The 131,875-nt window shown below is 37.1% G+C and overlaps 3 protein-coding genes and 1 long non-coding RNA gene across 4 annotated transcripts; 1 reads left to right on the forward strand and 3 right to left on the reverse strand.

Annotated features, from left to right (window-relative positions):
• Positions 1–2,809: 2,809 nt before the first annotated feature.
• Positions 2,810–4,952, forward strand: LOC126721642 (uncharacterized). The gene is made up of 3 exons (XM_050424694.1): positions 2,810–3,203; positions 3,810–3,938; positions 4,492–4,952. Exons 1-3 carry the CDS (start codon positions 2,874–2,876, stop codon positions 4,669–4,671), a joined length of 639 nt encoding a protein of 212 aa, XP_050280651.1. The 5' UTR covers positions 2,810–2,873; the 3' UTR covers positions 4,672–4,952.
• A 372-nt stretch (positions 4,953–5,324) lies between these two features.
• On the reverse strand, positions 5,325–6,358 carry LOC126721643 (uncharacterized). The gene is made up of 2 exons (XR_007653895.1): positions 5,847–6,358; positions 5,325–5,734 (listed from the first exon to the last, which is right to left on the reverse strand). It is a non-coding gene; the product is annotated as an uncharacterized LOC126721643 (long non-coding RNA).
• Positions 6,359–22,656: 16,298 nt separating this feature from the next.
• LOC126721651 (subtilisin-like protease SBT4.6) lies at positions 22,657–103,366 on the reverse strand. Its single transcript, XM_050424701.1, has 11 exons — positions 103,231–103,366; positions 26,427–26,689; positions 26,246–26,340; positions 26,073–26,164; positions 25,731–25,977; positions 24,407–24,911; positions 24,231–24,325; positions 23,924–24,142; positions 23,724–23,835; positions 23,425–23,638; positions 22,657–23,337 (listed from the first exon to the last, which is right to left on the reverse strand). The coding sequence occupies exons 2-11, from the start codon at positions 26,520–26,522 to the stop codon at positions 22,793–22,795; spliced, it is 2,220 nt and encodes a 739-aa protein (XP_050280658.1). The 5' UTR covers positions 26,523–26,689; positions 103,231–103,366; the 3' UTR covers positions 22,657–22,792.
• LOC126721652 (subtilisin-like protease SBT4.3) lies at positions 99,138–103,231 on the reverse strand. Its single transcript, XM_050424702.1, has 10 exons — positions 102,968–103,231; positions 102,787–102,881; positions 102,614–102,705; positions 102,268–102,514; positions 100,876–101,380; positions 100,700–100,794; positions 100,393–100,611; positions 100,194–100,305; positions 99,895–100,108; positions 99,138–99,807 (listed from the first exon to the last, which is right to left on the reverse strand). Exons 1-10 carry the CDS (start codon positions 103,061–103,063, stop codon positions 99,287–99,289), a joined length of 2,196 nt encoding a protein of 731 aa, XP_050280659.1. The 5' UTR covers positions 103,064–103,231; the 3' UTR covers positions 99,138–99,286.
• Positions 103,367–131,875: the final 28,509 nt, after the last annotated feature.

Genomic DNA, 131,875 nt, shown 5'->3' on the forward strand with positions numbered 1-131,875 from the left:
TAGAAAGCAAGAATATATTGGAATAGCAAGCAAAAGTAAAAAGGAAGGTAGCAAATGTAATAACAGAGGGCACGAATAAATGTTAAAGATTCTCAAGTCAATATTAAATATTTCGTTGCCTTTTTCTCAATTACAAGTTACAAAATGCTCACTAAGACATGTTACAAGGTCCAAATAAGTTCAAAAATGACAGACTTAGATGACCATTTAAGCCTCTAAGACTTGCAAAATTTGAATCCCTTTGAATTCAAGTATGTTCTATAGTGCCTGTTTGGGATACCAGGAAATGTCTCTTTTTCCTTTTCTACTTTTCTGAGTTTTGACCGAGTTTTGTTCTATGATTCCGTTATGATCCCTCCTCCCTTTCGATGTTGGTTGCCATTCTTTTTTATAGTGTCATTCCAAGGGCCTGAGGTCTTCTTGATTCCCCTCCCTTGCTCCCCTAGGTACCAGAGCCCGTTATGTGCCTATAACCCAGAAGACTGATTCTTTTCCTATTCCTCATAATTTCCTCATTTTGGTGCTTTTTTTTGAAAGCCCATGGCTGACTTTCCATTCCAGGGTGTGCTTTAGGGAGCAGTTCTTGATTTCTCGTTTTTCCAAGCTTCTCACCTTTTCAGACTCAGCTTTTGGTCGTTCTCTCTCTTTGTCATTTTTCCCAAGTGGGCAAAATCCATTCCTGCTGGGTTGAAGGTTTTCCCTGCTACTTCCCCTTATAGCTCCTCATTCTGGGTTCCCCGAGGTACCATTCCTTTACTCATGAATGGCTATCCTAAGTTTTCAGCTTTCTTGCTATATCACTGGTTGCTTGAGAAGGACATATCTGCCCTTCGTTTTTTGTGCCTTTTTGGTATTCTTCTTGTGTTGTCTTAATCCCGTCTCACGCGTCCTAGAGATCCCGAACCTTTAACAGCCTCGAGGATCCCGCTTTAGTTCTTCCCACTGGACTTTCTCCAATTCTCTAGTCTAGGCAGGCTGGGCCTTCTCTCTTTCTTCCCTTTATTTTATGAGTTCTAAAGCCTGTCCAATGTGGGTTTTGGGCTTTGTTGAGGTCTAAAAAATCACAGTAAAATAAGCCCAAGAAAGAATAAGCTAAGCCCAAGAAAGAGTGAGTTAAGCCCAGAAAAAAGAAAACTCAGACCAGGTCCAAAGGGATTATACGAAAGGCCCTGAGGATCTCGAAGCCCAGAAAAGGAAAAGCAACCAAAGAAAAAAGAGAGAGAACATCACAGCAAAGTATAAGACGCAAGGATCCTCAGGCACCATCAATAAGCGCAAAGAAAAAGAAGACCAGGACAGATCGATAGAAAGAAGACAGAAAAAGAAAACAAGAAAAACAAAAGAACGCAAGCGACCCTTCATGGCACAGACAGAAAAGGCGTCGGGGAACCAAGACAAGGAAGAAGAATGATAACAAAACGATTTCAAAAGAGCAGAACAGGATTCCGCCCAAATAGGAAAGAAACAGAAAGGTAAAAGACGCCAGAAGTGAGGATGCCGAGAAGGGCATACCTCAGCACATCCCAAAGAGGATGGCCAACTAGAAGCTTTCGAAGGAATCAGAACCAAGAGAAGGAAAGAATGAGAGAAAACGGAAAAGGGGACTTACCGAGATAATGAGGACAGAACATACTCTGTTTGCAAAAGACCAAAACAGGGGAACCAACGGTTCCCCAAGACGCCCAGAAAAACTCCACTATAAAAGGAGAGGATGGGTTGTGAAGAAAGCAGCGAGAAAAAAAAGAAAGGAACAATAGAAAGAAGAGATTCCCTAGAAAAATTATCAGAAAGTCCAGGCAGAAAGAGAATACTAAGGGAAAACAAATACTACTTCCCGATATCCTGTAAAAGCAACTATGGCACATACTCGGATCCAACGAGAATCAAACTTCGCAAGTTTTGAAGGCTGAAATAGCCATTCAAGGCTGCAATTTTTGAGCTCGATTGGACCTTGTATCACGTCCTAGTAAGCTTGCTGTAATCAAACAGATAATGCTTTAATGAAATACTGTTTCATAATTCCCAGGATCCCCACAGTACTTTTTTTTATCGTCTTGCTAATCCTGCTTTTCTTTTCTTTCTGAGCTTACGTTGTTAATTTCTGGCACTCCTCGATATCCTTGTTTGTCATTTTTTTGTATGTTGTCAGGAGTATTCTCTGCATTCACTTGATTCTTAAACAGCCATTTAGCTGCGGTGAGTCAAGGCCCAGTCCACCAAATCCTTTCTTTTTCATTCAGGCTCGGGATCCTTGGGCCTGAGTATCCCGAAAAAAAGCACTCTCACAGGCTTATCATCCTTTCCCCGTGTGGTAAGCTCAATCTTTTTCAAATTCACTTTTTCATGGCCCATTGTGTTATTTCTTTGGACCTTGGTGTAGTGATTTTTTGGACCTCAACAAGTATATACATTAACTTTTTTTTGAGGAAAGTATATACATTAACTTGATAAAGAGAAAGACATTAATATTTATTATCATAAAAAGTGGAGATCCTTCCAACATAGAAGCTTAAAAATAATAATAAAACCTTGACAACTTTTAAATAGCAAGTCTAAGTAATAGAGTAAGTAATTTTTTCAGGTTGAGTACAAAAAAACTTTCCAACCTGAAACCCGATAATAGACCTGAATTTTGGGGTTGGGTCAGGTTTTAGCTAGGCAAACCTAATTTCTATCTGGTTGGGTTGTGGGTTACAGTAAACCCGACCTGGCCCAGTCCGGCCCGGCCCAATATCACTCCTAGCCTTTGAAAAAAAAGTATTTAAATAGTTGTGGCCATTTCAAAACCTATATATATATATACCCCAAAAACAAAAACCCCCCATTTTTTCATTCTTTCAATTTCACACACACTCGCAAAACCCCGCAAATCCATGGCGAAATACATTACCATTCTCCTCTTCCTCATTCTCCCCTTCCTCCTTTCTCAAAACCTCAAACCGATCCGCCACGCCGAGGCAGCGGGCCCGAGGAAGCGAAGGATCGAAGTAACGAACGATCTTGACGACATTGTCGACGAGGAGGAGGACGAGGCGTGGAAGGAGTGGGGCAAGAAATCCACGTCCTCTGGTGATGAGTCCGATCTCCGGCCTTCCGATTTGTGGAAGATGTCAGACGCTGATATCCAGGCCGAGATGATGAATCCGCATTCCGGGTCGTCAATTGGACTCGTTAAGCTCCGGTTCCGGTCTCCCCCGACTGAGGTAATGCAATCTGGGTTTGGTTTCTCTCTGTTATTTCTTTCTTGGATTACTATGGTGAAAGTCACTGAATATAATATAATGTATGTATGTTTTGGCCAACTGAGTTTGATAATTTTAGCACAGGTTTGAGCTAATTACTGAAAGCTTTTGAGAACGAAACTGGGTTTTAAAATTTTTCTTCAGCCAAATGAATATTGTTATGTATTTTAAAGATGATTTGGATTACAGGTTAACTCAAAGAAAAGCATGGGACTTTGATTTGATTTTAAGTTTGAAGTGGGAACTGTTGAAATTTTCTAGGAGGAGGATGGAGTGGGATGTGGTAATGGCCTAATATATATATATATCACTGGTTGTAAACATTTTCAGAATTTCCAGGTGCCTGATTTTGGAAATCGACTCCTTATAAAGAAAAAATTGTTGTTGGAAGCTAGGAACCATGAATTGGAGGCTTATTTTTGTTTTTGCTGGTCTTTGTTTCAGATGCTAAATTGATGGAAAAATGAATGTATTTTTAATATTGTAGTCTTTTTTGAGTTACCAAGGAAATGGAAGGAGGCTTGTGCTATGGATTCAACTGATGTGTTCTTTTCTTGCTTTCATCAGGATATGGTAGCTGACACTGCTATGAAATGGACAAAAGTTCTGAAAACTGGAGGTATTGGGGCAAGATTAATGGGTATTGATCTAGGCACAATCTTGTTCACCATTGAAAGAGGCCAAGATACAACCGAGGTATGCTTTACTTCTCTTAATACAAATGGTTAGTTATTTTGTAACTTTTTTTCCAGTGAAAATTTTCTCATCAATGTTAGATGTGGTGCACTTTTTTTTTTTTGGGGGGGGGGGGGGGAGGTTGGGATATTCTTTTCACAAATATAAACAAAATCTTCAGCAATTGTTTCCTCTTGATATTGTTTTCTTCTCCAAAGAGGGGCTGGAGAGATGAGGTTTGAAGAGTTCAAGTCTTTCCACTGTATAAAATATGAGAAGAGCAATTGTGTCTCTTCTATGAGTCAAGTGGCGAATGCCAATTCAGGAAATATGATTTTTTTTTTCTTTTTTCTTGTAATAAACCAATGAATGATCTTTATCATTAACAAGAACTAACTTGTGGCAATATGAATATGTAAATCCAGCCTCAACTGTTGCATATGTTTTGGGCTAGAATAATGGTCTGCTTCCTTTCAAATTATTGTGTTCTCCTTTCTATCTAATTATTGTCTATCTTGAGTTTCTGATATTTGTGTTCTCATAACACTCACATCCTTACCTGCTATTTTCCCAGTTGAGGGAGTTTTTGCTGGACCAACCAGAGGCATATGAGATCAAGATTGGGGATCAAACTTTTCGAAGGCCTGGAGATCCTCCTTTTGAGGAGGTTATTGCAGAGCTCCAAAATGAGAAAAACAAGGTTGATAATACTAATCCCACTGAGAATGGAAAGGAATTGAAAGAAGAGTTATAGTCGACTGGTAATCTTTCTGGCACACAACTACATAATTGACTAATGCATTTCTTCATTAAATTTACAGTCTCTGGTTGTAGCATCTTCATCTCCTCATCCTTAATTTCTGCCACTGTAGTACATTTCCAGTGTACCTGGGTTGGCTATTCTTTAATAAAAAGTTCTTATGTTATTTATCAAAAAAAAAATCTTCATCCCCCTCCCTCTTCTGTTTTTTACATCTTGTTGACCTATGTACACATTCAAGATATCATTTATTGTGAACTTCTGTTCAATCTGCTTCTTGGTTCCATTGTTATGCATCATAGTTTAGTGCGCAAACGGAGCATTTCATTTTCCTTCTATTGAGTTTAGGATTTTGTTCATCAGATTATGTGTTCTTACCCGAGCATAACTGGCTCTTACAATTATATACACGAATCAAATCTGTCAATGAGTAGATGCATATGACTAGATTACAGCAATGTATGATAGTGTATGGTTTTTGAGCAAATTACAATACCCGTTTTCACCTTACTTACCTGTGGTTCAAAACTTGACACTTGACACTTTGCCCACTTAAGATAAAGTCTATTAGGCTTCCATAACCCACCTCATCATTTTCTCAATTAAAAAAAAAAAAAAAAAAACAGAACAATGAAAATAAAAGCATATTTGTAAAAATTTGAAGCTTTGGCTCAAGAAGATTCATCCTCTTCATAAGAATGATTTTGAGCCAATCAATTTAAATAAAATTTTCATATTCACACAAATCCAAAGAGAGAAGGGCAATAGATCTGAACACCACCAATCCAAACCCAAAGAACACTCCTCAAACACATATTCAAGAAAAAAAACACACAAAATACAGCAACCTACAAAATCAAAGAAAGCCTCTGGCACTAGCAAAGTGGAGTATCCATGAACGCCTCCTTGTCTTCTTCAAATCCCATACAAGGTTTAGCAAAGTCAAAAGGTCTTGCTAGTGGTATTGTCAAGTGATGGCATCGGCGAAAAATAACAAATACAAATACCCATTAAAACTCCATCTCATCTTTGAAATTGACTCCTCCAAGTCTAGAATCTACAATTGTCCATACACCAAACAATAAGTCAGAACATACACAATTTGTACCGAAAAAGAAATGCCATATTTGCCATCTCCCACTTCAATTTGCAACCCAAAGTGAAATTACCTTAATATAATCGAAGACGAACTCAAAGCGAGCACACGTCTTGTCCTTAATACCACTAAAAGTATCAAAAATACTGATACCCATTCATGGTGGTGGTGCGGCGATCATGGATACATGCTACCCACTATTAATTTATGCGATTCCAATTTGATAGCTGTTAGGGCTAAGCATGGTTTAGGTCGGGTCTGAACCCAATCTGATCTTCACTCAACCTGATAGAATTGGCCCAAACTCTCATTCACCCGAAACCTGCACACTTGGGCTGGGTCTAGCGCAGGTAAGTCAGGTCTAGGTTGGGTCTCCTTCTTTTTGTGTGGGTACTTTTTGTGTGGGTAAATTACGTATTTGGTTTTTATTTTTTATATCATGTTTCAATTTGATCCCTAACATTTCAATTGCATCAATTTGGTTCCTAACCTTTTAGTACCATGTCAATTTAGTCTTTACTGTTATCTTTTGGATGAAAATTACTGAGTGGCAAACGGCCAAAATAAAAATTTAGTTTATTTTGATGTGGCAATAAACTAATATTTTATTTTGAATATTTGCTAATTTAGCAATTTTCATCCGAGAGAAAATAGTTATAGCAGGGACTAAATTGATATGACGTTGAAAAGTTAAGGACCAAATTGACATAATCGAAAGGCTAGAGACCAAATAGAAATATGATGTAAAGGATAGAGACCAAATTTGTAATTTACATTTAAAAAAAAAAAAAAAAATAAAACAATATCTTTTAAGTGTATTAATCAAAATCTGTATTAAGTAATATACTATTAGTCAAATGGCCTGCAATAATATCAAAAAGTCTAAACTAATTATAACTAAATAAATTTGATATTGATCTTGTCATGCCATTTCCAAATGTGACAATTCTATTTATGCAATGTTCCACCAATATACAACCTGCAATAATTTGAAAAAGTCTAAACTAATTATAGCTAAATTTAATATTGATCATGCCATGTCATATCCAGATGTGACAATTCTATTTATGTAATATACTACCAATATAAAACCTGCAATAATATCAAAATGTCTAAACTAATTATAGCTAAATTTAACATAAATACTAATATTACTCATGCATGACCTTTCCATTTAATTTCAGGTTTCAAATGAATTTCAAAATTTTAGTACATGAGCTGTAAAACTGGAGAAATTATTAGGTCCACTCCTAGTGGACCTTCTAACCAATAAAATGCTGCCATTTATACAAATGTGACATCATCAAGTGGTTTTTTTTTATTTTTTTTTTTATTTTTTTGTTTTTTAAATTATTGTGCTAATTATGAATCTGACTCACATATTTATATAAGTGCCATTATTTCATTGGTTGGAAGGGCCACATTAGCAATTCTCTCGGTGGACTTAATGATTTCTTGTAAAATTGCATGATTATCATAATAGTAATTGTAGGGACACGATCCAAAACGAACCATAACGGTTGTTGGGTCAGGATGTGAATGGGCCCATACAATATCATTTGTAGAGAGTGGGATCGAAAGGCTAAGTCGTGTTTACCCGGCGGTGGTTTTGGTTAAGATATTTATGCATGGTTCAGGTGTATTCGCCTCTGAAGCCCTTTCTTCTTTCAGTGGGACTGGAGGCCCCCTCCTTTAGGTTACATATTCTTTCTTTTATACTCGCATGCGTTCAATTTCCTTCGTCCACGTGTAGGGTCGACATTTTCAAGACTGATGCTTGTCCCATCAGTCCCAGACTTAAGTCGTGAGAGTTGTTGATAAAGTTAATGGATAAGGCTCTGTTAGGCGCAGAGATATGCATGGGGAAGATGGCAAAGGAAGCCCTTCTTAGATATTTTAGATTTCCCTTCAAGCACGTCCCTTTACCTTTCTGCCCTTGTTCTTGGGTCAGCCGAGGACTGCACTGTCCTCGGCTGCTTCTCCGGGCCAATTGGGCCATACTATTCTTGAACTCTGGCCATGACCTTTTTCGGCTTAGGCCTCTGGGCCCTTCATCAGCAAGTGGGCCTGGCCCGTCAATTATTGGACCCCACAGTAATGTATTAAAATGTTTGATAATAAGCACAATAATTCTTGGCTATTGAATTGGGTATGAAAAGCATTTCAATGCTCATTGAATTGAGCAACTAATGGGTGAATAGTCAACATGGCAGATTGACGATAATGAGGAGTTAAAAGATATAAGTATCAGAATCATGGAGTTTATATGCTGGGAAAAATGTGCAAATACTTCCTATACATTGAACTAGTGGCCAAGACACCTTCTAAACTTTATTATTGACCAATTTACTCCCTAAACTATACATACCTACCAAATCAATACTCCATTTATTTTCACGTTAAAACAATAATGGAATAAAAGCATGACCTATAAAAATGAACTAAATCACTATTTACACGAGAGAGAGAGAGAGAGAGGCGGTAGAACCACTAGAGGAAAAGCTTGGATCTTAGTTCCAACAAAGATCGAACAACTCATACCTGAAGAAACTATTTGAGTACTGACTCATACCTGAAGACACTAGCATTGACTGAGAGGGTTGGTTGGCAAGACGAAGCTATTTGTGTTATTAGCCAAACAATAGCCTGCTACCAAACAAGTCTGAGAGTAGATATATGGTTTAGTTTTGTTGGACCAGATGGGCTTGGTAAGAAGAAAATAGCTCTTGCCCTTGCTGAGAAATAACATGGAAGCCAGGAAAATTTTATGTCTATGGGTATGAGTTCCCAAGATGGGATGATTAATTTAAACACAAACTTTGGTCAGCAAGAAATGAATGATTATGATATAAAGTTCAGGGGGAAAACTCTTGTTGATTGTCTTGCTGAAGAGTTAACCAAGAAACCCTTGTCCATTGCCTTCCTTGAAAATGTAGATGAAACTGATTTTCTGGCTCAAAATAGTTTGTCTCTAGCTATTCAGACTGGTAAACTTTCAGACTCACATGGAAGAGAAATCATCATCAATAACACGATATTCATGACAACTTCAACATTCTCAAAAACGCAACTATCTTCACATTGTCAGAAGGGAACCCTCAAAATACTCTGCGGAAATAATTTTATCAATAAAATGGTGGCCAACGCAGATTAGAATTGGACATGCCTTTGGAGACAAACACCAAAAGCCAGAGCAAGAATGTATCCGATACAATGAGAAACGACATCTCTAATCCAAGCTTTTTTAATAAAAGGAAGCTTGGCAGTGTTAATGACTCTCTGGGGCAGCCTAAAATCTCAGAGATGGCCAAACAGGCTCACAAGACATCAACTAGGTATCAGGATTTGAACCTTCCAGCTGAAGAAAATGAATTGCGTGACAGTAAGGGAATATCCTCACAAGACGTCAACTCTGGTGGTTCTACTATCTCTCTTTTTTCTATTATGTAAATAGTGATTTAGTTAGTTCTTAAAGGTCATGTGCTTCTAACATGCTCTTATTTTGTTAGTGTTTTAATGTGAAACTAATTGGAGTATTGATTTGGTAGGTGTGTATAGTTTAGGGAGTAAATTGGCTAATAAAAAAGTTTAAGTGGTGTCTTGGTCACTAGTTTGAAGTTCAAGGGTGTATGGACATTTTTCCCTGCTATCAATTACTTAAATGACTATTTTAATTGAAATTATAATTTTTATAAAAATACTCTAAGAAAAGAAAAAAAGAGGAAACTAGCACATATAAATACATCCCTATTAGGATAAGTTTGAATTCTTAGAAGATATTAAATTCTATAAGGACATGGTGTAAAACTCATGTTTACCCCTCCAATCTCAACATGCCACATCATTTTATCATATATTTAAGAATAAACACAATCACACTCAATCAATTCTAATATCCATATATAAATTCAACCAAATTGGGAATTTATTGAGATGTTATTAGGTGGGGTAGAATGTATTGAATTTTAAATAAAATACTGACGTGATAATTACTTATTCGATGGTGTAAAACATGAGTTTCATGTTTTACACCTTATCCTTATAGAATTTAATTTCTTCTTAGAATACATTTAGATTGCTTGATTTTCTCATCAACTAATGCATTTAGGTTTGACTTGACCGTTGACAATCTAGTTTAGCCAAATTCCTAAGTCAGAGTGACCAAATGCAAAATGTGATTCAAATTTGGAATCAAGGTTTAATAGAGGAAGAGGAAGACATGACTCACAAGAAAACTTTAATTTTCAAAAGTTTTGCAATGATGGTTATGGTTACAAATAATTGATAAAACGTTGTAAGTTAAGTAGAAGAAATATATTAGGAATAATTTGTTTAGAACACTATATTCGGAATATAAGTTTATAACATTTTACTGTTTTTGGGAGCGGTTTGGGTCCAGTAGCACTGGACTTGTTGAGATGGTGACACGTGTTACAATCTGATCGGGTCTAGTGCACTGGACCTAATCCAGACCCACTTTTTTTTTTTTCTTCTTAAATACATATGTCCATAAATTACCAATATTACTCCTTAACTTTCTCATTCCATTTTTATCATTTTTTACCATTTTTTGACCGATTAGAATGCTTTATACGTCGAAACAAATATCATACATCCTTAAAAAACATTAATTTCTTTCCATTTAAACAATTTTTTTTTTTGATATTTAATATTGATTATTATTGATTATGACAACAAATCCATAACAACAATCTTACTCTCTATGATCTAGGCTCTTCCAAACCCATTATGCCAGCAAAAATGTTGCTAATTTTTTCATATTCAATTTCCCTAATATAATTCCCTATATTATGTGACAAATTTTTTCCTAATAAACCGTCTACAAATGTGTCAAGATATTATATAAGATTTGTTTTGAGATTATAAGAAATGAAAATATCTACTGTAATTGTTTCTCCTTTCGTATTCTTTTTCACAAAATTTTCCATATCTCAATTAAATGGTTTGCCTCAATATTTACTCTCTCTCTCTCTCTCTGATGAACTAAATTGATCAGTTTTATTTTTTATTTTTTATTTATTTTATTTTTTAGATTAGGTGGGTCAGGTTGGACCCGAGACTCGAGGCAAAACCAAATGTTTGGCCCAAGCCCAATCCAGTCATCCATTCAACCCTTCGAGTTGGGTGGCTGGGTTGGGTTGAGCTAGTCTTTGCTTAGCCCTAGCTATTGTTTGCTTCGAATTTCAGATTTAGGAATGGGGAGTGAGAGAGAGAGAGAGAGTGTGTGTGTGCGAAAGTGGAACATTAGTAGAGTGTTTGGATTAGTGGAGAGCCAAAAGGACGACATGATGAGAGAGAGTTCTCTACTCTCAAACTGCCATGAACCTTGGCCTAAATTCCCACCCTACCACTAATACCACCTCTCTCTACCCCCAAATCACAACCACATACCCACCACGTCAAGTCAAATCCATCTCCAAAACACGTTTTACCCCCAAATCACAACCACATACCCACCACGTCAAGTCAAATCCATCTCCAAAACACGTTTTCAAACGTATATGATGTTTTACATTGAAAATAGGGGGTCTAATAAGTGAACAAATCCTTAAAATGAAGTTAAAGAAGGATAAAAAATTTCTAATCTTGAAGTTTCCTTTTTCTTATATGATGTTGGCTTGTTTGAATTTAATTCTTTCTAGTTTCAATTAAATTATATGAATATCTGAGTTAATTAGTAGCAAGTACACAGAGAAGAATGAATTGTCATTTTCAAAAATGCAAAATAAGCTTGATTGCACTGGTAACCTAAAATTCACCATCACACACACACACACACACACACACACACACACGCCCCTGAGCACGTGCTCATGTGCATATTCAGAGGGGTATTGGGCCTAAGAGCTCATTATTTATGTATATAATGGGCCTAAGGCCCAAGCTAAGGACTGGAAGGCATCCGAGGAGGGTAAACGTTATCAAGAGAGCCCATGTTAGCAAATGAAGAAGTAAGTTTTGATCATAATGGCCTAGGGGGTTGTGTCGAGGATGAATGCCTCATCGGTTAACCAAAGTGGAGGTTTGTAGAGGTGGTCTGCCGTCCGAGTGAATGTTCCAAGAAGTTCTGTTGGCACAGATAAGCATTGTAGAAACAAAGGACATAGGGGAGTCCTAAAATATCTAAGGAGAAAGTTGCTACCACCGCATTAAATGCTCTGTAACTAACTCTTTGGCCGCATTAATGTGGAGGTGATACCTGAATAGTGGTTTTGAGCCTTACAACTACTACCTAAAGATTTCAGGAGGGGGCTGATGAGACAAGTATCAAGCAGCCACCATCTGGTCTACACGTGGAAGATAGAGACGAAAAGGGAAAAGAGTATAAAAGGAGAAGGGAGCAATGAGAGAAGGGGATTGGAAATTTGTAAGAGAAAGCACTATAGCAGCTTAAACCATATCTATAATCATTTCCAATCAATATATATTAGAATATACATCCTCGGACTGTTCCAAGGACAAATTTACTTAGATAACTTTAGTCCATTTCTGTTTGATTATCTTTGAAATCCCATTCTAACTGTTGTCCAATTTATTAGAGCCTAGTTTTCTAACACACTCTCTACAAATTCATTATATTGGGCTTATTGGGTTTGTATCCAATCATACCTTGGGCCAAGATCCAAAAACGCGTCCCTACAATTGGTGCCGTCTGTGGGGAGTTAACTTTGGTGATAGTGAGTGCAATGGTTAATTATGGTAGGATCAAGTCCCCATCAGCAAGAGTCCACGGGGTCCTAACGACAAGATGATTTTCTTAATCTTGAATATATGAGAGATCGAGAGGATAGTGTGCACACGACACATAGGTGTAATGTGTAAATTCACCTGATGAAGTCTTGTAGTAAACAATTTGAACTTATCTACCCACTTTTGATGGGATTAGCACTTACTTGAATGAAGCACGATTGAATGGCCCTAGTTTAGAAATAGATGCATGATTTTTGGAAATCTTGATTGATTTTTTTTGAAAAGATGATGATGATAATCTTCTTCTTTTTTTTTGGAAAATGAATGAGGCATGGCTGAATGCCTCTAGTTTGAAAACTTGTGCATGATGACCTTTTATTTTTGAAAAGAATTTTTCTTTTTCTTTTCTTTGAAAAGAGATGATTGATTTTTATTTGTTCCAGAAAAGGGGGTAAGGCATAGCCGAATGCCTCTAGTTTAAGAGATGAATGCATGACTATGAAAAATACTGATTTGATTAATTTTCTCTTCCCTTTTTTTGAAAACAGTTATGCGGGTGATTTTTTGATTGATTTTTTTGAAAAGAAATGAATAAGGCATGTCTAAATGCCCTAGTTTAACAATCCATGTAAAATTTTGAAAACTTTTTGAGTGAAAAGTGAGTCAACACAGACTCATGAATTGTCAGAAAACACAAAATAGGGTAAACAGGCCTTAGCCGTGTTAGATGCCAATTGGCACTCTTGGAGTGCCGACTAGCACTTTGAGGTGCTAACATGCATGCCCAATTTTGCAGTAATTCTTCACTTTTTTTAGTGTGTTTTCTGTATTTTTGAGTTTTTTGAAAAACATTTTCTCCGTTTGAGACCATGAAACACTTTCCGAGACAACTACAAACTCAGGAAACCTATTTAAACCTAGTCTAGGTTTATGGTAGATTATTTTATCATCTAACCTGCAAGCAAATCTCTACATCAAAGTTATCAAGCAATAATAATCACATGCAAGAGTTACCCATGGCTAAGAATCAAAATTTTCCTCATTCAACCATTCATGATATCAATAGATGGGTTCGTAGCTTTGATTTTAGTACCAAGTCCAATTTTATGGGCTACAAGCTAGAGGGAATCAAGGCCTTAAGGAATGTCAAGATCAAATGGGATTTCCTCTGTGTTGCTGTGAAGTTCTAGGATCCTGAAGATCATGTATTTCGGTTTAAAACAGCTGAACTTTGTCCCACAATTGAAGAATTTTCAGCTATTTTAGGTTATGATCCTAGCAAGAAATCTGTAGCAGTTTCTTGTGATCTCAGACATAGGGAGATTTTATCTGATGCTCTAGGACTTCCTACTTCAATTACTAGTAGCATGATTGAAGGGCACATGGTGAATCTTCGTGCAATTCTTTCAAGACTAATTAACAAATGTACTCATGGAGTGACTGACAACATGCAGAAGAATTTTGGCTTTGCTTCATGGGAAAACTTTTGCTTTGCTCTGGAAGGCCCAGTTTTGCGGATGCTCGAGTCATAGGCATTGTAAGTCAAATTAAGGATGGTGAGAATACTGCTTCTCTGATCTTAACAGAGACTCTTTTAGGATTGGACTCTGTATTTCATGGGGAGAGTCATAAAACTTTCTTGGGAATCTCTTGACTTTGTAGATATTGCTGATGGAAAGACTGGACATGATTGCCCAGTCTACTATTGCTAATTATGGTTCTGTCAGTTTCCTCAATAGGATTGTCCTCAAAACTGAGTGTCAAATTGAAAGTGACCGAGTGAAATTCCTGAACAAGAAATCCAGTATCTCAATTCGAAGGAATTATTATTGGTGGAAGTGCCCACCTCATTTGTTGCGATCTCTAGGATCAGATCACATCTTCATAGTTGGATTAATGAGGGCAACTTTCTATAAGGTGGATAGACTCTTGAGGCAGTTCCAATATGAGTAAGGAATGCCTGGTGGAAAAGGAAGAATACCTTTCACTCCTATGGACACTAATCCTACTTCTATAAGGAACATGTTATTGGGCTTGGAGATGGCTGACCGAGTGGATCAATCTTTTGTGAATGTTCACTTTCACAGGATGACCACAGAATATTCTAACTGGTTAGTGAACAAGATTGTGGACAAGGAGGCTGACATGGTTTCTATGAGAAAACAATTTCTTAGAGACAACCGAGAAAGACATGAGGCTGACAACTATGAGTTTAATAGGAGGGACAACGATGACAAAGTACCTGGCACAGATGGAACCAACAAACAACCAAAGGAGAAAAGACTAAATATAAAATGATCTTCTTATTTTTGGGTTTGAACATATTTATTTTAAAAGTTGATGTGAAACTCATAGGTTTAAGAATTATTTAGGACTTTCGGGTTAAGGGTTCTGTTTAGGGTTTAGGTTTTTCGGGTTTTTATTTTTTATTTTTTATGGTTTGGTTTAGGGTTTTGATTTCTATGTAATGGCATGGTTTAAAGGAATGGTTAGATTTTGAAAGAATTTTTTTTTGTTTAATGGGTAAATGGTGGGTTTGGGGAAGTTGTGACTAGACCAACATATGGTTGCCTACGTACCTTCTTGGTAGAAGGATCAGGTCATCATGTATTTCATTTTTTATTTGCCTTAACTTTTGCCTAGGTCGCCCTTTCGGGTGTTTATTTTTTATTTTTTTTATTATTTTACGAACCTAAGAAGGAAAATAACATAATTTACAACCACTTTAGATGTGGTGTTTTCAAACTACCACCTCAGACATGATATTTCTTCAATTGATCCATATTGGTTGGCTTAGTAAAAGGGTTTGCATCTAAGTCCATCAACCTTACTGCTCCTTTAGAGTATATCTACTTGATAATATATGGACATGCCCAATTTCGCTTGAACTTCTTGTTTGTATCTTGAACTGGGGCTCGGATCTCTTTTAGCACTAAATCCCCCAACTTCAAATCTCTAGCTCTTACTTTCTTGTCAAAAGCTTTCCTAAGCCTCCTTTGATAACCTTGAATGTGATACAAGGCCTTGAGTCTCTTCTCATCCATCATGCATAATTGGTCATACCTATTTTGCAACCAATCTACCTTAGGGATTTCACTCTCCAGTACTATTCTCAATGAACGGACACCCATTTCAATGAAAAAGACTGCTTCCATCCCATACACCAATGAGTAAGGAGTGGCTCCTGTGGAAGATCGAACTAATGTCCTATACCCCAAAGTGCATAGGGTAATTGTAGTTGCTAGTCCTTGTAGTTCTTCGTACTCTTCTTTAGGATTCGCTTTATATTCTTGTTGGCAACCTCAACTGCTCCATTAGTAATGAGGACGATAGGGGGAGGATCTATGGTGTTGAATATTGAATTGTCAGAGCAGCTTCTCTATTTCTCTCTTGAAATGCAACCCATTGTCATTAGTTTGAATAAACTGAACAACTTTCTTCGAGTTCAAAACCTTGTATGAGGCAGCTTCCACCTATTTAGTGAAGTAATCAATAGAAACAAGTATAAACTCATGGCCATTAGATGTTGTTGGGTGAATCTTCCCAATAATACCAATTCCTTATTTAGATGGACTTAGCATTGATGGCACTTCCGAACATGAGCTGCACAGTCTAATTCCATAGTGGTCCAGTAATAACCTTGTCTCATTATTTTTTGTGACAGCATATGTGCATTCATATGTGGCCTATATGCTATCTTATGAACCTGTTCAATTATTTGCTGTGCTTCCTTGGCAATCACATAAAAGAGATGAATTCCATCATATAATCTTTTGTAAAGCCTCTCCCCACAAATAATATAATTAGTGGATAACTTTCTGATAGTCAATTGGTCATTCTTGTATGCAAACTTTGGGTATGACCCATCCTTGAGTTTCTCTCATTAAAACACTTTCAGCTTTAACTAGCCGAAGAGGAACTCTTTCAAAATCTTTCACCTTCAGGTAGTCTTCGAATTAGTTTCTCTCGTTGAAACACTTTTAGCTTTAACTAGCCCCCAGAAGGTCTCTTTCAAAAACTTTCACCTTTGAGTAGTATTCGGACCAGTTTCTCTTAATGAAACATATTAGCTTTAACTAGCCCCCAGAGGGTCTCTTTCTCAAACACTTTCACCTTCGGGTAGTCTTTGGACTAGTTTCTCTCGTTGAAACACATTCAACTTCAAGTAGCCCCTAGAAAGTCTCTTTCAAACACCTTTGCCTTTAGGTAGTCTTTGGACATGTTTCTCTTGATAAAACTTTTCCACGCCTTCCTAGTGTAGGAACCTTTTCCACACTTTCATGGTGTAGGAACCCCTTTCTTAAAATGTCAAGTGTTTCAAAATATCTCTCTCAAGATTCAATTTGACGACGATCGTTTAGTCCTGATTTTTTTCTCAAATGTCAAGTTTTACAAAATCTATCTCTCAGGATTCAATTTGATAGTGATCGTTTAGTCTTGATTTTTTTTCTCAAAATGTCAAATATTTCAAAATATCTCTCTCATGATTCAATTCAACAGCGATCGTTTAGTCCTGATTTTTATCTCAAATGTCAAATGTTTCAAAATATATCTTTCAGGATTCAATTCGACGGCGATTGTTTAGTCCTGTTTTTTACCTCAAATGTCAAGTTTTTCAAAATATCTCTCTCAAGATTCAAATCGATGGCAATTGTTTAGTCTTGATTTTTATCTCAAAATGTAAAGTTTTTTCAAAGTATCTCTCTCGGGATTCAATTCGATGGTGTTAGTTTAGTCCCATATTTTCAAAACTACTCTCCTTCTTTAAGGTTTCCCCTTTAAATCAAAGTTGCATCATCGCCATGTTTTAAATCTCCCAAAATCTTCCGTTTTAATACGCATAGTTTCTCATGTCTACTTAGCATTTCTCCTAATTTTTTTTTCTTGTGTGTTTTCATAGTATCCAACATTTGCATGATTCGTCTATGTTATCATATTGAGAAGAAAAGACCTAGAGATGATCAGATCCTCTTTGGGGCTCAACCTTATCAGGGAAAGATTGGTTTTGGCTCATGAACAGTCCAATTTTTGCACACGATTTGGGGGCGACAAAATGCATAATTATGTTCTTTATCCAATACCTCTCATTGCAATTGAGATGTTAGATAAAGAAGGCGCAGCTACAGAAACTGTATTTTGTCCGCCCTTGATTTGCATGCTAGATCCTGAAAATTCCAAAAAAATATTAAGTTTTCTCCCTAGGGTTGCAGAAGCATCTAGATTAATGTGGCACAACACATTCGGGCATCGGAGCAATCAAAGTGCCATTTTAGGTCAGAATGACCAAAACGCCCCTAGTCAACCCTGGGTTGACCGAAAGTCAAAGTTGGTCAAAATCATCTCAAAACAATATTTTTCATGTTTTTACATCAAACCCAAGCCACTTGGAGATTTTTGTCAACTTTGTCCAAGTTTGACTCTAGGTTAATTCTCGAGGGCACTAAAAACTCTAATTTTGATAAGATATTTAGAACGGGATGGGGCTAGTGTTATTGTGAAGATTATTGAATTCCCTTTCCAATGACTATGCATGGGTCAAAATCGGAGTTAAAATGGTTGAGATATCTCGAAAACCATCGCGTCAGCATGTGTCCCAAGGCCATAACTATTGATTCGACCGTTGGAATTTCAATTTCTTTAGTGTTATGGAATCTAGATATCCATACCTTTCTAGGGACACTAAGATCAGCTCAATTGGAATTTGGAAAGGCCTTCAAATATGCGATCGAATTCAAGTAGGAAAAAGATAAAATTGCTGATGTCAGCATACCCGACCCAGCGCACAAAAAGTGGCTGCTGAGCCTTGGGAAGTGTGGGAAAAGCCTATTTAACCCCCCTGACCCCCAGATTTCATAACAAATGGATTTTGGGCATTTTGGAGCACTTTTCTAGGTAGAATCTCTCTCTTTTCCTCTTTTAATTCTCTCGCAACCACATCCAAAAACCTTTGATTCCTCTATTTTCTCAACAATCAAGATGTAGTGTTCTTGCACTCTTTTTCCTCTCCTTAGTCTTAGGGCCTTGGATTTGAGGTTTTAAGTGTGTAGAAGTAGGTTTTTAGCTACTATCTATATTCTCTACTTTATCATGCTTCATAACATGCTTTATTGCTTTCCTTAGTATATCTTTACTTTATCTTGCTTCCTAGCATGTTTTATAGCTTTTCTAGCATGTCTCCTTACTTTTTAACATGTTTTATTGCTTTGATGATGCTAGTCTATCATTCTTAGGCTAGGATATGCCTAAATACTATGTTTGTGCTTAGATCCATATGCCTAGGTGCTTTTTGCCATGTTTATGCCTAGATCTATATGTTTATGCTTGGATCTATATCTTTGTGTGCTCCGTGCCATGTTCATTGCCTAAATCTACATGTTGGTTGCTATGCCATGTGTTTCTATAACCTTTTTTTCTCTTGACATACCTCTTTCTTGTGTTTTGGCCCTTTAGATAGGGTGTAGATCTAGATCTTGTGATCTAGGCCTACATCCGTACACCTGGGCCTATATCAAAGGGTTTAGATCATTTCGTCTATACATGTGTATGCTTGTTTGCTTCTTGCTTTATATCCATGTTTGCCTATCTAGATCTAGGCTTTGCATCCTATGTGGGCTCGTGCTTGTCAGTCTTTGGGGCCACTTGCTTGTGCGGTTGCATCCGTCCCTCTTGCGGCTTGTTTGGATGTGACCGCTTATGAGACACACCTTTGTAATGTTGGTGTGCTTGATACACACCTTTCTCCGTGTGCGATGATGTTATGCTTGCCTTGCTTACTTTTTGCCACCTGTTTGGTTTTCTTTTCTTCTTTGCATTTTTGCATGCTTGCCTACATGTTGATGCATTAGTACTTGCTTTCTTGTGTCATCAAGCCTAATTCCTACTATCTTGTGCAGGTTCACACTCGTCTTTGATACACAAGACCTTAAGTCCCTTTTAGGAATTTTGCTTGATGGTGAGTGTGTCTTCCATACTCCAATCTAATGGAACTATAGACACCCGATACAAACCTGCATTTTTCCTCCTAGGACACCCCCTTTTATTTGATAACATGTTTGTCTGCCCCCGTTTGACTCTCTTTGCTAGTGTGTCTCTTTGCATGCTCTCTTTACCTCTTTGTTGTCTCCTTTGCTTGTCTACTAGCTGCTTTCTTTGTTTGTTGCATGTATGCTTGGAGCGAGGACACTTGGAGCAAGGGCACGACCTCCTAGGCACAAGCAACAAAAGGCAAGGATGCAAGTAAGAATACGCAAGCCCAAAAAAGGCAGTGTTCAATAGATTAGGAGGCCTAGCCTCATCGAGTGGTTACATTTTTCTCCCTCTCTCTTAGCCTCCTCTCTAGAGCATTGTATTAGGGTTTCCCCTCCATGTACCCTTTATCTTTCCTACACCTTGCTTGGGCCGCATTCCTTGGGTATGACAATGTCTGTTTTACATTTCCTTTGCCTTGCTGGGCCATACCTTTAGGATGTTGGCAATGTCTGTTTTACTTTCCTGCACTATGTGATAGCATTGTGCATGATGTGTATATATATATATATATATATATATATATATGCCTGTATGTGGGTGATTGTGCACTTTGTATGATGGACCCTCGTGGCTACATGAGTGAACCTCTCTGCCATAAGTGCACTTGATCTTGTAGTGTGGGTATGTGCCCAAGGCAATTGTTGTAGGTACATATTCACGCTATATTGTGTGCACAATTATTGCGGTGTGATCGTCCCAATCCATGTTACCAAGTGACATTGGTTTCCCCGTGTATTCAACACACATCAATATGTTTGATGCTTTGAGAGGCTCTGGCTTGTCCTAGTACGAGCATGTTGGCACATGCCATATACACAAGCATAAAACCCTACCAGTGCACTAAAGGTATACTCTTCTTCACAGCACCCGAGCTCCCGGGCCCGCAACTCTGTGTGTGTGCGCGAGCGTCACCACGATGGGTGGTTAAAACTGCCACGAGGCATCGACAATAGTCAAACAATCATTCACCAATTAATGTTAACCAATTTCTACTTTTGTTGTTGCTTCCCCCCCGCCCCCCCTAGATTTTAGATCAAATTGGTTTGATCTAAAATCATATTCAAGGCATCGACAATAGTCAAACAGTCATTCACCAATTATTGTTAACGATGGGTCTTTTTTTTATTTATTTATTATTATTATTATTTAAAGGCCAAGATATTGTTAAAAAAAATCATATTCAAGCCTATTTCATTTGGGTTTAAAAAGAATTTAGAGTCAAGGTATTCAAAATTTTATTTTAGGAGGTAAAAAAATTATTATATATAATTTATTAATTTTTTGCACTTTAGGAGTTTATTTGAACCTCTGGGCATCAAGTGGAGCTGCCCTTGCTTTTATTATTGTGCGAAACAGAACTCAATCTATGGTTTTAAGTGTTTTATAAATTCTAAGCGTTTGACACAATAATGAAAATATGGGATTTGAAGTGGTACAATTGAAAAAATATGTTTTAATTACTTTGTCAAATAGATAAAACTAGAATTTTTTTTCCCTTTCAATTCAATTTTTCCAAGTATATTGTAATGGATTGAATTTGACACGTCATCTAACAAATTATTTTTAAAATTTATAAAAATTTCTTATTCCACAAAATTTCAATCACAAGACTCACAATGTAATTGCAATATTTATTCCACAAAACTTCAAAATCACAAGACTCACAATGTCATTGTAATAATTACAACACTGCAACATTTCTAAATCACGATGTCTTTGGGAGCACAGTGAAATCCATCTCTATGAGTATAGAGAGCCATATTCATGTCAGTCGGTATGAATAAATCATGAATCCACAGTCTTTCATCCCATTGCGTCACCGTGGTGTAAAATCTCCAAGGTGCAACATTTCTAAATCATAGTGCATTAAAGTTGGTCAAAAGTTTTAGTCATTCTGAAACTGTTGTGGGGGTTGCAATAATGAGTTCGTCTACTAGTTGTAACGTCTAAGAAGTTTCTTGTTCCAAATTGTAACTCATATTCATATTGTGAATTGCCTTGTTTAGAGTGTGTTACCCTCGTGGTGATTTTTCCTTTGAAGATGTTCACCATCTTTTTTTCACTTCGCGACCAAATCTGCATGCAGTTACTTTTTTTCATTGTTCCACTTTCAGATTTAGCGTTTCTGTGATTGTGATATAAATTGCTAAACTTTTGATCACTTGATTGGTTTAATTGAAATATAGTGATAAATTCACTGCATAATTTATTTTGGGTCTAAACGGGTATTCTCAAAATTTACATAAGTGAACTTTTAAGTCCATTCTTGAATATAACTCTTTTCTAGCTCAAATATTTTCAAAATGAAAAGAAGGGACGAATCCGCTATTAGGAACAAATTATCATGCAATTTCTTTGAAATTAAAAAAAAAAAATTGAAATAATTCTCTGCTGGAACAAATTATCTCATTTTCACCTCAAATAGTTTATTATTTTGGATTTCTAAAATTATTTTTGTTTTTCATCTATACCAAAACCACTGATATCATTCCTCATGTACCAACTTTGATGCTTGCATAATATCATAGAATGTATGCCCTCAACAATAGTCAAGTATTGTGTTTATATTCCATTACAAAAACTAGAAAAAAATAATCAAAATAAGGTATTTATTTCGATTGGGTATCATGGGGTGCCTAATACCTTCCCCACACATAACCAAACTCTTGAACTAATGTTCTTGTATTGAGACATAATTTAACCTAGTATAGGATAGATATTCTACAAAAACTCAAGTTAAATTAGGTGTCCAATCACATCTTAAGAAATCCCAATGATTGGTGCGACACTTTTCACCCAGACATACAATCACAAACCTATAAGCACAAGTAATATAAGCAAATCGGGGTAAAACACTGACACAAAGAGGCCAATTCTGCAGTATCCATTGTGGTAAATTTTGTTACATTTCTATGTAAGGTCTATCTTTCTTGTGCTCAATGGTCCACCATTTTGTTAAATCCGGGGCAGGATGGACTAAAATGCTGCACAACTGACTACTCGACTACGCTAACGATTCGGTCAATACAATAATGTCTTATGATGGTAACTTCTTTGAATTCTTTATCATTTCTAGTTTCGACCAAACCATGTGAATATTTCAGTTATTTACCAAAAGGAATCAACAGACGAACGAATATCCATTTGCAAAAAATGAAAAGAATCTTTATTGCACTGATATATAGCTTGAGTTTTACATTAAAATTTTATTGGTAGGAAAAATTCCCTATTTGTAGAAGTTGGAGTTTGTTATGGCAAGCTTATAATGATTCTATTCCTTTACGCTCTAACGCTTTGGGTGTGCAAAACAATTGGACTTCTCACACTGTAAGTGCCATCAGACCACACCAGTGATGCAGATAGCCTTGACTGAACTCGCAAAGCACTTCCACTGACAGATACAACAAAAGATTTCTTCTCATTTAGGGACTTGAAAGTGAGTACTTCGGGCTCTACTTTTATATTAACTTTTGAATTTGTGACTATTTTTGCCTTGTAACTGGAAGTTGCCGAGCCAACATTTGTGACTGTTCTGTGAAACGTAACATTGAAAGGCTTTGCTGGAACTACCTTAGCTGCCATTGAAGGGTAATTCAAATCCTTTGGTGATGCAGTGACTGGTAATTTAGGACAAGTAGCTTTAGTATCTCCTGATAAGATTTGAAGTTTCTTTGCATCATAGCCAATGTTACAAAGCATTATTATGTAGTCTTCTTTTACAGCTTCATAAACAAGTCCTGGACGAACAGCTGCCACTGGATTTACATGCCCAGATCCGTAGGCAAATTCACCACCCAGACTTTTGGCATCACTCATGGGCAAAGCTGCAGATAAGATTTAACATTTCAGAAATAGTAACTTAAAAGATGTAAGAGCTATTATGGAGAGTTTTGTTAGGATTGAAAGATTACCAGTAGTCATAAGAGCAGATTTGATGGCTGAAGGAGACCAATCAGGGTGAAATGTCTTGACATAGGCAGCTGCACCAGAAACATGAGGGCAAGCCATAGAGGTTCCAGATAAAAAAGTGTAGTGAACACGCCTTGGATCATCAATGCTATACGAGGGTGTAGAGAGTGGGGAATATGCAGCTAAGATAGTCACCCCTGGGGCACTTAAATCAGGCTGCGATACACTTAGCCAAATATGAGCAAAATACCATAAATAGACTTGTAGGAAAGACTTAGAGATGTAGGTTACAATCATATACCTTTATAATATCTGGTGTAAAAATATTTGGTCCTCGTGAAGAGAATGAAGCAACGGTAGGAGCCACCGCATCTTTTATAGTTTCACTTTTCAAAATGCTTGCTTGAGGGTTTCTTTAAAATAAAACATAAGGACTAGTTAGAAAAAGGAAGCAAATCCAATGAAAGTAAAACAAAAATGGGTAATTATAAGAAATAGTACTTGGTGGAATTCACGTAGGACAAGACCAAATCATGCTCTTTAGCGCTTAATAGCACTGCAGGTAATGCAACAACATCAGAATATTCCATATATGGTTCATTTCTCACGATTGCCCCTAGTGCACCAGCAGGGAAAGCCTGAAAATCTCCAGAATTCGATTTACAAAGCACATACTTTCCTTTCACCAATTTCTTGTCTAGACACCCTTCTTTGCAGTACCTGAAATGCAAAGAGACTTTATAATTTTCCTTTATGTATTTATTAAGAAAATTTTGAAATTGGCAAGACTTTGGGCATCAAAATCTACATTGAATCATTTACAGGGCACCGACTTGAAACTTCTCTTCCATGTAGTAGAGGAAACCTGGTTGCGGGTGATGCGAAAGAATTGATTGATTTTCCCTGATTGTGGAAAGGCCATTAGGATACATAACAATAAAATTATTGCTTAATTCAAGAAGATTTAGGAGTGTTGATACATACAACTAGTGTTCTTCCATCACCAAGGACAACCTTGTCTACGAACAGACGGTCTGTGGTACTTGCTGCTACAGAAATCAACCACGGTGCTACACTTCCGGTTGATCCATAGTCAGGACCAGCATTACCGGCAGAATGAGAAGTTAATATCCCCTTCTGCATTGCATGAAAAGCACCAATTGCAATGGAATCGTTAAAGAAAGCAAAAGCTTCTCTTGATCCTACTGAAATTGAAATGATGTCAACTCCATCAGCAATTGCATCATCAAAAGCAGCCATGATATCTTCATCAGTACACCCGTCCGATTGGCAGATTCTATATGCTGCAATCCTCGCACTGGGAACCCCTCCTTTTGCGGTACCTTGTGCCAGTCCAAAAAAGCTAACATTGTTTACTATGTTCCCTGCTGCTGTAGAGGCAGTGTGAGTTCCATGACCTTCATCGTCCCTTGCAGTCTGAGTCGAATTCGGCCGTGAGCCGCCGTAATATCGAGCTCCAATTATCTTGCTGTAACATGACAATTATATTATCAATGATGATTTTCACTTGTTCTAGTCGTTTGCATATCCATGTCAAGTATGATACTACTGCCATTCATAAAAGTATTCATAGATCTAATATTAATTTTCTAAAGAAATTTCATTTTAACCCTATAATTTAAGCATGTAACTGTCCTTATAATGATAAAAGTAATAAGTTTAACTATAATGTTTGAAAATATAACATATTAAATCTCATACTATTTTGGTGGAATTTATTATGTTTAGGTTCCGTATGAGTTGAGGGATTAATTTGTTAATTTATTTATTTATTTTTTTTTAAGATTGAAATTAATTTGCTATACCCCTTTAACATATATAAGATACAATAGACGCAGTGAAAAGCATTATATAAGCAATTAGGTTTCTTAGAATGCATCTAGTAGAACAAGAACAAAGTTTGTATACAAACTAGTTTGTAGGCAATAACTACAAACTTTTATCTATATTTTTTTATTTGATGTGAATTTTTATAAATCTACTATTAGATTATATTTATTATTATATCTTCCATGTTTGCAAAATTTTGAGAATAGCATGTCATCAATCAAATATTTAAATTTCAAGTTTTTGTAGTCTTAAGTTATGTATAAAAAACAAGTTTATGGATTGAATAGAAAATAACTTTCAATTTGCACAAAATTTGACATGCATGTTAAAAAAAAAAAAAAAAAAACACATATTCTAATAACTAGATTTTCAAAATATGTAGTTGTGTTAATTTTGTTCGTGGAAGCTTGTAGGCAAAGTTTGTTCGCAAAACAATAATCAAAGTATAAAACATTACTTGTTGCATGTGAAATTTTGGCCGCCTTCACAAACACCCTTCCACTTGCTGGGAGGAGGACCAAAACCTTTATCATTAAAGCTTTCTGATTCAGGCCAAACTCCAGTATCTAGAAGTCCGATTATGATATCACTCTCAGCTTGGGCATTTCGCGTGGCACTTTCTTGTAAACCTATGAAGTCCCATGATCTTGTTGTGTGAAGTTGAAGAGTTTTGCTTGGAAAAACGGAGATGACACCTTCCATATCTGCATATCATAGTTTATCCTATTATCTTGACAATAATGTAATATAATGTGTAACTATTTTGACAATGATGAAGTCTAAATCTTGCAGCACTCACTAGAAAGCCTTTGCTTTTCGCTATCCGTGAGCTTTGCGACAAATCCATTGAAACTCCTAGTGTAACTTTTGATGTATGATGTTTCTACAGAACTACACATAGACACAAAGAGAAATGACGAATAGAATTGCTTATCGATGATTTAGGTAAGCTTGAAAAATAAGAAATATTACCTGTCCAGCTGAACGGTTTCCCGTAGCATACTACGGTGGTGAGACAATGGTGAGTATTGCCCCTTTGGAAGTGAACCCATGTACACAATGTGAGCCTGCATTATCATCAAAAGGAGTAACTAACTAGACATCTCAAATAAAAGAGAAGACTGAATTTCCAGAAATGTGAATGATCAGTCACCTTTTTCTCTTCAGTGCTGGCCCCGCACAGCACGCTCATGGTGATTATGAATATGGTGAAAACGTAATAAAACATAAGAGAAGCTTGCTTTGCCATTGTTCCAATTCTGAAAATTCAAGATTGGTGACTAGCGTTTTTTTTTTTACTAGGATTGCGTTTTTAAAGCCCCTCTCTATTAGACATTCAGGTCTATGTTGCTTGATATGAAATGCATAGTTAGAAATACATCTAGCAATTATTATTTATTTATACTATACATTTAGGTTTTATTTTTAGTATTCAACGTGCATGCTCCTATATATAGGTGGGCAATGCTAGCCGCAGGTCACAAACAATAAGAAAATGCTTTTTATGGATTTGACCAAAAACACTGGCATGGTCAAATCATTACAAAAATTTCTATTTATTTTAGTATAAATAGCATTTAACCCACGCAATGCGTGGGATCATTTTATAAAAAGTGAATTGAGAAAGGAATAAAATACGTTTGTACACATGAAAGTAACTGTGTAAATCTATATGAGGACCGTATATGTGGACAAAATATGCATAATTTTAGACAAATTGATGTGGGTAGTTTTTTTGTTTAGTTGACTAAGATTTTGCATGTATGTCATTCTACGTTGTATGACCAAGTTCTCTAAGACAGCTATATTTTTCTTTAAAACCATAAAGCTTTTACAGTCACAACAACGTATGAACCACGATGACACTTTACAAAATCATATTATAGATTATGGTATAGAAAGAAGTGATTAGATTTGTGTTTTAAGACTTGACTTGTGTTGAAAGTCAAGGTTTTCAGACCCGGACAGTTCATTAAATCGTAAAAAGAAAAGGTTTAAGATTTTTGAAGTCGAACCGAGGTCGAACCGTGATGACGTCATAACTAATTTAATAATTAATTAAAGCCTAAATATAGATATTAAATTTATAAAACTAGCAAAATTGACAATATATCTATATATGTGAGGGAAATTTAATGATTTTCAAGTATATATTAATAATTAAATAAGATAGTTAATAAAATAAAATAATAACCATGAAAACATTAAAATTTATGATTAATTTTTGAAGTAAAGTTGAATATCTTTGAAGGATTTTAATTATAATTTTTTTTGTTTCTTGTAAGAGATGGATAATTTAATTAAGTAGAATAAAATTGTGTTAAGTTGTTTTTATAAAAAAAAAAAATGCTAAGGGGTTCACAGTTCTTGCCATCGGTTTGTGCGGTCCAATCACGGTTTTAGGGGTTCGCGAAATTAACAAAAATCCGGTTCTTTATGCTTAAAAAACCGGTTTTCATCTCGATTCTCGGTTTTCATGATCCGACTCCCGGTCCGGTTCAGGTCTGAAAACCTTGTTGAAAGTTTCCCAAAAATTTTGAGGGTTTATAAAGTAACAAAAATACTAACAAATAATTAAATTATATATTGAGAATATCTTTGGGCATGCAACTCAAAAATGTGCACATTGTGACTCACTTAGTACTTCTATGTGTGATACGATAATAGTGGTGCCAAAAGTCATATAGTTCAATTGGTACTTTTTAATATTTCTAACAAAGTCATCAAGAGGCCAAATTCTCACACTCTCAACTCTTGATATAACCCGCAAAAAAAAAAAAATGATCTGATGGTGGTTACCTTTTATATATATATATATATATATCGTATCATCATATACCATATAATAAAAGTTGAGTTTAGAAACCATGGTTGTGCCAAGTGACTGCACCAAATTGCCAAAAAAAAAAAAAAAAGATTTAAAAAAAATAGATATTATTTATTTATTTATTTTTTGTTCTTATCTTCTTCTCCTATAATTTCTAAGTTAATAAAAGTCTCGATTTGATCACAATTCAAATTCTTCATCTAATCCTTATATTATTAATTTTTAGATAACACCACTCTTTGTATTCTTATCAACGTTTTAGGAGTGCAAATCAAATAAGATAGAATCTTAAAAAAAAAAAAAAAAATTGATATTAACGTACAAAGTAGATTTTTTTTAGATTTTTTTTTTTGTTCTTATCTTTTTCTCTAATAATTTTTAAGTAAATAAAAATCTTAATTAGATTACAATTCAAATTATTCATCTAATCATTTTATTGCTAGCCTCACCATATGTGCTTCGCACATGTGATGAGGCTTTTTTTTTTAGTGTCAAAATTATCCAGAAAAATAAAAGAGAAAGAAGCAACTAAAAATCATATAGAACCATCAAAATCATATGAGCAATAAAACGGAAAAAAAAAAAAAAAAAAAAAGCATTAACTGAATCACCTTGTAGGAAAGGTCTACTCCTGAGAGGTATTTATTTATGTTTGATTTCAGTAACTAACTGCTGTTCAAAAGAAATAAAGAGAGATGAAAGTGCTTGATTTTAAGGGATATGGATAAGTATCTAAAATTTAGGAGTGTTTAAATTAATAGTTTTACATATCTAACCTTATTATTTAAACTTTCTAAACATATGAATTAGAGAGTATTTTGGTACATAAAATGATAAAACCCAAACAAAGAATCCTATTATTAGTAGTATAGATTAAGTTTTAGATAACACCACTCTTTTTATTCTTATCAACTTTTTAGGTGTGCAAATCAAATAAGATTGATTTAAAAAAAATTAATATCAACATACAAATCAAGAAATGAAAAAAGAAAAAAAAAGAGTTGATATCAATTTGGAATTACACGGAGAACCTTATATCACGAACAAAAACATCTTTTTTGTTTTTTTGATAATCTACATAAGAAAACTTAGATTAGATAAGCATGTAAATTTGAATCTAATAGAAATTGAGTTGAACTAAATCTCAACTACATCATATTTCTCAAAGTTGCTCTAACCCCCACAAAAACATAATTTTTTTCTCTTTTTTTATTTCAATTTTTTTTAATTTTTATTTGAATTTTTTTTTTTTGAAAATTCCTTTCTTAGAAAAATATTTACAAAAGATTTTTCTTAAAATTTCCATTTCTTGAAAAACTTTTCTTTGCAAAACATTTCTTTTCTTGGATTCTTTTTCTTTATAAAAGATTTTTTTTTCTTTTTGAAAAATCCACTTCTAAAAAGAAAATACTTACAAAAGATTTTTTTTGAAAATTTTTCTTCTTTGCAAAAGACTTTTTTCTTTTCTTGAAAGTTTTTTTTTTTGAACTTTTTCTTTTAAGTTAAATAAAAAAAAGATCAAATATGTAAGGTTGAATTTAATCAACCATGTGATGGCTTTATTCCGTGCCAAATTTGCTTGTAATTCAGCATGTAGAAACCCTGTATTTAGGTGGGAATAATGTAAGGGTTGTGTGTGAGAGAGTGTGAAGAAACTCAAGTTGTGTGCATTTAAGAGGAGTCTTGCGACTGACTCGCGATTGGCAAGTCGCCACACGTGTGAAGCATGTAGGGAGTTGAAGGGTCACGACAACTGGAGCACTACAGGACAAAAAGTACAGTCTAGCCTAGAAGTTATCTCGCGATTCAAACTCATGACTCGTTCCAGTCGCGAGGCCAAGTCGCCAGAATGCCCTGTTTGGATGAAAACTGACTTTTCACATTCCATCTCATATCCTACTATATATACCCTTATACCCACGAAATGTAAGTGTGGCTATTCAGAGAGAAAAACCTTAAGAGAGGTTTCTACAACACACCCACCTCATTAGAGAGAGAGCTACTCATTCTTAGAGAGAAATCTTTGTAGTCTCTTCTGATTCCCTCTCCCATTATTACACCCATTGAGAGGAGATTTTTACCCAAATACTAACCACGCACATTTAGAGTGTTGAGTTTTTTTGGAGCTTTGGGAAGTATTGGAAGATGCCAAGGATGGCGGATGCAATATGGAGCTTATTGTGGGATTCGGTAAGTTAGAGAAGACAAGGTTCGGCATAACCCTATTAAAGCAAGAAGCTTTGAGGGCTTTGGTGCACTGGATAGATTAGATTAGGATTGGAGGGTCTTCTACTATTTTTGTATCCCAGCTTTATTCTCTAGTGGATTATTGACCACTTAGAGGGTGGCGCAGAGATTTTTTGCCGAGCACTTCGGTTTCCTCTTCGATAACACATCGCCGTGTTATCTTTGTGTTTGCATCTTTTTTCCATTTCTCTTTACCTTTTAATTATTGTTGTGTTGGTTATTAATTATTGTTTAGAGTGTGTTACCAATTTGGTTATAGCTTATATTTCATTTTCCGCACATATATTGTTTGATTATAAGCGGTGTTGGTAATTTTATATTTGGGCTCTAAATGTTCATTGGTGTTTTACACACTAATTGAACTTTCAATTGGTATTAGAGCGAGTACACTTGTTGTGGTTTAAATACCTAAGTGTGATCCTTGACCCCTTGTGTTTATTTGCCATGGATAGTGTTTTGTATGCCTCTATGCATGTTGTGGTTGATGATAAATGTAATATGCCATGTGTTTATGAAATTGCCTCTATGAATGATAATCCTCATGATTGTGATGCTATGTTACATAAATCTTTAGGTGTTGTTGATATTCTTAACATCAAACTCTTGAAGAAAAATGCTAAGAGGTTTCATAAGAATTTGAGCAAGTTATTTTGTGAAATGGATGATTTGATTGCTAAGTTCAATGAATCCAACAAATTGGTTGAGAAATATAAGAAACTTGCTAAAAATTCTCTTGAAAAGCTGAAAGAGTTTGAATATTTGAATATGGACTTGGTTGCTAAACTTGTTTTTCCAACAAACTTGTTGATGAGCTAAAATGTGAAAATGAATCTCTTAAGATGCATGCCAAGTGTTTGATTGCTGAACCTATTACTAAAAAGGATGAAAATATTTGTTGCAATTATATTGTGGTACCCAATTTTGTGCTTGTTGTGTGTTCTACCTCAAATGACAAATTGATGTACATTCCTCCACACAGAAGAAATCAAAAGGTGGAGAGAGGCTCCTAAGCCAAAGCCTCCATTTAAGTCTCAATATAAGGTTTTGAATGGATCTAAGTTTGTTTCAACTTGCCACCATTGAGGTGTGATCGGTCACATAAGACCTCAATGCTCCAAGTTGAAGAGTGAACAAAACCATGTTGCTAGATCCCTTCCCAAAAAAACCTAGTAGATCTAAACACATTGTTTGTTATCATTGTGGTGCCTTTGGTCATCTAAGACTTCAATGCTCTAAGTTTCATGCTTTTAAAAGAATCAAAAGAAAAGAGAAACTTGAGCTTCTTGGAAGTTGTGCTTAAAAGGGTCAATCGGGTTTGAGTGAAAATAGCATGTTGTTAAAGAAAGTATTCAATGCTCTTAACTCCTTGTCTATGTGCATCTCTAGTTCTCATTCTTCCAACCCTCGTCTCACTTCTCATGAGACACCCATTCCTAACAATCATTCCGTTTGGATAAGGAAGGGTTCCTATGGTTGAGCTTGTACTCTTTTGGTCCTTGATCTAATTCTTTCGATCTTTGTAGGACCCTTCATGCATTGAATGTCATATCTTCATGCATTTTATGCATTTTGCATTTCTTTATATGCATTTTTTTTTGTTTTGATTTTACTTTTATGTTTTAGTTTTGTGTGAGTAAAAAAATCCAAAACCACATAAAAAGTGAAAATTTCAAAAAGCTTAATCGTATATGTTTGAGCACATATCACATGTGAGTTTGGCCTAGTACCTTTGTACAAATGGATTTGTGCATTTATGAGCTTAGCTTGTTATGTATGCATATCTATCTTTGTGGGAAAAATATTGACATTTATGTGTGATTATTGTAAATCGATTTTCAAGCTTGTCATGAATGATTAGTCAATTGTCATGTTGGTTTTGATACATGCGTAGACTTGTGCCTATATATTTTCACACTCATTTATTTTTACTTAAAGAGCTCAACCAATGTAAATCTCAAAACGAAAAGAGATAATGAGTTACAAAAGCCATCACACATACTACTATTTGACTAGGAAAAAGGGAAAGTGACTTTTAATGAAAATGTATGGTGCCCAAAAGCCAAAGGCTTGTTCATCAAATTGAAATATCAAAAATTTCAGGCATTGATCTCAAAAAGAGATGTAAAGATAAAAAATGATCAAATGTTATGAATTGTAAGAAGCCAAATGAAAATCTTCAAAAGTATGTAATCATTTTCTTGTGGGAGGTTATATATATTCATTTTTATAATTGAGATAGACCACTTGATTGAATTGATCATTGAAACTTCACTCTAGACTAAGGACTATTCCACATTTGATACACACACATAACACACATGCCTAATGTTCAATGAATGCCTTATTCATTTGTTTGATTGTACTTGTTTAAATGTGATGTGTGTGTGTTCAATTATATATGGATCAAACCAAAAAGATTTTTGATCATTTTATATGTATTTGGAAGTGATTTTTATCACTCTTGGTGTTCATGTTTAGTGTTTACTTTATTTTTCATCGTTTAAATATGTTCTGTGTTGAAAAACAGGTGTTAGAATTTTTGGCTACTCTCGCAGGTAGCGAGTTTTGGCTACTCATTTTGGCGACTCGCCCAATCGTGAGATTCAGTCATGAGTTTACACAGAATGGTTCGCGACTCGCTCGCGACTCATCTTGCGACTCGCCAGTCGCAAAACGCCCAGAACTAGCTTTTTAAAGAGCTTTTCGTGGGAAACCTGTCTTAAACCTCCCCCATCCTCTCTAAAACCCCTCTTTCAATATTTTTGCATCAAAATCCAATTAATTTGAATGGTTTTTCATTCCATTAACATCTCTAAGGTAATTTAAACTCTTTTCATTGTTTTGGATCCTTAGATTATGTTTTAGAGAGTTTTGTGCTTTTGGTTGGGATTTTCATCATAGGGGTTGGGAAAACTTATTTTTTTGTCAAATTTTTATATGGGATTAGTTTCTTTTGATGATTTGCTTTGGATGTTGGCCCCTTGTGGCAAAAAGAACGTATATTAAGGATGGATTTCATGATGTTTATGAATTGTTTCACATTGTTGTTCATAGTGTGCACGCTAGGTGTTTGAGAAAATGCCTTTTAGGCATTTTCTCACTTGTTTGGACTCCTATAAGTACCAAACTTTGGGGTTTCTCATGTTTTCTCATTAGGAACATATTTGGTTCATTGGTTGTTAAATAGACATTTTCTCACTTGTTTGGACTCCTATAAGTACCAAACTTTGGGGTTTCTCATGTTTTCTCATTAGGAACATGTTTTGTTCATTGGTTGTGTATTTAACACACCTTGCCCCCACATGTGCACTTTCTATGCTTTGGTCATGCATTGCACATAGCCACCTCTTGCACACACCTTTGCCACCCTTGTCATGTATTGGTTTATATCTTATTTCTTCATCCTAGTATGTCATGTTTACCTTATGCTTTGTAGCATTTTATTTTTTCTTTTGTTTGAGCTTCATTTTCTCATTCATCTCGCACCCCTCATGCATCATTATCATTGTTTGTACCTTCATCTCTTGCCCTCATTTCTCCTTGACCATTTGTCTATTCTTGACAAAAAGGGGGAGAGTATACTTTAAAGTAGTATACCGGAGAGTTTTGTCATTTCTATATGACTCTTGTGCACATTCTAATGGAGAGAAATTCTGTTTCTTGTGCACATTTATAGGGGGAGAGATTACCATCGGGGAGATGCATATATCAAGGGGGAGAAGACTTTGATTATAAGAAAACTTTGTTTTGTTTGTTTTTTCTATATATACCTTTGCTGTGTAGCTTAGTACTTTTAGTTAATATTTTGCATTTACTTTAGTACTCTTGTGCCCTTGTTGGATTTTGTATCCTTGATGCAATTGCCTTAGTAGTATTGCATTGGTTGTGTGTTGGACATGTATACTTCCTTATGCTATTGTGCTCTATTGAATGCATGTTCGGATGATCATTTTCTTTGCTATGTGATCATTGTAGTCATTTCTGTATGACTGTTTTGGTGTATGATCAAGTTGTTCACATGTTTCACATTATGTTTACTTGATCGCAAATTACTTGTTTCATTATACTTGTCCTTTTATTACTTGCTATACCTTGAAGGTCTAATGTGTTTTTGTGCAAGTGTTTCAGGTTACAGGTATTTTGTTCCAAGTGCATCATAGTTTCTAGATTTATGTGTGAGTGAGTTTTGCCATTGTTCCCAAACTCATGTTTAATTCTAGATTATGTTTTAGGGTGTTTTGTTACGGAATAGTCAAATGGGGAGATTGTAAGGTTGAATTTAATCAACCATGTGTAGACTTTATTCCGTACCAAATTTGCTTGTAATTTAGCATGTAGAAACCCTGTATTTAGGTGGGAATAATGTAAGGGTTGTGTGTGAAAAAGTGTGAAGAAACTTAAGTTGTGTGCATTCAAGAGGAGTCTTGCGATTGGATCTCGTGACTGGCAAGTCGCCACATGTGTGAAGCATGCAGAGAGCTGAAGGGTCACGATAGTTGGAGTACTACAGGACAAAAAGTACACTTGGCCTGGAAGTTATCTCGCGACTCGTTCCAGTCACGAGGCCAAGTCGCTAGAATTCCTTGTTTGGATGAAAACTGACTTTTCACATTCCATCTCATATTCTACTATATATACCCTTATACCCACGAAATGTAAGTGCAGCTATTTTGAGAGAAAAACCCTCAGAGATGTTTCTACAACACACCCACCTTATTAGAGAGAGAGCTACTCATTCTTAGAGAGAAATCTTTGTAGTCTCTTCTCATTCCCTCTCCCATTGTTATACCCATTGAGAAGAGATTTGTACCTAAATACTACCCACACCCATTTAGAGTGTTGAGTGTTTTTGGAGTTTTGGGAAGCATTGGAAGATGCCAAGGATGGCGGATGCAATATGGAGCTTATTGCGGGATCCAGTAATCTAGAGAAGACAAGGTTCGGCGTAACCCTGTTGGAGTAAGAAGCTTGGAAGGCTTAGGTGCATTGGGTAGATTAGGCTTGGAGGGTCTTCTGCTATTCATGTATCCCAACTTTATTCTCTAGTGGATTATTAACCGCTTGGAGGGCGGCGGAGATGATTTTCACCGAGTACTTCGATTTCCTCTTCAATAACATATCGCCGTGTTATCTTTATATTTGCATCTTTCTTCCCTTTCTCTTTACCTTTTAGTTGTGGCTGTGTTGGTTATTAATTATGATTAAGAGTGTGTTACCAATTTGGTTATAGCTTATATTTCATTTTTCACACATATATTGTTTGATTATTAGCTGTGTTGGTAATTTTTGTTAGGACATATGTGTTTCACATGTTAAGAATATATGTCATGATTTTATGTAATTGGCTTATCCTTTGACAAAACGCATTTTACTTGTATTTGGGTAGATTTAGGATGTCTTTAAATACTTCAAGAAACCTTGTTTCAAGATCAAGTATTGAAGCCTTCAAGTTTGTTCAAGAAAACAAGTTCAGAGTGCAAAATCATTAAAACTCGACAGCTGCATCTATCGAGCTTAAGGAAGCTGTTCTACATTCGGTGTTCTCGACACCTGCTCGACACCTGCTATCTGTCAAGATTTAAGATTTTCAGAATTCCAATATGATTTTCTTGGGATCTGTGAATGTGTCTTTGAGCTTTCTTTTCTCCTAACCCTAGACATATAAAAGGATTAGTTTAAGGGCCGTCAAAGTGTTCACAAGTTGCACTAGTTTTGAGCAAACTCTGTTTAAGCAAATTGTGATTGGAGATGAAGTTCTTGCCCTAGTTCATCTCTTTTTCTTGAAGAAGTTGCTGTGCATATGCACCGTAGGGTTTTTTGACCAAGCATCTTCTTGTTCTTCATCGTGTGGATGAACTGAAGAACTTTGCAACCAATAACCTTCTTAGTTGGTGATTGAAGTCGCGTACTGGGATCCGCGCAATTGGTTAGTCACGTATGGATTTGAAAGAGGAACTGTCACTACAAAACAAGTCCAATTGGGTATTGGGGTAAGGGTTCAATTGTAGGTTGGTAAGGTACTTGGATTCCTTTACTTGTAACCGCTTGTTGTGATAATAGTGGAGTTTCGGAAGTGGTGACCTGAAAATCACTCGGTAGGGTTTTTGCCGTTAGGTTTTCCCCATTCGTAAACAAATCACCATGTTATTTATTTTCCGTTGCATATTTAGTTTATTGGTGATTTGTTTGTGCTACCATGCGTTTGCATGATAAATTGATTAATTAATAACTTGGCTAATTAATTAATTAATTTCTATCACAAGGGGTCATTCAGTTTGTGGCCTATCAATTTTATATTTGGGGGTCTAAAATTTCATTGGTGTTTTACACACTAATTGAACTTTCAAAACACATGCACTTAGGCTTCCCTATGAATTGGATCTAGGGTTACACTGTGTGTGGGTAAGGCCTTTAATGCTAAAGGGACAAGATCAATAGGTGGGCCATGATTCCAACCTTTGGCCTAAATGAACCGTAATGAATTGATGGCAAACTGTTAATGTACTCAAAGCCCATCTCAGGCAATGGCACGGATTGTGAGTTGGTGGGATGAACTTCAGAAAGTCTTGTCCTAAATGGAGCCTTCACTTTCCCATTCACCATCAACCATGGCAAAGGGACAAAAGAACCAAGTGAAAGTATGTGCAAAACAAGTATGTGGTTTATGTGATTTAGTAACAGAAGATATAAATCACAAGTTCCTTGTAAACTCAAAACGTAGTTTGTAGTCAGTGATAAAATTGGGCATTTTATCTGTGAAGACTATAATACATCAACTAAGATGGTTCGTCTTGATCATGAAAGTGGAGACTTCTAGTTGATGTGTTGATCTGTCTTAAGTATTAAGACATATTGAACTGGACCGCTGTGAGATTAATGATTCAATCAACAACTGTCACCTAAATGATTAATCTTACAACTTCTAATTTCATAGACTCTCAATCCTAAGAGGATAGTGAACCCAATCATGAAATGTATGTTACTTTGATATATCAGGAGTAAGGTTTAATATTGACGGTCAAAACCTCAGTATGTTGGGTAACCACACGTAGTGTTAAGGGAACACATATTCTCAAGATGAAATCCATAATCTCTTTTTATAGAGACACAAAATATCCCCTTAAGATAAGTTTAATGGGAATTGGTTATTCAGGGCGCCCACTTTAGTAAGGAGTTACTAAATTTTATATTTATTGAAATAGGATTTCAATAAATATGAATAACTAAAAGATTAAACTAGGTACTCAAGGATAAAAAAGTTGTTTACAAAGTGACAGTTCATTATGACTTTGTTCACTATGGATATTTCATGGAGGGGTCAAATGATATCATTAGAGTCTTGAGATATAATTTGTTAATAAGTCCTAGAGTGCAATTATATTTATATAGTGGTATTAAATATAATTAATGGTAACTTTGGACTTATCAAGAGTTGACAGATAAGCCCAACACCCATTGGAGCTAGAGTCTTATTTGCTCCCTTTGATCCCATCTCAAGCCATAAACTAAAGCCCAAAAGGCTAACCCAATTAGATAATCAATTTTTATTTAATAAGAGTTATTAAATAAAGTAACTACCAAGGTAGTTAGAATGTACGTATGATAAAAAAGAAAAAGAAAAAGAAAAGAAAACAATTTTTTTCTACAATGAGAAGAAGAACTTTTCTTAGAGATTCAACATAAAAAAAGACTGATTGAGAGACCACTCTTCTCAGGCACCATGTGGAATTGAGATGTTGATTAGAGGTATTCTTAAGTTTTGGTTTTGAATTTCACTACATCAAGGTATGCTTTCTATTCTTTGTTCTAGAATTCAAGGTTACATTTTCTCTCTCATGAATAAAGTAGATCCATGTTTGTTGCTTCCGCTGTGTGTTTTGTATAAGATGCAAAACCCTACCCGACCCATAGGTCAGTCTCTACTTATTGTGTTCCAAATCCTAATCCCATCAAAGGAACGTCTAATATTTTATTCTATACTGACACGTACTAACATGCATCTAACATCCAAAACATGGTAGATGTCCTATAGTCATCCATAGCATAAAAACACTACCATTTATCTAACACGTATATATCCAAGAGCAGCAAGTATATCCAAGGCAGTATCATCAATCAAGGGAATCAAGCATATTCATCATGTTCATCAATCAAGAAAGTTCACCATGTTCATCAACCAAATCAAAAGCATGTTCATGTAATTATGCATGACTTACCTCGCTTACCTCGCTGCACCATAACACCTTAGCACTTTGGCATCAATGCATGTTCAAGTTCTCATGAATGTTCATTTGATTCATCAAAGAATAAACCCTAATCATCAATCCAAGCATGTGAAACAAGTATTCTACTAACTCTAATGTTAAACATGTGAAAACTAGACTTAACAAGACCTAAACATGTGATTAAAACTAATCAAAATAAACAAAGAGTAAGAACCCTAAATCTGCTTTTCTAGGCACGAGTATTTGTGCACATACATGAAGTATGCATACGCATGCCAAGAGTATGCGTACTAGGGGTGTCTAATGGGTGGGTTTAGGATGGGCATAATTGGGTTGGGTACATAAAACTCATTTACCCATTTTACTAATTACTTCTAACCCAAACCCAACCCAACCCACCCAATTATCCAATAATCATAATTACCAAAATACCCCTAAAACTTGAAAATGACCAAAGTACTCTTAAAATTCTTTAAAATTACCAAAATACCCTAAAACCTAAAAAAAAAGACATAATATTATCAAAAACCACTAAAAATTACTAAAATACCTCTGAAACCTAAAAAATGACTGAAATACCCCTGAAACCTAAAAATTGACCAAATAACCCCCTAAACCTTAAAATGATAAAAATACCCCCAAACCTAAAAAAATACAAAAATATACCCGAAACCTAAAAAAGGACCCAAATACACCCTAAAACCAAAACAATGACTAAAATACCCCCTAAACCTAAAAAAGAACCAAAATAACCCTTAAACTTGAGAAAAAAGAAGAAGACCAAAACGCCCCTGAAACCTAAAAATTGACCAAAATACCCCATAAACATAAAATGACCAAAATACCCCGTAAATCTAAAAAAATGACCAAAATACTCCCGAAACCTAAAAAAGGCCGAAATACCCCATAAAACTATAAAAATGACCAAAATACCCCCCTAAACCTAAAGAATGACCAAAATACCCCTAAAACCTAAAAATGACCAAAATACCCTCAAACCTATAAAATGATGAAAATACCCCTAAACCTTTAGAATGACCCAAATACGCCCAAAACCTCTAAAATGAACATAAATAGCCCGAAACCTCTAAAAATACCCTAAAACCTCTAAAACAACCAAACTATCTCTAAACAAAAACCCCTTAAAATATCTAAACTGACCAAAATACCACTTATCCTATACGATGAACAAAATGCACCTGAAGCGTTTAAAATTACCAAAATAGAAGTTTGGGGTACTTTGGATGTTTTGAGGGTATTTTCGTCAAATTAAAGGTTCTAAGAGTATTTCAATTATTTTGTAGGCTTTGAGGGATTGTCACTAATTTTTTAGGTTTTAGTGGTGTTTCGTTAATTTTTTGATTTTGGGGCTATTTCGGTAATTTTCTAGGTTTCAGAGGTCTTTCAATCATTTTTTTTTTTTAGGTTTTGGGGATATTTCTGTCATTTTTTAGGTTTTGAGGGTATTTTAGTCATTTTTTTTGGGTTTAGGGGGTATTTTGGCCATTTTTATTTTATTTTATTTCATATTTAGTGGGTATTTTGGTCATTTTTTAGTTATAGGGGGATTTTGGTCATTTTTTAGGTTTTGGGGATTTTTTTGGGGTCATTTTTTAGGTTTAGGGGTTATTTGGGTCATTTTTAGTTTTCAGGGGTATTTTGGTCATTTTTTAGGTTTTAGGGGTATTTCAGTTAATATTTAGGTTTCGAGGGTATTTCGATCTTTTTTGGGGGGTTTTAGGGGTATTTTGGTGATTTTTTAGGTTTACGGAGTAATTTGATCATTATTTTTTAGGTTTTGGGGGTATTTTGATCATTTTTAGGTTTCAACGTTATTTTGGTAATTTTCTAGGTTTAGAGGGTATTTTGGTCAATTTTTGGGTTTTGGGGTTATTTTGGTCATTTTTAGGTTTCAGGGGTATTTCAGTCATTTTTTAAGTTTGGGGGTATTTTGGTCATTTTTAGATTTTGAGGGTATTTTGGTCATTTTTAGGTTTCGGTGGTATTTTAGATCATTTTTAGGTTTTAGTGTTATTTCGGATAATTTTTAGGTTTAAGGGTATTTTGGTCAATTTTTAAGTTTTGGGGGTATTTTAGTCATTTTTTTGTTTTAGGGATATTTTGGTAATTTTAATTTAAAGGGGTATTTCGATCATTTTCTAGGTTTCGGGGGTATTGGTCATTTTTTTGGTTTAGAGGGTATTTTGGTGATTTTTAGGTTTATGGGGTATTTTGGTCATTTTTAGTAGTTTTGTGGTATTTAGAGTTGGGTGGTTTGTAGAAATGATGCTTGAGTCATAATTGGGTCTGATTGGGTTAATACTCATTTAACCCAATTAATAATTTGGTGGGTTTGAGTCTTATTTAAGTGGGAGAGTTTGGGTGGGCAAATGGTTTTGGGTTGTTTTGCCACCCCTAATGCGTACATATGCATAAAGCATGCGCACGCATACATGCCCTGAAACATAGTTTTAAAGCACAACTAAACAAAACTTAACATGCTTCTAATATTTAATTCAACTCTTCATTCAAAACATGGTAAGACACAACAAAACAAAATAGAACAAAGTAAAACATATTTCTATGCATGTATAACAAATAAGTCAAATTAATGACAACAAGAATACAAGTTATAAAAATCCAAATTAAGAAAGTGCCATGAAGAGAGACTCACCTTGTTTATAGAACACAACTTGTTGATATTTAATCGGCCCCTCAGTGCCTACACAACAAGATTCAATGAGATATCAAGGAAATCAAAGGATTCAATAGTTTATAGGTAATCACAATTCAAAATAGAAAGATGTTCTTGAAGAAGTTTTAGAAAGAATGTTTGAAAAACGTTTCTTGAAATGAGATCAATAATTTCTACACTAACAAGTAATAGAGAGAGGTTTTGAAGAACCAAAAAAAATTCTTGATGGCTTGATGTGTAGAAAGTTTAGAGTTTAGAGTGTTCTTGGATGTGTTTAGGTCCAAAATCAACTCTCTCTAGCTAAGGTTTTAGTTTGGAGGCATAAGGTTGTATTTATATGTTTAAAGTAAGGTTTTCAAGCTCATTTAAAGGGTTTTGGACTTTCCAAAGGTTCTAGGGGCCGGGCCCCATCAAAGAGGGAGGCTTTGAGCCCTAAAAAATGAAGTTTTGAGTTTTTGGAACGTAGAATGCTCCCCAAAAAATCCTAATTTCGACTACTCAGTTGGCCCAAATTTAAACGGTCATAAATTACTCAATATAAGTCTAAATATGTGTTCAAATGAAAGCCCAGGATGTCTACTTTCTAAAGAAATGAACCTCACTCAATCATTCTTTGTGGATCAAATGTTACGGTAAAAACAATGAGTAAAGGTCATTTTTCAGCATCGTTTTCAAAGCGATTTGAGCACTTTTGAGTTGTAATTACTTCCAAACTATCAAAATAACTTCAATTACTATTTGTAGACATGTCAAGCTCATTATTGGGACCGAGGACTAAAGTTTATTAACTGGGTATAAAATGAGGTGTCTAAAACTCAGTTTCTGTTTTAATATTGTTTAAATTTTTTTTAAGTTGATCCAATGTAATGAAAAAAAGTAGTATATGTGTGGGGGGCCTTTTGTGTCAATAGGCCAAAACCCGTTCTACTACACCAAGGCCTATGAACTAATAGATAAGGGAGTTGGGACTGGCCTAGTAAGGTTATACTATAGGCCAGCTTGTGCGCAAGCCAGGCATTCCTAATACTTAGACGGAGCGGAAAGTGTTGCAGCAAGCTAGGCATCCTTACAAATGCAGTAGGTAGCATCACAGCAAAGTATTTGGTTTAGCAGACATAACAGAAAAATACCATAGTAGAACAAACGATACAACAGGTATATCAGATGATGTTATCAGGGGGCAATTGATTTAGCAAAATAATAATCAATCCTATAGCAGAACAACTGATACAAAAAATAAAAAAGAGATACTATAGTAGAACAGCTAATACAATAAATATAGAAAAAAGGTACTAATGATGCACGGAAATTAGTAGGTTGGAATGCTTCGGACTATAGTAATGGCCGAGATGCACTATCACAAATTGAGTCCGACTATGTGTGATTATGAATAATTGATTCCAATTGGTTATAATTATAATAAATTTGAAATTAATGACATGTCATAATTTGATTGGCTAGGGCTATATTTTATGGTAAGATTGCACACACTTAATTAATTAGATATTCAAACATTAATTATTTTATGACTAATTTGTGCAGTTATCTTTTTAATTAGGCTAAATTTGGAACTAATTTAGTCTGAAATGGAAGTGATTGAAGCTGATTAATGTTAATTGGAAACTAATTTGGGACGTATTAATGTTAATTGTGCTAAAATTATTTTCTAAAAAATGACCTTTGTTCACCATTTTGTTGATATATCTCAAAATATTTTGAATCTGTGAATAAAGTTAATGTTTCCAAAAACTAGACATTTGGGGCTTCAATTTAAGTGTAAGAACAAGACAATTTTGATTAGAATTGAGTAAGATATGATTTTTTGAATTTGGCTCTACAAGCTATAACAGTAGCTACAAGAAAACTGAATTTTGCTTACTCATCACTCCTACCAATCTCTACATTTAATGCACCAGCTTTCCCCAAAGTCTAAAATAGGGTCTAGGTTTATGATTCTTTTTTATCCTTTGTCAACAATCATTAAATGACATTCCATTCATATTTTCTCCACCACTAATATATAAACCCCCATTCTTCTCCATTCCAGGGGACACACAAAAAACCCCCTCTCTTCTCCTCTCTTGAGTTTTAGTGAAGTAGAGTAGTCTTGTCATATCTTGGGTTTCTTGAGACTTAAGGTATTGAGTGAGACTCACTCTTCCTCTCCTAGTTCTTCTTTACTACTCCACCCTTAAGACCTCCATCAAGAGTCTCCTCCTCCACTATGTGGATCTTGCATGCTGGTATAATCCCTTTCCTTAACTTGTTTTTTATATTATTATGATGAGATTAGGATTAGAGCATGGTAGTATTTATTTATATTATTTGAATATGTTTGAATGTTCTTAAATGTTCATATGCATTCTTCACATATTTTTGGTTGTTCATCTCATGTTCATGCATAACACTAGCTTTGATCTTATATCCACATCAAAAATATGAAAAACATGTTAGTTTCATAATTCCCTCAAATCCTTGAATCTAGTATATCACCATCCACACACATTCACTAGAATTTATTTTTCAATCCAAATGCAATGCTTAATAAATTGAATTAGGGTTTGTCACATGCATACACATTAAATTTAACATACAAATTGATTGAAAATATATTGGATGATATGACATGAATGTTGGCCACCATAATCTAGATGCCCGGTTTCACTAGGCAAGATGGGTGCATAAAACCTTCCCATCTTGTAACATAGCCTTCGAGCTTAGATCAAGGGTTGATTGATCAATGCTTATCCATGTAATTTTCAATTTCTAGATTGTAACTAGGAAACAAAGCCATGTACTTTATCCTTGATTGTATTTAGGACCAAAGCCATGTAACTTCTTACGATCAATGTAAATTTATTTAAAAATCAATAAAATGATGAATTTTTCAATTTTTGTTTTCTTATTTATTCCAATAATTAAATAAATAGCAACTCCATTGTAAAACCCTTAATGCAAAGGGGAAAATAAAATCAATCGAACCTCCATTTTAAGAGACAATAACACGACTCTACCCATTCATATGGGTTTGGCTCAACCGGGGGTGCAGTCTCTCATAGCTAAGTACATTTAGGTGGTGCTCTGGCCCTTGTATGCAAGCTCCATTACCCTCTGCATCTGTCTTCTTTCACTCCCATGCCATTTTTGTCGTTCTTGCCATGTCTCATTCTGCTACGTGTCTTTTGTGTCTATGCTTACCCTCCGCGACATGAAGGGCGTGGGCTCTCGGGCTTGTACCGCCTTCTCTTATTTCTTCATGGGCTTGGACATTGCTTTGAAAAAAAGACCTTGTCCACCTAGCCCATTGGGCTTCTACTTTTATTGCTTCTTTTCTAGCCGTGCCCATAGGCCTGCCGACTGTCATTCCTACCATGTTGACCCATTGGGATAATTATCTCTTTCCTTAGGCTTCCTCAGCCTATTTACTTTGCTTTTACCTCTTGTTATGCCTGTGGGCTTGTTGGTTGTTATTCTTGCCATGTTGGCCCATTCGGCTTATTACCTCTTTCTATTTCCTTTCCCTTCCATCTTTCCCCATTGTTGGGCTTCTTCTGCTGTTAGGCTTTTTGTCAAAAATGGGCCTTAACATTCATCCCCTTGAGCATGTGGATTGCTCCTGCAATTCATATATGAATATCTTTGTGACTTTCTTTTGCGGGCTTTTTAAACAGTGGTCCCTACCTTAATCACTTTTCTTCTATGAACAAGCTTGTCTTTTCAAATTTCCTAGTTTATTAGTTATTTCTAAAGCACTGCCTCTATTGCATTTAATGTGTTACCTATTTTGATGGCTGGTTCGTTGCTTCCCTTCCTAATATTTTTATATGTTTACATTTCTTCACTTTCCCCTTTCTACGATACCCCTTCATTTCTTATAACTCCCTTTTCTTCTTTCATTCTTTTTTCTGTTTTGCTTTTCGCATACTCTCACACTCGCCATGCTTGACATTTAATCTTCTCTTTAAGTTGTCAGTGAAAGGTGAAGGCTTTTCTCACTTTAAGGGAAAGAAGGTTGTTGTTGATGAACCGCCCATGGAGGCAGAGAAAGGTGAAGAGGCTCCCCACTCTAAATCAGACCATTCTGAGGAGGAGGAAGTGGGTCATGATCCCAATAGTGAGTGCCCTCCTCTCATAGACCTGTGGTATGACACTAACTCACATTTTCTAGTGGTGCCCGTGACTACTCGCCTCCTTTGCTGGGCCAAGTTTGGTTGTCCTTAGAACGGCATGATTTCAACATTTCTTGGGCTCCGTTGGCTTTCTTTATCCCCGATCTTGCTATTCGTCAAGGAGACGTTTCACCCATTCCCATCCTCTTCAAATTTAGGTCGAGTACATCATTGGGTTGGAAGGAGCAGGTGGACAAAGAACTTTCCGATAAAAGTTTCATGGGTGCACTTCAACAAGCCAATGTATTAAAGGCCATCATTTCTTCTTGGTGTTTGTCCCATTACCGCGATTTGTTCAACCTTTGCCACTTGGTCCGCCGGTGGTGTAGCACCACTCACACTTCTTTCTCTCTTGTGGTGAGATCACTATAACTTTGAAGGATGTAGCCAATCAATTGTTGCTCCCTATTCTCAATGACGTTGACTCCTTTGACATCCAACTTTCCACCGAGGAGGAGGCCGTGGAGGCAGAGTTGAGGAAGGGGCTTAGTAGTAGGAATACAAAGCTTTCCAATTGGATTAGGGATTTCTTGAAAGCTTCCACTGTCGCTCACCATGCCGCCTTCATTACATTTTGGCTCTATAAGTCTATCTTTGGCTCTTATCCGCATTATGCTGTGAATCCCATTTAGTTTTAGTTAGCCATAAAGAATATTACTGGAGTGAGTCTATCATTGGCTCCTCTGTTTTTGGGTCATTTGTATGTTTAGTTGAATATTCTTCAAAGTCATGAGAGATAGGCGGGTTCCTACCATATAGTCACTTCAGTTGTTCACAATACTATCCTACAGCACCTTCTTTGGGAACGTTGTGCTAAGCATTTGGCTAAGTGTAATCCAGTTTGCCATGCCAAGAAGAAGTTCCAATCTTGTCCTGAGTTGATTACAAACTTTTATAAAGGGTTTTGTCATTGAGTTTCTGTTGGTATACCGTTGGTTGGGTTGAAGCCTTTTGGTCATCCTGCTGTGGAGTTTTTGATAAGGGAGTGGGCTTTTCTTAGAGGGCCTGTAAGGACTTTAGCGCCGGGTACACTTGTACTGATTCGGTGATGGGGCCCTTTATAGGCACTACTGGCATGACCACCCTATTGTTGGCATATGATGAGAAGGGGATCACTTATTTGGCTACTACCAATGTTGGGTGGCTGCCTTACTTGCCTAATGAGGGGCTTTGGTATGTGCATTACTCTGCCCATAGAGTGAGGAGGAAATTTCGGCTTAACTAGGATGTGCTTGATGATTTCACTCTAGTTTTGGACACTACTACTTTAGTTTGCCCCCTTCCTCCATCCACATGCCTTTAAGTTTTGGAGCAAACTCTTCATCGCAGTCACCATTCCCAATTCCTAGAGAGTGAGTCTTTGTACTGCCCCTATGCACGCCTATTGGTAGGCTGTTTTGACTTCATTCAGTGGGGAGCTATTGGGTAGTCACGGGTTCTCCCTTGTTCCTCCCGAAAGTTTGCATGCCATAATCTCTTTGAGCCCTCGACTGCTTCTCCTTGCCAAATCTGTGATTGCCTATGTCAAGTAGCAGAACAGGTTTGCTATATTCGAGTGGTAGGCGAAAAAGCAAGGATGGTTCTTGTACGTGGGTAAGTTCCCCTGTGGTTGGGAAAAGAGAGTGAAGCTAGTGAATCTTCCCATCTCAACAAAGAAGGGCTCGGCCTCTAGGTCTGCCAAGCCCAAGTCTGCTAAGAAGGGTGCAGATGTTTCTAAGGTTTGTTTAGATATAGTTCCCTACAAGGGAGGCCTTCATCCCATCGGTAACATAGTCCTTGAGAGAACTCCTCCTCCTTCTGCCAGAGCCCGTTCCACCAGGAGATTTGCTGTGGCCAAGTCTAGGCCTCCCATGCCAAGGCAACCTTCAGATGCCCCTCTTTCTAGTAGGATCCGTGGTAGCAAGAGGAAGACCTCTCCCCCAACCCCATCTACCACTACCGAGAGGAGAGTATGTTATCTCTAATTGTTTTGTTCTCTTTATTTTAGTTATTTGATGTGCTTTCTTATGGCTAACTATATGCATATGTCTTCTTTTTCTTTGGCAGTCCAAGCATAAAGATGACACTTCTGCTGCTTGACCCATTTTGTTTGATGAGCCCAAGAATGAGGTATAGTACTTTGCCTACCTTGCTTTCTTCATTCATGCATGTATTTATCACCCACTTCTTTATTTCATCAATTTTTTTATATACTTCTTTGATTGATGCCGAGCCCATTTTTGTTTACCACTCCATGAGTGAGGAGGCTCTGGTTGAAGTCAATGCTGGTGTTGGCGTGGCTTCTACCAGGGGTACTATTCCTAAAAAGGAGGAGATTTCTACTGCTGCAAATATTCACATGGAGAGCTTCTTTGATGGTGCTGATGCTATTTGTTGGGAAATTTAGGCCCCGATTGATAGAATTAACAGGTTTTAGACCTAAGTTGTTAATTAGATTTATTATTAATAAAACTTGTTTAAACAAACAAACATCAATATCATGTCAAAATCATGTAGCGGAAAAATAAATAAGACAAGATATGATGACTCAGAAAAACCAATGAAACAAACTAGTTTCATAGTAAAAAACTTGGGGGGAAACCTTCCCGAAAAGCAATTCACTATAGTAGAGAGAAGTTTCAGATCTAGTACAAAACCTTTGTCCCTAGACTCTACAATCCCCGTAGATGAACTCACAGCAGAAACCTTCTACCGCTTCAGAACTTCTGAACTCTTCAATATATGAACGCCACCCTTTTTGTATGGATCCTAGTATGTGACTAACCAATGATGCACGGCTCCCAGTACGTGACTAACACACCAACTATAATAAGATGTTGGCTACAAAGTTCTTCCCTTCATCAACAATAAAGATCAAGAAGCACTTGGTTACAAAACCCTAAGGCGCAAAGACGCAATAGCTTCTATCAGAGAGAATAAGGCATTGGTCACCTTTTGCATATGTTCTCCTTGTATTCTCTTATGTGACGACCTCTGAAATAGCCCTTATATATGTCTAGGGTTGTGAGAAAAAGTACATGTCAGCAGGGCCGAAAATCAGATCTGGAAATCTGAATTTCATAATTCTCGATCGATCGAGGAAGGGTGGAGGGGACAGAAATTTGCTCGATCGATCGACCTAGCTATCGAGAGGTGTTGCGATTGCGATAAGAAGCAACTGAAGAGCTTGACAGATAACCCAGGTGTCGAGAGGTGTTGAGCAGTTATCGAGTTTTAAAATTCAGCATTTTCTCACTTGATTCTTGGACAGACTTGAATGGCTTTAACACTTGAATTTGAAACAAGGTTTCTTGAAGTATTAAACACATCCTAGATCTACCCAAATACAAGTAAAGTGCGTTTTGTGAAAGGATTAGCCAATTACATAAAATAGGGACATATGTTCCTAACAAGTGAATTACATATGTCCTAACAATCTCCCCTTTTGGCAATCCGTGAAAAAACCACAACAATCAAATGAACATATGAGAGAAGTCATAAATTACTCAACTCATATTCACTTTTTGAATACAATTAAATCTATCCTAACACAAACTCTTGAAAATATTTGCAAGAAAAGAGTTTATGGCAAGAAGACTCTGTCAACCTGTATTTCTGAAACACTTTAAACAAAACACATCAAGGCATCTTTGTGTGAAACAAAAATAATAGATTGCATACAGGTAATAAGAAGCATGTGCATAAAGAGAGAAAAGAAACAACACATGTAAGGGTAGGTGAAGGAAACATACACCAACATATAAAGAAAATAAGTACAATGTATGTCAATAATTGTCACAAGATCGGTGTACAAGAAGAAGGAGGTAAGCACTCCCCCTAATAAGATGAAACACATCTCCCCCTTATAGAGGCATGTATTTCTCCCCCTCACATGTAGAATCTTAAAAAAAAAACCATAAAGTCTCCACAATTTCTCCCCCTTTTTGTCATGATTGACAAAGGGTACAAGAAGCTAAAAAGCTTCACCCGAGAAACATAAAAATGATCAAAGGGGCACAAGAAATCCATATAAATACATGAATGTAATGAAACAAGATGCTATGGATGACAAGATAATAGAAGGATGCAAAACATTTGAAAAACAAATCTCTCAACAAGAAAAAAGTTATGCACATAGATCCCAAAACACACATACACACACTAAACAAGTTTAACTAATTTTATATTTCAAAAACAAGTCAAGACGGTTTAGTGAGCATACATTAACACATGTAAACCTTGTGATGGCCAAATCACATTGTACCTGCACATGTATCAAGAGTAACAAAGAATATTGCGTGTTATGTGTGAAAAATATCACAAGATTGCATAAGTGTCAACTAGTTATGATGATTTGACATATGAGAAAATCACTTTAACTCACACATAATCATAACTGTTTGATGGGGACTATCACCTTTGAGGTACATCCTATAACTCCCACATTTCCTAGAATACATGGTTGCAATCATATATAAAGCATTTTGATCTTTTTGCTTTTTATTTTTCTTTGCATATTTTTCTTTTTAAGCAAATCATGCATGGGCATATAAGAGATAGAAAAGAAATACCTAATTATGTTAAGCTTTTGACATTCCAATTTTGCTATGCCAAAGCACACAAATGTCATTGACATCACACTTTTGCTATGCCGAAGCATATAGATGTCATTTCATGATTGGCGAGCAACAATGGTAAGATGGTTATTTATGCCTTTCTCTTAGGATTTTTTTAGTCATTCCCGTCAAAAAGAGTGATACGAGGGTTAAGTACAAGAGATAACTTAATCTTACATATCACAAACAAGAGCCACAAAGCTCACTTACTTAGTTGTGCATAGAGATGCTCATTTAAGCTACAAAAGATACAAAGTTTAGAAAACTTTGTTTCAATGGCCATCCAAGGTACACAAGTACCAATGTACACAAAACACACACTGTTTTTGTATTTTTCTGATTTTTCTCTTTTTATTTTGAAAAACAAATAAAATAAAGACTAAACAACCAAACAAAAACAGACAAATAACATGAAAGCATGAAAGAAATATGCATATGCATGAAGGCATGATAAAAAGGTGCAGATGCATGAAAGCATGATTCTAAAAGCAGAAGAGAAATCAAGCAAAAAGAGTCCTACTTTAGATAGAAAGAATTAAAGTAAAGGACAAACAGAAAAGACAATTAAGTCTTAGGCTCCTTTCTCACCCACACAGCATGAGTCTTTGGCCATGAAGATGAAAAGACACGTGTCCTAGTATGTCTACTAAAGGACATAGAAGAATTAAAATTCTCCTGAAAACGAGTTAAAAAACCCAAAGCTTTTAATAACTTTCTAAACAAAGGTGTAGGTCCTTGAGAGGAAGCCTGTGATCGTTTGGACAATAGCTTATGAGGATACAACTTAAAGCAATTAGGACAAATGTGTCCATAAACACCATAATGGTGACAAACATGATTTCTAACAAAAGATTTAGAATTAGCCAAAACAGTTTTGGATTTCATACCTTTATCACCTAGAGCTTGCAAAAAACTTTCATACGAACTTTCCAGTATGCATAATTAGTTTTGTCAAATAAAGGAGGAATCAAAAGAGATTGTCCACGATCTATGACAACAGGGGTCAAGGATCATACTTAGGAAATTAATCTAATCAGAGTGTACCCGCTTTGATACCACTTGTTGGGAAATTTAGACCCCGGTTGATAGAATTAACAGGTTTTAAACCCAAGTTGTTAATTAGATTTATTATGAATAAAACTTGTTAAAACAAACAAACATCAATATCATGTCAAAATCATGCAGCGGAAAAATAAATAAGACAAGATATGATGACCTAGGAAAACCAATGAAACAAACTAGTTTCACAGTAAAAAACCTAGGGGGAAACCTTCCCGAAAAGCAATTCACTATAGTAAAGAGAAGTTTCAGATCTAGTACAAAACCTTTGTCCCTAGACTCTACAATCCCCGTAGATGAACTCACATCAGAAACCTTCTACCACTTCAGAACCTCTGAACTCTTCAATATATGAACGCCACCCTTTTTGTACGAATCACAATACGTGACTAACCAATGATGCACGGCTCCCAGTATGTGACTAACACACCAACTAGAAGAAGATGTTGGCTACAAAGTTCTTCACTTCATCAACAATGAAGAACAAGAAGCACTTGGTTACAAAACCCTAAGGCGCAAAGATGCAGTAGCTTCTATCAGAGGGAATAAGGCATCAGTCACCTTTTGCATATGTTCTCCTTGTATTCTCTTATGTGATGACCTCTGAAATAACCCTTATATATGTCTAGGGTTGTGAGAAAAGAAACCTTACACATACATGTCAGCATGGGCTGAAAATCAGATCTGGAAATTTGAATTTCGTAATTCTCGATCGATCGAGGAGGTGTGGAGGGGACAAAAATTTGCTCGATCGATCGACCTAGCTATCGAGAGGTGTTGAGATTACGATAAGAAGCAACTGAAGAGCTCGACAGATAAGCCAGGTGTAGAGAGGTGTCGAGCAACTATTGAGCTTTAAAATTCAGCACTTTCTCACTTGATTCTTGGACAGACTTGCATGGCTTTAACACTTGAACTTGAAATAAGGTTTCTTGAAGTATTAAACACATCCTCCATCTACCAAAATACAAGTAAAGTGCGTTTTGTGAAAGGATTAGCGAATTACATAAAATAGTGACATATGTTCCTAACAAGTGAATCACATATGTCCTAACACTATTGCCAAGCCCACGGCTTTTGCCACGGTTGTTACTACTAGGGAGATTCTTGTTGAGGCTTTAGCTTCTCCATTGAGGCCAGTTTCTGCTGAGGAGAGTACCCTTGTTGAGGGGGGAGTTATTGAAGAGTCAACCCTTATTTTTGCTGAGCTTTACGTTCCCTCAAAGGGAGTTGTTCCTCATGCAATGACCTAGATCAAGAAAGCTTCTCTTGTCACCCCTCTGCTAGTTATTTCTGCCAGCAACCCTTTTGTTGTCCTTTCTTAGGTGGTTAAGGGTGAGTCTTCATTGGTTGTCACCCCGTATTCCATCTTTGTCTCTGACACTTAAGTGCTCGATGTGGAATTTTCCTCTAATGAGGGGTCTGAGGAGGTCCTTAAGGACTCCGATGATGAGCCGGTCATGAAGACAAGGATTTTTTATTCCAATGATGCTCCCGATAATAAGCCTGACACCGAGGCCATGGGTACGTAACTTCGATCTCCATTATCTCTTCCTTTTCTTATCTTCTTATTATTTCCTTTTTTGTATCCTCTTATTTGCCTTGCATACTTTCTTGTCATGCATTAACAGATGACATTGGGAAGCCCAAGATTGCAATAGTCTCTGAGGAGCTTGCGGCCCCCATTCCCATCGGTCCTTGTAATTCCCTCTCTTCTCCCTTTTCTTTTCTTTTTTTCTATTTCTATGCCCATTTATTTTCTTTATTTCCTTACCTAGGGCTAACGCAATGCTTATTTTTTGGTCTATTGCCTACTGGGAGGGTCTCGGGCACTACATTTAAGACTGGGAGCAGTTCTGCCACTGTCCCTTACCTCGTGTATAAGGCCACTACCTTTTTTACTCGCTTCGAGCAAGTGGAGAGGAATATCTTGATCGAATAGACATCTAAGGCACTGGGCCTCTCTATGTGGACTTCCATGGATACTAGGTACTCGAGGATTGTTTAAAGCACTTGGAGGTGGTTTATCGTAGCCATGGAGACTTCATCCAGAGGTTTCCTCTTGCTTTTTCTGCCAGGGAAAATTTACTCTGCTAGGGTGTGTGATGAATGACATCGAGCATAATTTCATGGACATAGTTTTTGCCAAGAGGATTCTACAGTGGAGAACCATAGTGCAGGAGCTGATTTGTTGACTTTGACGGGGGATTCCTACTGGAGCACTTGCAAGAGATTGCCCGTGTGGCGGAGGGTTCAGCCTATGGTTGATGCTACTAACACTCATATCAAGAGTTTGAAGAAGGAAATAGTAGACTTAGAGGCTCGCCGTGAATGCCTCCTTTCCAGCGTGATTGCCCTTGACCACTTCCGGGGCAAGACCTTTATTACTAGCCTTTGATTATGTACTTAGCCACTTCTTATTATTCTATAGCTTTTCTTCTTCTTCCTTTTGTCCTTCTCACAATAAACTCATTTTACTTAGCACTTATAACTATTTAGATAAGCCCAATGTGACTTATACTCTTGGTTTGTAACTTATTGCTACATCTGCTACAACGCTTATCATGGCTTATAATACCGTGTATTTCTATTAATACCTCATGCATCATTTTCATTACTTTATACTACTTTTATTTCAACATGATTGCAAAAAAGGGAAGACTAAATTACTTTCTTGCGACATAGCATCCCTTACAAGGGTGGTCACTTGGAGGAAATACAAATGAAAGGAAAAGAGAAGAAAAAGAAAAAACTACATAGTACTTTCTTAAGTGTAATAATGCTTGAGCTATTTTCCATTAATGGGGTCTACAAGATCTCTTCTGTCCATCTAGGCCAAGTGATAGCATCCACTTGCATTAGCCTCCCTTACCACGAAGGCTCCTTTCCACTTTGGTGAGAACTTAGATGGTCCTGCGAATCCTCATGGCCTGTTGTTCTTTGCACTGGCTGACCCTCTGTAAATATTCTTTCTTTTATAGTTTTACCGTAAGCTTCAGTCATTTTCAGCCTATATCTTCGGCTGCATTCTTGGGCTTCTTCCTTTCTGCCGCGAAAACTTCCTTCTTCTTTTCTTTCTTTTGCATTTGCAGGATCCTCAAGGAGGGTATCATAAATTCCATTGGGCTGACAACCTTCGTCCCATATACTAAGGAGAAGGGAGAACATCTTGTGGTAGACTTGGGTGAGCATCGGTAAGCCTATAACGCATCTGCCAGGTGTGTGAACTAACCTCCGCTGCACTCTTGGCTTATTTTACTAATGATCTTGATGAGGGTCTTGTTCATTGATTCAACTTACCCATTCCCCTGTGGATACTCCATCATTTTCCTAACATCCTTGTTTACAAAAGGCATGCCATTGTCGCTTATAATCCTATGGGGCACTCCAAACCCTACAATCATGTGTTTCCTTGATAAAGTTTGCCATGGCTCCTCTAGTGGCTTTGTGAAGTGGCGCCTCCACCCACTTAGTAAAATACTTCATGGCAACAAGGATCCAAATGTACCAGTTGGATAGGGGATTAACTGGTCCTACCAAATCGAGCCCCCATGTGTAAAAGGGCCATGGAGTAACCATGCTCTGTAGGCTCTGTGGATGGGTGTGGATCAAATTGACTTGCACCTTGGCAGCCATGGTATTTCTTCACAAATTTTGCGACGTCCCATTTATGAGCTACACCTATACAAGTTCTTTCTCCCTTGGTGTTCCCTACATTCACCGAAGTGCACCTCCTTCAATATTTCCTTGGCTTTTTCTGATCCTAGACATTGCAGTGGGTCTTCATCGTACCCCTTTTTAAACAAAATTCCTTCATGTAGGAAGTAAATAGTGACTAGTTTCTTGAGCTTGTATCCAAGGGCAGAGCTACGCTGGTGACTAAGGGGGACATGGCCCCCCCAAAAGTTAAAAAAAAAAAAAAATTAGAGTAGGTAAAATTGTATACTTGAACCAGTTTTCTAAGAACTGGTCCCCCCATTTGTCCACATTTAGTGTTCCTTGCAAACTTGCTTTTCATCTTTTAATATTTTCCCTCATTTATTATTAGTCTTTACTATTGAAACTCCTTCATATGTCAAACCATTAGTTTGATTAGAAGTTTTACTTTTTCAATTCCTAAGCTTCAATATATTTTTCTAATCTGGTGTGAGCTGATATTGCTCTTTATTGTTATTATATTGCTCTATGTTGTAAGCTGAGATTGTTATTTGCATCTGTTGCTACTTGCTAGTAAATGTTGGTCTCTGTTACTAAATATACCTATTGCTGTTTTTCCTGCTTTGTTTTTTTTGCTCTATTTTACTGTGGCCATTCTTTTGGCTTTGTATTCTTTCTTTTCTTTGTATAAAGTTTATAATTTTGTCTTAAAAAAAAGTGCTGAACTTATTTGAAACTAGCAAAAATGACTTTAAGATCTTGAGAAGTACTAGAGTATTCCTTTTTTTTTTTTTTTTTTAAATTTATTATTATTATTTTTTTAATTAAACCAATTGATAAGCACTTTTCAAAAATACAAAAGTCATCTTGTATCTTTATATATAATTTCATATTTGCTTATAAGGATTTTGTTATTTTTAATTCTAAAAATTTTATATTTTCTTGTAGATGTGATTGTTATATTTATATTTAATTTCTTGAATTGTTTGAACTTATGGTTGTTAAAAGGACTAAGAGAAACTTAGAAGGGAAAATGAACTTAAGATACTTAATTGGTCATTTAGTTTTTTTAAGTGCTAATAAGAATTACATTGATTAAACCAATACACAAAAACATATATGTAGCATTTTTAGTTTTTCTTGAATTGTGACTCACTACGAGATAGTTTAACCTCGGCCCCCCCAACCAAAATTTCTAGCTTCACCCCTGCTTGTATCTCTCCTCCAGTCTTCCACAATAAACACAACATAACTCTCTTCTCGATCTATGGCAAGCTGGCAGGCCTTGCATCGGCTTGGAACTTGATTTGCTTCTTTATTCATATCTGGCCAATAAAAGCCCGCTCTTTTCAATCTATAGTACAAACTAATTTCTCTATAAAACCTACAATTTCTACTATGTACTTCTTCCAGTTTCCTTTTGGCCTCTTCGCAACCCACAAATCTCAACAAGATTCCTTCTGGCATTTTGCGGTACAACTCCCCTTTCATAAAGATATAGTCCCTTACGATCTTCCATTCTACCACATCTTCTTACCTTAACAACGCTTCCCTAATGGGAGCCCTTCAATCTGATAGGCCAAGAATGTATTGACCTATTTGGTAAATTAATCAATTAATTAGCCAAGTAAATTAATTAGATTCAATTAAATGCAATAAGTGTGGTAGCACAAACAAATCACCAACTAAATTAAATGTAGCGGAAAATAAAATTTACATAGGTGATTTGTTTACGAATGGGGAAAACCGCCGAGGCGAAACCCCACTAGGTAAATTTAAGGTAACCAGTCCTGAAAATCCACTATTATCAAAGCAAGCAGTTACAAGTAAAAGGAATCCCAGTACCTAATACCAACCTACAGTTGAATCCTTACTCCAATATCCAATTGGACTTGTAATATAGCGGCAATCTTTCCTTTCAATGCACGAATCACAGTACGTGACTAACCAATGATGCATAGATCCCAGTATGTGACTAACACACCAACTTGAGGAAGATGTTGGCTGCAATGTTCTTCAGTTCATCCAACAATGAAGACTAGAAAGCTCTTCGGTTACAAAACCCTTGGCGCGAAGACTCAGTAGCTTCTACAGAGAGAAAGATGAACTAGGGCAAAAAGTCTTCGGTCACAATTTGCATGCACAATCACTTTGCATTAAGTTGCATCCCATGTGACGGCCCTTTAAATAATCTTTATATATGTCTATGGTTGTGAGAAAAGAAACCCTACACAAATACTCATGGATATATGTGAAATTAGATCTGGAAATTCTAATTTCATAATTCTCAACAGATACAGCTTCTATCGAGCTTCAACATTATACCTCGATAGAAAGAGTTCTGTCGAGATATCTGTTGAGCTTTAATGAACAACACACTTCTTTACTTGTTTCTTGGTCAGATTTGCATGGCTTCAATACTAAACTTGAACACTTGTTTTTTGAAGTACTAAATCCATCCTAGATCTACCCAATTGCAAGTAAAATGCATTTTTTCAAAGGATTTACCAATTTACATAACATATGTCTCTAACAATCTCACATATGTCCTAACACAATCTATCCCGCATCCTTCTTTTTCTAGGAATCTTTCCTTAATTATTTCAATTCTAGAATCCTTTCTCTTCTTAACCTCTACTGTGGTTTTGCTTCCATCAAAGGCTATTTGTGAGCCTAATACAGCTAACATGTCCGCATATATGTTCCCGCTCCTTTGGGCATGCTCTATTTCAAATGTGTAAAACTTTTCTTCTATCCTCCTCTAGTCTAGTTTTCTGTAAGGGGCAAAGCTTGGCCCCTTTAGAGAAAAGCTCCCCTTTGCTTGGCGGACCACTAAGTTGGAATCACCCACAACCCTTACGTGTTGGACCCCAATTTTGTGGGCTATCGCCAGTCCTATTAGGTATGCCTTGTTTATAGCGGTATTGTTTGAGCATGGAAATTCTAGTTGAATGATAACGCTATGGTCTCTCCTTCTCCATGATAGAGGACCGCGCCTCTTGAGCTCGCCATAAAGGAGCCATCAAACTTTATGATCCACTCATCTGTTACTATTTCTGCCGTATCCACTTCTCCAGGTACTTCGTCATCCAACAAGAATTCCTTTTCTCCAGGAAATTGGGTCAACAGATCTGCTATGGCCTAGCTTTTCTCCGCTTTGGTTGTTCCCACTTTTAAGTCATACTGTGATAATTGCAATAGCCATTGTGTTAATCTGCCGGACAAAATAGGTTGTCGTAGAAGCGCTTTAATCACATGGGACTTTGTCATGAGATGCACTTCATAGGCTAGGAAGTAATGACATAGCCTTTGTGACACGTAGACAATTGCGAAGCATACTCTTTCCATACGAGGATAACGCGTCTCAGCATCTTTTAAAGCATAGCTAATGTAGTACATTGGTTGCTCAATGCCCCCTCCATCCTCCTGGGCTATCAATGCCCCTATAGCCGCTGGGCTTGAGGCCAATTAGAGTAATAGTGGTTTTCTGTGAACTGAGGCTTGCATCGTGGGTAAGTTCATAATTTGTTGTAGCTTTTGGAAAAATTTCTGCTATTTGCTCCCCCATTCAAAACTTTTTCCTTTCTTTAGCAACTTGGCAAAGGCTGAGGTAATCGATGCTAGGCCTGGTATGAACCTTTTGATGTAGGAGACATTGCCCAAAAATCTCTTCAATTCTTTGACAGTGTCTGGTGGCTTTATGGTCGCTATTGTTGTAGCTTTCGCTAGGTCAACATCTATTCATTCTTAGTTTGAAGAGACTACACTGCTCAAACACTTTTTTTAGTACTTTGACATGATCCTCATGCTTTCTTGACATTACCATAATGTCGTTCATATAATCCTCAATTTCATGATATATCATGTCGTGGAAGATTGCAGTCATAGTGCATTGGTAAGTCGTGCCTGCATTTTTTAGGACGAAGGGCATCATTGTGTAATAGAAATTCCCGATGGGCGTTCTGAAAGCAGTCTTTTCCACATATTTGGGTATCATTCGGATTTGGTTGAAGCCACTAAACCCATCCATGAAAGAGAACATGGCGTGTCCAGCGGTAAAATCTATCAACAAGTCCATATTTGGCAGGGGGAATTCGTCCTTTGGGCTGACCTGGTTGAGATTTCTAAAATCCACACAGCATTTGATTTGCCCATTCTTTTTCTTGACAGGTACAACATTGGACAACCACTTTGGGTGTTGGATTGGCTTGATGAATCCTGACAGGGCATATTCGTCATAAAACATGATCTCCACCAGATGGGCTTTCGCTTGCTCGAAAGGGGAAAGGTTTGCTGCTATTCAGATTGTTCTACCATTGAGTCTCCCCTTCACACACTAATTGTACATTGATGGGACGAGGCGATGCTTGTGCAACCATGGCCATCCCAACAGTATATGATACAAGGCCTCTGTCTTTACTACATGAAAGCAAGTTAGATAAGCTACATGGCCTACTTTTAGCCAAAGTTGTATGCATCCTACTGTATATTCGCCCCTTCCTCCGAATCCTATCACTTCTATTGGGTGTCCCAAAATCTTTTTTTTCGGTATTCCTGCTGCTTGCAATGTGCTAAGTGGTATGAGGTGTACTGAAGTGCCTGTATCCACTAGGGCTCGCTTGATAGGAATTTGATTTATCAGGGATACCAAATAAAGTAGTCTTCTATGATCTGAGTATCTTACCTCCATGTCCTTATTATTGAAAGTAGTTTCATTAGTGTCTTCTAGAAAAACCTGGTTGAACCGAGCTTCTAGGGTAAGGCACTCGACCCCTGCTCCCTAGGCGATGCTTACCAAGGCCTTCATGGCCATTTTTCTCTCATTGTCCCTATGCTCGCATTGGTCAATAGATTTTTGAACCAGGAACTCCTTTGCAAGGTCATGATGGCTTCCATCGACAATGAGGGCCTTTCCTCTTCCTCATCGCTTGGGTTAGCGCAAATGACTATTGTTACTACTCCTTTTCCCTTGTGATTAGGAGTGGGTTTCTTTGAACTTCTGGCAAGGTCAACTTAAGGGTCCCTTCCTTTATTCTATTGTTGACCAGTTTGTAAAGTGCCCAACATTCTGCAATAATGTGCTACACATAATTATGTAATCGGCAGAAATGTGGGTCCCTCCGTTCCTCTTCAGTGGGTTCTCTAGAAACTTGACTGGGCTTGAAGACCCCATCTACGATCCATTTGTCTAGAAGTTCATCTAACTCTTTCGGCATGCATTGTATGGGTGGAGGGCTCTTGTATTCCCTCCCATCTGGCCTCTTTCTTTTCACACTAGTAGATATTGCCATAACTGGTGGGGCAGATTTTCGATCTTTGGCTTTTCTAAGCTAGGCCTGACTAACTGGGCTATCTTTCTGGCCCTCTACAATAGTTGGGCTATCTTTCGAGGACAACTTAGTACTTTTGATCATGTTTCCCATGCACATCTCCAGTAGCGTTCTTTCTTCATAACGGTCATGGAAATCAAGAGTTATATCCTTGAACCTCTTGATATATTCCATGAGATCTTCACCATTCCTCTGCTTTATGCCTTGCAAGGTTGCAAGTGTCACAGTTTCCTCCCCATGAAAGTATTTACTACAGAAAACTTCCACCATGTCATCCCAAGTAGGGATGGACCCCAGCTTTAAGCCAGTATACCAAGTGTAAGCATGGTCACACAAGGACTTTGAAAATTCATGTAAGCACAAGTCCTCATCTCCTGCAAATGTTCCCATGGTGTCTACAAACTTGCTCACGTGCTTAATAGCACTTTCCTTTTTGCTGTCATATTGTGAGAAAGTTGGTGGCTTGTATCTATATAGGTATGGCTTGCTGAGCAACCTCATGGGGTATGGTGGTCTCCTCGAGTAGAATCTCTTCTTGGGCATTTTAGCCTTTTCTCATTCCAACAATGCCACAACGTTCGCCATCATCACAAAATGTTGTTCTGTGTTCTATGGGCATTCACCTTTCGGGGTTTCCTCTTTGTCAACTACATTCTAAGGGTTGTGCTGACTACCATTTTCTTTAGTCTTGTTAGACTTTAGTTGATGAATTTCCTCTACTAGCTGCTGTTAGGTATGCTACATTGATTGTATCACCTCAATGAAAAAGGTTGGCATTGTCTATTGGATTCCTTTGCTATTGTTGTGGCATAACACCCACACCAACAACACCTTCTGCCTAGTTGGGATGGCATGGGGTAGTTGGCCGAGACTCTACCTGTGATGGTACAACACTCATGATCCGCATCGTCTTAGATCTTGGGGGCATGGCTCACAAGGATTCGCTTGTCCTTCCCTGTCTGTTTCCCAACTCCCTAGTGGAGTCACAAATTAAATGTGGGGGGGGGGGGGGGGGGGGGGGGGCTTTTGTGTCAATGGGTCAAAACCCATTCTGCTACACCTAGGTTTGTGAACTAATAGGTAAGGGAGTTAGGACTAGCCTAGTAGGATTATACTATAGGCCAGCTTGTGCGTAAGTTAGACATGTCCAATGCTTAGACAGAGCAGAAAGTGCTGCAGCAAGATAGGCATCCTTGTAAATGCAACAAGCGGTGTCACAGTAGAGTATTTGGTACACCAGACATAATAAAAAAATAACAGCAAAACAAACCATACAAAAGGTATATTAGATGATGTTATCACGGGGCAGCTGATTCAGCAAAATAATAATCAATCCAACAGCAGAACAACTAATACAGCAAATAAAAAAAAGATACTATAGTAGAACAGCTGATACAGCAAATATAGAAAAAAAAGGTGCTATTGTAAAACAACTGATACAACAAATATAATATTAAAAAAAAAAGTTCTACAACAAAACAATTGATACAGTAAATAAAAAAGATATACTACAATAGAACAGTTGATACAGCAAATACAAAAAAAAAAAAGTACTATAGCAAATATTAAAAAAAAAAAAATGTTCTACAGCAGAACAGCTAGTAGGATGAATCACTGCGGCAAAACACATAGTAATGTAAATTTCAAAAAAATTAAAAGAAGCCATGGTAGGACAATGACAACAATTTTAGGCAAGCATAATAATGTCAATTCACTCTCCCAGTCTTAGGTAGTGTCTTTCAGCAAGAACAGATCCAAAAAGGGAGCCAAACCCCAACACAGATAACCTTGAAATTACTCATGCTAGAGAAAGGGCCTAAGTGGTTATAAGTAACGACTTATAAAGTCACAGTGAGTGGGTTCATTAAGAGGAGAGAAAAGATGGTCTATTGATGCATGCTCTTATTTCTGTTTTGTTTTCTCTATTCTTCTTTCTACCTCTTTCTTTCAATTATTTTTACCCTCTGTTCTTGCTATTCTCTTACATTTTTCCTCCTCCTACTTTCTATGGCTACCTCTCCCTTTTATAGTAGATTGATTCAATGAGATTTCTCCCTTTTGTCCCTAAGGCTTCAACAACTGTTTGTGGCTTCTTGTGGGCATCCTTTCAGGATTGCCCACTAACCTGTTGGTTGCCCAGTGTGGTGCACCTTTTTGTATTTTGGGCTGGACTGTTCCTATCGCACTGTAGCCCAATAGTTCTGGGGTAGGAGAGTCAGAATTGGCTCAACTAAAACCCACCTTCAGCCAGCTTGTGCACAAGCCAGGTCCCCTTTTCAGAGATCTTGATCACGTGTCCATGGCAGGGGAAATCATCATAAAAACGTTATGGCACGAGAGACATAATATAACATGGTAATAAAAAGAGGTATTCTAACTAAAGTGCTTCTTGCCAACCAAAGATAATATCTAAACAACTTTGCAACAAGAAAAACACAATAATATGAGTATGACAGAAATAAGTTAGCAATAATGAAAAGAATAATGTTAATGCTTAAACAATCATAATAAGAGAAAGGAAGGGGATTAGTCTACTAAACTTGGCTCCTTAGTAGATTTAAGTCCAAGAAGGGAACCAATCTCCAACGTGGGCAATCTCATAGGGAAATCCTGCCATAGAAGTTGCCTACTTTGAAAGAATGGACCTAAGTGGCTTAATCTCGAATCATTTAACTTGCTAGAGAATAGGCTATTGAGAGGGAGAGAAGGGAGTAGCCTATTGGTGCATGCCCTATCACACTTTTGTTTTTCTCACTTCACTTCCTATTCTCTTATTTTCTTTCTTTTTGTTTATCCTCTCTGGTTTTCTCTTCTTTCTATTTCTCTCTTCTTTCAATGTTTCCTGCTTTTCTTCCTTATTCTCCTGTTGTTGCTTACTGTGCACAACTAAGGCCTTTTTATATTGCTTGTCATGATAAGATTTACCATTTTACCCCTCAACTGCTTTTGGCCTGTTGTGGGTGTCCTTCTTGAGCAACCTACTGGTCTGCTGGCAGGCCAGCCACCATTACTACCCTATGCTAGCTGTGCCTTGTTCCTCTCCCACACAAAGGGAGTTTTGTTTTATTTTCTTACTTTACATAGCATTCCCATCCGGATAAGGGTTGGGTATTCTCTTTAACTCCTATGACATGCACCTAGTGATTCCAGCTCATCTTTCCCTCTTTTGGGTGGTATGTCATCCTAGTATGACATCTACCTTAAAAGAACTTGAGCGAGAATCCCAAAATAGACTTCCCCCTTTTCCCCACCGCCAGACCATACCCTCTCTTACCTTTGACCCATGCCCTACCGCCCATGTATTAGCTAGGTACAAATGGGTGGTGCTTGGGCCTTGTGCATTCTCCAGTCCCATATGAGTCTATGGCTTGTCTGTTGTTCATGCGTTTGCCATTGCCTGTGGGTTTGTCTAGTCTTGCTGCACATTCTGCTGCTTGTTTTTAACTTTTTGTGGTGTGAATGAGTCATTGGGTCTTCATTCTTTGCATCTCGTTTCTTCTTTGGATTGGGTATTGCTTGGGCATGGGCCTTGTCTCCTTTTACTTCTGGTTAATGGGTCAATTGGTATTCCTGCCATGTTGTAGACACTCGATTTTACACCTATGATAAATCTTGCATAACATGCATCATTTTATTATTGCTCATTTTGCCTTTGCATTACATGCATTAATTCATTCATTGCATATCATAAAAATGATCTTGAGATTCTAACAGTCGCAACGGTGTTTCTAGTTTCTGAATCGAACCATTGGACCGAAAGATATCGTATGATCAAGTTTGCACGGTCAACATGCATTGTGTTTAGGTAGAATCGACCACACATGATCAATTTAAATTAATTCTGATTGGTTAAAAAAATAAAAATTAATTAAATAATTTTGTGATTGGTTGATAATTAGTGTTAAAAATAGGGATGCATGCATGGGATTAATAGGGATGATTGGATAACAACAAAATTGGGGATAACTTGAACATTATCAAGATTTATTTTAAGGTATTTATCTTCAAGATAATTACTCTTAAAAAAGCCTGAATTATCCAAAAAAGAGACCAAAAAATCATAAACGGAGGTTGAAAATACGTCTAGGTACAAGGACCAGCCAAAAAACCCTAGAAGGAGAGGCTAAATGGCACTTGAACACGAAAGCGCGTTCGGCCTCCAAGAGCCAATTTGGCACTTTTGGAGGGCCAAACAGAACATTTAGAGTGCCGAATTTCCGTCATGTGGGCTTTGGCTCAATGCCCTTTGGTGATGATAAGGCACACCCTTTTCAACCTTTTCACAAAAATGATGCTTCTGAATTTAAACCCTTATCATCTGTACTTATTTTTTAGAGTCCTCTGAGCTATATAAATAGAGACTAAACCTCATAATTCAGCACCTTTTGTTTTTACGCTTTGAGAGGCATACGTTCTTTACTTTCAAACCACACATATTTCCTGATCCTCTTTCTGAGTGTTGCTGTAAAATTAGGATTTTTAGGTTTCAAAGAGAATTGAAAAAATTTCTTTGAACCCTAAAACATCCTCTTAAGAACAAATTGTGCTCATGCAAGAGGTTGTTTTCTTCACCCTTCTCTTGTGATGTGATGATACATATTATATCTCTTTCTTTTTCAAATATCTATGAATTGTAAATTGTCTTTTTGTTTAAAGCATGATATTTTCTATATGATTGTTATAATCTTTTTCTTGAATGTCAATAAATTTGCATGTGAACAATTATTTTTCTTTAAACAAAACAAATATGCATCTTTATAAGATGTAGATCTGAATTTTCCTTAAAACAAAACAAATCTGCATCTTTATAAGATGTAGATATGATTTTTTCTCAAAACAAAACAGATATGCATCTTTATAAGATGTAGATCTGAATTTTTTCTTAAAACAAAACAGATCTGCACCTTTATAAGATGTAGATCTGAATTTTTTCTTAAAACAAAACAGATCTGCACCTTTATAAGATGTAGATCTGAATTTTTCTTAAAACAAAATAGATCTACATCTTTATAAGATGTAGATCTGAATTTTTTCTCAATACAAAAATCGATTTGCATCTTTCTCAAGATGTAGATTTGAGATTTCTCAAACAAAAAGGGATCTGCATCTTTATGAAAAGCAAATCTAAATTTTTCTCAAATCTGATTTTCTTAATACATGCAAATTGTTGAAATAAAAAAAGAGATTATGTATTGCTGTGTTTGTGTTTATTTTAATTCGTGATCGCGTAATTTTAGATTATGAGTGAAGTTTTCTTCTTAGAGAATCTTTTTTTTTTAAATATATAATAAAACAAATCTAAATTTTTGTCATCAAAAATCACTTTTTTTTTTTAACAAAACAAATCTGAATTTTTATCATCAAAAACCTTTTTTCCACCATCCCACAAAGCAGATATGATATTTTGGCAAATTAAAATCATTTTTTTTAACAATAAAAACAAATCTGATTTTTTTTTTTTAACAAAAAGAAGAGATTTCATCCATACATAAATTTGTGTGATATAATTTTTCATTCACATGTTCAACATATCATGCATGATGATAGGCAAAAAATGAATTGACCCCTTGTGATGAATTAATTGATTAATTGGCCAAGTTTATTAATTAATCAAATTAACATGGAAAGTGTGTGGTAGCACAAACAAATCATCAATAAACTAAATATGCAGCGGAAAATAAATAATACGATGATTTGTTTACGAATGGGGAAAACCTAACGGCAAAAACCCCACCGAGTGATTTTTAGGTCACCACTCCCGAAACTCCACTGTTATCACAACAAGCGGTTACAAGTATGATGATAGGCAAAAAATGAATTGACCCCTTGTGATGAATTAATTGATTAATTGGCCAAGTTTATTAATTAATCAAATTAACATGGAAAGTGCGTGGTAGCACAAACAAATCACCAATAAACTAAATATGCAGCGGAAAATAAATAATACCGTAATTTGTTTACGAACGGGGAAAACCTAACGGCAAAAACCCCACCGAGTGATTTTTAGGTCATCACTCCCGAAACTCCACTGTTATCACAACAAGTGGTTACAAGTAAAGGAATCCCAAGTACTTTACCAACCTACAGTTGAACTCTTACCCCAATACCCAATTGGACTTGTTTTGTAGTGATAGTTCCCTTTTTGATGTACGACTCCCAAGTATGTGACTAACCAATTGCACGGATCCTAGTATGCGACTTCAATCACCAACTAAGAAGGTTGTTGGCTGCAAAGTTCTTTAGTTCTTCCACACGATAAAGATCAAGAAGATGCTTGGTTACAAAACCCAACGGTGCACATACACAGCAACTTCTTTAAGAGAAAGAGATGAACTAGGGCAAGAACTTCGTCTTCGGTTACAATTTGCTTGAACAGAGTTTGCTCAATGCTTGTGCAACTTGTGAACTGTTTGATAGCCCTAAAAACAATCCTTTTATATGTCTAGGGTTAGGAGAAAAGAAGGCCCAAAGACACATTCACGGATTCCAAGAAAATCAGATCAGAATTCTGAAATTCTTAAACCTCAACAGATAGGAGGTGTCGAGCAGGTGTCGAGCACATGGGCTGAACAGCTTCCTTAAACCTCGACACATGCTAACTGTCGAGCTTTAGCAATTCTGCACTTTCAGCTTGTTTTCTTGGACAGACTTGAAGGCTTCAACACTTGATCTTGAAACATGATTTCTTGAAGTATTTAAACACATCCTAAATCTACCCAATTACAAGTAAAGTACATTTTGTCAAAGGATTACCAATTAAATAAAATATTGACATATGTTCCTAACAAGTGAATCACATATGTTCTAACACATGACATGCATAGCATTGTACATTGGTCACAAGAGTCCAGAAGACCAGACTCTGTTTGGCCGAAATGGGTGCCTAACATCTTCCCATTTTGTAACCTAGCCTTCGGATTTAGGTTTTTGGTTTAGTAGATCTAACCTTGTCTTCATTTGTTTTGGGTAGAATTTAATTAGGACAACAAGCCATGTAAATATTTGGTAGATTTTAACTAGGTCCCAAACCTATGTAACTTTTCAATTTTCTAGATATGTAATTTTTACTCAATCAATGAATGGAATTATTCAGTTGTGTATTTTGTAATTAGTACTTTTTTTTCTTATTTTTTTGTATAAAGAAAAATAAGTGGCGACTTCATACCACTTACCCAAAAAGAGAGGTGCCCCAAAAGGTACCCGAATCTCTTTTTTGAGGGACACGTCTTTCACACATGCCACTGCATTGCTTATGTTGTGGTATCGCTTAACTTGTGCTTGCTGGACCTTCTTTGTGCCTGCCATGTATTATTCCTTCTCTTAATTCACGTCACCCAGTATTTCTGCTGGGCCAGTTTTCATATCATCTTGGGCTTCCTCTGCCCATTTTATTCCTTTTGACATCCTCGGCCTGTTTCATTCCTTTAGGCATCCTCGAGCCATCTCATTCTTACATTCCTATGGGATTTTGCTAAATCTTTCGGGCTTCCCCGGCCCAATTACCATATCCTTTACTTTTGGGGTTTGTTGGCCTTTGCACCAATCCCATTTATTAATTTCTCTCTTTGGGCTCCTTCAGCCCATCTTTTCTTGCTTTCTACTTCTTATGATTCTCATAGGCTTACTACTTCATTCTCTAGGCTCCCTTAGGCCTATTTGCTTTCTTTAGGGCCCAATTCTTCTATTTCATAGGCCTGTGCACCATTATTCCTACCATCTGAGCTTAATGGTTCTTTCTTTCTTTTGCTAATTCTTCTTCCTTCACCCCTTTTATATTGTTGGGCTTCTTCTTGTTATTGCGCCTTCTTGCCAAAGTGTGCATCAACATTCAGCCTCTTGAGCAAATGAATTGCTCCTGTGGTTCACATGCGAATAAAAAGTCTTTTCCTCTTTTATTTTTTTTTTTCGCGGGTTTTTTCAGACAATGGGCACCGCCTTATTTTCTTTCTTGCCGTGAACTGTGTTGTCTTTTCAAAATTCCCAATTTAGCAGTTATTCTGAAACACAGCTTCTGCTTCATTAATATGATGCTTCTTTTGATGGCTAACCCATTGTATCCTTTCACATCCTCTTTATTGTCATTAGTACTTAAACTTATTCCTTTCCCATCATTCGCACAGAACGTCTTTTCATTCCCTTTTTTCTTCACCATGTTTTCTTCCTCAAACACCCTCACCAATATATTCCGACCAAATATCCCATCATGACATTGGCAAAAGGTGAGGGTTCTTCCCACCGTAAGGGGAGGAAATTGCTGCCAATGATCTTGCCACCAAAACCTCAAGCGAAGACACTTATCTCTCTGAATTAGAATGCTCCGAGGAGGAAGAAAGGAGTTGTGACCCAGACAGCGAGTGTGCTTCCCTCATCGATTCGTGGTATGGCACCCATACTCATTTTCCAGTAGTACCCGGTGACTACTTGCCTCTACTGCCGGGTCGCATGTGGCTCTCCATTTTCTAAAGCGACACGGAGGTATCTTAGGCCCCTTTGGCTTCCTCGATCCCTGATCTTGATATACGCCAAGGCACCTCACTCCCTGTGCCCATTCTCTTTGAATTTAGGTCGGGTACCTCTTTGGGTTGGAAGGAGTGGGTAGATAAAGAGTTGTCTGATACGGGTTTCATGGCGGCATTGCAGCAGGCCAGCGTGTTGAAGGCTATTATCTTGTCGTGTTGCTTGTCCAATTATAAGGACTTATTCAATCTTTTTCATTTGGTTCACCGATGGTACACCGCTACCTATACCTTCTTCCTTTCTTGCGGCAAGATCATCGTAACCTTGAAGGATGTGGCAAATCAACTGTTGTTGCCCATTCTTGGTGATGTGGACCTAAGTGATATGGAACTCTCTCCTTTGGAAGAGGCCGTGGAGGCTGAGTTAAAGAAAGGGATAAGTGAAACGTAAAGTTGTCACATTGGGTTGGGGCTTTCTCCAAGGCTTCTAACGTAGTCCGCCGTGTGGCCTTTGTTGCATTTTGGCTTTGTAAGTTCATCTTTGGTTCTCACCCTCATTATGCTGTAAAACCTCTTTATTTCTGATTAGCCATAAAGATTTCTGCCGGGGTGAGTCTGCCATTAGCCCCTATGTTTCTGGGTCATCTGTATGTGCAATTAGATATTTTGCAGAGTGATGAGGAGCGGCGGGTTCCTACCACATAATTACTACTTCTGCCCATAGTACCATTTTGCAGCATCTGCTATGGGAACGTTGTGCTAGGCACTTGGCTAAGTGCAAGTCCGTCCGTTTCGTTAAAGAGAAGTACTGTTTATGTTCGAAGGTTACTACTGATTTTTGTGGTCATTTTGTATCTGAATTTTCGTCGGCTTACCGCTTGGTTGGGTTGAAGCCATTTGGGCATCCTGCCATAGAGTTCTTTGATATAGGAGTTTTTGTTGGAGAGCATACAGGAATCTAGGCACTGGTTACAATTGTGTCAATTCGGTCATGGGCCTTTTTGCTGACACTACTGGGACCACCACCCCGTTAATTGCCTTTGATAAGGGGGGGAGGGGTTACATACTTGGTAGCCACTAATGCTGGATGGCTACCTTACCTTGCCAGTGAGGGCATCCAATTTGTGCACTATTTTGCTAATAGAGTGAAGAGGCAGTTTGGGTTGGATCAGGACATACCTGATGATTTCTCCACCATCCTAGAGTTCGCTACTTCTATTCGACCATTCCTGCGACCTAGTGCTTTTGAGTTTTGGAGCAGATGTTTCACAGCAGTCACTATTCCATGTTCACAGAGTGAGGGTCTTTGCACAAGTTGCGATGCATGGGTATTGGCAGGCTATAATGACTTCATTTGCGAAGGAATTGTTGGGCAGCTGTGGGTTTTCTCTCATTCCTCCTGATGGTCTTCACGCTATCATTTTTGCCAACCCTCAGTTACTACTTCCCACCAAGTCTATGGTGGCCTATGCTAGGAAGTAGAGTCGGTCTGTTATATTTGAGTGGCAGGCAAAGGAAAAGGGATGGTACTTGTATGTTGGTGAGTACCCCATGGGTTGGAAGATGAAGGTAAAGGTGGTGAACCTTTCTACGCTTGTGAAGAAGGGTTCAGTGTCTCGGTCTGCCATTCATAAGTCTACCAAGAGAGGTGTTGATTCTTCTAAGACTTGTTCTGATATTGTTCCCTATGAAGGTGGCCTTCCTCCTATTGGTAATATAGTTCTTGAGGGTTCTCCTCCTCCTTCTACTCGCACCCGTTCTAGCAAGCGGCTTACTGCAGGCAAGCCCAAGCCTTCCGCTCCACGGCCATCCACAGATGCTCCTCCTTCTAGCATGACGCGCAGCAACAAGAGGAAGACATTTCCACCACCTCCATCCGCCACTACTGAGAGGAGAGTATGTTATCTCTAGCCTTACTTCTTCTTTATTTTTTTCTCATTCATGGGGCCTTCCCATGGCCAACTCCACATGCATACTTATTTCTCTCTCCTTTCTTATATATTTTTTCTTTATCACTTCTTGGCAATCTAAGCACAAGGAGGACACTTCCGCCACCCAACCCATCTTACTTGACGAGCTCGAGTTGGATGTACATTTCTCCTCTTCATGCATTTTTATTGCCACGTGTTACCATGTGTTCCCCCTCCCTTTTCATCATCATTCATCATTTTTTTTTTTTTTGCATGCTTATTTTTCTGCTCTTAACATCCACCCTCTTTCTTTTTTTATTATTATTTATTTTATTTATTTTATTCTTTTAGTTTGACCCCGAGCCCCTTTTCGTTTAACACCCCATGATTGAGGAGGTTTTTGCTGCCTTGGGCACACCCTTGGAGGGTTTCTTTGATGAGGCAGACATTATGGTTGAGGCCATGGCCTTTGCTTTTGTTGCTGCACAGGGAGCTCCTACCAATGCCTCGATTCCTTCTCCCAGACTTGGTCCTATTGAGGAAAGTGCCTAGGCCGAGAAGGTTGGTAAGTTTGCTCCTATTCCAACCGAGACTCCTACTTCTTAGAAAGGAGTCACTCTTGTAGGTGCACCTCAGACTAGGAGTGCTTCTCCTACTACTTCTCTTGTCATCTCTGCTAGTAATCCCTTCGTTGCCCTCTCTCAGGCTTTAAAGGATGGCTCCTCCTTGGTGGTCACTCCTTCATCTATTCTCAGTTTTGCCACCTGTAGGCTTGATGTAGATTTGTCTTCTGATGAGGGATCTATGGAGGTTCTTAAGGATTCTAAGGATGAGCCTGTCGCAAAGAAGAGGGTCTCTAATTTGATAAGGATGATGGTGGTGAGCGTGAGACTGAGGCCATGGGTATGTGTCCCTTGCCCTTGTTAGATCTTCACTTTTTTTTTTTTTTTTTTTGGTAACTTCCTGGTATAATTCTCTGATTGTTCTGCAAATTGATTTTCCTTAGCCACAAATATTCCCGAAGAGCCCAAGATTGCGGTAGACACTACAATGCCTACAACCCCCACTTTTGTCACACCTAAAGCCCCCATTCCCACAGGACTAGGTATTTTTTTTCCCTTTCTTATGTATCTTCTTTAATCTTCATTACGAATCCATTCCTTTGCTTTATCCATCCCTCATGCTATATATTTCACATTTCTTCCTAGGTCCGACTCCGGTTAAGGTGGCTCCGTCCTCTTTGTTTGAGGTTGGTAGCTGTTCTACCATAGTTCTTGATCTAGCAAGTGAGGCTACTACCTGATAAGTGTAATTTTTACATGATTTTTATTATCCTCTTATTTATTAAAATTGTTAGTTTTCCTTTATTTCTTTTGATTTGATTTGATTTTTATTTATATTTATCTATTCATTTGTGCTTTGAAGGAATGAGAAGATTTCAGATTAATCTACAAGGGCTTTACATGCAAAGTGGGGCTAGGCCAATTGAATCAAGTCAACTTACATCCAGCTAGGCATGAATTCAAGGGAAGACCAACCCAATTAAATTTAAGTCCAATTGGAGTAAGGAATCAAAGGAAATTTGCACCAAATCCAAGTCCAATTCGGATTAGGATTCCAGCCTGCACATCAGTTGGTATTTTTGGCATAACTTTCGGCTCAGATGTCCAATTGAGATGATTCAAGTTGGGCTGGAAATTTAATTTAAAGGGCTACAACTTTGTTGTTTACCAAAAGCCCGAATTATGAAGTTAAATGGGCCAAAATAGTCGGTTAAGTGAAGCCTAAAAATCTGGGATTTTCTCCAAACGGGAATTCAACTTGTAATAGGATTCCTTGACCTATTTAAAGGCTCCTTAGGGCAAAATTCAGGGAGGCCAGTGCTAGGGCTGCAGGTGCCTCATTGAAGTATTTTTTCTTTTCTTTTTGGGAGTCTTTCTGAAGAGGAGGATTTGAGGACAAAGGCGAGACCTTCACGTTGATCAACCAATTCAGATGAAAGACATAAGTTTTATTTGTTTTCTTTTCAATTTTATTATGAACTAAATTTTATTTTCTAGAGCGTTGATGTAGTCTAGCAATGAACATACAATTTATATTTTGAGTTATTTTATTTTTAATATTTCCATGATTGAGTGTTTAATTCTTATTCTTAATGCTTACTATTTTTTTTACGAATTATTGTTTGATCAATTGAATGACAATGAGACCGAGAGGTGATTTGTTATTTTAGTTCTAGAATTAAACACCATTAGTTGAGCGAAAGTAGAGATGCTTTACCGCGATTAGTGTGATTTTTCAAAAAATTCAAAGTACATAATGAGTCTCCAATTAATTAAATTTGCATAGAGATATGGAATTGTTAGTTGAAGATATTTTTGATATTATTCGAGAGAAGATATTGAATACTTAAGGAATTTTTAATCATCAACGGGAGATTATTAGAATTTAATAATTAGGAAGAATAAATTGTGTGGGATTTGTTAGGTGAAATCAACCGCTCTAGATCCATTCTTATCATATATATTTTTTTTTTATACTTTTAGATTTTTACGCTTTGTTAATTTTATTTATTCGTAGATTTATTTTTATTAAATAGTTTAATTTAATTTAGATAGTAAAACTTCCTTTTATTTTCGATTTTCCAAATAGTAATTAATTTAGTGAATTTCAGTATTCAATAACATAGTTAATCCCTGTGGGTTCGACATTCGTTTTCTAAAAACACTTTACTACTTGTTACGATTTTGTGCGCTTGCAGATTATTTTACACAAACACTACCTTCTTCATTCAGTTTAACTAGCCCGAGACCAACGACCTTGATCCTGCAGATTTCTAGGGTGCTAGGTCCCCTTATTTTGATTTACATAGCTTCCGGGTTCCTAGGGAGTGCATCTCTCATTTGGAGGCAGTATACAATAGCGGTGGGGACTTCATGCAAGGGTTTCTTTTTGGCCAATCCATTAGGGAGCACTTCCTTAAGCTATTGGGGAGCGCAATGAACGATATCAAGCATAACTTCATTGACATTGTGTCTATTGAGAGGATTCTATAGTGGAGGGCTGCAGTTCAAGAGTTGATCAGAGTTGGCTTCGTTGGGGAGTTCTTGCTGGATCATCTGTAAGCAATTGCTCGAGCCTTCTTTACGAAGAAGGTTTAGCCTGCTGTGGATGCCATAGATGCTCGCATCGAGATTTTGAAGAAGGAGGTAGCAAACCTGGAGGCACGTCGCGAGTGCCTTCTTTCTGGTGTTGCTGGTCCTAGCCGTTTTGGAGACCAGACCCTCATTTCAGGCCTTTAATGAGACTTATTACATTGTGTAGTTCCTTGTTTATTTCCTTCCCTTATGCTCATCTTCTTCCCCTTTTCATCCTACCCAATACACTTCCTTGTTTTCTCTAGCACTTATTTGATAAGTTTGACATGACTTATATATTTTGAGTTTGTAACCTATTATGATACATCTGCTATGGTTATTACTATGATTATGATACAATATTTTTTTGCTAATACTCCATGGTGTTCATTACTTTTTTTTTTTTTTTTTTTTTTTTTTACAATTAGAAACGCACTACAATACATTCTTATGACATCATCCCTTGCAAGGGCAATCACTTGGAGGAAACTAAACAATAGTTCTGGGGTAGGAGAGTCAGGATTGGCTCAGCTAAAACCCACCTTAAGCCCACTTGTGCACAAGCTAGGTCCTGTTTAAAGAGATCTTGATCACGTGTCCACGGCAAGGGATGCTGTCATAAAAATGTTATGGTAGGAGAGACATAATATAACATGGTAATAAAAAGAGGTATTCTAACTAAAATGCTTGCTGCCAACCAAAGATAATATCTAAACAACTTTGCAATAGGAAATATGCGATAATATGAGTATGGCAGAAATAAGTTAGCAATATCGAAAAGAATAATGTTAATGCTTAAAAAATCATAATAAAAGATGGGAAGGGGATTTTTCTGCTAAACTTGGCTCCTTAGTAGATTTAAGTCCAAGAAGGGAGCCAATCTCCAATGTGGGTAATCTCACAGGGAAATCCTATCATAAAAATTGCCTACTTTGAAAGAATGGACCTAAGTGGCTTAATCTCGAATCCTTTAACCTGCTAGAGAGTAGGCTATTGAGAGTGAGAGAAGGGAGTAGCCTATTAGTGCATGCCCTATTACACTTTTGTTTTTCTCACTTCACTTCCTACTTTCTTATTTTCTTTCTTTTTGTTTATCCTCTCTGTTTTTCTTTGCTTTCTATTTCTCTCTTCTTTCTATGTTTCCTACTATTCTTCCTTGTTCTCCCGTTGTTGCTTACTTTGCATTGCTATGGCCTTTTTATACTGCTTGCTTTGATAAGATTTGCCATTTTACCCCTCAACTACTTTTAGCCTATTGTGGGTGTCCTTCTCAGGCCACCCACTGGTTTGTTAGCTACCCAGCCACCACTATAACCCTGTGCTGGTTGCGCCACGTTCCACTCCCAGACAAAGGGAGTTTTGTTTTATTTTCTTGCTTTCCGTAGCATTCCCATCCAGATAAGGGTTGGGTATTCTCCTTTACTAACTCCTATGACATGCACCTAGTGAGTCCAGCTCATCTTTCCCTCTTTTGGGTGGAATGTCATCCCAACAGGACATCTCCCCCAAAAGAGCCTAAGCAAGAATCCCAGAATATACTTCCCCCTTCTCTATACCACCAAACCATACCCTCTATTACCTTTGACCCATGGCCCAGCGCCCCTGTATTGGCTATTGTTCATGCATTTGCCATTTCCTGCAGGTTTGTTTGGTCTTGTTGCGTGTTTTGCTGCTTAGTTTTAACTCTTTATGGCGTGAATAAGTCATTGGGTCTTCATTCTTTGCATCTTATTTCTTATTTGGGTTGGGTATTGCTTGGGCATGGGCCCTTTCTTCTTTAATTAGCCCCTATCTCCTTTTACTTCTGGTTTTTAGGTCAATTGGTATTCCTGCCACACCGCTGCATTGCTTCTATCGTGGTATCGCTTAACTTGTGCTTACTGAACCTTCTTTGGGCCTGCCATGTATTATTCCTTCTCTTAGTTCACGTCACCTAGTATTTCTGCAAGGTCAATTTTCATATCATCTTGGGCTTCCTCGGCCCATTTTATTCCTTTCGACATCCCCAGACCGCTTCATTCCTTTGGGCATCTTTAGCCCATCTCATTCTTACATTCCCATGGGCTTTTGCTAAATCTTTCGGGCTTCCTTGGCCCAATTACCATATCCTTTACTTTTGGGGTTTGTTAGCCTTTGCACCAATTCCATTTACTAATTTCTCTCTTTGGGCTCCTCTGACCCATCTTTGCTTGCTTTCTACTTCTTATGATTCCCATGGGCTTGCTACTTCCTTCTCAGAGCTCCCTTTGGCCCATTTGCTTTCTTTAGAACCCTTTTTTCTATTTCACAGGCTTGTGGACCATTATTCCTACCATTCGGGTTTAATGGTTCTTTCTTACTTTGCTAATTCTTCTTCCTTCACGTCTTTTATATTGTTGGGCTTCTTCTTGTTATTAGGCCTTCTTGCCAAAGCGAACATCAACACCTAGCCACTACCACTGCCCAGAGTGTGCTCCTACCATTCGGGTTTAATGGTTCTTTCTTACTTTGCTAATTCTTCTTCCTTCACGTCTTTTATATTGTTGGGCTTCTTCTTGTTATTAGGCCTTCTTGCCAAAGCGAACATCAACACCTAGCCACTACCACTGCCCAGAGTGTGCTTGCTACACCACTCCTCATTCCAGGACAAAACTTGTTTTTTTTTTCCTTTCACCTTTCCTGCCTTACCCCAATGGATAAGGATTGGAGGCTCTCTCTCTCTCTCTCTCTCTCTCTCTCTCTTCCTACCTCTGTGGCATGCATCAGGTGGTCCAACCCCTTTGCTTCCCTTTTTTGGGAGAAACGCCATCCTTGCAAGGCATTTTTCACAAAAAAAGCCTCGACAAGAACCCCAAAATAGATCCCTTTTCCCCCACCACCAAATCGCACCCTCTGATACCTTTGATCGCGGGCTCACCTCTCTTATATTGGCTGGCTATAAGTAGGTGGTGCTCTGGCCCTTGTATGCAAGCTCCACTACCCATTACATCTGTCTTCTTTCAATCCCCCCCTCCCCCCCCCCCCCCCATTTCTGCCATTCTTGCCATGTCTCATTCTGCTATGTGTCTCTTGTGTCTGTGCTTACCCTCCGTGGCATGAAAGGTGTGGGCTCTTAGGCTTGTACTACCATTTCTTATTTCTTCACTGGCATGGACATTGCTCCTATTACTTCTTTTCTTGATGTGCCCATGGGCCTGCTGATTGTCATTCCTGCCATGTTGACCCATTGGGCTAATTATCTCTTTCCTTGGGTTTCCTCGGCCCATTTACTTTACTTTTACCTCTTGTTGTGCCTATGGGCCTATTGGCTGTCATCCCTACCATGTTGGCCCATTAGACTTATTACCTCTTTCCTTGGGCTTCTCTAGCCCATTTACTTTGCTTTTATCTCTTGTTGTGCCTATGGGCCTATTGGCTATCATTCCTACCATGTTGACCCATTGAGCTTATTACCTCTTTCCTTGGGCTTCCCTGACCCATTTACTTTGCTTTTACCTCTTGTTGTGCCTATGGGCCTGTTGGCTATTATTCCTGTCATGTTGGCTCATTAGGCTTATTACCTCTTTCCATTTCCTTTCCCTTCCATCTTTCCCTATTGTTGGGTTTCTTCTGCCGTTAGGCTCTTCGTTAAAAATAGGCCTTAACAATATGTGATGAAAAAAGTCAATCACAAATTATACAATAGAAAAGAGACATTCAACCTGATTATTATCTAAAATGATTTGTGTGATAAAAATTGGTTTCATATTTACTATTGTGCTATGCTCGAATATATAACTCGTGTAACTATAATATAATCTCATGGGTGGTGTTTATTTTACATTGCTATTGTACTGAAAGTATGTGTTTGTGCTTTCTCAAAAAAAAAGAAAAAGAAAAAAAGAAATGTGTTTGTGTGCAATAAATAGTGTGTGCTAGTATTTATCATAATCTCATTTACACCTACCTCATTTGCAAACTTTAGAGCTCTAACAATTGCAACCAACTGCCCTAATCTTTTCAGACTCATGCACCATCTTGTTGTCCTAGAATAATTGTACCATCTTGGTCCATCCATGTCGATCTTGAACTTTCATTTCTAGTGGTGGCAGCAATATTGCACGAACACGGCGATTTTAGCCAGATACCCATGTCGGACACGTGTTGGACACAAGTACTAGTACGTGTAGATATCGCATTTTGTACCCTTTACGACTCGAACCCCCGTTCCCCAATGATGGTAAAATTCTAAAGCCTAAGGTTGGTTTAGGGCTTGATCAGATTAAAATTAACTTGAGGAAGGTTTTTATGGAAAATATAACTCTTTTATGAGCTGACTAAAACTATTTTTGGAAAATAAAGGCAATGAAAACCCTAGGGCATGCATATGTAGACACATGTATGCGTACGCATGCTCTAGATCTGCGTGTGCAAGCTTCATGCATGCGTACGCATAAACGAGCAAGCGTACGCATAAACGGGCATGCGTACGCATGTTAGGGTTCCTGAAACTATGGAAGGCAAGTTTTCTACATTAAAGCTGAAGTTTGGAATGAATCTCACATTGTTTGGGAGCTATTCCAAACCCCCATTTTCTCAATATAAAAAGCCATACGTGGTACCTTTTTAAAACAAAAATAAAATCCTAAGGGAAAACCTAAGATTCACTAGAAATAATGAATCAAAGAGGGAGTTTTTCTGGTCTTGATCTTTAAGTTTTAAAATTTACTAATCAATTTTGTTTGATTGTGAATAGATTTGACTAAGGGGATTGATCAAAATCAAGCCAAGGAGCTTTGTATTTGAGGTATATGTTCTAAGTATTTTTTTCCTTTCTTTTCTTATTATAATTTTGGTTGTTTCTTTGTCTCTAGGTTTATTTGTGATATAACATGTTTGTTTAAATTTAGGTTTTACTAGCTTTCTGTTTTGAAGCATGTTCGGTTGTTAGATTATCGTTTTAAGTTTTGCTCTATTTTTTGCATTTCTGTGTTTTTGGGTTAGGGTTTTAAGGCGTGTATGCGTATGCATACAGATGGGTTGCATACGTAGGCCCTATGTATGCGTACACATACTCAAGCCCAAAAACCCTAATTCTACCTTTTCTACTTCTGTTTCTTTAATTCTTTTGTTTAATACACCTCTGTTCTAGCTTGTTTTCACATGTATATTTTTTTTTACTTTGTTTTTTGTTTGTTTGTTCTTCATATGTTAGATTAGGGTTTCCTTTTAACGTTTTCTTTAATATACCATAAACAAGCATTCACATGATCATGCATTAATGCATAGGTGTTGTGATGTAGTTTGGTAAGTCATGCATTCACATGGACATGCATTTTGGATGATGAACAAAGTTAATATGTTTGTTTGGTGCTTTGATACTATGCTTAAATGTTTGGATCATATTTAATGTTAATACCTTATTGCCATGTCTATGTTTCTGCCTTTGGATATCTGTTTGTTTGCTATCTTGGATGAGATATGCATGATTGATGACTTGCATAATTGAGTGTAATTTATCACTTCTCAACTTTAAACTTTAATCTAATTTTATTTATTTTGTTGATTTTAGACTTGATTTTTGTTATTTAAATTTTATTCCAGATTTGAAGAAAATAAAGATTTACTCAAATAAAAGAGATGTGAAGCAGCTAGAGAGAATATTTTTGGCCTTGGAAGTTGGCAAGAAAAAGAGAATGAGGCGCTTAAGAAAAAAAAGGAAGGGCTGAAAAGAAGAAAAGAAGGAGGCGCTAAACCACAAATAAAAAGAAGAGGGCTGAAAAACATTTTGGGCTGAAAAAGTTCTTGGGTTGAAAAAGTATTTGGGCTGAAAAAGTGTTTTGGGCTGAAAAAATAGGGCAACACGTCAAAAAGAAAAGAAAAAAACGTAGGGCTACAAGAAGACAACAAAAAGAAGGCGCTAAAGGAAGCAAAAAGGAGGCGCTTAAAAAGAAAAGGAGTGCTGAATAGAAACAAAAAATGGGGCGCTGAACAGAAACAAGAAAGAAGGCTGAAACAGAAGAAAAGAAAGAAAGAGGGTTGAACAGAGAACAAAAGAAAAGAGTGCTGAAGCAGAAAGGAGGGCTGAAGCAAAAAAGACACTGAAAAAGATTCTTTTGCGTTCATTTTTTTCCTTCAAATCTTCTCAGAAAAAATTATGGTGAACTCGTTTGTGTTGGATTTAATTTTTAGCATGAACTAAACTTTCTTTATTCTAGGAAAACGATGTAATCTAGTTTCGAACTATGCTTGCTTTTCTATGTTAATTTGAACAAATTCTCTTCATGTTTGTCTGATTTATTCTAAGCTTATTGCTTCTAATTAACTGGCCATTAATTAGATGATTTTAATCTTGTGATTTGCTGTCGAAAGAGGGGATTATAGGATAGATCTTGAATATTTCAGCATAGGTAAATATAGAGATCGAAAGACTTGTATGAACCTATGTAGTATTAAAATCGTTGGTCTTAATGCTTTCTTGCTTTATTAAATTGCATACTCTTGTGTAAAATAATGAACAAGAATGTTTCCAATTGACTATCGAAAGAGGCTTTTGGATGAGTTTGGAGATTGCTAACAAACAGAGAGAATTAAATTCAATTAGCTAAATGAGTAAAGCATAGTGAGGGATTAGGTGAAATCGATTTCCTAGAAGTTTCTTTCTCATTAAGTTGATTTTCAAGCAACGTCTTTCTTTTCCTCTGCGTATCTTTTATTTAAATTGATTTTATTTTAAATTCCAATTACAAAAACCTTAGTGACTTCTCTAGATAAAATCAAGATTAGCATAATTTTGGTATTTGTAAAAAGTAAGTTACCAATCCCTGAGAACGATACTCTTCTCATCACTTTACTATAAAACTACGATACTGTGCACTTGCAGTTTTGCATCGATCAATGATAGATGTATACTAGGCTTGATATGAGTTGCCATGATATATGTATGTTAGGGTTTGGGATGATTGATGCCATGCTAATTGTTAGATAAATGTTAGTGTGTGTGTGAGTTTAGGATGCAATATTGAACATGCCTTTAATGATATTAAGATTTAAGACACAATTAATGGAAGCTGACCCACGGATCAGGTGGGGTTGGGTGACTAACACCTTCCTATCCCCATACCCAAACTCCGAACTCATACTCTGATAGTAAGACTAGTCCTTCCATGTAAGGGCGCTATATATATGGTTCCTATACCTAAACTAGATGGCGACTCCAACATCTTTTTCTCCGCCCCGGTCCACTCAGTCAAGGCGTACTCCCCTCCAATGCTAGACATGGCAATACGGGTTTGAATTTTCTGACCCGACTCGACCCGACCCGAAAAAACCTGACCAGAACTCGATTTTTTTGTCTCGAAGTAAAAACGGGTTGACCCGTGACCTGACCTGATTTTTTTGCAGGTCAACTTGACCCGACCCGACCCGAATAACCCGTGATCCGACCCGTTAAAAAAATATTTAAATTACGTCCTACTAAGTGCATAAAGCACAAAGTACCAAAACTAATAATAGAAAATGACTATTTTATTAGTCAAAATCAATAAAAGCTAGCTTTTTTTTTTTTTTTTTTTTTTGAGAAGCTAGCTGCTAGCCTAGCTTTAGTGCTTGCCAAATCAATTGCCATCAAACAAGACAAAACGTCCTCCACACATTACACAATAGTCAACAACAAAGGCAAGGCTGTCAAGGGACTCAAGAGTCAAGAGAAGTAGACAACCATTAAAAAAATAATAATAAAATAAAAAAATAAAAAAACTCATTTAGCTGAACAATGTTACAATGCACAAACAAATGAACAATGTTACAATGCACAAGGCCACAAATGGCAAACCTAAAAAAGTTGAGTCAAACCAAACCAGTGAGCCACAAAGCTTCCTTTCCCAATTCGGCAGTGCTGAAGCTACCAACGTTGAGTAGATTGCGATTGAGGTGTAATTCTTATAAAATATTAGCTTATTCTTCTTTACTTAATATGTTATGTTTATTTTTAATTTTTTTTTTTTTTTTTTGTTTAGTTTATCTTTCCAAGTAATCTAACTTTACTATTATTCTAAATGCAACAAGAACATATGCACTTAAGAAAACCGATAACTTGCTACTTTACTGGCTTACTTGTTTTGTTTGTTTTAATATATATCTCTTTTTGAAGATGTGAACTTGTAATTATTTGCATTTTGACAGTGAACTATTAACATTGAAAACTTTTTCCATCATGAATTTATGACTATAAATAATTTTTATCATACTCAAAACTATTAGAATTGGATGGATATTAACAAGTGCATTAAGTGCAATTCATTTGCTTAATTGATTTTATTTATTCTCTCTATACACGTTCACTTTGTCATTGATTTGTTTTTGTAATTAAAAAAAAAACTTGTTTGAAAAATACGGGTAAACCTGACTCGATCTGTAACCCGATTAACCCGTTTAAAAATGACCTGTTTTGACCCGCAACCCGTTTGACCCGCAAACCCGATTGACCCGACCCGAACTCGACCCAAATTGCTTGTTTTGTCATGTCTATCCAACGTGTTGCACTTACAGTATGACACACCTAATATTCATACCTGAGGCGTATTGGTACGCTGCTGACATGGTTGCGACATGCGGGAACGTCCTAGACATGGCAAAACTTAAAACAAAACTTTAAGAAAAAAAAAAGGGAGAGAGAAAGAACAGGATCTAGACCAACACCTCTCTTTTTCCCTTAGTTCTCTGATCTAATCTGTATAGTGTGACTTCTCGGCGACAACCAAACCCCCTTCGGCCTCTGGTGACCCCAAAGCTCCTTCTCTCTCCCTCTGCCATTTCTCTCTCTCTCTCTCTGTCTCTACCATTTCTCTCTCTGATCTGTGTGGTGTGCCTTCTTGGAGTAGATCGATGACAATCGAACCCCTTCTAGCCTCTGGCAACCCTAAACCTCCTTCTCTCTCCCTCCGCCGTTTCTCTTTTTGCATGTTTTTAGGTTCTCTATCTTTTGGCCTTTTGATTCTCTTTCTTTGGTTTTTTTTTAATAGTTTAACTCTACTTATACGCGTGTTATATTTTGGGTTTACTTATTTACACGTGTTTTTTTTTTTTTTTGGGTTTTATGTTTATTTCCTTATGTGTGCACTCAGAATTGAGTTTAGTCTTGATTTTTTAATTTTTTTTTTTTTTTTTTTATCTATCTTATAGGTTTAGTAATGGAACAAAAATTGTATTTTAGACAACATCTTTCTAGTGTTATTGTACTTATTTGTTGTTGTAGGGGTAAGGGCCCAAGATCATATATTGGGCTTTGGGCTTCATCTGAGACATTGGCAAGTCCGAGGAGGGGCAAATAGTTGTTAAGGGGTTTCCAGTTAAAGTCTCATAAGCAGGGAACGAATGGAAGATGATCCGAGGAGGAATACCTCCTCGAATACGACGAATGTAACTCAAGTGTGTACTCTAGCAACTAGAGTGAACCTCCAAAAGACTCTAGCAATAGGAATGTGCCTCATGAACATACGAGAAAGAAGAAAACTCAAAATATCTAAGGAAAAGCTGCTGCCACTGCATTAAATGCGTTGCGGCTACTTTTCTGGCCGCATTTATGTGGAGAAGATTTCTAAACAGTGCTGTCTTGGCTACCACAACACACAGAAGGCTGAAAGGGGTGTCTGATGGGATGGGCACTAAAGTAGGGACTTAGATGATTAACAAGTGTAGGATCAAGATGACCCAGAAAGAGCTATATAATGTAAGAGACCCTCCATAAGAAGGGGATCGGAAAATAGAGAGAAAAAATATTATAGCAATCTAAATCATTCTGATATCCAAGAGTGATCATTATATACAGGTTTAACCTCCTCGGACTGAAAGCCTATTGATATTAGCATCCTTTTTTTGTGTTTGATCGTCATGCAATTTAAAACTAGCCATTGTCCAACTCATTAGGACCTAGTTCTTTGACCCATTCTCTACAAATTCATTGTATTAGGCTCATTGGACCAAGACTCCATACATTTTGGGCTTGGGTTACAAATTGTGACCCTACAATTGGTGCCATCTATGGGAAGAACTTGTGCATCAGTGAGTGCAACGGTTAAACATGGTGGGATCAGGTCTGCACCAAGCAGGTCCATACCAAACGGAGCCTGCAGGCTCTCAATGACAGGACAATTTTCTTAACCTTGAATGGGAAAGGGATCGAGAGAGATATCGAGAGGGTAGCGTGCGTACTACCCATACAAGCAGAAGCCATTCTTTGGTGGGAAGTCACGTGTCCCAAAGGCAAGACAAAAATAAAGCCTAGCAACAAGAGATTGATGACTTATAAAAGAAACCACATAGTGCGCAATGGAAGCGGTCCCCTTCCAGTTTAGATACGTCCTCTAATGATGAAGGGGATGACAATTATAGGCAAAGGTGAAGAACCCCACTGAGTGAGACATTTTCTTATGAGGAAGAGCACCACCATAAACGCAAACACAAAAGTCCGTCTCTTAAAGGCCTAGTAAATGACGCTATGAGCAAGGCATTGGATTGAATCTTTAAGTCACCCTTCACACGCAAGATAGAAGGGGCTAAGCTCCCTCGACGATTCCATCAACCTACTTTCACCATGTACAATGGTCGAACGGACCCCGTAGAGCATGTAAGCCATTTTAACCAGAGGATGACTGTCCATTCCAAAGACGAGGCTTTGATGTGCAAAGTATTTCCGTCCAGCTTGAGACCAGTGGCGATGAGATGGTTTGATGGCCTGAAACCAAACTCCATAGTTTCCTTTAAGCAACTAACCCAGGCCTTTGCTCTCGCTTCATCACGTGTAGTAGGGTTCCTCAGCCTTTGTATTCTCTACTGTCTTTGTCCATGTGAGAAGGAGAGACCCTGAAAGCCTACTCGGATAGATACTGGGAGATGTACAACGAGATAGAGGGTAACTTTGATGACGTCGCCATCAGCACCTTCAAAAGCGGTCTCCCAACCTAGCATGGTTTAAGAAAGTCCCTAACAAGAAAGCCTATCACCAGCTTGCGCCAACTCATGGATCGGATTGACAAGTACAAAAGGGTTGAAGAAGATCAGCAATTGGGCAAAGGTAAAGCAAAGATTATCCATCCGGAGAGGAGGGACTTCAGGACGGACCAATTTAATAATAGCAATCGACCGAGGAGAAAAGGCCATCCTAGTGGTGGTTCAAGCTACATGAAAGCTTTCCCATTACTTCCAGGCACACACAATTATCGTTCTAACCCAGCTTCCACTCAGGTCCATACTTCGAAGTGCTGATTATACAGGGAGAGTTGCTAAGTAGGGCACGATTCTAGGGGCTTTTGACGTAAAGTACATGTCTCGTACCTCTGTCAAGGGCCAAGTCTTTGCAGATTTGGTGGCTGAATTCGCTGAACCCTCATTAGAAGAAGAAGTAGAGATGCGAGACATGGATGAAAAATCAGTTGGCGCAATCTCTTTTCAAGGGCCCACATGCTAGAAAGTATATGTTGATGGCGCAGCAAACCAAAGGGGTTTCGGAGTGGGGCTAGTTCTAATTTCCCCTGAAAGGATTACCATCGAAAAATCGCTAAGACTAGGTTTCTCAGCCATGAATAATGAGGCTGAATATAAGGTCCTATTGGAGGGAATGTCCATGGTTTAGAAACTGGGCGAAAAAGTAATTAACATGTTCTCAAACTCAAGATTGGTCGTTGGCCAAGTGAATTGGGAATTAGAAGCAAGAGACGAAAGAATGTAGGGAACTTAGACCAAGTTAAATGCCTATAGTCACGTTTCGATTCTTTTAGCTTACTGCATATCCCTAGAAGTGGAAACACACATGCCGACTCCTTAGCCACACTTGCCACCTCCTCGGCTCAAAGTTTACCCTAGGTCATCCTTGTGGAAGATTTACACAAACCCTCAGTGACGAAGAAAGAAGTGATCCATGTCCACCAGGTTAGAGTGGGACCTAGCTGGATGGACCCTGTAATACTGAAGGAAGACATCTTGCCCGAAGAGAAGACCGAGGCTGACAAGATACGGAGAAAAGCTTCTTGGTTCCGACTATCTGAGGACCAAAAGCTATATAAACGTTCCTTTTCTGGACCATACTTGCTCTACGTACACCTTGAGGCCTCAGAACTAATCCTGGAGGAATTACACGAAGGGATTTGTGGAAACCACATAGGAGGTAGGTCCTTATCTCATAGGGTCATCACCCAAGGCTACTGGTGGCTAAACATGCAGAAAGAAGCACATGAATACGTGAAGAAATGTGACCAGTGTCAGAGATTTGTGCCAAACATACATCAACAAAGAGGGATCCTCAATCCACTGTCCATCCCTTGGCCATTTGCTCGGTAGGGCTTGGATATCGTCATGCCCTTTCCCAAGGTAGCAGGGAACAAAAGGTATCTGCTCGTCGACACTGACTACTTTACTAAATGGGCTGAAATTGAACCTTTAGCGAACATCAGAGATGTGGACGCCAAAAATTTCGTTTGGAAAAACATTGTTACCCGGTTCGAGGTCCCTCACTCTCTTATCTCAGACGATGGTCTTCAGTTTGATAGTAAGGCCTTCAGGAGGTACTGTTGCGAATTGGGAATTAAGAATAGATATTCTACCCTAGCCTACCCCCAGGGGAATGGGCAAGCAGAGACTGTTAACAAGGTCATAGTGAATGGACTTAAGAAGAGGTTAGATTATGACACGAAGGGAAGATGGATGGAAGAATTACCACATGTCCTGTGGACGTATCGAACCACACCCCGCAGATCAACAGGAGAGACCCCCTTTTCAATGACTTATGGGGCCAAGGCTGTTATTCCTTTAGAAACAGGCTTTCCAACGCTAAAAACCAGCTCATTCTGTTCAAGCAGCAACAATGAGCTGCTCGAGAAAAGCTTAGATCTTATTGAAGAAAGAAGGGAAAGGAAAATGGTCCAATTGGTGTACTACCAACACAAACTCAAGAATGCCAAAGTAAAGCTAAGGCCACTAGTGCCAGGTGACTTAGTGTTGAGGAAAGTTTTAGGCACTACAAAAAACCCAACATGGGGAAAGTTAGGACCAAATTGGGAAGGACCATATCACATCACCTCAGTGGCTGGTATAGGGGCATATTTTCTAGAAGATTTAGATAAGCATGTAATACCATGCCCTTGGAATGTAAACAATCTGAAAACGTACTATTATTAATGAAAATTTTCTTTCTCAATAAGTTCTTTTGTTGCATAAAGGCATCGTGCTTCTTGTCTCTCAATCTACTCAAGTGTTAGATATAACCTAAGCCCAGCATGGCTCCTCGGACCACAGGCGTAGTGAAAATTAATAACTTTTGACATCCACTCAAGCATTAAATAGAACTTAAGCCCTGCATGACTCCTCGGACCACAGGCCTAGGGGAAATTAATAACTTTTGACATCCACTCAAGTGTTAAACAGAACCTAAGACTTGCATGGCTCCTTAGACCACAGGCTTAGGGGAGATTAATAACTTTTGACATCCACTCAAGTGTTAAACAGAACCTAAGCCCTACATGGCTCCTCGGACCACAGGATTAGGGGAAATTAACTACTTTTGACATCCACTCAAGTGTTAAACAGAACCTAAGCCCTGCATGGCTTCTCGAACCATAGACTTAGGGGAGATTAATAACTTTTGACATACACTCAAGTGTTAAACAGAACCTAAACCCTGCATGACTACTCGGACCACAAGCTTAGGGGAGATTAATAACTTTTGACATCCACTCAAGTGTTAAACAGAACCTAAGCCCTGCATGGCTCATCAGACAATAGACTTAGGGGAAATTAACTACTTTTGACACTTAAGAAACCATTATAAATGTTAAATAGAAATTAAGTTACAAGTTAAATTTCTGGAATTGCCAATAATGAATTACTGATTGGAAATGGAGCAACAACAGTTCAAGCTCATTTGCAACAACAATAAAAATGGAAGCAATGAAAGTAAAGACCCAAGGAATAGAAGAAAAAGTTCATTCACTAATTTAAAAGAAATTATATTACAAGCAGTGGCAGAAGCCACAGAAATGGATAGCAAAAAGAGAGCTACAAAAGAAAATCCTACATCTAGAATTCTAGGCCTTGTCTTTGAGGGGATCTTTCTTGGGATCAGCAGCCTCGGAATGAGCACCATTGGCTTTGGACTTAGATTTCGCATCCTTGGCCCGCGATACTACATCCTTGATTGTGAGGAAGTCCTCGGAGGGCTTATCCTTCATTGTTGGCCGAGCTTTCTTACCCATTCCTGCTCCCTCAGGAACGTCGGTGTCAGGAAGGGGGGCGTAGGCAGAAATGAGCTTCTCAAAAGGAGGGTCCAACTCAGGAATCTCTCGAATATCCTCTGGGAAGAAGATGTTCTCGGCCCTCCTCAGCTTCGAGTCTACAGGGACTCCTGCCCGGTCCATCGCCACTCCCCAGGACTCGGTACAGTAATCCCTCCAAACTATAGCCACCTCCTCCGTCAGCCTGTTCTTCGTGTCCAGCACCCCACGCTCATCGGATGCCTTCACTGCCGCCTTAGTTGCTTCCCTGGCCACCCGAGTTGCCTCATTGGCTTGCTGTAGCTGCGCCTTGAGATCTAAGACTGATTACTTCTTGGTGGCTAGATTTATCTCCATTACATGCAGCTTCTAACACATATCCTCGGCCTGCCTTTCCGTGGTCTTCAGGCCCACCTCGGCACTGTCACGAGCCTGGATAGCCTCTTTAACCTTCTCGAACAGGCTCTCCTTTTCCTGCCTAAGGACTTCGACAGCTTTCTCAGCGTCAAGGTGGGACTGGACCTTGGCGCTCACCTTATCGCGGGCGTTCCTAACCCACTCCTCAACTATGTAAATTTGCTGGGTAACCTTCATAAAGGTAGTGGAAGGGTTATTAAAACATATGCAACATGTGAATGAACATAGAGTCTAAAATTTATACGAAGAAAGATGTTGTTTGGCTTACCATTGCAAGGTCCTTTTTCAACAACATGAAGAGGTCCAACTGCCTGGTATTCTTAAGCCCATCCATGTCTGGAGGAAGGAGAAAGGGCTGCTGTAAGGCCTCGACGAGGTATGTCGCCTGTCCCCTTTGAGACTCCCAAATCGTGGCGTCCTAAGAAATAGGAGCACCATCTATCTCGAGTTGAGGGGACCAAGTACGCTGCCCTAGTCGCACTACATCCTTATTCCGGCTGTCCACGGACTTAGCCCTCTTATCCTTAGGCTTTTTGGCCTTCTTCTGCTGTTTGATCCCCTTTTGAGGATCGACCTCGCCCTCCTCCAAATCATCAACTGTCCTTTTCCTCCTTAGATTCGGATTAGCCTACAACCGTAGGTCAGTGGGAGGCAGGGGAGGAGGAGGGAGGCTGGGAGGAACTTGTACCTCGGGGATATCTCTGGAGGTTTGGCCCTTGTTCCTATTGGTCATCAGGCCCTTTAAACTGGACCTTTGCTTTAGATCCATGTCTTCTTCTTCGATTTCTTGGTTAGTATCGATCCGGGCAACTATCAACCTCGGAGAATGTGCCACAAAGAATTGGTCAAGATCAGCGTCAGAGTCCAAGAGCTCTATTGGCCTTGTTGGCACTTCACCTTCCTTGTTAAAGCAAAATTGATCAATCTCAACTTCGAGGGATGAGTGAGTAGAATCTATCTCCTCTCTTGGAGCGGCTACCCCTTGAAGAACACATTGAACGGGTGGAAGGTCTCTCTGAGCTAAAAATCTTGGGTTGGAGACATCAATCCAAGCTAATCTGGGAGTCCCGGCCCTTATAGCCTGGCCTACGTCATAGAAGATGCGAGACAGCGTCTTGTAGCCCAAAATCAGATGAGCGGCCCGCAACTGTCCGTCTTCACTCACAAAAATCTCCGACCTTAGGAGGTAATTGAGAGCTTGAACGTTGACCAAACTGATCTTCGGGGCGACATGATCTTTATCTGTAAAACTTCCAAAAGGGAAATTGTGGTTAATTCGAGAAAACAAATAACTAAAAGCAAGTAAAGGGAAAGCTCGAAAGTCTAAGATCCTGGTCGAGGGACCTAATCCTAGAGTACCCCACCTGGTGTTCCTGCCTTAACTGGGCAGTGAAGACCGTCATGCCATTCCCCGAAAATGACCAGATAATCGTCCTTCGAGCCTTTGTTGGACTTAGGAAGGCAAGATATCAATCTCACCCCGTCGGACCGAGATTTGAGGTAATATCCCCTGGAAAGGGAGTGGCACTCGTACAAATGAGCAACATCGTGCCATGTGAGGCCGAGGTTCATCTGGTCGTTTAGAGCATCTACGCACCCTAAAACATGGAACATATTGGCGACACACTAGTGAGGGGTCAATTTGTGGTTAAGAAAATAATCCCTGGTTATCCTACCCATGAGAAGCATCATTCCTCCTTCTATGAAAGCAATCATGGGAATGACGACTTGACCCGTCTCTCTGTCAGTGAGTATTCGGTTTGAAGGACAATATTCTAAACCCACTCCTTGTGGGATATGGTATCTGGTCCTAAAACCCTCCATACCAGCTGGGGAATCTACTAGGTGCTTGAACCCACCCATCTAAGTGACCAGAAATGATGTAGAGAAAGGTTTCTAAAAAGAAAAAGGCCGAGGAAGAAGGTTGAGAAGAAAAAAGAAGAATATAAAGAAATGAAAAACTTACGGGAACACGTATGCTAAAACTCTGAAGCTTTTGGAAAGATTTGCGAAGACTTCTTACAAGAAATAGCTATGGAGACTCAGGAATTTAGAGTGTTTTGTGAGACGATGCGCTGGAGTTCTCTAGAGCACTTGAAGGTTTTTGAAGAAAAGAGGAAAATGATTCCCGTCATGGCTTTATATAGAGGGAGAAAGTAAGTGGGAATACTCCCGCTCAAAATTCTAGGAGAATTGTCAGTCGTTGGATTAGCGCCTCATCGTTGGATGCGGGGAACATAAAGCTGCCTAGAGTAATTAATGACGCCTTGTGGGCTACGAAGCATCAGTGACAATTATGAGGCGCGTAAAACCGCACTCCCACATGTGTGAATCAAAGAATTAGTGGATCTTATCCTTTAAAAATCAAAACCCCACTTTACCTCCTCGGATAAGAGGGAAAAACCAGAATTTTGAGGGGCTATTGTAGGGGTAAGGACCTAAGATCATATATTGGGCTTTGGGCTTCATTAAGGACATTGGCAAGTCTGAGGAGGGGCAAATAGTTGTTAAGGGATTCCCAGTTAAAGTCTCATAAGTAAGGAATGAATGGAAGATGTTCCGAGGAGGAATACCTCCTCGGATACAACGAATGTAGCTCAAGTGTGTACTCTAGCAACTAGAGTGACCCTCCAAAAGGCTGTAGCGATAGGAATATGCCTCATGAAAATACGAGAAAGAAGGAAACTCAAAATATCTAAGGAAAAACTGCTGCCACCGCATTAAATGCATTGCAGCTACTTTTCTGGCCACATTTATGTGAAGAAGACTTCTAAACAGTGCTGCCTTAGCTACCACAACTCACAGAAGGCTGAAAGGGGTGTCTGATGGGACAGACACTCAAGTAGGGACTCAGATGACCAACAAGTGTAGGATCAAGATGATCCAAAATGAGCTATATAATGTGAGAGACCTTCCACGAGAAGGGGATCAGAAAATAGAGAGAAAAAAAATATTATAGCAATTTAAATCATTCTGATATCCAAGAGTGATCATTATATACAGGTTTAACTTTCTCAGACTGAAAGTCTATTGATATCAGCATCCTTTATTTGTGTTTGATCTTCATGCAATTCAATACTAGCCGTTGTCCAACTCATTAAGACCTAGTTCTTTGATCCATTCTCTACAAATTCATTGTATTGGGCTCATTGGACCAAGACTCCATACATTTTGGGCTTGGACAGCAAATTGTGACCCTACAGTTGTTATTACTTAACTTAAATTCTAAAATAAGCATATATTGTCTAAAAATATATCTAAATATATTAATTAATTAATTAATTAATTTCCATGCCCCTGACATGTCGTACCTTGTATTTCAAGAATTGTCGTACCCCCGTACCCGTGCTCGTATCGTATCCGTACCATGTCGGTGTCTGTGCAACATCAGTAGTGTCCATTAATGTTTGACTGTTTCGCTGTGCTTGGTCTCTGCATATTTGCTTCTTTGTACTCTTCCACATATTCCTGTGCTTCTTTATCTGACATCCCCGGAAGATTTAAGTGTTCCTTGCACCTTCCATGCCACTCTAGGAAAAGTTCTAAAACGTTCATGGTCAGTTTTTTGTTTGACATTATAGGCTGGCACCTACAGGTCTTAAAGCTCTTTGAAATCATCATCCCAAATCACATTTGTTTGTGCATGAATGTTTGTCTTAGCTGCTTTGCCACACAGTTTTCATAGATCATTATCAACCACTCGTGTCAGAGATAGGTTCACTGAGGTAGGTAGAGACGTAGAGTAGTAACTTTAGTTTCGTCTGCCATCCTATGGTTTTATCCTCATGACAAATTAAATCACATACTTCTAAAGCTGTCATATTATACCCTACTTCTATTCAGTGGCGGTTCTTGAATGTCAACAAGAAACATAAATTATACCAAATCTAAAAGAAAAGAAAACTTGAATATATTGACATTAAACACACACAAAAAAAAAATAACATAAAAAAAAACAAACAAACAAACAAACAAAACAAAACAAAAGAAAAAGCAAAATCCCAAACACATGAAATTTTACAATTGTTTTCTATGAGGATTGTTATTTTGAAATCGTTGCATGATATCTTCATTATCAATCCTACAAGTTACATCTCTTTCAATGTATATAGTCAAACAATCATTCATCCATTGATCTTCCATTGGTTGATTTATTTCAAATTTGTTAAGATCTAAATAGTTTTTTTTTCTAAAGTTTAATCTTAACAAATTTCTACTATTTTTTTTAATATATTTAAAAAGGCCAAGATATCGTTAAAAAAAATCATATTCAAGCCTATTTCATTTGGGTTTAAAAAAAAAATTTTAGAGTCAAGGTATTCAAAATTTTGTTTTAGGAGGTAAAAAAAAATGTTATATATAATTTATTAATGTTTTGCCACTTTAGGAGTTCATTTGAACCTCTAAGAATCAAGTGGAGCTGCCCTTGCTTTTATTATTGTGTGAAACAAAACCCAATCTATGGTTTTAAGTGTTGTATAAATTCTAAGTGTTCGACACAATAACAAAAATATGGGATTTGAAGTGGTACAATTGAAAAAAATATGGTTTAATTAATTTGACACAAGGATAAAACTAGAAATTTTTTTTCTTTGAATTCAAATTTTCCAAGTATATTGTAATGGATTGAATTTGACAGACACTATCACACTTCATCTAACCAATCTATATCTATATCTATATAATAATAACTAATAACCGAAATGTTTAATTTTTTGTTGACCACTTCTCATTGCGCCACGTGACTTGATAATTTAATAACACGATTACGTTTAAAAACACCAAAAGTTGTATCTATTGGATTGACTGATTAAACAAACCGTTTCAGTGAATTTTTTACTCATGTTTGTGTTCAATTTGCCTATAAATCAGAGAGACATTGTTTGCATTACGTTAAAACACTGCCTTATTGGTATAAAAGGAAACTAACCACTTAAGAAAAAAGAATAAAAAAAAAGAAAGAAAATTGCTACATGGAGATAGAAATAGAGAGGCGATAAGACCTAGAGAAAGAAATAGAGAAAGAGGCAGAGTCAGAGACATCTCAAGCCAGTACCACCGTCAGACTTTGGCCACCAAAATTCTTGCTTCCCCCAACTGACTATGAACTGTTATAGAGTGAGTTTTTTTTTTTTTTTATTTTTTTATTTTTTTATTTTTATTTATTTATTTATAAATTTTTATAAGTAAAAACCTAAATCTTGCGATAACTATGGTTTTTGTTTACTGCAATTTGGGTCGCTCGCCAGACTTAGACCGCCGGTACTGCAACCACGCAGAACTTGAAAAATCTGCCACCATCAGAGAGACAGGCCGTGTACCCATAACCGGTAAAGTTATTGTTTTTGTTTTTTTTTTCCTTTTCGTTTTCAAATCTGGGAATTGAATATAATTTAGGTTTCATAGGAGGGATAATCGTTTCGGTACAAACCAAAAGAAAAGAAGACCAGGATAGAGAGAGGGAGTTCACTAGGCCGTATGCTTGCCAAAGTCTGATCTCACACCACCATCAAACTCAGTAAAGTTTTTTTTTCTTTTTCTTTCATTGTTAAAATTTATGGGTTAATTGTTATTTAGATTTGGTTATTTTGGTCGGATTGATATTGATTTAGGTGTTTGGATTAAATTTGATTTTGATTAAGGAATCTGGGTAAGAATGCTTTAGTTTGGGGTTATTCAAGTTAAATTAGGGATTGGGTTTTTATTTTACTTTTTCTCTTTTTCTTTTCTTAAGTCTAAACGTGGGAATTGGAGTGTGTCTTTTGGGTGGGAGTTTTTCTTTTTAATCTAAATGTGGGAGTAGAATTGTGGCAGTGTGGTGGTGCTTTAAAAAAAAAAAAAAATTTTGATAAAGTTAAAATACCGTTTGAAGAAAATGAATTGCTTGGTTTTAAACCTTTTCAATATAAATAAAACACAAACAAAACAATACGAACAAGAAAAATACACTAAGAAGGAACAGAGGTTCCATATTCAGTAAGACGCAGAGAGAAATACCACTAGACTATTGTCACTGTTTTGCATATTTTAGTCAGATTTGATTTTTCTCTTTTGGGAGCATTGAAATTAATGTGTGTTTGATGTTTGCTTCATCTCACTGTTTCTTCTCCTATTTGAATTAGCATCTTCAATCTTCAATATATGTATATTTTAATTTAAAATCTGATGCTTATACTACTCGAATTACAATTTGTGTTCTTCAATATATCTATATTAATTTTTTCCCCTGCTTAATTGTCTAGGGTTCTTCTTTTACCCTTTTTAAAAAATAGATTGGTTGTTTCTCTTTCTTCGGATGCTTTGGTTTGGTTTTTTCTTTTGGTAACATTTGGGACTTATCCTTTGATTTATTGTAGTTAAAAGTTAAATTTTACCTTGGATTGTTTAAAATCTTTATGTATAAGACGAAAACAAACTGTCCAGTTCAAGTTTGTGCCAAAAAGTGTTACTGTTTGATGTTAATCTTGCTTTAAGTATTTATTTTATATATCCTTGGCTAATGGAAGCCAAATCCTTAGCCATCATCATATTGGAAATAGCCAACAAATTGTTAAAAACTAACCAAAAAAATATTAAACATTGTGCGGACAATTCACTAAATATGTTTGCATGTTTACACATTAATGCTTAAATATTTTTTGGGACTGATAAATTACCTTTGTTATGGGAAAAATCTTTCATATCTTTGCAACTCAAACCATATTACAATGTTTGCTTCCACTTCGTTGTAGTCTCTCTTTCATCTTTCTTTGCTGTGATTTTAGAAAACTTCTTACCCTGTCATTTTGTTGAATACTAAGTTCTTTGCCAGGTACAACATGGGTATTTTGCAAGAAGAGTTGCTGCATCAAACTAAAAGGTTAGGATAGCCTGATTTTCCCTCTATTTATCTCATAATTTGAATTAAATTTTGTCCATTGATCTGTTTGGTTTTGATTTGCCTCTAAATTGTATATTTTAATCTGCTTTTTTCTTCGTTTTTTTTTTTTATTTATTTATTTTATTTTATTTTTTTAAATTCAATGAATTCTTATTTTGTATTCAACTGAACTGTAAAATTGTTATGATTTTTTTTCCCTATGCTTTGTGATCGAATTACTTACAACGATTGCTTTAGCTTCTTTTTGTAGCCTCTCTTTCATATAGTGCATTCTTCTTTCGCTATGCTTTGTGATCTGTCCTTTTGTTTAAACACAGATTTCTAACATTCTTTACCAGATACGACACTTTGGTGTTTTGCAAGAAGAGTTACTGGATCAAACTGACAAATGGACGTGAGTCTAATGCTGTAAGATACATTGAATAGCTGTGTCTAGATACAATTTTACTTGATGTGTCCCTATGTTATTATTTTCTTCATCATTAGAGGCTAATTTGTTTCATCTTTAATATTTCTATCGTACTTTCATTAGAGTATAGAGTTTACTATAATTTTTTTCTGCCATAATTTTTAGGCTATAGAACTCTTTATACCGTCAATTTTCTTTGGTTCTTTTGGTTTAGTTTTAGTTAGTTGTTATTACATATTTCAGTAAGTTTAAATGTTTCCTTAAATATCACTATGTTAGCATTTAGTAAAAGATAGACCAAACATTAGTCCTTAGTACTTATGATTGCTATTTTTTTTCTCTAGAACTAGGTTGTGGCCTGCTGTAGTAACCTGATGTTAAATAAGCCTTTGGTTCATGGTGGTTATGCCTGAGGGATTTGGTTCCAAGAAGATTGAAGCCAAAAATCTGTAACCGTGTGGGGTAGTTGCAGCTAATTTATCTTTTTGTTGGTGGTGGCGTTTTCTTTTGGGGCCAAATATCAACTGGACAACGGATATGCAAAAGGAAAGATAGCAAGTAAAAGTGCATAGGTTAGTCATTCGTGGTTGATTATTGTGTAATATGCATATGCAGCAAAGTATTTAATATTTTATTTGTTATGTACATGTTTTTTTGCTTTCACAAACAAATTGTTCTTGACTTAAATGCAATAATTTGGAAGAGTTTCTTCTTTAAAACTGTTATGCTTGTTGCTAAATCATTTAGCAATGATTTTGTAAAGACATGAATCTTATTTTTCATCTCTTTTATTGTCCTTGGCAAATTGCTATTGACTTGAAAGCAATAATTTGGAAGAGTTCTTTAAAATTGTTGTGTTTGTTGCTAAATCAATTAGCAATGATTTTGTGAAGGCATGAATCTTATTTTTCATCTCTTTTATTGTCCTTGGTGACACATTATTATCTATTGTGTGATGGAAAAAGCCAAAACAATCATTGAAATAATTAACTCAAGTGCTCTTTTTCAACCTTTGGAATTATAATATGTTATATAACTTTTTGAATATAGTATTCATACAATGTAGAGTATTCACTTTTTTTTTTTTTTTTTTTACAATTATTATTAAAATTATGATAGTTCATGTAAAATTAGAAAGCTTTTATGCATAAACAATACTTTTAGGCTTTGTATGTTATCACAGTAAAGGAGTGGGAGTTTCCTTCTAATATAAGAAGGTCAATTTATATTTTAGTTATTGACCTTTTTTGGTATATCCAATTTGAAGGGTTATGACTTGTCAATAATTACCTTTTGGTGTATACCTATATGTACGACACAAACTAAGCTAGAGACTTAACATTCTGTCTCTTATTTCTTCTCTCAAAAAAATAAAATAAAAATAAAACAACATTGTTTTCTTATGTACAACTAATAAACCTTTGTGCTATTTGTTTCAATATCATTAAAAAAATAAATAAATAAATTCATGCATTTTTGCTTACTACTCCAACTCAAAAATAATGGGTTTATTTTATTTATTTATTTATTTTTAAATCATCTTATAGCTATTCCCGTGCATCGCCCGGGTAAGTGACTAGTTACCTTTAAAATTTATAACAATTTCTTATTCCACAAAATTTCAATCACAAGACTCACAATGTCATTGTAATAATTACAACACTGCAGCATTTCTAAATCATGATGTCTCTCGAAGCATGGTGAAATCTATCTCTTTGAGTATAGAGAGCCATATTTTTGTTAGTCGGTATGACTAAATCATGAATCCACAGTCTTTCATCCCATTGCGTCACCATGGTGTCAAATCTCTCCAAGGTGCAACATTTGTAAATCATGGTTACCAAAATTTTTGGTCATTCCGAAACTGTTGTGGGGGTTGCAATAATGAGTTCATCTACTAGTTGTAACGTCTCTTAGTGTATTGTTTCAAATTTTAACACATATTCATATTGTGAATTGCCTTGTTTAGAGTGTGTTACCCTCGTCGTGATTTTTCCTTTGGAGATGTTAACCATCTTTTTTTCACTTCGTCACCAAATCTGCATGCAGTTATCGTTTTTATTGTTTCACTTTCAGATTTAGTGCTTTCTATGATTGTGATATAAATTTCTAAACTTTTGATCACTTGATTAGTTTAATTGAAATATAGTGATAAATTCACTGCATAATTTATTTTGGGTCTAAACCGGTCTTGTCAAAGTTTAAGTAAGTGAACTTTTAAGCCCATTCTTGAATATAACTTTTTTATAGCTCAAACATTTTCAAAATGAAAAGAAGGGACTTATCCACTATTATGAATCATTAAATCCTCAAAATGATTTCTCGATGTATCATGCAATTTCTTTGGAAAAAAAAAAAAAAAAAAAAAAAAATCTCTGGTGGAACAAAATATCTCACTTTTACCTCGAATAGTTTATTATTTTGGATTTCAAAAATTATTTTTGTTTTTCCTCTATACCAAAACTACTGATATCATTCCTGATGTACCAAATATGATGCTTGCATAATATCATAGAATGTATAACCCCAACAATAGTCAAGTATTGTGTTTATATTACATTACACAAAACTAGGAATGAATAATTAAAATAAGGTATTGATTTCGATTGGGTATCATGGGGTGCCTAACACCTTTGCCACACGTAACAAAACTCTTGAAAAACTCTTGAACTAATGTTCTTGTAATGAGACATAATTTAACCTAGTCTAGGATAGATATTCTAAGGAAAACTCAAGTTAAATTTTGGTGACCAATCACACCTTAAATCCCAATGATCAGTGCAACCCTTTTCACTCTAACATACAATCACAAACCTATAAGCACAAGTAATATAAGCAAATCAGGGTAAAACGCTCTGACATAGAGGCCAATTCTGTAGTATCCATTGTGGTAAATTTTGTTACATTTCTATGTAAGGTCTATCTTTCTTGTGCTCAATGGTCCACCATTTTGTTAAATCCGGGGCCGAATGGACTACAATGCTGCACAGCTGAATCCTAGACTATGCTAATGATTCAATCAATACAATAATGTCTTATGTCTGACTCGTCCGTGACTCTTTTTTTTTTTTTTTTTCTTCCGATTTCCGATTTGGCTTGATATAGACCAATTCAGTTCGAAATAGGCTAAAATAGTCCTGAATCGGTTCGACTTGGGCCAAAATAAGTGTTAAAAAGAAAAGGTAAAAAAATATGATAAATTGCATCATTGGACTCTAGTGTTTTCTTTCCCTTTTTGTTCCCTTTCCACATCTTATTTGTTTATTTTTAAAAAAATTTCCCAAATAATTTGGTAATTATATCAATTTAAATAATTATTTATCATTAAAAAATGATATTATTTTGCAAAATTTACCCCCCTAAATATCGGCTATAAATATTAAACTAATCCCAAAGATTCCTTATCTACTATTGCTCTTAAATTGGGATATGTTTATCATTATATGAAAAAATATGCTTAGTAATATATAGAAAATATAAATAAAAATATATTTAATATTTATTAATAAACTTATCCCCGCACTCTACTTTTTCAAAAATGAGCGAGCCACTACTTTGCACCTGCACCCAAACCCGAATCCACACTTATGTTTACTAGTTCTTTATCTTTTCAAGTTTTGACCAAACCATTTGCAAAAAATGAATAGAATCATTATTAAACTAATAGCTTGAGTTTTTACCTTAAAAATTTATTGGAAGGAAGAATGACCTATTTGTAGAAGTCGGAGTTTGTTATGGCAAGCTTATAATGATTCTATTCCAATTAGGCTCAAACGCTTCAGGCGTGCAAAACAATTGGACTTCTCACACTGTAAGTACCATCAGACCACACCAGTGATGCGGATAGCCTTGAGTTAACTGGCACACTACCACTGACAGATACAACAAAAGATTTCTTCTCATTTAGGGACTTGAAAGTGAGTACTTCGGGCTCGACTTTTATATTAACTTTTGAATTTGTGACTATTTTTGCCTTGTAACTAGAAGTTGCCGAGCCAACATTTGTAACTGTTCTGCGAAACGTAACATTGGAAGGCTTTGCTGGAACTACCTCAGCTGCCATTGAAGGGTAATTCAAATCCTTTGGTGATGCTGTGGCTGGTAAATTAGGACAAGTAGTATCTCCTGATAAGACTTGAAGTTTCTTTGCATCATAGCCAATGCTACAAAGCATTATTATGTAGTCTTCTTCTAGAGCTTCATAAACAAGTCCTGGACGAACAGCTTCTGCTGGATTTACAAGCCCAGATCCGTAGGCAAATTCACCATCCAGACTTTTGGCATCACTCATGGGGTAAGCTGCAGATAAAATTTAACATTTCAGAAATATTAACTTGAAAGATGTAAGAGCTATTATGGAGAGTTTTGTTAGGATTAAAAGATTACCAGTAGTCATAAGAGCAGATTTGATGGCTGAAGGAGACCAATCAGGGTGAAATGTCTTGACATAGGCTGCTGCACCAGAAACATGGGGGCAAGCCATAGAGGTTCCAGATATAATAGCGTAGTGAACACGCCTTGGATCACTATTGCTAAACGAGGGTGTAGCGAGTGGGGAATATCCAGCTAAGATATCCACCCCTGGGGCACTTAAATCAGGCTGCAATACACTTAGCCAAATATGAGCAAAATGTCATGAATAGACTTGTAGGAAAGACTAAGAGATGTAGGTTACAATCATATACCTTTATAATATCTGGTGTAATAGAATTTGGTCCCCGTGAAGAGAATGAAGCAATGGTAGGAGCTTCCGCATCTTTTATAGTTTCACTTTTCAAAATGCTTGCTTTAGGGAATCTATAAAATAAAACATGAGGACTAGTCAGAAAAAGGAGCAACTCCAACGAACGTATAACAAAAATGGGTAATTATAAGAAATTGTACGATTCGGATTTCACGTAGGACAGGGCTACATCATGCTCTTTAGCGTTTAATAGCAATGCAGGTAATGCAACAATATCAGCAGAATCTACATATGGTTCATTTCTCACGACTGCCCCTAGTGCACCAGCATTGTAAGCCTCATAATCTCCAGAATTCGAATTACAAAGCACATACGATCCCTTCACCATTGTCTTGTCTAGACACCCTGGTTTGCAGTACCTGAAATGCAAAGAGACTTTATAATTTTCCTTCATATATTTGTTAAGAAAATTTTGAAATTGGAAAGACTTTGGGCATCAAAATCTACATTGAATCATTTAAAGAGCACCGAATTGAAACTTGTGCTCCATGTAGTAGAGGAAACGTGGTTGTGGGTGATGCGAAAGAATTGATTGATTTTCCCTGATTGTGGAAAGGCCATTAGGATACATAGCAATAAAATTATTGCTTAATTCAAGAAGATTTAGGAGTGTTGATACATACAACTAGTGTTTTTCCATCACCAAGTACAACCTTGTCTACGAACAGACGGTCTGTGGTACTTGCTGCTACAGAAATCAACCACGGTGCTACACTTGAGGTTGATCCATAGGAAGGACCACTATTGCCTGTAGATTGAGAAGTTAATATCCCCTTCTGCATTGCATGAAAAGCACCAATTGCAATGGAATCGTTAAAGAAATCAGAAGCTCCTCTTCCTCCTACTGAAATTGAAATGATGTCAACTCCATCAGCAATTGCATCATCAAAACCGGCCAAGATATCTTCATCATTACACCCGTCCGGTTGGCAGATTCTATATGCTGCAATCCTCGCACTGGGAACCCCTCCTTTTGCGGTACCTTGTGCCAGTTCAAAAAAGCTAACATTGTTTACTATGTTCCCTGCTGCTGTAGAGGCAGTGTGAGATCCATGGCCATCAGAGTCCCTTGCAGACCGAAACGATTGCGGCCGTGCGGCACCGTAATATCGAGCTCCAATTATCTTGCTGTAACATGACAATTATATTGTCAATGATGATTTTCACTTGTTCTAGTCGTCTGCATATCCATGTCAAGTATGATACTGCTGCCATTCATAAAAGTATTCATAGATCTAACATTAATTTTCTAATGAAATTACATTTTAAACCCTATAATTTAAGCGTGTAACTGACTTTATAATAATTTTTTTGAGAAGGAACTAACCTTATAATTATAAAAGTAATATGTTTTTTTTTTTTTTTTGACAAGTATAAAAGTAATATGTTAAACTATAATGTTTGTAAAGGTAACATATTAAATCTCAAACTATTTTGGTGGAATTTATTATGTTTAGGTTCCGTATGAGTTAGAGGGATTTATTTATTTATTTATTTTAAGATTGGAATTAATTTGCTACATCCCTTTAACATATAAAAGATACAATAGACGCAGTGAAAAGCTTTATGTAGGCAATTAGGTTTTTTAGAATGCATCTAGTAGAACAAGAACAAAGTTTTCTTACAAACTAGTTTGTAAGCAATGACTTTAAACTCCTTCTATATCTTTTTATTGGACATGAATTTTTATATATTTACTATTAGATTATATGTATTATTATATATTTCATGCTTAAAAATTTTAAGAATATTATGTTATCAATCAAATATTTAAATTTCAAGTTTTCGTAATCTTAAATTATATACAAAAAACAAGTTTACGGGTTGAATAACAAATAACTTCTGATTTGTACAAAATTTGATATGGTTGTTAAAAACATAAAATAAAAAAAAATAAAAAAAAAACTTATAGTCTAATGATTAAATTTTCAAAATATGTAGTTGTGTTAATTTTTTTATGAGAGTTTGTAGGCAAAATGTGTTAACAAAACCATAGTCAAAGTAAAAAACGTTACTTGTTGCATGTGAAATTTTCGCCGCCTTCACAAAAACCCTTCCACTTGCTGGGAGGAGGACCAAAACCTTTATCATTAAAGCTTTCTAATTCAGGCCAAATTCCAGTATCTAGAAGTCCGATTATGATATCACTCTCAGCTTGGGCATTCCGCGTGGCATTTTCTTGTAAACCTATGAAGTCCCATGATCTTGTTGTGTGAAGTTGAAGAGTTTTGCTTGGAAAAACGGAGATGACACCTTCCATATCTGCATATCATAGTTTATCCTATTATCTTGACAATAATGTAATATAATGTATGTGTAACTATTTTGACAATGTTGAAGTCTAAATCTCGCAGCACTCACTAGAAAGCCTTTGCTTTTCGATATCCGTGAGCTTTGCGACAAATCCATTGAAACTCCTAGTGTAACTTCTGATGTATGATGTTTCTACAGAACTACACAGACACACACAGAGAAATGATGAATAGAATTGCTTATCGATGATTTAGGTAAGCTTGAAAAATGAGAAATATTACCTGTCCAGCTGAACGGTTTGCCGTAGCATACTACGGTGGTGAGACAATGGTGAGTATTGCCCCTTTGGAAGTGAACCCATGTACACAATGTGAGCCTGCATTATCATCAAAAGGAGTAACTAACTAGACATCTCAAATAAAAGAGAAGACTGAATTTCCAGAAATGTGAATGATCAGTCACCTTTTTCTCTTCAGTGCTGGCCCCGCACAGCACGCTCATGGTGATTATGAATATGGTGAAAACGTAATAAAACATAAGAGAAGCTTGCTTTGCCATTGTTCCAATTCTGAAAATTCAAGATTGGTGACTAGCGTTTTTTTTTTTACTAGGATTGCGTTTTTAAAGCCCCTCTCTATTAAACCTTCAGGTCTATGTTGCTTGATATGAAATGCATAGTTAGAAATACATCAAGCAATTATTATTTATTTATATTATTCATTTAGGTTTTATTTTTAGTATTCAATGTGCATGCTCCTATATATAGGTGGGCAATGCTAGCCGCAGGTCACAAACAATAAGAAAATGCTTTTTATAGATTTGACCAAAAACACTGGGATGGTCAAATCATTACAAAAATTTCTATTTATTTTAGTATAACTAGCATTTAATCCGCGCAATACGCGGATCATTTTATAAATTAGAAAACAATCAACTTATTATAACAATACATTAAAATTCAAAATTCGTCAAGGGCATGTTGTACAGCCCCTCATTTGTCCTACTTGCTAGAATACTATCTATAAAATACAATATCACTCCAATTAAAATCAACTCCAATTATCTTTTATAGAATTTAAAAAGTATATATCATATGTTACAATGGTGTCCATCTAGAAATAAAACATCAAGCACATAGTGTGCATCATATGTCATTGAAAACACAAAGGCACCAACCCAGAGCAAATTAACCAAAAATTAAAGCCCTTTTATGTTGAGGTGATTTTTTTTTTTTTTTTTTTTTTTTTTTTTTTTTTTTTTTTTTTTTAATAATAGGTTTTGGGTTTATAGAGATAAAACATAGCCTTAACTCACTGCACATACGCTGAAAACATTCTGTTTTTTCACTCTTCAATTTCCAATTTCCATGTTAATATATGTCAAGCTTACCACACCAATGAGCCAAGCTCATCTAAGTAAAACAACTTTAAATTGTTAACTGCATGCTAGATCCAAACACAATGGCCAAAGTTAGAACTTAGAATTAGTGGAGTCAATGCCAAAAGTGAACTCTAAAAAAAATGTAAACTACCTATGCAAATTGAATGAAGATGTAACTAAGCAAATGAATTAATAGATGGTTTGAAACTGAAGCATGAGCAACAATTAACTTTAAAAACCAACCCCAAATAGCAAGCCCACCCAAAAACTAAATGCACAATTCAGTATACTTGTGTAAAACTAAAAATACAAAAATAAAAATTTATAAACTTACCTAACACCAGCATCACCAATAATATCAATTGGCATACCAATCAAAATGTGCATAACCAAGCATTCTAGCCATAACAACTGGGACAATGCACTTCATCTTCATTTCAGGCCTCATCATACCCATCAACACCACACCAATACCATTATCGATTGTCCCATAAGTAGCTCTCATACCTAAAAGCCCAAAAATCTAACCCAAAACAGACTAAAAGATAACACAATCCCTTCCAAAAGCAAAGCAGGTACTTCTTTTTTCTCTCCCTAACTCTTGCATTTTTATGGTTCTATTAGTCTAACTTAAACAACCTAAGATTGAAAATTGCATTTAGATTGAAAATAGTATGACACAAAACATAGAAATTAAAAGTGATCAAAATACTTGCAGCAAGTAAGCTGTTTAATAGAATTTGCAAATTACAAATTTCTCAAATGAGCATTAAAACCAAATTATGCTCAAGTAGAAATTGTCAATCAAAAGAATAATGTCTGCTACAAAAGAGCTTACGATAGATATAGGATGGCAAAATGCAGAGAAATAAGTTTCAAAGAACAAAATGCCCATTGTTCCTAATTTCCTATTTCTTTGCCAAGTTTGCATTCTATTACATATTCGAATATATATTTTTTACATGTTCAAATATATATATATATATATATATATATTAAAAAATCAAACTTACTATTAAATTATGATATTCATTGAAACGCAATTACATGCCTCAATCACTGTGATTTGTGAACACTTTGACCTTTACATCACAACCCCAGGAAAAATAATTAAAAAAAGAAGCCCTCAAAGAACTTGTGAACAACGAAATAAAAAGAACATAGGGAACCAAATTATAAAGAGGAGCAACATGTGATAAATAATACCTAGTATGAATTTCAAACTAAATACATAGATAACTATCACAATCAAATTTATAAATGATTGAATTATAGTATATTTATGAACTGCATCAATAACTAATAAGCTGAATTTTTGGGGAAAAAAAAAAAAAAAAACTGGTTCAATGAAGGAAGCAACTTAAATTATTGATAATGAGGAGATGTTTGATAGAATTTTAAAAACAATAATTAATTAGAAACAGATAAAAATAAATAGGTTTAGAAAGCATAATTACAACTATAATTTCCAAAACAATATGCTTCTTACAAATATATTTCTTTAAAGTGTATTATAAGCAACTAAAGTGGTTGGTAACATCCCCTGTGATGGATACAAAATATTAGCCAAAAAAAGAAAGTTAAAAAGAGAATGATGAGAATATCCTTGGAAGAAATTTGGTGGAGAAGGCAACTTGGTTGTTGTCAGCTTCATGTTCTTTGTCTTAAGACTTCTTCATCTGAGAAAAAATAAATCAAACGAAACTATTGTTTAGATCAAATGAAGCTAATTTATCCAAAAAGAGATAAATAAAATGAGCCTAAATTAAAACTGCAAATATTCAAGAAGTTTAGACATCAAATTTAGCACCAACTTTGATAAGACAATTACAATTATAACCATTACAGCCTAACCTCAAGAAAATTTCCTCAGGAGCAAAATAGTTGTAGAACCCAAATGATATGTTTCCCATATTATATTCAACAAATTCCAAGTGGGAAAAATTCATCTAAAAAGCGTGATGCACTTCTAAGAAACTAGACAAAAATTAAGAATGTATCCATCAACTTCTAAACCAAATTTATACAATACTGGATAGAAACCACTTAAAAGAAACTATAAAGAGCTGCTTTTTTTTTTTTTTTTTTTCTTTCTTTAATATTGAAGAATGATGTACAATATGATCAAATTAAGGCTCTATTTGCATCCATATAAGATATTATATAACTCAACCAAAATATAAGCGTTTAAAGCCTATAGGGATTCTCTATAAAATAATTTATTTTACTAGTCTCATAGAATGCAATAGGAATAATGATTTTGTAGCCATAAGCAGAGGTGCGTAAATCATAATTGCTCATCCATCCCCCATAAAATTCATTAATTTATACATACACGGGTAAATGCTACAGTGTATATAAACATGTTAACCACGATGAACATGAATGTGAAACATATGTCAAAGTAATAACATGAAGTAACATCTTTTTATCTACTAAAAAGAATTGCATTTAAATTTTCAATTAGAATTGCTTAAAATACTAATGGCATTTGCTAATTAGTTGCATGCTACATCAATTAAAATTTTCAATTAACATAACATTTATCCTCAACTCCACAAATTATAGCTGACTTCAATAAAACAAAACTTAGTTGAAGTTAAATAGGCCACTAATTGTCCTTGAGCGAAACAAATTGAAGTTATATGATACATCAAAACAATTTTCCTTTAACGTAACATTTATCTTCGACTCCACAAATTGCAAATAATTTAAAAAAAAAAAAAAAAAAAAAAAGAAGTACCAACTCACTTTTAGTTAAATAGTGGCAGCATTAAATGTAACTAAACAAAATAGAAAAGAAGAAATTGTTGGACTTAGGAAAGTACTAATTGCATATATTGCTTGCGAGTAGCTTTCACTGTTTCAGTGTTTTAAAGCATAAAACTCCACCATAGGTGATTTATCTGTATGAAAAAAGAAAAAAGAAAAAAGAAAAAAAAAAGAAAGAAAGGCATATCACTAACATAATCTTTATGGAAAAAAGGACTAAAACTTTGCACAATAATTGAAAAGAAAAAAAAATTTTAAAGTAACAAAAAAAAAAAAAAATTGAACAAAATTGAAACCAATAAATTAGCAGTCCTTTTTTGCTTAGTTTTTTCTACAAAAAACACTAAGTTCGAGTGCTTTCAAAGAAACTAACTATCACTACTTGATATAAAAAGAAATCAGAAACCTTGATATCAAAGACATGTACCTCACCATCTTGTCTGAGACCCCAACATCGCCATTCACATTCAGTGGAGTGATATCCCTCTACTTGTGAACTGCAAACTCAGATATCCAAACACATCAAATTGTGCCCACGACTAAAATGATAGTACCTATACAAAATAAATTTGACATTAAGTCCTTAACATCAACACAATAAGCAACAAAATAATAATAAATCAGAGAGCGTTAAAAAGATCCATGCATTCTACTTTTACTACTTCCATTACTACTTAGAACCAACTTAGCTTCTTCCTCAGTTAGACTTTGTTCCACGTGGAGATTTATATAACAGTAAAGTAAAATCACAAAAGTTAAAGGGTAATTTCATCCTATTAGTCATTTCTATTAGGGGCTGGAAAAAAGAAATAGGAGGTATGTTATCAAAAACAAATTCTAAAAAAAGAAGAAAAAGAAGAGCAAAATACCTAGGCATTTTAACAAACACTCTGCGTTCAGATACCTAAACAAAACAACTTCTAACCAAAATCCCTCAAACCCAAATCTAACCCATCTGTATAAACTAATTAAAAGAAACTACTCCTAATCGAAAAACCTAGATCATAACAACATCCCTCAAAGAGATCCACGTTACTGCTTCTAAAATACCTAGATAAGGAAGAAGCCCAATTGCCCTGTTCGTGTGGCTTATATATATATGTGTATATATATATATCTATATATTTTTTTTTTCTAGAATAATCCATTGCTTTATTTTTAACCGGACACCATAAATAGATACCCACACATCAATTTATCCAAATACCCAAAACAAAACCAAATCTATCTCAAATACCTTAACCATAAATATAACCCAGAAATTAAAAAAAAAAAAGAATCCAGCCAAATTATAAGAACCTGATCATAATTGATGCACAAACTGAAAAGTAAAGAGAAAAGTAACCAGTAGAGAAATTGAAAGACGTTCTCTGATTGCAAACTATGGATACATGGGCAATGGAAGTTTTTGATTTTTTTTTTTCCCTTTTAATCGGGTTGATTGGGATTGAGGCCAAAATTAAGTTCGTTATCGGGTTGTTTGGGTTTTTCCCGGCGGTATATGGGTGGAGGCTGGGCTGATGGAAAGAGAACTCAATGGCTAGGGTTTTTGCTTTTAAGAAAGACAGAGAGAACAGCTGAATTTGTTGAAAGAGAAGGAGAATCGGAACGGAAGAGACTGTGTGTTTGCAGTTCTGGTGGTCGGAATATGGTGAGGGAATGGTGGAGGCAGTAAGCTCTCTGTCTTACGATTACAAACTCTGTTCTCTCTTTCTTCGTACAACAAGCCTTTGTTTTCATTGTATTTTGGCCGGTTAGATTTCCTTTTATATTGAGTGGTATTAAACATTGTTTTAGTGTGACCCAAACGGTGTAATTTATTGCTCTCTAACTTATACATGTCAGAATTTGAAGGGGTCATTTTTTCTAACATGGCAGCACCTCCTTAAGGGCTTCTGCTATCATATATAGTATTAGATTAGACTAGATATCCTTATAGTATTTAGATTATACAACCACTTTTTAAAACATCTATGCCAATTAAAAAGGTGAAATGAGAAATGAATAAAATACGTATGTACACATGAAAGTAGTTGTGTAATGATTGCCAAAAAAAAAGTAGTTGTGTAAATTAACATGGGCAATGTATTTACAGACCAAATATGCATAATTTTAGACAAATTGACGTGGATGATTTTTTTTGTTTGGTTGACTAAAATTTTGCATTTATGTCATTCTAGGTTGTATGACCAAGTTCTCTAAGATATCTATATTTTTCTTTAAAACCATGAAAGCTTCTACAATCACAACAATGTATGGGCCACGATGACACTTTACAAAATTATATTATAGATTATGGTGTAGAAAGAAGTTATTAGATTTTTGTTTTTGTCTCATGTTGAAAGTTTCCCAAAAATTTTGAGGGTTTATAAAATAACACAAATACTAAAAAATAATTAAATTATATATTGAGAATATCTATGGGCATGTAACTCTAAAACACAAACGTGCACATTGTGACTCACTTAGTACTTCTATGTGTGGTAGGATAATAGTAGTGCCAAAAGTCATGTAGCTCAATTGGTACTTTTTAATATTTCTAACAAAGTCATGAAGAGTCTAAATTCTCACACTCTCAACTCTGGATGTATCCCAATTTTTTTTTTGATCCAATGGTGGTTACCTTTTAGTTTTATAAGATTATGGAAGTTATTTTCTGATATGAAAATAACTTTTTAAGAGTGCAAATTAGATAAGATAGAATTTTATAAATAAATAAAAAAAATTGATATCAACGTACAAAGCAGATTTAAAAAAAAAATTAAAAATTAAAAATAGATATTATTTTTTTGTCCTTATCTTCTTCTCCAATAATTTTTAAGTAAATAAAAATCTTAATTAGATTACAATTTAAATACTTCATATAATCATTTTATTACTAGCCTCACCACACGCACTTTGCACGTGTGAGGAAGCTTTTTCTTTTTTTTTCTTTTTTAGTGTCAAAATTTTCCAAAAAAATAAAAGAGAAAGAATGAACTAAAATCATATAGAACAATCAAAATCATATGAGCATTAAAACGATTAAAAAAGAAAAGCACTAATAGAACTAACTTGTAGGAAAGGACTACTCTTGAGAGGTATTTATTTATGTTTGATTTTAGTAACTGGCTCGTTGGTCAAAAGGAATAAAGAGAGATGATAGTGCCTAATTTTAAGGGATATGGATAAGTATCTAAAATTTAAGGCTATTTTGGTAAATAAAATGATAAAACCCAAACATGGAATCCTTGTAGCTCATTACAAGAAATCCAAAAATAGAAATAATCTATTAAATGTGGGGGGGCTTTTGTGTCAATGGGCCAAAACCCATTTTGCTACACCTAGGTCTGTGAACTAATAGGTAAGGGAGTTGGGACTAGCCTAGTAGGATTATTCTATAGGCCAGCTTGTGTGCAAATTAGACATGTCCAATGCTTAGACAGAGCAGAAAGCGCTACAGCAAGCTAGGCATCCTTGCAAATGCAACAGATGGCGTCACAGCAGAGTATCTAGTACACCAGACATAATAAAAAAATAACGGTAGAACAAACCATACAACAGGTATATCAGATGATGTTACCACGGGGCAACTGATTCAGCAAAATACTAATCAATCCTATAGCAAAACAACTAATACAAAAAAAAAAAAAAAAAAAAAAAAAAAAAAAAAAAAGAGATACTATAGCAGAACAGCTGATACAGCAAATATAGAAAAAAAATGTGCTATAGCAAAACAACTAATACAACAAATATAAAAATTAAAAAAAAAAAAAAAAAAAAAAGTTCAACAACAAAACAATTGATATAGCAAAGAAAAAAGATATACTACAGTAGAACAGTTGATACAGCAAATATAAAAACTTAAAAATGTACTACAGCAAATAAAAATAAAAATAAAATAAAATGTTCTACAGTAGAACAACTAGTAGGATGAATCACTGCAGCAAAACACATAGTAATGTAAATTTCAAACAAATTAAAAGAAGCCATGGTAGAACAATGGCAACAATTTTAGGGAAGCATAATAATGTCAATTCACTCTCCCAGTCCTAGGTAGAGTTTTTCAGCAAGAACAGATTCAAAAAGGGAACCAAACCCTAACACAGATAACCTCATTGTGGATTCCTACCATTGAAATTACTCGTGCTGGAGAAAGAGCCTAAGTGGTTATAAGTAACGACTTATAAAGTCACAGTGAGTGGGTTCATTAAGAGGAGAGAAAAGATGGTCGATTGATGCATTCTCCTATATCTGTTTTGTTTTCTCTATTCTTCTTTCTACCTCTTTCTTTCTTTCTTTTGATTCTTTTTACCCTCTATTTCTAGCTGTTCTCTTACATTTTTCCTCCTCCTAATTTCTATGGCTACCACTCCCTTTTATGATGGATTGATTCAATGGGATTTCTCCCTTTTGTCCCTAAGGCTTCATCAACTGTTTGTGGCTTCTTGTGGGTATCCTTTCAGGATTGCCCACTAATCTGTTGGTTGCCTAGTGTGGTGGGGCCTTTTTGTATTATGGGCTAGACTATTCCTACCATACAGTAGCCCAATAGTTCTAGGGTAGGAGAGTTAGAACTGGCTCAATTGAAACCCACCTTTAGCCAATTTGTGCACAAGCCAAGACCCTTTTACAAAGATCTTGATCACGTGTCCATGGTAGGGGAAGTCGTCATAAAAACGTTATGGCAGGAGAGACATAATATAACATGGTAATAAAAAGAGGTATTCTAACTAAAGTGCTTCCTACCAACCAAAGATAATATCTAAACAACTTTCCAACAGGAAAAAAGACAATAATATGAGTATGGCAGAAATAAGTTAGCAATAATGAAAAGAGTAACGTTAATGCTTAAACAATCATAATAAAAGAAAGGAAGGGGATTAGTCTACTAAACATGGCTCCTTAGCAGATTTAAGTCCAAGAAGGAAACCAGTCTCCAATAAGGAAACCAGTCTCAAATGTGGGCAATCTCATAGGGAAATCCTGCCATCGAAACTGCTTACTTTGAAAGAATGGACCTAAGTGGTTTAATATCTAATCATTTAACTTGCTAAAGAGTAGGCTATTGAGAGGGAGAATAGGGAGTAGCCTATTGGTGCATGCCCTATAACACTTTTGTTTTTCTCACTTCACTTCCTACTCTTTTATTTTCTTTCCTTTTGTTTATCCTCTCTGTTTTTCTCTTCTTTCTATTTCTCTCTTCTTTCTATGTTTCTTGTTGTTTTCCTTGTTCTCTCGTTGTTGCTTACTATGCATAGCTAAGGCCTTTTTATACTGTCTGCCATGAAAAGATTTACCACTTTACCCCTTAACTGCTTTTGGCCTATTATGGGTGTCCTTCCCGAGCCACCCACTGGTCTGTTGGCAACCTAGCCACCACCACTACCTTGTGCTGGCTACGCCACATTCCACTCCCAAACAAAGGGAGTTTTGTTTTATTTTCTTACTTTCCATATCATTCCCATTCGGATAAGGGTTGGGTATTCTCTCTAACTCCTATGACATGCACCTAGTGATTCCAGCTCATCTTTCCTTCTTTTAGGTGGTATGTCATTGCAGCATGACATCTACCCTAAAAGAGCTTGAGTGATAATAGACTTTCCCCTTCTCCCCATTGCTAGGCCATGGCCTACTGCCTCTGTATTAACTGGGTACAAGTGGGTGGTGCTTGGGCCTTGTGCATTCTCCACTCCCATATGAGTCCATGGCTTGTCTACTGTTCATGCGTTTGCCATTGCCTGTGGGTTTGTCTGGTCTTGCTGCACATTCTGCTTCTTGTTTTTTAACTTTTTGTGGGGTGAATGAGTCAATGGGTGTTCATTTTTTACTTCTCGTTTCTTCTTTGGGTTGGGTATTGCTTGGGCATAGGCCCTATCTCCTTTTACTTCTGGTTTGTGGGTCAATTGGTATTCCTGCCATGCCATTGCACTGCTTCTACTGTGGTATCGCTTAACTTGTGCTTGTTGGACCTCTTTTGTGCCTGCCATGTATTATTCCTTCTCTTAATTCATGTCACCCAGTATTTCTGCTGGGTCAATTTTGATATCATCTTAGGCTTTCTCGGCCCATTTTATTCCTTTCGACATCCCCGGCCCGCTTCATTCCTTTGGGCATCATCAGGCCATCTCACTCTTACATTCCCATGGGATTTTGCGAAATCTTTCGGGCTTCCACATCCTAATTACCATATCCTTTACTTTTGGGGTTTGTTGGCCTTTGCACCATTCCTATTTACTAATTTCTCTCTTTGGGCTCCTCCAACCCATATTTGCTTGCTTTCTACTTATTGTGATTCCCATGGGCTTACTACTTCCTTTTCTAGGCTCCCATGGGCCTATTTGCTTTCTTTAGGGCCCTTTTTTCTATTTCATAGGCCTGTGGACCATTATTCTTGCCATTTGGGCTTAACGGTTCTTTCCTACTTTGCTAATTCTTCTTCCTTCACCCCTTTTATATTGTTAGGCTTCTTCTTGTTATTGGGCCTTCTTGCCAAAGTGTGCATCAACATTCAGCTCCTTAAGCATATGAATTGCTCCTACGGTTCACATGCGAATAAAAAGTCTTTTTTTTTTTCTCGGGTTTTTTTGGACAGTAGGCCCCGCCTTATTTTCTTTCTTGTTGTGAATTGTGTTTGTTGTCTTTTCAAATTTCCCAGTTTAGCATTTATTTTGAAACACAGCTTTTGCTTCATTAATACGATGCTTCTTTTGATGGCTAACCCATTGCATCCTTTCACATCATCTTTATTGTCATTAGTACTTAAACTTAATCCCTTCCCATCATTCGCACAAAACGTCTTTTCATTCCCTTTTTTCTTCACCATGTCTTCTTCCTTAAACATCCTCACCAATCTATTCCGACCAAATATCCCATCTTGATACTGGTGAAAGGCGAGGGTTCTTCCCACCTTAAGGGGAGGAAATTGCCACCAATGATCTTGCCACCAAAACCGCAGGTGAAAATGCTTATCTCTCATAATCAGAATGCTCCGAGGAGGAAGAAGGGAGTCATGACACAAACAACGAGTGCACTCCCCTAATCGATTCATGGTACGACACCCACACTCATTTTCCAATAGTACCTGGTGACTACTTGCCTCTACCGTCGGGTTGCATGTGGCTCTCCATTTGCCGACATGACATGGAGGTATCTTGGGCCCTTTTAGCTTCCTCGATCCCCAATCTTGATATACACCAAGGCACCTTACTCCTTGTGCCCATTCTCTTTGAATTTAGGTCGGGTACCTCTTTGGGTTGGAAGGAGTGGGTAGATAAAGAGTTGTCTAGTATAGGTTTCATGGCAGCATTGCAGCAAGCTGGCGTGTTGAAGGCAATTGTCTCGTCGCATTGCTTGTCCAACTATAAGGACTTATTCAATCTTTGTCATTTGGTCCGCTGATGGTCACCGCTACCCATACCTTCTTTCTTTCTTGCGGCGAGATCACTGTAACCTTGGAGGATATGGCAAATCAACTATTGTTGCCCATTCTCAGCGATGTGGACCTAAGTGATATGGAACTCTCTCCCAAGGAGGAGGCTGTAGAGGCTAAGTTAAAGAAAAGGGATGAGAGGGAACGCAAAGTTGTCACATTGGGTTGGGGCTTTCTCTAAGGCTTATAACGTAGTTTATCGTGTGGCCTTCGTTTCATTCTGACTCTGTAAATTCATCTTTGGTTCTTACCCTTATTATGCTGTAAAACCTCTTTATTTCTAATTAGCCATAAAGATTTCTGCCGGGGTGAGTCCACCATTGGCCCCTATGTTTCTGGGTCATCTGTATGTGCATTTAGATATTTTGCAGAGTGATGACAAGCAGGTAGGTTCCTACCACATAATTTCTACTTCTGCCCATAGTACCATTTTGCAGCATCTGCTATGGGAACGTTGTGTTAAGCACTTGGCTAAGTGCAAGTTCGTCCGTTTTGCCAAAGAGAAGTACCATCCATGTCCAAAGGTTATTACTGATTTTTGTTGTCGTTTTGTATCTAACTTTTTGTCGGCTCACCGCTTGGTTTGGTTGAAGCCATTTGGGCATCCTACTATAAAGTTCTTTGATAAAGGAGTTGGTTTTTGTTGAAGAGCATACATGAATCTGGGCACTGGTTACATGTGTCGATTCGATTAAGGGCCCTTTTGTTGATGTTGCTGGGACCACCACCCCATTAACTGTCTTTGATGAGAGGGGGGTTACATACTTGGTAGCCACTAATATTGGGTGGCTGCCTTACCTTGTCGATGAGGGCATCCGATTTGTGCACTATTCTGCCAATAGAGTAAGGAGGCAATTTGTGTTGGACCAGGACAATCTTGATGATTTCTCCACCATCTTAGAGTTCGCTACTTCTATCCAACCATTCCTGCGGCCTAGTGCTTTTAAGTTTTAGAGCAGACGTTTCACAACAGTCACTATTCCAAGTTCACAGAGAGAGGGTCTTTGCACAGCTGCGATGCATGTGTATTGACAAACTATAATGACTTCATTTAAGAAGGAATTGTTGGGCAACTGTTGGTTTTCTCTCATTCCTCCTGATGGTCTTCATGCTATCATTTTTACCAACACTCAGTTACCACTTCCCACCAAGTCTATGGTGGCGTATGCTAGGAAGCAGAGTCGGTTTGCTATATTTGAGTGGTAGGTCAAGGAAAAGGAATGGTACTTGTATGCTGGTGAGTACCCCATGGGTTGGGAGAAGAAGGTGAAGGGGGTGAGCCTTTCTGTGCCTATGAAGAAGGGCTCGATGTCTCGGTCTGCCATACCCAAGTCTACCAAGAGAGGTGATGATTCTTCTAAGACTTGTTCTGATATTGTTCCCTATGAAGGTGGCCTTCCTTCTATTGGTAATATTGTTCCCACAGGTAAGCCCAAACCTTCCACTCCACGACCATCCATAGATGCTCCTCCTTCTAGCATGACCCGCGACAACAAGAGAAAGACATCTCTACCACCTTCATCCACCATTACTGAGAGGAGAGTATATTATCTCTAATCTTGCTTCTTCTTTATTTTTTTCTCATTCATGGGGCCTTCCCATGGCCAACTTCACATGCATACTTTATCTCCCTTTTCTTATATATTTTTTCTTTATTACTTTTTGGCAGTCTAAGCATAAGGAGGACACTTCTACCACCCACCCCATCTTACTTGACGAGCTCAAGTTGGAGGTACATTCCTCCCCTTTATGCATTTTTATTGCCATGTGTTCCCCCTCCCTTTTCATCATCGTTTGTCATTTTTTTTTGCATGCTTATTTTTCTGCTCTTAACATCCGCCTTTTTTTTTTTTTTTTCATTTAGGCTGACCCCAAGCCCCTTTTGATTTTCATCCCACAAGTGAGGAGGTTTTTGTTTCCATGGGCACACCCATGGAGGGTTTCTTTGATGGGGCGGAAATTATGGCTGAGGCCATGTCCTCTGCTTCTGCTGCTGCTACTGCATAGGGAGCTTTTGTCGATGCCTCGATTGCTTCTCCCAAACCTAGTCTTGTTGAGCAAAGTGCCTAAACTGAGAGGGTTGGTGAGTTAGCTCCGATTCCAGCCGAAACTCCCACTCCTTAGAAAGGATTCACTCCTGCTGGTGTACCTTAGACAGGGGGTGCTTCTCCTGCTACTCCTCTTGTCATCTCTACTAGTAATCCCTTCGCTGTCCTCTCTAAAGCCGTAAAGATGGCTTCTCCGTGGTGGTCACTCCTTCATCTATTCCTAGATCTGCCACTCGTGGGCTTTATGTAGATTTGTCTTCTAATGAGGGATCTGAGGAGGTTCTTGAGGATTCCAAGGAGGTGCTTGTCGCGAAGAAGAGGGTCTCTACTTCTGACGAGCGTGATGGTGGTAAGTGTGAGACTGAGGCCACGGGTATGTCCCTTGCCCTTATCAGATCTTTACTCTTATTACTTCTTCTTTTTTTTTTTTTTGGTAACTTCCTGCTATAATTCTCTGATTGTTTTGCACATTGATTTTCCTTAGCCATATTTATTCCTGAAGAGCCTAAGACTGCGGTAGACACTGTGATGCCTACAACCCCCACTTTTGCCACACCTGTAGCCCCCACTTCTATAGGTCTAGGTATTTTTTTTCCTTTCTTGCATATCTTCTTTAATCTTCATTACGAATCCATTCCTTTGCTGAATCCATTCCTTTGCTTTGTCCATCCCTCATGCTATATTTCACATTTCTTCCTAGGTCCGACTCTTGTTGAGGTGGCTCCATCCTCTCAATTTGAGGTTGGCAGTAGTTCTACCACAGTTCCTGATCTAGGAAGTGAGGCTGCTGCCTTTTTCATTCAGTTTGACCAGCCCGAGACCAACGACCTTAATCCTACAGACTTCTAGGGTGTTAGGTCCCTTTATGTTGATTTACATGGCTTCCGGGTCTTTAGGGAGTGCATCTCTCATTTGGAGGTAGTATACAATAGCCTTGGGGACTTTATGCAAGGGTTTCTTTTTGGCCAATCTATGAGGGAGCACTTCCTTAAACTATTGGGGAGTTTGATGAACGATATCAAGCATAACTTCATCGACATTGTGTCTGTCGAAAGGATTCTATAGTGAAGGGCTGCAGTTCAAGAGTTGATTAGAGTTGGCTTTGCTTTGGAGTTCTTGCTAGATCACCTGCGAGAGATTGCTTGAGCCTTCTTTATGAAGAAGGTTCAACCAGCGTTGGACACCATAGATGCTCTTATCGAGATTTCAAAGAAGGAGGTGGCAAACTTGGAGGCACGTCGCAAGCGCCTTCTTTCTGGTATTGCTGGCCCTAGTCACTTTGGAGACCAGACCCTCATTTTGGGCCCTTGATGAGACTTATTACATTGTGTAGTTCCCTGTTTATTTCCTTCCCCTATGCTCATCTTCTTCCCTTTTCATCCTACCCAGTACACTTCCTTGTTTTCTCTAGCACTTATTTGATAAGTCTGACTTGACTTATATATTTTGTGTTTGTAATCTATTATGCTACATCTACTATGGTTATTACTATGATTACGATACGGTATGTTTTTGCTAATACTACATAGTTTTCATTACTTTTTTTTCTCTTTTTTATAAATAGAAATGCACTACAATACTTTCTTGTGACATCATCCCTTGCAAGGGCAATCACATGGAGGAAACTAAACGAGATGAAGGAAACTAAACAATAGTTCTGGGGTAGGAGAGTCAGGATTGGCTCAGTTGAAACCCACCTTAAGCCTGCTTGTGCACAAGCCAGGTCCCCTTTATAGAGATCTTGATCACGTGTCCACGGTAGGGGATGCTGTCATAAAAACGTTATGGTAGGAGAGGCATAATATAACATGGTAATAAAAGGAGGTATTCTAACTAAAATGCTTGCTACCAACCAAAGATAATATCTAAACAACTTTGCAACAAGAAAAACGCAATAATATGAGCATGGTAGAAATAAGTTAGCAATATTGAAAAAAATAATGTTAATGCTTAAACAATCATAATAAAAGAGGGTAAGGGCATTAGTCTACTAAACTTGGCTCCTTAGCAGATTTAAGTCTAAGAAGGGAACCAATCTCCAATGTGGGCAATCTCATAGGGAAATCCTACCATAAAAATTGCCTACTTTGAAAGAATGGACCTAAGTGGCTTAATCTCAAATCCTTTAACTTGCTCGAGAGTAGGCTATTGAGAGGGAGAAAAGGGAGTAGCCTATTAGTGCATGCCCTATTACACTTTTGTTTTTCTCATTTCACTTCCTACTTTCTTATTTTCTTTCTTTTTGTTTATCCTCTCTGTTTTTCTCTACTTTCTATTTCTCTCTTCTTTCAATGTTTCCAACTATTCTTCCTTGTTCTCTTGTTGTTGCTTACTATGCATAGCTAAGGCCTTTTTATACTACCTGCTATGATAAGATTTACCATTTTACTTGGGCTACCCACTAGCCTGCTAGCTACCCAACCACCACCACTACCCTGTGCTGGCGTTCCACTCCCAGACAAAGGGAGTTTTGTTTTATTTTCTTGCTTTTCATAGCATTCCCATCTGGATAAGGGTTGGGTATTTTCCCTTACTAACTCCTATGGCATGCATCTAATGATTCTAGCTTATCTTTCTCTCTTTTGGGTGCAATGTCATCCTAGCAGGACATCTCCCCTAAAAGAGTTTGAGCGAGAATCCCAAAATAGATTTCCCCTTTCTCCGTACTGCTAGACCATACCTTCTTTTTCGTCTAACCCATGGCTCACTGCCCCTATATTGGCTGGGTACAAGTGGGTGGTTCTAGGGCCTTGTGCGTGCTCCACTCTAATATGAGTCAATGGTTTGTCTGCTGTTCATGCATTTTCCATTTCCTGCGGGTTTGTCTGGTCTTGCTGTGCATTATGTTGCTTATTTTTAATTCTTTGTGGCATGGATAGGTCATTAGGTATTCATTCTTGCATCTTGTTTCTTCTTTTGGCTGGGTATTGCTTAGGCATGGGCTCTTTCTTTTTTAATTCAGCCCCTATCTCCTTTTACTTTTGGTTTTTAGGTCAATTGGTGTTCCTACCATGCAACTTCTATCGTGGTATCACTTAACTTGTGCTTGCTCGACCTCCTTTGGGCTTGCCATGTATTACTCCTTCTCTTAGTTCACGTCGTGTAGTATTTCTATAGGGTCAATTTCTGTATCATCTTGGGCTTCCTCAGCCCATTTTATTCCTTTTGACATCCCCGGCCCGCTTCATTCCTTTGGGCATCCTTAGCCAATCTCATTCGTACATTCCCATGGGTTTTTGCTAAATCTTTTGGTCTTCCCCGACCCAATTAAGATATCCTTTACTTTTGAGTTTTGTTGGCCTTTGCACCAATCCCATTTACTAATTTCTCTCTTTGGGCTCCTCCGACCCATCTTTGCTTGCTTTCTACTTCTTATGATTCCCGTGGGCTTGCTACCTCCTTCTTTGGGCTCCCTTGGACCTATTTTCTTTTTTTAGAGCCCTTTTTTCTATTTCATAGGCCTGTGGACCATTATTCCAACCATTCGGGCTTAATGGTTCTTTCTTACTTTGCTAATTCTTCTTCCTTCACCTCTTTTATATTGTTGGGCTTCTTCTTGTTATTAGGCCTTCTTGCCAAAGCGGGCATCAACACCTGACCACTACCACTGCCCAAAGTGTGCTTGCTGCACCACTCCTCATTCCAAGAAAAAACTTACTTGTTTTTGTTTTTCCCTCTCACCCTTCCTGCCTCGCCCCAATGGATAAGGATTGGAGGCTCTCTCTCTCTCTCTCTCTACCCACCTCTATGGCATGCATCAGGTGGTCCAACCCCTTTGCTTCCCTCTTTTGGGAGAAGTGCCATCCTTGCAAAGCATTTTTCATAAAAGGGCCTCGGCAAGAACCCCAAAATAGACCCCTTCTCCCCCACCACCAAACCACATCCTCTGAGACCTTTAATTGCTGGCCCACCTTTCTTGTATTGGCTGGCTATAGGTAGGTGGTGCTCTGGCCCTTGTATGTGAGCTCCATTACCCATTACATCTATCTTCTTTCAATCCCATGCCATTTCTTCCGTTCTTGCCATGTCTTATTCTGCTATATGTCTCTTGTGTCTGTGCTTACCCTTCGTGGCATGAAATGTGTGGGCTCTCAGGCTTGTACAACCTTCTCTTATTTCTTCACTGGCATGGACATTGCTCCTATTACTTCCTTTCTTGCTGTGCCCATAGGCTTGCCAATTGCCATTCTTGCCATGTTAACCCATTGGGCTAATTATCTCTTTCCTTGGGTTTCCTTGGCCCATTTACTTTACTTTTACCTCTTGTTGTGCCTATGGGCCTATTGGCTGTCATCCCTACCATGTTGGTCCATTAGGCTTATTACCTCTTTCCTTGGGCTTCTTCAACCCATTTACTTTGCTTTACCTATTGTTGTGCCTATAGGCCTATTGGTTGTCATTCCTACCATGTTGGTCCATTAAGCTTATTACCTCTTTCCTTGGGCTTCCTTGGCCCATTTACTTTGCTTTTACCTCTTGTTGTGCCTATGGGCCTGTTGGCTATTATTCCCGTCATGTTGGCTCATTAGGCTTATTACCTATTTCCATTTCCTTTCCCTTCCATCTTTCCCTATCGTTGAGCTTATCTGCCGTTAGGCTCTTTGTTAAAAATGGGCCTCAACAATACGTAGTGAAAAAAGTCAATGACAATTTATACAATAGAAAATAGACATTCGACCTGATTATTATCTAAAATGATTTGTGTGATAAAAATTGGTCTCATATTTACTATTACGCTATGCTCGAATATATAACCCGTGTAACTATAATATAATCTCATGGGTGATATTTATTTTACATTGCTATTGCACTAAAAGTATGTGTTTGTGCTTTCTCCCAAAAAAAAAAAAAGTTTGTTTGTGTGCAATAAATAGTGTGTGCTAGTATTTATCATAATCTCATTTACACCTACCTCATTTGCAAACTTTAAAGCTCTAACAATTGCAACCAACTGCCCTAATCTTTTCAAACTCATGCACCATCTAGTTGTCTCAGAATACTTGTACCATCTTGGTCCATCCATGTGGATTTTGAACTTTCATTTCTGGCAGTGGCAGCTATGTTGCATGAACACGGCGATTTTGGCCAGGTACCCCAGACACGTGTAGGACACGGGTACTAGTAAGTGTAGACATCATATTTTGTACCCTTTATGACTCGAGCCCCCGTTCCCCAATGATGGTAAAATTCTAAAGCCTAAAGTTGGTTTAGGGCTTGATCAGATTAAAATTTACTTGAGGAAGGTTTTTATGGAAAATATAACTCTTTTATGAGCTGAATAAAACTATTTTTGGAAAATAAAGGCCACGAAAACCCTAAGGCATGCGTACGTGGACACGTGTATGCATATGCATGCTCTAGAGCTGCGTACGCAAGCTTCATGCATGCATATGCATAAACAGGCAAGCATATGCATAAATGGGCATGCATATGCATGTTACTCTAGAGCTGCGTACGCAAGCTTCATGCATGCATATGCATAAACAGGCAAGCATATGCATAAATGGGCATGCATATGCATGTTAGGGTTCCTGAAACTATGAAAGGCAAGTTTTCTGCATTAGAACTGAGATTTGGAATGAATCCCACATTGTCTGGGAGCTGTTCCAAACCCATATTTTCTCAATGTAAAAAGCCATACATGGTACGTTTTCAAAACACACATAAAATCCTAAGGGAAAATCTAAGATTCACTAGAAATAATGAATCAAAGAGGGATTTTTTTCACAAAACATCCTCAAGTCAATTTTCTTTTGGTTAAGACCTTTTCTAGTGTTGATCTTTGAGTTTTGTAGTTTACTAATCAATTTTGTTTGATTGCGAATAGATTTGATAGAGTGATCAAAATTAAGCCAATGAGATTTGTTTTGAGGTATATGTTCTTAGTCTTTTTTTCCTTTCTTTTCTTATTTTAATTTTGATTGTTTCTTTGTTTTCTAGGTTTATTTGTGATATAACATGCTTGTTTAAGTTTAGGTTTTCTAGCTTTTGGTTTCAAAGCATGTTCGGTTGTTAGATTTATCGTTTTAAGTTCTACTCTATTTTCTACATTTCTGTGTTTCTAGGTTAGGGTTTTGAGGCGTGTATGCGTATGCATACAAATGGGCTACATACGTAGGCCTTATGTATGTGTACACATAGCCCCAAAACCCTAATTCTACCTTTTCCGCTTTTGTTTCTTTAACTCTTTTGTCTAATACGCCTCTGTTCTAGCTTGTTTTCACTTGTATATATATTTTTACTTTGTTTTTTGTTTGTTTGTTCTTCATATGTTAGATTAAGGTTTCCCTTTAATGTTTTCTTTAATATACCATAAACAAGCATTCAGATGATTATGCATTAATGCATAGGTGCTGTGATGTAGTGAGGTAAGTCATGCATACACATGGACATGCATTTTGGATGATGAATATAGTGAATATGTTTGTTTGGTGCTTTGATACTATGCTTAAATGTTTGGATCATATTTAATGTTAATACCTTGCTACCATGTCTATGTTTCTGCCCTTGGATATCTTGTTTGTTTGCTATCTTGGATGAGATATGCATGATAGATGTATACTAGGCTTCATATGAGTTGCCATGATATATGTATGTTAGGGTTTGGGATGATTGATGCCATGTAAGACCAGTCCTTCCATGTAAGGGTGCTATATATATGGTTCCTATACCTAAACTAGATGGCAACTCCAACATCTTTTTCTTTACCCTGGTCCACTTAGTCAAGGCGTACTCCTTTCCAATGTGTTGCACTCACAATAAGACACACCTAAAATTCATACTTGAGGCATATTGTTACGCTGCTGACATGGTTGCGACATGCCGGAACGTCCTAGACATGGCAAAACCCAAAGAGAGAGAGAGAGAGAGAGAATAGGATCTAGACCAACGCCTCTCTCTTTCCCTTAGTTCTCTGATATAATCTGTATAGTGTGCCTTCTCGGCAACAACCAAACCCCCTTCGACCTCTGGTGACCCCAAAGCTCCTTCTCTCTCCCTCTGCCATCTCTCTCTCTCTCTCTCTCTCTCTACCATTTCTCTCTTTGATTTGATCTTTAATCTGATCTGTGCGGTGTGCCTTCTTGGAGTAGATCGACGACAACCGAACTCCCTCCAGCCTCTAGCAACCCTAGACCTCCTTCTCTCTCCCTCCGCCGTTTCTCTTTTTGCATGATTTTGGGTTCTCTTTCTTTGTTTTTTTTTTTTTTTTTTTTTTTTTTTTTTTTTTTTTAAATAGTTTAACTTTATTTATATGTGTGTTATATTTTGGGTTTACTTATTTACACGTGTTTTTTTTAATTAATTTATTGGGTTTTTTTTTTTTGGGTTTTATCTATCTTATAGGTTTAGTAATTGAACAAAAATTGTATTTTAGACAACATCTTTCTGGTGTTATTTTACTTATTTGTTGTTATTACTTAATTTAGATTCTAAAATAAACATATATTTTCTAAAAATGTATCTAAATATATTAATTAATTAATTAATTTCCATGCCCCTGACATGTTGTACCTTGTATTTCAAGAATTGTCGTACCCCCGTATCCGTACCCGTATCGTATCCATACCGTGTCGGTGTCCGTGCAACATCGGCAGTGTCCATTAATGTCTGACTGTTTCACTGTGCTTGACCTAAGATTTAAGTGTCCCTCACACCTTCCATGCCACTCTAGGAAAAGTTCTAAAACGTTCATGGTCAGTTTTTTTTTCGACATTATAGGCTGGCGCCTACAGGTCTCAAATCGCTTTGAAATCATCATCCCAAATCACATTTTTCTATGCATGAATGTTTGTCTTAGCTGCATTGCCACACAGTTTTCATAGATCATTATCTACCACTCGTCTCAGAGATAGGTTCACTGAGGTAGGTAGAGACGTAGAGTATTAACTTTAGTTTCATCTGCCATCCTATGGTTTTATCCTCATGACAAATTAAATCACACACTTCTAAAGCTGTCATATTTTACCCTACTTCTAGTCAGTGGCGGTTCTTGAATATCAACAAGAAACATAAATTATACCAAATCTAAAACAAAAGAAAACTTGAATATATCAACATTAAACACAAAACAAAACAAAAGAAAAAGCAAAAACCCAAACACATGAAATTTTACAATTGTTTTCTATGAGGATTGTTATTTTGAAATCGTTGCATGATATCTTCATTATCAATTCTACGAGTTACATCTCTTTCAATATATATGGTCAAACAACCATTCACCCATTGATCTTCCATTGGTTGATTTATTTCAAATTTGTTAAGATCTAAATAGTTTTTTTCTAAAGTTTAATCTTAACAAATTTCTACTATTGTGTTCTCTTTTGTTTTTTTCTTTTTAATATATTTAAAAAGGCCAAGATATCGTTAAAAAATCATATTCAAGTCTAATTCATTTGGGTTTAAAAAAAAATTAGAGTCAAGTGTAAGGTTGAATTTAATCAACCATGTGTTGGCTTTATTCCATGACAAATTTGCTTGTAATATAGCACTTAGAAACCTTGTATTTAGGTGGGAATCATGTAAGGGTAGTGTGTGAGAGAGTGTGAAGAAATGCTCAAGACAGTGCAGTGAAGCAGAGACTCGCGGCTGGACTCGCGGGTGTCTCGCGGCTTGCAAGCCGCCAAAAGTTGCTCACGTGCAGAGCATGCAGGGGAGCTGAACAGTCACGCCACCTGGAGCACTACACGACAAAAATCCAGACTGGCCATTAAGTTAGCTCGCGACTTGAACTCGCGACTCAGTCAAGTCGCGAGGTCAAGTCGCCAGCCAGCCCTGTTTTTGGAAAAACTGACTCTTCGTATTCTATTCTCACACCAGTATAAATAACCCTCATTCCCACAAGATATGGGTGGCTATTCAGAAAGAAAAACCCTAAGAGAGGTTTCTTCAAAACACCCACCCAATTAGAGAGAGCTACTCATTCTTAGAGAGAAATCTTTGTAGTCTCTTCTCATTCCCTCTCTCATTGTCATACCTATTGAGAGGAGATTTCTATCCAAACACTACCCATACCCATTTAGAGTGTTGAGTGTTCTTGGAGTTTTGGGAAGCATTGGAAGATGCCAAAGATGGCGGATGCTATGGTTTAGTAGCGGAATCCGGTAAGCTAGAAAAGAAAAAGGTTCGGCGCAACCTCGTTGGAGCAAGAAGCTTGGAGGGCTTAGGTACATCGGGTAGATTAGGCTTGGAGGGTCTATTGCTGTTCATGTATCCCAACTACATTTTCTAGTGGATTATTGACCGCTTGGAGGGCGGCGGAGAGGTTTTACGCCGAGGGCTTCGGTTTCCTCTTCGATAACACATCGTGTGTTGTCCTTGTGTTTGCATCTCTCTTCCCTTTATCTTTGCCTTTTATTTTCTGCTGTGGATGTGATTTATAATTGGCTTAGATTGTTTTCCAATTTTGTTTATAGCTTATGTTCATTTTCCGCACACTAGTTGTTTGACATAAAGCTTGAATTGGTTAATTTGTAAATTGGGGGTCTAAACGTTCGAGGGTGTTTATACACATATTTGAACTTTCATTTGGTATCAGAGCGGGTACACTTGTTGTGGTTTAAATACCTAAGTGTGATCCTTGACCCCTTGTGTTTATTTGCCATGGATTGTGCTTTGTATGACTCTTTGCATGATTTGGTTGGTGATGAATGTAACATGCCACATGTTTGTGAAAATGCCTCTATGAGTGTTAATCCTCATAAGTGTGATGACATGCTATTTGAATCTATGGGTGTTGTTGACAAACTCTTGAAGAAAAATGCTAAGAAGTTTCAAAAGAATTTGAGCAAGTTATTTTGTGAAAAGGATGATTTGATTGCTAAGCTCAATGAATCCAACAAATTGGTTGAGAAATATAAAAAACTTGCTGAAATTTCTCTTGAAAAGCTGAAAGAGTTTGAACGTTTGAATATGGACTTGGATGCTAAACTTGTTTTGTCTAACAAACTTGTTGATGATCTTAAATGTGAAAATGAATCTCTTAAGATGCATGCCAAGTGTTTGATTGCTGAACCTACTGTTAAAAAGGATGAAAATATGTGTTGCAATCATGTTGTGGTACCCGATTTTGTGCCTAGTATGTGTTCTACCGTAAAGGACAAATCGGTGTACATTCCTCCACATAAAAGAAATCAAAAGGTGGAGAGAAAGGCTGTTAAGTCAAAGCCTCTGTTTAGGTCTCAACCTAAGACTTTGGATGGATCTAAGTTTGTTCCAACTTGCCACTATTGTGGTGTGATTGGTCACATAAGACCCCAATGCCCCAAGTTAAAAAGAGAACAAACCTTTGTTGCTAGATCTCTTCCCAAAAAGCCTAGTAGACCTAAACACATTGTGTGTCACCATTGTGGTGCCTTTGGTCATGTAAGACTTCAATGCTCTAAGTTTCATGCTTTTAAAAGAATCAAAAGAAAAGAAAAACTTGAGCTTTTTGGAAGTTGTGCTAAAAAGAGTAAACCGGTTTTAAGTGAAAATAGCATGTTGTTAAAGAAAATGTTTAATGCTCTTAACTCCTTGACTATGTGCATCTCCGGTTCTCATTCTTCCAACCCTCGTCTCATTTCTCATGAGACACTCATTCCAGACACTCATTCCAAACAATCATTCCGTTTGGATGAGGAAGGGTTCCTATGGTTGAGCTTTTGCTCTTTTGGTCATTGACCTAATTCTTTCGATCTTTGTAGGACCCTTCATGCATTAAATGTCATATCTTCATGCATTAAATGTCATATCTTCATGCATTTTGTGCATCTTGCATTTATTTGTATGCATTGTTTTGTTTTTTGATCTTACTTTTATATTTCAGTTTTGTGTGAGTAAAAAAAATCCAAAACCACATAAAAAGTGAAAAATTCAAAAAGTTTGATCGTATATGTTTGAGCACATATCACGTGTGAGTTTGGCCTTGTACCTTTGTACAAATGGCTTTGTGCATTTACGAGCTTAGCTTGTTATTTTTGCACTTATATCTTTGTGGGAAAAATCTTGACATCTTTGTGTGATTGTTGTAAATCGATCTTCAAGCTTGTCATGAATGATTAGTCAATAGTCATGTTGGTTTTGATACATGCGTAGACTTATGCTTATATCTCTTCCCACTCTTTTATTTTTATTGCTTAAAGAGCTCAATAAATGTAAATCTCAAAATGAAAAGAGATAATGAGCTGCAAAAGCCGTCGCACATACTAGTATTCGACTAGGAAAAAGGGAAAGTGACTTAAATGAAATTGTATGATGCCTAAAAAGCCAAAGGCTTGTTCATCAAATTGAAATATCACAAATTTCAGGCATTGATCTCAAAATGAGATGTTTTGATTCAAAATGATCAAATGTTATGAATTGCAAAGAAGCCAAATGAAAAGCTTCATCATATGTAATCATTTTCTTGTGGGAGGTCATATATGTTCATTTCTATAATTGAGATAGACCACTTGACTTAGCACTAGTTGTGTATGACTTGATTGAATTGATCATTGAAGCTTCACTCTAGATTAAGGACTATTCCACATTTGATACACACACACAACACACATGCCTAATGTTCAATGAATGTCTCATTCATTTGTTAGATTGTACTTGTCTAAATGTGATGTGTGTGTGCTCAATCATATATGGTTCAATCGAAAAATATTTTTGATCATTTTATATGTTTTTGGAAGTGATTTTTATCACTTTTTGTGTTTATGTTTAGTGCTTACTTTGTTTTTTCAATGTTTAAACATGTTCTGGTTTGAAAAACAAGTGTCAGAATTTTTGGCCACTCATTTTGGCTACTTGCGTGAGCTGCCAGCAAGCTGCCAGTTTTGGCTACTCGGTTTGGTGGCTTGCAAGCTGTGAGTTTAAGCCGCGAGCTCATACAGAGAGGTTTCGCGACTCACTCGCGACTTGGCTCGCGACTCGCCAGTCGCGAGTCACCCAGAATCAGCTTTTTAAAGAGTTTTTTCGTGGGAAACTTGTTTTAAACCTCTCTCATCCTCTCTAAAACCCCTCTTTCAATATTTTTACATCAAAACCCAACCAATTTGAATGATTTTTCAATCCATTAACATCTCTAAGGTAATTATAAACTCTTTTCATTGATTTTGATCCTTAGATTATGTTTTGGAGAGTTTTGTGCTCTTGGTTGAGATTTTCATCATAGGGGTTGGGAAAACTTATTTTTTGTCAATTTTCTTCATGGGATTGGTTTCTTTTGTTGATATGCATTGGATGTTGGCCCCTTGTGGCAGAAAGAACATGTATTAAGGGTGGATTTCATGATGTTCATGCATTGTTTCACATTTTTGTTCATAGTGTGCATGCTAGGTGTTTGATAAAATGCCTCTTAGACATTTTCTCGCTTGTTTGGACTCCGATGAGTACCAAACTTTGGGGTTTCTCATGTTTCCTCATTAGGAACATGTTTGGTTCATTGGTTGTGTATTTTAACACACTTTGCCCCACATGTGCATTTTTCATGCATTGGTCATGCATGCACTTAGCCACCTCTTGCACACACCTTTGCTACCCTTGTCATGCATTGGACTTTACCTTATTTCTTCATCCTAGCATGTCATGTTTACCTTATGCTTTGTAGTATGCTACTTTGTCTTAGGTTTGAGCTTCATTTTCTCAATCATCTTGCACCCCTCATGCATCATTATCATTGTTTGTTCATTCATCTCTTGCCTTTTTTCTCCTTGACCCTTTGTCTATTCCTGACAAAAAGGGGGAGAGTATACTCTAGAGAGTATACCGGAGTGTTTTGTCATTTCTATATGACTCTTGTTATGACTCTTGTGCACATCCTTAGGGGGAGAAATTCTATTTCTCGTGCACATTTGTAGGGGGAGAGTTTTTCCATAGTGGAGATGCATATATCAAGGGGGAGAAGACATTGTGTTATCTAGAAAACTTTGTTCTGTTTGTTTTCTTGTTGGCTTTATGGTGCTTTGAGTTATGCTTTGTTGTTCTCATTGCATCATGTTTGTGCTTTGGACATGCATATATCCCTATGCTATTGTGCTTCTTTGAATGCATGTTCGTATGATCATTTGCTTTGCTATGTGATCATTGTAGTCATTTCTATATGACTGGTTTGGTGTATGATCAAGTTGCTCACATGTTTCACATCATGTTTACTTGATCACAATTTACTTGTTACATTATACTTGTTCTTTTATTACTTGCTTTACCTTGAGGGTCTAATGTGTTTTGTGCAAGTGTTTCAGGTTACAAGTATATATGTTCTAAGTGCATCACAGCTTCTCATCATTTTGAAGGGGAGAAACTTTAAGCACTTTTAGTTTATATTGTTTAAGTTTTTATTCAATATAATGTGCTTTGTACCCATGTGCTTTTGTAAACTTTTATGGTTAATGTTTTATGCATAGTTTGTAGGTTTTATGGTATGTACCTTGCTTAATGCAGCCTTTATGCTATGTTGAAATCAGTACTTTAATCTAAATGTTCTGCATTTTGGTTTATGTACTGTCACTCTTGTGCCCTTGTAGGATTGTTCCTAGATGCATATGTCGTGTGTGTTATGCATTGGTTGAGTGTTGAGCATACAAGTGTCTTGCCTTGTGCTTGTTAACTTGTATGTCCTTGTGTTCATTCCAAGTGTGAATGAGCACTGTGATCACTACCTTGTGGTGTTCACTTGGTTGATCAAGCCATGGTTTGTTTCTTAACTCCATCTTTGCTTGATCACATATTGCCTGTTTCATATGCATTTTATGATTTTCTACTTACAATGATCATGGTGTATTGTTGTGTTTCAGGAGATTCATGTTCATATGATTCAAAAGCTGCACAGTTTCTAGATTTAGGTGTGAGTGAGTTTTGCCATTGTTCCCAAACTCACGTTTAAGTCTAGAGTCTGTTTTAGGGTGTTTTGTCATGGAATAGCCAAAGGGGGAGATTGTAAGGTTGAATTTAATCAACCATGTGTTGGCTTTATTCCATGACAAATTTGATTGTAATATAGCACTTAGAAACCTTGTATTTAGGTGGGAATCATGTAAGGGTAGTGTGTGAGAGAGTGTGAAGAAATGCTCAAGACAGTACAGTGAAGCAGAGACTCGCGGCTAGGACTCGCGGGTGTCTCGCGGCTTGCAAGCCGCCAAAAGTTGCTCACGTGCAGAGCATGCAGGGGAGCTGAACAGTCACGCCACCTGGAGCACTACACGACAAAAATCTAGACTGGCCATTAAGTTAGCTCGCGACTTGAACTCGTGACTCAGTCAAGTCGCGAGGTCAAGTTGCCAGCCAGCCCTGTTTTTGGAAAAACTGACTCTTCATATTCTATTCTCACACCAGTATAAATACCCCTCATTCCCACAAGATATGGGTGGCTATTCAGAAAGAAAAACCCTAAGAGAGGTTTCTTCAAAACACCCACCCAATTAGAGAGAGCTACTCATTCTTAGAGAGAAATCTTTGTAGTCTCTTCTCATTCCCTCTCTCATTGTCATACCTATTAAGAGGAGATTTCTATCCAAACACTACCCACACCCATTTAGAGTGTTGAGTGTTCTTGGAGTTTTGGGAAGCATTGGAAGATGCCAAAGATGGTGGATGCTATGGTTTAGTAGCGGAATCCGGTAAGCTAGAAAAGAAAAAGGTTCGGTGCAACCTCGTTGGAGCAAAAAGCTTGGAGGGCTTAGGTACATCGGGTAGATTAGGCTTGGAGGGTCTATTGCTGTTCATGTATCCCAACTACATTTTCTAGTGGATTATTGACCGCTTGGAGGGCGGCGGAGAGGTTTTACGCCGAGGGCTTCGGTTTCCTCTTCGATAACACATCGTGTGTTGTCCTTGTGTTTGCATCTCTCTTCCCTTTATCTTTGCCTTTTATTTTCTGCTGTGGATGTGATTTATAATTGGCTTAGATTGTTTTCCAATTTTGTTTATAGCTTATGTTCATTTTCCGCACACTAGTTGTTTGACATAAAGCTTGAATTGGTTAATTTGTAAATTGGGGGTCTAAACGTTCGAGGGTGTTTATACACATATTTGAACTTTCATCAAGGTATTCAAAATTTTATTTTAGGAGGTAAAAAAAAATATATATATATATTATATATAATTTATTAATGTTTTGCCACTTTTTTTTTTTTTTTTTGATACCACACAGGGGAGAAAAACAAACCAACAAACTACACAACAGCTGGATTAAACCAGCTACAGTTCAGAGGCATTTGACATGCCAAGTTCGCAACTGACCAAACAGAATTTACAAGAAGTTTAGGCACTAAGAACACATCACAGCAAAACCCATTATGGTTCAAAAAGTCTAAGTCAGCAAGCTGGATCTGTTGCAGTCGATTTGTGGTCTTCCTATGCTGAGTTAGATTGACTAACTGTCTGCTGGTGCCTAGAAACAAAACAAACTGGAAACCATGGTTTTTTGCTTTGAGAGTAGCTTCCACCGTAGCATCCAACAGCGCCTCACATGTTGTATCAGCTACACTACTATTAACACCATAAAACAAGCTATCTCCCTGCCTAGTAATAGCTTCATAAGCTGAAGACCAACGATTTGGCTTCTTGCTCCCGGCTCCAACAAGCTTAACGATCAACTGCCACTGCCCTGAGGATGAGTAGTGTTCTGGTTGATATCTTCTTGGCTGACAAGTGTCTCTTGGTTGGTCAAGGAAAGCCTCTTTGTACCTTCTTTTTGGAGTTCATTTGAACCACTGGGAATCAAGTGGAGCTGCCCTTGCTTTTATTATTGTTTGAAACAAAACGCAATCTATGGTTTTAAGTGTTATAAGTTCT

Source organism: Quercus robur, chromosome 4, assembly GCF_932294415.1.
Source record: "Quercus robur chromosome 4, dhQueRobu3.1, whole genome shotgun sequence".
In the NCBI taxonomy this organism is placed as follows: domain Eukaryota; kingdom Viridiplantae; phylum Streptophyta; class Magnoliopsida; order Fagales; family Fagaceae; genus Quercus; species Quercus robur.

Bases quoted from the DNA above. Each gene is read 5' to 3' on its own strand.
- LOC126721642 (XM_050424694.1), top strand. From the start codon at position 2,874: ATGGCGAAATACATTACCATTCTCCTCTTCCTCATTCTCCCCTTCCTC. The intron at 3,204-3,809 runs GTAATGCAATCT...TGCTTTCATCAG, and splicing joins TCCGGTCTCCCCCGACTGAG to GATATGGTAGCTGACACTGC. The intron at 3,939-4,491 runs GTATGCTTTACT...CTATTTTCCCAG, and splicing joins GAGGCCAAGATACAACCGAG to TTGAGGGAGTTTTTGCTGGA.
- LOC126721651 (XM_050424701.1), bottom strand. From the start codon at position 26,522: ATGGCAAAGCAAGCTTCTCTTATGTTTTATTACGTTTTCACCATATTC. The intron at 26,165-26,245 runs GTAATATTTCTT...GTCTATGTGTAG, and splicing joins GAAACCGTTCAGCTGGACAG to TTCTGTAGAAACATCATACA. The intron at 23,836-23,923 runs GTACTATTTCTT...TTTATTTTAAAG, and splicing joins TCCTACGTGAATTCCACCAA to AAACCCTCAAGCAAGCATTT.
- LOC126721652 (XM_050424702.1), bottom strand. From the start codon at position 103,063: ATGGCAAAGCAAGCTTCTCTTATGTTTTATTACGTTTTCACCATATTC. The intron at 102,515-102,613 runs GTGAGTGCTGCG...TATGATATGCAG, and splicing joins CGAAAAGCAAAGGCTTTCTA to ATATGGAAGGTGTCATCTCC. The intron at 100,612-100,699 runs GTAGATTTTGAT...TTTGCATTTCAG, and splicing joins TGCTCTTTAAATGATTCAAT to GTACTGCAAACCAGGGTGTC.